Source organism: Salvelinus alpinus, chromosome 17, assembly GCF_045679555.1.
Source record: "Salvelinus alpinus chromosome 17, SLU_Salpinus.1, whole genome shotgun sequence".
NCBI lineage: Eukaryota > Metazoa > Chordata > Actinopteri > Salmoniformes > Salmonidae > Salvelinus > Salvelinus alpinus.
Window position 1 is genome coordinate 27,424,893 of NC_092102.1, and position 128,575 is coordinate 27,553,467.

The following is a 128,575-nucleotide window of genomic DNA, read 5'->3' on the forward strand; positions in this document are numbered from 1 at the left end:
ATGTCCAGCTGCTCCCAGCCTCATAGCTTAATGGTGAGCTACAGACCAAACCACATGTCCAGCTGCTCCCAGCCTCATAGCTTAATGGTGAGCTACAGACCAGACCACATGTCCAGCTGCTCCCAGCCTCATAGCTTAATGGTGAGCTACAGACCAAACCACATGTCCAGCTGCTCCCAGCCTCATAGCTTAATGGTGAGCTACAGACCAGACCACATGTCCAGCTGCTCCCAGCCTCATAGCTTAATGGTGAGCTACAGACCAAACCACATGTCCAGCTGCTCCCAGCCTCATAGCTTAATGGTGAGCTACAGACCAGAACAGTCAAGGAGGACAGATAGTTGAAAGAGGTCATGTTTGTTCATCAATCAATCAATCAATCAATTTTATTTTATATAGCCCTTCGTACATCAGCTAATATCTCAAAGTGCTGTACAGACACCCAGCCTAAAACCCCAAACAGCTAGTAATGCAGGTGTAGAAGCACGGTGGCTAGGAAAAACTCCCTAGAAAGGCCAAAACCTAGGAAGAAACCTAGAGAGGAACCAGGCTATGAGGGGTGGCCAGTCCTCTTCTGGCTGTGCCGGGTGGAGATTATAACAGAACTATGCCAAGATGTTCAAAAATGTTCATAAGTGACAAGCATGGTCAAATAATAATCATGAATAATTTTCAGTTGGCTTTTCATAGCCGATCATCAAGAGTTGAAAAACAACAGGTCTGGGACAGGTGGCGGTTCCATAACCGCAGGCAGAACAGCTGAAACTGGAATAGCAGCAAGGCCAGGCGGACTGGGGACAGCAAGGAGTCACCACGGGCGGCAGTCCCGACGCATGGTCCTAGGGCCCAGGTCCTCCGAGAGAAAGAAAGAGAGAAGGAGAAAATTAGAGAGAGCCAAGATTTTCAAAATTTCCATAAATGACAAGCATGGTCAAATAATAATCAGGAATAAATCTCAGTTGGCTTTTCATAGCTGATCATTAAGAGTTGAAAACAGCAGGTCTGGGACAGGTAGGGGTTCCGTAACCACAGGCAGAACAGTTGAAACTGGAATAGCAGCAAGGCCAGGCGGACTGGGGACAGCAAGGTGTCATCATGCCCGGTAGTCCTGACGTATGGTCCTAGGGCTCAGGTTCTCAGAGAGAAAGAGAGAACGAGAGAATTAGAGAGAGCATACTTAAATTCACACAGGACACTGGATAAGACAGGAGAAGTACTCCAGGTAACCAACTGACCCTAGCCCCCCGACACAAACTACTGCAGCATAAATACTGGAGGCTGAGACAGTGTGTGTTTGTTTGTTTTGCTTGAGTCTAAGTGGTGTCTAAACTGTAATCAGTAGTGTTAAGTAGAAGATTAGAGGACTGTATTTCATGTAAATGAATTAAATCTAACCCAAATTAAAAGACTACTTCTTGATATCAATTGTTCAGTTTTTTGGGAAGTTGGTTGTTCAGTTGGATTTGTTTGGAGCGTTGTTCATAACAAATTCTGACAGTTGTGATTTGTTGCTTAGAAGTGAGATGGTAAACTTAACTCCAGAATGTTGAGGTGCAAAACTATGGGCCCTCTATATAAGATATGCAATAGGCTAATTGGTACTATTCTCCCATAATGATGTATGTTGGGCTAGTGTGGCTCTTTAGTGCTATAGCTTAAACATTTTATGGGGAATTGTGAAATCCATTTTTTCAGGACTTGTCTCATTTTGGACATAATATTTCCAGGAAACTTTTGTTCATAAGGCTGTGCTCTGTTGTATATGCTTATTTTACAATGTCATGCCATATTCCTTTGATAATTAGAAATTAATTTGAGTATATTATCCATGATTCATGATAATGACAATACAATGTACAGTACAGTTTTATATGTAGGCCGTCATTGTAAATAGGAATTTGTTCTTAACTGACTTGCCTAGTTAAATAAAGGTTAAATAAAAATAAAATAAATAATATCACTGCCAATAATGCGGAAAGAGCTCATGTGTATCGTTATTTGTAATCTGCTTCAAGATGACCAGTTGGGGTCAGGAATCAGTCCTAAGGGAAACTGCTGTGCCAATGCCCCCCACTGCCCACCTCCCTCCTCTCTACCCAATGTCCCCCACTGCCCACCTCCCTCCTCTCTACCCAATGTCCCCCACTGCCCACCTCCCTCCTCTCTACCCAATGCCCCTCACTGCCCACCTCCCTCCTCTCTACCCAATGTCCCCCACTGCCCACCTCCCTCCTCTCTACCCAATGTCCCCCACTGCCCACCTCCCTCCTCTCTACCCAATGCCCCTCACTGCCCACCTCCCTCCTCTCTACCCAATGTCCCCCACTGCCCACCTCCCTCCTCTCTACCCAATGTCCCCCACTGCCCACCTCCCTCCTCTCTACCCAATGTCCCCCACTGCCCACCTCCCTCCTCTCTACCGAATGTCCCCCACTGCCCACCTCCCTCCTCTCTACCCAATGTCCCCCACTGCCCACCTCCCTCCTCTACACCCAATGTCCCCCACTGCCCACCTCCCTCCTCTACACCCAATGTCCCCCACTGCCCACCTCCCTCCTCTCTACCCAATGTCCCCCACTGCCCACCTCCCTCCTCTCTACCCAATGTCCCCCACTGCCCACCTCCCTCCTCTCTACCCAATGTCCCCCGCTGCCCACCTCCCTCCTCTCTACCCAATGCCCCCCGCTGCCCACCTCCCTCCTCTCTACCCAATGTCCCCCACTGCCCACCTCCCTCCTCTCTACCCAATGTCCCCCACTGCCCAACTCCCTCCTCTCTACCCAATGTCCCCCACTGCCCACCTCCCTCCTCTCTACCCAATGTCCCCCACTGCCCACCTCCCTCCTCTCTACCGAATGTCCCCCACTGCCCACCTCCCTCCTCTCTACCGAATGTCCCTCATTGCCCACCTCCCTCCTCTCTACCCAATGTCCCTCACTGCCCACCTCCCTCCTCTCTACCCAATGTCCCCCACTGTCCACTTCCCTCCTCTCTACCCAATGCCCCCCACTGCCCACCTCCCTCCTCTCTACCCAATGTCCCCCACTGCCCAACTCCCTCCTCTCCACCCAATGTCCCCCACTGCCCATCTCCCTCCTCTCTACCGAATGTCCCTCACTGCCCACCTCCCTCCTCTCTACCCAATGCCCCCCACTGCCCACCTCCCTCCTCTCTACCCAATGCCCCCCACTGCCCACCTCCCTCCTCTCTACCCAATGCCCCCCACTGCCCACCTCCCTCCTCTCTACCCAATGTCCCCCACTGCCCACCTCCCTCCTCTCCACCCAATGTCCCCCACTGCCCACCTCCCTCCTCTCTACCGAATGTCCCTCACTGCCCACCTCCCTCCTCTCTACCCAATGCCCCCAACTGCCCACCTCCCTCCTCTCTACCCAATGCCCCCCACTGCCCACCTCCCTCCTCTCTACCCAATGTCCCCCACTGCCCACCTCCCTCCTCTCTACCGAATGTCCCCCACTGCCCACCTCCCTCCTCTCTACCGAATGTCCCTCATTGCCCACCTCCCTCCTCTCTACCCAATGTCCCTCACTGCCCACCTCCCTCCTCTCTACCCAATGTCCCCCACTGTCCACTTCCCTCCTCTCTACCCAATGCCCCCCACTGCCCACCTCCCTCCTCTCTACCCAATGTCCCCCACTGCCCACCTCCCTCCTCTCCACCCAATGTCCCCAACTGCCCACCTCCCTCCTCTCTACCGAATGTCCCTCACTGCCCACCTCCCTCCTCTCTACCCAATGCCCCCCACTGCCCACCTCCCTCCTCTCTACCCAATGCCCCCCACTGCCCACCTCCCTCCTCTCTACCCAATGCCCCCCACTGCCCACCTCCCTCCTCTCTACCCAATGCCCCCCACTGCCCACCTCCCTCCTCTCCACCCAATGTCAACCACTGCCCACCTCCCTCCTCTCTACCGAATGTCCCTCACTGCCCACCTCCCTCCTCTCTACCCAATGCCCCCCACTGCCCACCTCCCTCCTCTCTACCCAATGTCCCCCACTGCCCACCTCCCTCCTCTCTACCCAATGCCCCCCACTGCCCACCTCCCTCCTCTCTACCGAATGTCCCCCACTGCCCACCTCCCTCCTCTCTACCCAATGTCCCCCACTGTCCACTTCCCTCCTCTACCCAATGCCCCCCACTGCCCACCTACGTCCTCTCTACCCAATGTCCCTCACTGCCCACCTCCCTCCTCTCTACCCAATGTCCCCCACTGCCCACCTCCCTCCTCTCTACCCAATGTCCCCCACTGCCCACCTCCCTCCTCTCTACCGAATGTCCCCCACTGTCCACTTCCCTCCTCTCTACCCAATGTCCCCCACTGCCCACCTCCCTCCTCTCTACCCAATGTCCCCCACTGCCCAACTCCCTCCTCTCTACCCATTTCCCCCACTGCCCACCTCCCTCCTCTCTACCCAATGTCCCCCACTGCCCACCTCCCTCCTCTCTACCCAATGTCCCCCACTGCCCACCTCCCTCCTCTCTACCCAATGTCCCCCACTGCCCACCTCCCTCCTCTCTACCCAATGCCCCCCACTGCCCACCTCCCTCCTCTCTACCCAATGTCCCCCGCTGCCCACCTCCCTCCTCTCTACCCAATGTCCCCCGCTGCCCACCTCCCTCCTCTCTACCCAATGCCCCCCACTGCCCACCTCCCTGCTCTCTACCGAATGTCCCTCACTGCCCACCTCCCTCCTCTCTACCCAATGTCCCACACTGTCCACTTCCCTCCTCTACCCAATGTCCCCCACTGCCCACCTCCCTCCTCTCTACCCAATGTCCCCCACTGCCCACCTCCCTCCTCTCTACCCAATGTCCCCCACTGCCCACCTCCCTCCTCTCTACCCAATGTCCCCCACTGCCCACCTCCCTCCTCTCTACCCAATGTCCCCCACTGCCCTCCTCTCTACCCAATGTCCCCCACTGCCCACCTCCCTCCTCTCTACCCAATGTCCCTCACTGTCCACTTCCCTCCTCTCTACCCAATGCCCCCCACTGCCCACCTCCCTCCTCTCTACCCAATGTCCCCCACTGCCCACCTCCCTCCTCTCTACCCAATGTCCCCCACTGCCCACCTCCCTCCTCTCTACCCAATGCCTCCCACTGCCTCTATTTGGCAGGATGTAATCTCTGTCAACTTCTAGTGAATCTTTGTTTTCACTTCAACAACTTTCTACTTGTGATGTGCAAGACGCCCTGTTTACGATTTTAGAGTGTAGTTTAATATCACTTTGCCAATAATGAGGACAGAACTCATGTGTATCGTTATTGGTAATCTGCTTCAAAATGACCAGTTGGGGCCAGGGATCAGTCCTTTATATGATCTGATATTCCTTTTTATAGTATAGGGGAAACTGCTGTGCCAATGTCCCCACTGCCCACCTCCCTCCTCTCTACCCAATGCCTCGCACTGCCTCCATTTGGCAGGATGTAAGCTCTGTCAACTTCTAGTGAATCTTTGTTTTCACTTCAACTTTCTACTTGTGGAATCATTGACACATATTTTTAACCTGACAATTATCTCACGTGCTACCGCTAGGGTCTGGACGGCTGCCCATGTGCTGCCTCTCCACAAAAGTGGTGACCCCTCTAACATTAATAATTATCGCCCAATCTCTCAAACTGTCTTGCCTAGTGAAAATTCTATGTTTTCAGCTTAGATCTTTTCTAGCTTTAAACTGTATTCTAAGTGTCAATCAGCCAGGTTTAGGCCAGGCCATAGCACTATTTATGTTCCTTCGTTGGGTGGTAAATTACATTGTAAATGGCGTGGACAAAAGGCAGCATTGTGCTGCCCTTTTTATAGACCCGCCGAAGGCTAAAGACACTGTTGACCATTCGTTATTAATTCTTAGACTGTCTGAAATTGACCTGGGTCAGGCAGCCTACATTTGGTTGGAAAACTACCTGAAAGACAGGACACAATGTGTTTCTTCTGATGGTCTTAAATCGATTTTGGGCCCTGTACCTTTTACTGTCTACAGTGGCAAGAAAAAGTATGTGAACCCTTTGGAATTACCTGGACTTCTGCATAAATTGGTCATGAAATTTGATCTGATCTTCATCTAAATCACAACAATAGACCAACACAGTCTGCTTAAACTAATAACACACAAACAATTATAAATGTTTATGTCTTTATTGAACACACTGTGTAAACATTCACAGTGCAGGGTGGGAAAAGTATGTGAACCCTTGAATTTAATAACTGGTTGAACCTCAACCAAACATTTTCTGTAGTTGCAGATCAGACCTGCACAACGGTCAGGAGGAATTTTGGACCATTCCTCTTGACAAAGCTGTTTCAGTTCAGCAATATTCTTGGGATGTCTGGTGTGAACCGCTCTCTTGAGGTCATGCTACAGCATCTCAATCGGGTTGAGGTCAGGAGGCCACTCCAGAAGGCATATTTTCTTCTCTTGTTGATTTACTTCTGTGTTTTGGGTCGTTGTCCTGTTGCATTACCCAACTTCTGTTGAGCTTCAATTGGCGGACAGATAGCCTTACATTCTTCTGCAAAATGTCTTGATAAACTTGGGAATTCATTTTTCCATTGATGATAGCAAGCTGTCCAGGCCCTGAGGCAGCAAAGCAGCTCCAAACCATGGTGTTCCCTTCATCATACTTTTCAGTTGGGATGAGGTTTTGATGTTGGTGTGCTGTGCCTTTTTTTCTCCACATATAGTGTTGTGTGTTCCTTCCAAACAACTCAACTTTAGTTTCATCTGTCCACAGAATATTTTCCCAGATGCTCTTTTTCAAACTTCAGACGTGCAGCAATGTTTTTGGACAGCAGTGTCTTCTTCTATGGTGTCCTCCCATGAACACCATTCCTGTTTAGTGTTTTACGTATCGTTGACTCGTCAACAGAGATGTTAGCATGTTCCAGAGATTTCTGACCTGACACTCTAGGATTCTTCTTAACCTCATTGAACATTCTGCGCTGTGCTCTTGCATTCATCTTTGCAGGACGGCCACTCCTAGGGAGAGTAGTAACAGTCCTGAACTTTCTCCATTTATAGACAGTTTGTCTTACCGTGGACTGATGAACATCAAGGCTTTTAGAGATACTTCTGTAACCCTTTCCAGGTTTATGCAAGTCAACAATCCTTAATCTTAGGTCTTCTGAGCTCTCTTTTGTTCGAGGCATGGTTCACATCAGGCAATGCTTCTTATGAATAGCAAACTCAAATTTTGTGAGTGTTTTAATAGGGCAAGGCAGCTCTAACCAACATCTCCAATCTCATCTAATTGATTGGACTCCAGGTTAGCTGACTCCTGACTCCAATTAGCTTTTGGAGAAGTTATTAGCCTCTGGGTTCACATACTTTTTCCAACCTACACTGGGAATGTTTAAATGATGTATTCAATATAGACAAGAAAAATACAATAATTTGTGTGTTATTAGTTTAAGCAGACTGTGTTTGTCTGTTGTTGTGACTTAGATGATCAGATCTAATTTTATTACCAATTTATGCAGAAATCCAGATAATTCCAAATGGTTCACGTACTTTTTCTTGCCACTGTATATAAAAGATATTGGTTTTTCTTTAAGAAATTGTAACCTCCACTTGTATGCGGACAATAATGTTGTGTATTCCGTTGCCCCTTCTGTTGACAAGGCTCTTTTAGAACTACAATCTGTACATGGGTTATATGTTACTTTCTAAAAAGCTTAAAGATGTATCTGATGATTTATGCATATGTACACTATCCTTCAAAAGTTTGGGGACACTTAGAAAATCCCTTGATTTTGAAAGAAAAGCACATTTCTTGTCCATTAAAATAACATCAAATTGATCAGAAATACAGTGTAGACATTGTTAATGTTGTAAATTACTATTGTATCTGGAAACGGCAGAATTTTTATGGAATATCGACATAGGCGTCTTGAGGCCCGTTATCAGCAACCATCACTCCTGTGTTCCAAAGGCACGTTGTGTTAGCTAATCCAAGTTTATCATTTTAAAAGGCTAATTGATCATTAGAAAACCCTTTTGCAATTATGTTAGCACAGCTGAAAACTGTTGTTCTGATTAAAGAAGCAATAAAACTGTCCTTCTATAGACTATTTGAGTATCTGGAGCATCAACATTTGTGGGTTCGATTACAGGCTCAAAATGGCCAGAAACAAAGAACTTTCTTCTGAAACTCATCAGTCTATTCTTCTTTCTTTTTTTTATATCGAAACATACAATATACTTGCAGTGAAGCCGCTCAACAACTACATCCTACCAGTCATCCAACAGACTCCCATTCAGAGCAACACACAGAAGCATCCCATCCAGGGTCAATGCCCTACTCAAGGGCACATTGACGGATCTCCCACCAGGCCAAATAATGTGAACCCGAACCCTCCAAGATCCCCCCACAGTTCCCCAATAGCTGTCCCTCAACCATTTGATACCTCTCCCACAGCCCCCCCCCCCCCCCCCCCAGAAGAAAAATTAAAAATACAATTAATTCCATTCCCCACCCCCAAGAACTCCCCAATGCACCAACAACCAAGAGAATGAACTAAAGAGAAAAAAGGAAAAGACAGAAGAAAACAGCAAACAACAATGCAAAAAATATATATATATATATATGAAAACAAAGGACATCAAGGACAACTAAAATCATAACAGCAATGACAACTGTACATGTTTGTGTGCATGTCTGGCACTATTACATGTATGTGTGTTCTTGTATGCGTTTATTTGAATGAGAGTGTGTGTATATGCATGTGTACAAACACCTGCACGGGATCAGCTTCAGGCAAACCGGCATTAGTTGTAAAAACACTGCCCCTCAGTGTCATTCAAACTTACTTTTTATTATGTTTTATTTTGACATATTTTTTTACTTTTATCTTACAGTATCTTTCAACTATGCTGTGATGTTTAACGTACAATTTCAATCTATCTAATCGAATAGAATCCACAGATTGCGAGTTGAAGATAAATACTTTTACTAAGAGTATTAGTAATTGACTGACCCGGTCTCTCCAGATCTCCTAACAGTACTATTTGTAGGGTACATTTTAGATCACTGCTATGCATTTTCAGCCATTCCTGAACCTGAGACCAGAAACAGGCTACCTGAGGGCAATACCAAAATAAATGGTCTATTGATTCTGTATCCTCACAACAAAATCTGCAGAGTTTCAATGATTTTATGCACCACATATTCAACATTTTGTTGGTGGCAAGAATTCTATATAACAATTTTAGCTGAAAAGCACGAAGTCTTGCGTTGTTTTATATATCAACTAATACACCCTGTACCATAGAATCGGTACATCAAATATCTCTTCCCAACTATTTTGCAATCTGTATAGCACAGTTGTCAACATCCTGGTCCTCAAGTGAAACTGGTATACTTGACTATTTATGCTATTTTTATTCCTCCGCAGGTTTTGATCCTTTATATTGGGCAGACAGACCAGTTCCCTACCTCCTCCCGCTGCCACCTGCCTCCTCCATTTTTGGGGTAATGCTGTAATCAATTGGTTGTGCTCTTGGATTGAGCAGACCTTCCCGTACATTTCTGATAACTCCATGAAGGACATAACTACCATTCCAATTTACAATATCATATTAAATCAAAATACCCTTTTCAAACATCTTTCCCATAAATACAGGTATTTTATCAACCAGCACATTTGAGTTCAGTCATAATATTTGTTGTAATATTTGTTCTATCTTTTCAGGGGGGTGAAATTGAAATTGTAGCCAGCTCTGCAATGCTTGTTTGAAAAAGAGAGATACTTTGAAAAAAAGTATTATTTTCAATTAATCGAAAATGAGACATGGCAATCTGCAAAAAGGTAATTTTTAAACAATGGATGAGCTTTTCTTAGTAATCTACTTGAGAACCATTTAGGGTTCAAGTAAAACTTTTGAATAAGTGAAGCTTTTAGAGAGAGGTCTTAAGTCTTACTTTATTGAATGTCTTTTCAAAATCCGCTATAAATACCAGGCCTGGCTTCTTAGATGTTTCATGATGTTGTCATAGTTGTCATATATTATCTCCAATGTATAGTCCATGTAAAAAACCTATCTGATCAGGATGAACAGTACCTGGTGAAACGCTTTTAATTCTGAGTGCTATGCATTTCACTAGTATTTTTGCATCACAACATTGAAGTGTAAGGGGCCTCCAGTTTTTTTAGATAGACTGGGTCTTTATATTTGCCATGTGGGTCTTGTTATAATAATAGAGAAATCAGACCTTCCTGCTGAGTACCTGACAGACTACCATTTCTATAGGAGTAGTTAAAACAAATCTAACAATGGCGCTTTTAGTATATCAAAAAAAGCTTGATATACCTCTACCGGTATGCCATCAAGCCCTGGAGTTTTTCCAGACTGAAAGGATTTAATAGCCTCAAAAGGTTCTTCCTCTGTAATTTGGCCTTCGCACTGATCTTTCTGTACATTTGTTAATTTTCCATTTTTTATATTATTTGGAATGAATTCCTTACCGTAACCTTCATTCAGTGGGAGAGGATGAGAAGGAAAAGAGAACATCTGCCTAAAATAATTAGCTTCCTCTTTTAAAATATTTTTCAGAGAATCATAGATGACTCTGTCTTAAGTAACGAGTTTCTGCAAATTATTTTTGTTAGTGTTCCTGTATTGACGATTCAGGATGAATTTGGTGCATTTTTCTCCATATTCCATCCAGTTTGCTTTATTTTTTGTAATAGATTACATTAGATCATTCTTGAATAAGTTCCTCAAGTTATTTTTGTTTTTCCTCTAACTTATTTTGTATCTCTGTAGTATTGTTTTTATTGCTATCTACCTTTCCTATTAGTTCATGGATTTCCCTTGTTAGTCTTGTCTCTTCAGCCAGAAACATTTTTTTTTATTATTGGTGAATATTGAATTGAATGACCTCTGAAGGTACATTTAAAGGTATCCCAAACAATAAGGGGATTTGCTGAACCTATATTATACTGGAAAAATTCCGTTATAAATGATTTGGTCTTAGTTAAAAATAAGTTGTCCTCCAGTAAACTTTGATTAAATTTCCAATATACTCGTCCACGTGGGAAAACTGAGAGTTATGTGAATGCCAATTAGATGATGATCCGACCGCATTCTGTCTCCTATTAAAACTTTTTTAACCTTTGATGCAAGAGAGAAAGAGACAAGAAAGTAGTCAAGACGACTAGCTTGATTGTCTTCTCTATGTTTAAAAAATATATATTATTTCACCTTTATTAAACCAGGTAGGCCAGTTGAGAAAAAGTTCTCATTTACAACTGCGACCTGGCCAAGATAAAGCAAAGCAGTGCGACAAAAACAACAACACAGAGTTACACATAATCAAACGTACAGTCAATAACACAATAGAAAAATCTATGTACAGTGTGTGCAAATGTAGAAGATTAGGGAGGTAAGGCAATAAATAGGCCATAGAGGCAAAATAATTACAATTTAGCATTAACACTGGAGTGATAGATGTGCAGATGATGATGTGCAAGTAGAGATACTGGGATACGAAAGAGCAAGAAGATAAATAACAATATGGGGATGAGGTAGTTGGGTGTGCTATTTACAGATTGTCTGTGTACAGGTACAGTGATCGGTAAGCTGCTCTGACAACTGATGCTTAAAGTTAAAGGGAGATATGTCTCCAGCTTCAGTGATTTTTGCAATTCATTCCAGTCATTGGCAGCAGAGAACTGGAAGGAAAGGCAGCCAAAGGAAGTGTTGGCTTTGGGGATGACCAGTGAGATATACCTGCTGGAGTGCGTGCTATGGGTGGGTACTGCTATGGTGACCAGTGAGCTGAGCTGAGATAAGGCAGGGCTTTACCTAGCAAAGACTTATAGATGACCTGGAGCCAGTGGGTTTGGCGACAAATATGTAGCGAGGGCCAGCCAACGAGAGCATACAGGTCGCAGTGGTGGGTAGTATATGGGGCTTTGGTGACAAAACGGATGGCACTGTGATAGACTACATCCAGTTTGCTGAGTTGAGTGGTGGAGGCTATTTTGTAAATGACATCGCTGAAGTCAAGGATCGGTAGGATAGTCAGTTTTACGAGGGTATGTTTGGCAGCATGAGTGAAGGAGGCTTTGTTGCAAAATAGGAAGCCAATTCTAGATTTAATTTTGGATTGGAGATGCTTAATGTGAGTTTGGATGGGGAGTTTATAGTCTAACCAGACACCTAGGTATTTGTAGTTGTCCACATATTCTAAGTCAGAACCATCCAGAGTAGTGATGCTAGTCGGGCGGGTGCGGGCTGCAATCGGTTGAAGAACATGCATTTAGTTTTACTAGCGTTTAAAAGCAGTTGGAGGCTACGGAAGGAGTGTTGTATGGCATTGAAGCTCGTTTGGAGGTTTGTTAACACACTGTCCAAAGATTGGCCAGAAGTATACAGAATGGTGTTGTCTGATTAGAGGTGGATCAGAGAATCACCAGCAGCAAGAGCGACATCATTGATATATACAGAGAAAATAGTTGGCCCGAGAATTGAACCCTGTCAGAGGTCCGAACAACAGGCCCTCCGATTTGACAACTCTATCTGAGAAGTAGTTGGTGACCAGGCGAGGCAGTCATTTGAGAAACCAAGGCTATTGAGTCTGCCGATAAGAATATATGTACATCTCACTAGGTCAGGTTTTTTTATTCTCCAAATAACCACTGTTTCGAATGTGTCCATAATATTTGTGATTTCCTTAAGGGCTCGGTGATGATAGTTTGTAGAGTGATTACCTTTAAGGTCCATTGAGGTACTTAACACTGTGTTATAGTCTCCTACCATAATGATTTGATCATTTGTTGCCTGTAAGTTCAATAAATTGGTATAAATGTTTTCGTAGAAGTATGGATCATCCTGATTTGGACCATGTAGATTAATGAGCCAAATCTCTTTTTCGTCCACTTTCATATTCAAAAGGATCCACCTTCCTTGCGAATCATTCCTGACTATTTGCACATTCAGATCAAAATTTTTGTTAATTAATATCATCACACCTTTTGAGTTCCTTTGTCCATGACAGAAAATTATTTCACCACCCCATGCCTTTTTCCACACAACTTCATCTAAGGATGTAGAGTGAGTTTCCTGTAAACAGTATATGTTATATTCCTTTTCTTTTAGCCATGTAAAGAGTGATCTTCTTTTTTTATAATCTGCTAAACCGTTACAATTATAACTGGCTATACTTATTTCACCCCTTACTATAACTAGATACTATTATCAGTCTAAATTGATCATAATTAGTGCTTGTAGATTCAATAAATAGTACCCGCAAAACACCAGTGTCAACGTCAACAGTGAAGAGGCGACTCCGGGATGCTGGCCTTCTAGATAGAGTTCCTCTATCCAGTGTCTGTGTTCTTTTGCCCATCTTAATCTTTTCTTTTTATTGGCCAGTCTGAGTATGGCTTTTTCTTTGCAACTCTGCCTCGAAGGCCAGCATCCCGGAGTCGCCTCTTCACTGTTGACGTTGAGACTGGTGTTCTGCGGGTACTCTTCATTGAAGCTGCCAGGTGAGGACTTATGAGGCATCTGTTTCTCAAACTAGACACTCTAATGTACTTGTCCTCTTGCTCAGTTGTGCACCAAACAACAGTTTTCAGCTGTGCTAACATAATTGCAAAAGGGTTTTCTAATGATCAATTAGCTTTTTAAAATTATAAACTTGGATTAGCTAACACAACATGCCTTTGGAACACAGGCCTGATGGTTGCGGATAATATACGCCTATGTAGATATTCCATAAAAAATCTGCCGTTTCCAGCTACAATCGTAATTTACAACATTAACAATGTCTACACTGTATTTCTGATCAATTTGATGTTATTTTAATGGACAAGAAATGTGCTTTTCTTTCAAGGGCATTTCTAAGTGACTCCAAACTTTTGAACGGTAGTGTATATTGGATGATGCCCACGTTGATAGTGTCTATCTGGGAATCTGGTTTGACGAAAAGCTATCTTTCAAAAAGCATATTGATGATTTAGGTATTCAACTCCTACCCTATGAGGTCTGGAGCCTGCTGGTTTTCTTTTCTACCTGATAATCAATTGCAGAAACCTGGTGTCCCATGTCTAAATCAGTCCCCGATTACAGGGGAACAATGAAAAAACGTAGTGGAACTGGCTTCAAAGTCCAGGGTTGAGTTTGAGGGGTCTATATGAATGCAGCTGCCACTATTGAAGCCATTGGATACGGTTTATCATAGCGCACTACACTTTATTACGTACAATAGGTTCAGTAGACATCACTGCATTCTGTATCAGAAAGTAGGGTGGCCCCTCTTAAGTCGCGTAAATCAATTTGGTATTTTTTGGTATTTTATAAGGATCCCCATTACCGTTGCAAAAGCAGCAGCTACTCTTCCTGGGGTCCACACAAAACAGAACATAATACAGAACATCAATAGACAAGAACAGCTCAAGGACAGAACTACATTTAAAAAAAATTAAGCCACACATAGCCTACATATCAATGCATACACACAAACTATCTAGGTCAAATAGGGGAGAGTCGTTGTGCAGGGAAGTGTTGCTTTATTTGTTTTTTGAAACTAGGTTTGCTGTTTATTTGAGCAATATGAGATGGAAGGAAGTTCCATGCAATAAGGACTCTATATAGTACTGTATGCTTTCCTGAATTTGTTCTGGATTTGGGGACTGTGAAAAGACCCCTGGTGGCATGTCTGGTGGGGTAAGAGCTGTGTGTAAGTTGACTATGCAAATAATTTGGGATTTTCAACACATTCATGTTTCTTATAAAAGGAAGAAGTGATGCAGTCAGTCTCTCCTCAACTCTTAGCCTAGAGAGACTGGCATGCATAGTATTTAAATCAGCCCTCTGATTACAATGAAGAGCAAAACGTGCAACTCTGTTCTGGGCCAGCTGCAGCTTAACTAGGTCTTTCCTTGCAGCACTGGACCACACGACTGGACAATAATCAAGATTAGACAAAGCTAGAGCCTGCAGAACTTGCTTTTTGGAGTGTGGTGTCAAAAAAGCAGATCATCTCTTTATTACGGACAGACCTCTCCCCATCTTTTCAACCATTGAATCTATATGTTTTGACCATGACAGTTTACAATCTAACGTAACACCAAGTAATTTAGTCTCCTGAACTTGTTCAACAGCCACACCATTCATTACCAGATTCAGCTGAAGTCTAGAATATAAGGAATGATTTGTACCAAATATAACGCTCTTAGTTTTAGAGATGTTCAGGACCAGTTTATTACTGGCCATTCCAAATAAAGACTTAAACTCTTAAGGGTTTCAGTGACTTAATTAGCTGTGGTTGCTAAAGCGTATGTGGTTGAATCATCAGCATACATGAACACACAGGTCATTGGTAAAAATAGAAAAGAGTAGAGGGCCTAGAGAGCTGCCCTGTGGTACACCACACTTTACATGTTTGACATTAGAGAAGCTTCCATTAAAGAAAACCCTTTGAGTTCTATTAGATAGATAGCTCTGAATCCACGATATGGCAGAGGTTGAAAAGCCATAACACATACGTTTTTTTCAACAAACAGGTTATATCAAAGGTAATATCAAAGGTTGCACTGATATCTAACAGTACTGCTCCCACAATCTTCTTATTATAAATTTCTTTCAACCAATCATCCGTCATTTGTTTCAGTGCAGTACATGTTGAGTGCCCTTCTCTATAAGCATGCTGAAAGTCTGTTGTTAATTTATTTACAGAGAAATAGCATTGTATTTGGTCAGTTTGCTTCTAGGGCACTCAGCATGTACTGCACTGAAACAAATGACGGATGATTGGTTGAAAGAAATTTATAATAAGAAGATAGTTTGCTAAGAGCTGGCAGCAAGCTTATAGGTCTGCTGTTAGAACTAGTAAAGGCCGCTTTACCACTCTTGGGTAGCAGAATTACTTGGGCTTCCTTCCAGGCCTGAGGACAAAGACTTTCCTCTAGGCCCAAATTAAAAATATGACAGATAGGAGTGGCTATAGAGTCAGCTACCATTCTCAGTGCTCTCTTTTTGTTTATAAATCCCTCTTGTACAAACCTCCACCATAACTTGCTTCAGTGTTTCCCAACTCCAGTCCTCCAGTTTCCCCAACAGCATACATTTTTGTCGTAGCCCCAGACAAACTCACCTGATTAAACTTAACGAGGGCTTGATGATTAATTGTCAAGTTCAAAGCGGTGTGCTTGTCCAGGGCTACAATAAACATGTTGGGAGTACTCGAGAACTGGAGTTGGGAAACGTTGTCTTACTTTGTTGTTATATTACAGACATACGAGTCACCAGACCCGATCACAGGGATGGCTAACTCTGGAGATCCCTTAGGTTTCCACTGAGTTAGGTAGATCTGCATTTATTTAGACTGGATGGCTTAATTATTTTTTTTACTGAGGAATGTTTGTTTTTCATTATCCTATTTTGTTAGTTACTTGTATTAAATTGCTTGTAAATATTGTATGTTTTTAGGGTGTTGGAATTGTAAATATTGTGAATTTGTATGATTATGTGCAGGGCTCCCTTGTAAAAGAGACCTTGGTCTCAATGCGATTTCCCTGTTTAAAAAACATTTTCACAAAACAAAACCTCTCTCCTCTATACCCAATGTTCCCCTACTTCCCAACTCCCTCCTCTCTTTACCCAGTGCCCCCCACTGCCCACCACCCTCCTCTTTACCCATCTCTCTTACTTGATGTCTTTAACTGGCTGCACACGGAAATAAGCTTTGACATTTGGGATTGCATTCTCTAAATAGATTGGTTGTGTCTTTGGGGGGGGGCATTGGAGATTCGGGCATGAGGTTGGGGCAGGGGCTCAGTTGTTCAGTGTGTTCTTGGCCTCAAGTTTTATCCCAGTACCATCTCAAAAGTGTACCAAAAAAACTATGTCCTCAAAAAGCTTCCATGAGCTTCCACTCCAAACAAATTTCCAAACTGCGAGATGTGTTATCTTGTCTTTTCAAGGTTACTCAAAATACATTTCATAACGTTTTATTTATTCTCAATACGTCCTTTATGTTGTAAAAGTATCTCGTCAGATTGGTTTACTTTGCTGAGCAAGTTTAAGTCCTATTAGCTAAATTGTTGAGTTTTGGCACCCTTTCAGAGCATGACAGTGGGCGAAAGGAGAATATCTTATATTTCAGATTACATGATCTTTTCCTCAGTGAACATTTTCTTACACGTTTTAACCCTTACCCTGTCAGGGAGTGGAGGATGTCAATTCTGCAGTGCAAGGCAAGCAGGACCATTGCATGATGGAAATGGATCCACACACACCCATAAAATCATGTGATCTCAAATCAAATCAAATGTATTTATAAAGCCCTTCTTACATCAGCTGATGTCACAAAGTGCTGTACAGAAACCCAGCCTAAAACCCCATACAGCAAGCAATGCAGGTGTAGAAGCACAGTGGCTAGGAAAAACTCCCTAGAAAGGCCAGAACCTAGGAAGAAACCTAGAGAGGAACCAGGCTATGAGGGGTGGCCAGTCCTCTTCTGGCTTGCCGGGTGGAGATTATAACAGAACATGGTCAAGATGTTCAAATGTTCATAGATGACCAGCAGGGTCAGATAATAATAATCACAGTGGTTGTAGAGGGTGCAACAGGTCAGCACCTCAGGAGTAAATGTCAGTTGGCTTTTCATCGCCGATCATTCAGAGTATCTCTACCGCTCCTGCTGTCTCTAGAGAGTTGAAAACAGCAGGTCTGGGAAAGGTAGCACGTCCAGTGAACAGGTTCCATAGCCGCAGGCAGAACAGTTGAAACTGGAGCAGCAGCACGGCCAGGTGGACTGGCGACAGCAAGGAGTCATCAGGCCAGGTAGTCCTGAGGCATGGTCCTAGGGCTCGGGTCCTCCGAGAGAGAGAAAGAAAGAGAGAAAGAAAGAAAGAATTAGAGAGAGCATACTTAAATTCACACAGGACACCGGATAAGACAGGAGAAGTACTCCAGATATAACAAACTGACCCTAGCCCCCCGACACATAAACTACTGCAGCATAAATACTGGAGGCTGAGACAGGAGGGGTCGGGAGACATTGTGGCCCCATCCGACGATACCCCCGGACAGGGCCGAACAGGCAGGATATAACCCCACCCACTTTGCCAAAGCACAGCCCACACACCACTAGAGGGATATCTTCAACCACCAACTTACCATCCTGAAACAAGGACGAGTATAGCCCACAAAGATCTCCGCCACGGCACAACCCAAGGGGGGCACCAACCCGGACAGGAAGATCACGTCAGTGACTCAACCCACTCAAGTGACGCACCCCTCCTAGGGACGGCATGGAAGAGCACCAGTAAGCCAGTGACTCAGCCCCTGTAATAGGGTTAGAGGCAAAGAATCCCAGTGGAGAGAGGGGAACCGGCAAAGCAGAGCCAGCAAGGGCGGTTCGTTGTTCTAGTACTTTTCCGTTCACCTTCACACTCCTGGGCCAGACTACACTCAATCATAGGACCTACTGAAGAGATGAGTCTTCAATAAAGACTTAAAGGTTGAGACCGAGTCTGCGTCTCTCACATGGGTAGGCAGACCATTCCATAAAAATTGAGCTCTATAGGAGAAAGCCCTGCCTCCAGCTATTTGCTTAGAAATGACAGTAAGGAGGCCTGCGTCTTGTGACCGTAGAGTACGTGTAGGCATGTACGGCAGGACCAAATCGGAAAGATAGGTAGGAGCAAGCCCATGTCATGCTTTGCAGTTTAGCAGTAAAACCTTGAAATCAGCCCTTGCCTTAACAGGAAGCCAGTGTAGAGACTAGCACTGGAGTAATTTGATCAAATTTTTTTGGTTCTAGTCAAGATTCTAGCAGCCGTGTTTAGCACTAACTGAAGTTTATTTAGTGCTTTATCCGGGTAGCCGGAAAGTAGAGCATTGCAGTAGTCTAACCTAGAAGTGACAAAAGCATGGATACATTTTTATGCATAATTTTTGGAAATAAAGTTTCTGATTTTTGCAATGTTACGTAGATGGAAAAAAGCTGTCCTTGAAACAGTCTTGATATGTTCGTGAAAAGAGAGATCAGGGTCCAGAGTAACGCCGAGGTCCTTCACAGTTTTATTTGAGACGACTGTTCAACCATCAAGATTAATTGTCAGATTCAACAGAAGATCTCTTTGTTTCTTGGGACCTAGAACAAGCATCTCTGTTTTGTCCGAGTTTAAAAGTAGAACATTTGCAGCCATCCACTTCCTTATGTCTGAAACACAGGCTTCCAGCGAGGGCAATTTTGGGGCTTCACCATGTTTCATCGAAATGTACAGCTGTGTGTCATCCGCATAGCAGTGAAAGTTAACATTATGTTTCCGAATGACATCACCAAGAGGTAAAATATATAGTGAAAACACCGAAATGTACAGTTGATTTGTCAGAGGACAAACCATCCACAGAGACAAACTGATACCTTTCCGACAGATAAGATCTAAACCAGGCCAGAACTTGTCCGTGTAGACCAATTTGGGTTACCAATCTCTCCAGAAGAATGTGGTGATCGATGGTATCAAAAGCAGCACTAAGGTCTAGGAGCACGAGGACAGATGCAGAGCCTCGGTCTGACGCCATCAAAAAGTAATTTACCATCTTCACAAGTGCAGTCTCAGTGCTATGATGGGGTCTAAAACCAGACTGAAGCGGTTCAAGTGGTTCAAGTGGAACCACTTACTCTTTCATACTTGTTAGTGTTGTTGGAGACTACACAGCCAAAAGCCTTTTTTCTGGACCATGCAACTTTTCAGGCAGGATTTGTCCGGTGTTCCTTAGCTTTTGTATGTTCTTACCTTTCCAACTGGCAAACTAGCTATTATTGGCTAATGAGAAGCTGCCCTTTCCTGTACAGTGTTCAAAGGCTTTTGGAGTATGATCTTTTGAGGGTGAAGTGGACTTTGAAGCGGGTTCTTTACTGTTGAAGCTGAATATTTGATGCTCAACTTTTTCACAGCTGACAATGACACCACAATATGAGTCTACTGTAGTAGCTTTTGCTGAAGACATTTTGCAATGATTTGCAAACACTGCTAGATATTTTAAATATTTAATTGTGTACATGCACTAGTATAAATGACAGAGTAAGAGTTAAAAAGTGTAAGAAAATATTCACTGAGGAATAGGTAATGTAATCTTAAATATAAGATATTCTCCTTTCGCCTACTGTTCATTGTGGATTACCTTTCCAGATAATTATTTTCCAGTCGTTTTCCCACTCTGTCCATGACCACCCTTCTGGAGAAAAAAAATGTCTATGCTCTTGAACTTGTCCAGAAAAAAATGAGTGTGTGCTTTTGAACTTGTAACACCAGACCCTCACCCTCTCTCCCGCTATGTGTACTTGTCAGTGAGACTTGGCATGTTAAAACTTAAAATAGAGTGGTGACGCGGAATCCTCTGTCATGTATCCAGTGTGGGCACAGCAAGCTCTGGTTACACAGCGCAAGCACAGTTTCATATTGCATTAGAGAGGCAGAGGGCTCCACACTTCCCGCTACACCAGTCCAGTAGCTGACCAGCTTTGCCAGTCCTCAGGGATCGAGTTTGTGGAATTGAACCATGCCTAAAGTCAATATGCCAGGTGAGTCGTCTGGTGGGTGCCACTGCCATTGTATTGGCAGACTGCTGCCCCACTTTTAAGCCATGCCCAGGCCTGAGATTGTTGGTAGTCCTGTCGTGCAGCATTGTAGCCAGTAGAACACAGATTTCCAGAGTGCAGTATTTTATATATGAAAATGTAGTTCTTTGGTAAATAGACTTTATTCAAGTACAATGATTTCTCTCTCTAATCTTAATCTTCCCAGGTTTATATTTATTTAATATCTTGTTTATTAAAGGGTGACTGCACTTCCTGATTTAACCTAGTGTTTCAACAATGATCATTAAGAAATGCTAGCAAGTTAATTTTGTGTGACCTGGGTGGGCTGGGTTTGCTTATTTTTGACCATTCCATTGGTCATCCTAAGGATAGGTCTCTGCCCACCCGGGGCACCGGGCCATGCAAAGCGAACCTGCGCTGTCTTTTAACAGAAAACCACCACACATGTTAATAGGCAAAAGGGGGAATTAATTGTTGACATAATTGTAATCCAAACCAAATCCTCAAGTAAGTCATGAAGCAGTCACTAACCATACTCCGTTTTGGACGAGACTGACTTTATGACCAAAATTATCCTATTTACACTTTGTAGTAAATTTTGACACTAGTATAAATGTTTGACTCCTATCGATGCCACATAGGCCAGTAAAGGGCAGTTGACCTTTAATGGACTACCCATATTTTATTGTGAACGTCAAACTCTAAATATGTGTTGGTAACTCAAATTTGTTGGTCACTTACCTCTGCTGATTTGTCCCCTCATGTTTTGTCAGAATAATTTTTCTTTCAGACAATCCATTCAGAAATGTTAATTGTAAAGATTTATACAGGATAAAAGTTCCTAATCTCAATTTGACTCAATATCAGTAAGCTTTGATATGTTGATTGACTAATCCAGTCACACCAGGTCTTGTGGCATGAGCACAGACCAGCCAACTGTTCAGGTGATAAATTCCCATTGAGGCACTTGTTTGTCTGTCAGTACCACTCTGACGTTATAATTGGTGGGCAGAGAATTGGCTTGACAGCTTTAATACGTTGTTGCAGTCATGCACAGTGTTCTTGGTTGGTCATCAATCGACAAGATAATTGAAAAAAACATGATTATTTTATTTCATAATATACATAATTTAAAACAGCCAAGTTCTATTCACAACGGTATTCCGTTGGTAAATCAAATCAAATTTTATTAGTCACATACACATGGTTAGCAGATGTTAATGCGAGTGTAGCGAAATGCTTGTGCTTCTAGTTCCGACAATGCAGTAATAACCAACAGTAATCTAACCTAACAATTCCACACTACTACCTTACACACACACACAAGTGTAAAGGGATAAAGAATATGTACATAAAGATATATGAATGAGTGGTGGTACAGAACGGCATGGCAGATGCAGTAGATGGTATAGAGTACGGTATATACATATGAGATGAGTACTGTAGGGTATGTAAACATAAAGTGGCATAGTTTAAAGTGGCTAGTGGTACATGTATTGCATAAAGATGGCAAGATGCAGTAGATGATATAGAGTACAGTATATATACATATGAGATGGGTAATGTAGGGTATGTAAACATTGTATTAAGTGGCATTGCTTAAAGTGGCTAGTGGTACATTTTTACATAATTTCCATCAATTCCCATTTTTAAAGTGGCTGGAGTTGAGTCAGTATGTTGGCAGCGGCCGCTAAATGTTAGTGGTGGCTGTTTAACAGTCTGATGGCCTTGAGATAGAAGCTGTTTTTCAGTCTCTCGGTCCCTGCTTTGATGCACCTGTACTGACCTCGCCTTCTGGATGATAGCGGGGTGAACAGGCAGTGGCTTGGGTGGTTGTTGTCCTTGATGATCTTTATGGCCTTCCTGTGACATCGGGTGGTGTAGGTGTCCTGGAGGGCAGGTAGTTTGCCCCTGGTGATGCGTTCTGCAGACCTCACTACCCTCTGGAGAGCCTTACGGTTGTGGGCGGAGCAGTTGCCGTACCAGGCGGTGATACAGCCCGACAGGATGCTCTCGATTGTGCATCTGTAGAAGTTTGTGAGTGCTTTTGGTGACAAGCCGAATTTCTTCAGCCTCCTGAGGTTGAAGAGGCGCTGCTGCGCCTTCTTCACAACGCTGTCTGTGTGGGTGGACCAGTTCAGTTTGTCCGTGATGTGTACACCGAGGAACTTAAAACTTTCCACCTTCTCCACTACTGACCCGTCGATGTGGATAGGGGGGTGCTCCCTCTGCTGTTTCCTGAAGTCCACAATCATCTCCTTTGTTTTGTTGACGTTGAGTATGAGGTTATTTTCCTGACACCACACTCCGAGGGCCCTCACCTCCTCCCTGTAGGCCGTCTCGTCGTTGTTGGTGATCAAGCCTACCACTGTAGTGTCATCCGCAAACTTGATGATTGAGTTGGAGGCGTGCATGGCCACGCAGTCGTGGGTGAACAGGGAGTACAGGAGAGGGCTCAGAACGCACCCTTGTGGGGCCCCAGTGTTGAGGATCAGCGGGGTGGAGATGTTGTTACCTACCCTCACCACCTGGGGGCGGCCCGTCAGGAAGTCCAGGACCCAGTTGCACAGGGCGGGGTCGAGACCCAGGGTCTCGAGCTTGATGACGAGTTTGGAGGGTACTATGGTGTTAAATGCTGAGCTGTAATCGATGAACAGCATTCTCACATGGGTATTCCTCTTGTCCAGATGGGTTAGGGCAGTGTGCAGTGTGGTTGCGATTGCGTCGTCTGTGGACCTATTGGGTCGGTAAGCAAATTGGAGTGGGTCTAGGGTGACCGGTAGGGTGGAGGTGATATGGTCCTTGACTAGTCTCTCAAAGCACTTCATGATGACGGAAGTGAGTGCTACGGGGCGGTAGTCGTTTAGCTCAGTTACCTTAGCTTTCTTGGGAACAGGAACAATGGTGGCCCTCTTGAAGCATGTGGGAACAGCAGACTGGGATAAGGATTGATTGAATATGTCCGTAAACACACCAGCCAGCTGGTCTGCGCATGCTCTGAGGACGCGGCTGGGAATGCCGTCTGGGCCTGCAGCCCTGCGAGGGTTAACACGTTTAAATGTTTTACTCACCTCGGCTGCAGTGAAGGAGAGCCCGCAGGTTTTGGTAGGGGGCCGTGTCAGTGGCACTGTATTGTCCTCAAAGCGGGCAAAAAAGTTGTTTAGCCTGTCTGGGAGCAAGACATCCTGGTCCTCGACGGGGCTGGTTTTCTTTTTGTAATCCGTGATTGACTGTAGACCCTGCCACATACCTCTTGTGTCTGAGCTGTTGAATTTCGACTCGATTTTGTCTCTGTACTGAGACTTAGCCTGTTTGATTGCCTTGCGGAGAGAATAGCTACACTGTTTGTATTCGGTCATGCTTCCGGTCACCTTGCCCTGGTTAAAAGCAGTGGTTCGCGCTTTCAGTTTCACGCGAATGCTGCCGTCAATCCACGGTTTCTGGTTTGGGAATGTTTTTATCGTTGCTGTGGGTACGACATCGTCAATGCACTTCCTAATGAACTCGCTCACCGAATCAGCATATTCGTCAATATTGTTGTTGGACGCGATGCGGAACATATTCCAATCCGCGTGATCGAAGCAGTCTTGAAGCGTGGATTCAGATTGGTCGGACCAGCGTTGAACAGACCTGAGCGCGGGAGCTTGTTGTTTGAGTTTTTGTTTGTAGGCTGGAATCAACAAAATGGAGTCGTGGTCAGCTTTTCCGAAAGGGGGGCGGGGGAGGGCCTTATAAGCGTCGCGGAAATTAGTATAACAATGGTCTAGTGTTTTTCCAGCCCTGGTAGCACAATCGATATGCTGATAGAATTTAGGGAGTTTTGTTTTTAGATTAGCCTTGTTAAAATCCCCAGCTACGATGAATGCAGCCTCAGGGTGTGTGGTTTCCAGTTTACAAAGAGTCAGATAAAGTTCGTTCAGGGCCATCGATGTGTCTGCTTGGGGGGGAATGTATACGGCTGTGATTATGATTGACGAGAATTCCCTTGGTAGATAATGCGGTCGACATTTGATTGTGAGGAGTTCTAGATCAGGTGAACAGAACGACTTGAGTTCTTGTGTGTTGTTATGATGATCACACCACTTCTCGTTAATCATAAGGCATACCCCCCCGCCCCTCTTCTTACCGGAAAGATGTTTGTTTCTGTCGGCGCGATGCATGAAGAAACCAGCTGGCTGCACCGACTCCGTTAGCGTCCCTTGAGTTAGCCATGTTTCCGTGAAGCAGAGCACGTTGCAATCCCTGATGTCTCTCTGGAATGCTACCCGTGCTCGGATTTCATCAACCTTATTGTCAAGAGACTGGACATTGGCGAGTAGTATGCTAGGGAGTGGAGCGCGATGTGCCCGTCTCCGAAGCCTGACCACGAGACCGCCACGTTTTCCCCTTTTTCGGCGTCGCACAGGGTCGCCGGCTGGGATCAGATCCATTGTATTGTGTGGAAGGCAAAACACTGGATCCGTTTCGGGAAAGTCATATTCCTGGTAGGAACGATGATGAGTTGACGTTAATCGTATATTCAGTAGTTCCTCCCGACTGTATGTAATGAAACCTAAGATTACCCGGGGTACCGATGTAAGAAATAACACGTAAAAAAACAAAATACTGCATATTTTCCAAGGAACACGAAGCGAGGCAGCCATCTCTTTTCGGCGCCGGAAGAAAGAGACAGACATTCCGTAAATACTAGGAATAGATTGTCCACCATCTATGCGTTATCCAGACAGAAAGAGAAATAGGCAAAAGAACATTTCGATTTAGAGCAATAAAGAAATGGAATAAATTAACTGAGCAAACCAGAAACCTTTCAATATATACATTTAAACATTATTTTAAAACGATTTAAATATAATACATAGAAATGTTGTGGGACTATAGTAGATGAATCAATATTTTTTTAGATTGAGTATTTATGGGTCATTATGTAATAATGTGTTATATGTGAAAATGTGTTCGTATTATAAATTGTATTTTAATGTTTAAAACCTGTTATGGCTGCAGCCCGACACCGGTACACCTATGACAACATCCAGCTCAAATGCAGGGCGCGAAATTCAAAATCTATTTTTTTTAAAATATTTAACTTTCACACATTAACAAGTCCAATACAGCATTTGAAAGATAAACATCTTGTCAATCCAGCCAACATGTCCGATTTTTTAAATGTTTTACAGAGAAAACACCACATATATTTATGTTAGCTTACCACCAAATAAAAAAGAGGACAGACATTTTTCACAGCACAAGTAGGATGCAAGTAGCATGCACAAGCCAACCTAACTAACCTAGAACCAACCTAAATAACCTAGAAAAAACTACCTCAGATGACAGTCCTATAACATGTTACACAATAAATCTATGTTTTGTTCAAAAAAATTGCATATTTTAGCTATAAATCAGTTTTACATTACTGCTACCATCATAGCTACAGTCAGAAATCGCACGGGAGTAGCTAGAGAAAATAGACACCAACGTCAACTACCTAATTACTCATCATAAATCATTTCAGAAAAATATATGGTGGATAGCTAATGAAAGAGAAAGATCTTGTGAATACAGACAATATTTCCGATTTCTGAAGTGTTTTACAGCGAAAACACAATATATCGTTATATTAGCTTACTACAATAGCTAACACACAGCAGCATTGATTCTAGTCAAACGCTAGCGATAGCACAGTTCGACAGATATATGAAAAAGCATCCCAAATTGGGTCCTTATCTTTGTTGATTTTCCATCAGAATGTTCTCCAAAGGGTCCTTTGTTCAGAACCGTCTTCATTTGGACCCAGAACGAACGATGTCCCTCTTGAATTAGCAAGCACACTGGCCATGCCGTGCTAACCTCTCCGTCTTGACAAAATTCTTGCGTCGCATCACGTCTAAAGTCCAGAATAAATTTCAATAATATAATTAAAGTATATTGAAAAAACATACTTTAGGATGATATTGTGACATGTATCAAATAAAATCGAAGCCGGAGGTCATATTCACCTATAACGAGGGTTTTCCAGGAGCGCAGTCCAGTTCCTACTTCGCGCCCAGAAAAAAAAATAAAGTGCGCACTTCTCACTCCAAGATGTTGTTTTCAGTCCCTGACAGAGATAATCAAGTCATTTCTTCTCTCACTTCCGCATGACACCCAGGGGAAGGCGTGTGACGTGTTTCTACAGTCCTAAGTGCCAAGGCCTTTTATAGAGAGTATCTTGAAGAGAGACATAGCTTCTTGGAAATTTCACTTCCGGATAGAAAATGGGCTGTAAAAAGAGTTATGTTTCACTTAGAGAAATAATTAAACCTGTTTTAGAAACTAGACAGTGTTTTCTATCCAATAGTAATAATAATATGCATATTGTACGAGCAAGAATTGAGTACGAGGCCGTTTGAAATGGCCACCTCTTTCCAGGTTACTCACTGCTGATACTCACTGCTGATATTTGAGCCATAACAGGTTATTAAGGACTCTTGGAAGATTAGTCCAAATGGGGACTAAAAGAGATCCAAATCAAATCAGATACGAAGTCGTTAAGGCGTAATTTGAACCTCTACCTATGGACAAGCAGTCCAACATTACAAAATTCTTCAGAGTGGTGGGGAGTCTTCCCAGTTCCAGTATATCTGTCTGAGACAGAATATGAATATGTTACATTGAACATGCATGTGGACCAATATGCATGTGGACCACTACAGTTGAAGTTGTAAGTTTACATACACCTTAGCCAAATAGATTTAAACTCAGTTTTTCACAATTCCTGATATTTAATCCTCGTAAAAATTAGGATCACCACGTTATTTTAAGAATGTGAAATGTCAGAATAATAGTAGAGAGAATGATTTGGGTCAAACGTTTCGGGTTGCCTTCCACAAGCCTCCCACAATAAGTTGGGGGAATTTTGGCACATTCCTCCTGACAGAGCTGGTGTAACTGAGACAGGTTTGTTGGCCTCCTTGCTTACACACGCTTTTTCAGTTCTGCCCACACACTTTCTATAGGATTGAGATCAGGGCTTTGTGATGGCCACTCCAATACCATGACTTTGTTGTCTTTAAGCCATTTTGCCACAACTTTGGAAGTATTCTTGGGGTCATTGTCCATTTGGAAGACCCATTTGCGACCAAGCTTTAACTTCCTGACTGATGTCTTGAGATGTTGCTTCAATATATCCACATAATATTCCCTTCTCATGATGCCATCTATTTTGTGAAGTGCACCAGTCCCTGCTGCAGCAAAGTACCCCCACAACATGATGCTGCCACCCCCGTGCTTCCTGTTTGGGATGGTGTTCTTCGGCTTGCAAGCCTCCCCCTTTTTCCTCCAAACATAACGATGGTCATTTTGGCCAAACAGTTCTATTTTTGTTTCATCAGACCAGAGGACATTTCTCCAAAAAGTACAATCTTTGTCCCCATGTGCAGTTGCAAGCCGTAGTCTGGCTTTTTTAATGGCAGTTTTGGAGCAGTGGCTTCTTCCTTGCTGAGCGGCCTTTCAGGTTATGTCAATATAGGACTCGTTTTATTGTGGATACATTTGTACCTGTTTCCTCCAGCATCTTCACAAGGTCCTTTACTGTTGTTCTGGGATTGATTTGCACTTTTCGCACCAAAGTACGTTCATCTCTAGGAGACAGAATGTATCTCCTTCCTGAGCGGTATGACGGCTGCGTGGTCCCATGGTGTTTATACTTGCATACTATTGTTTGTACAGATGAACGTGGTACCTTCAGGCGTTTGGAAATTGTTCCCAAGGATGAACCAGGCTTGTGGAGATCTACAAAAACAATTCTTGGCTGATTTCTTTTGATTTTCCCATGATGTCAAGCAAAGAGGCACTAGTTTTGAAGGTAGGCCTTGAAATACATCCACAGGTACACCTCCAATTGACTCAAATGATGTCAATTAGCCTATCAGAAGCTTCTAAAGCCATGACATCATTTTCTGGAATTTTCCAAGCTATTTAAAGGCACAGTCAACTTAGTGTATGTAAACTTCTGACCCACCGGAATACAGTGAATGATAATTGAAATAATCTGTCTGTTAACAATTGTTGGAAAAATGACTTGTGTCATGCACAAAGTAGATGTCCTAACCGACTTGCCAAAACTATAGTTTGTTAACAAGAAATGTGTGGAGTGGTTGAAAAAAGAGTTTTAATGATTCCAACCTAAGTGTTTGTAAACTTCCGACTCAACTGTATGTGTGTGATGCCTTTTAAGCTGCATTTAGACAAGTAGCCCATTTCTGATCTTTTTTGTTCTTATGCTATTGTCCAAACATTTTGTTAAACGAAAGCAATCCAAGCTTTTGTGAGTGTATCAATCAATGCTACAACAGCTAGCCCCAAATTAGCATGGTCACGAAAGTCAGAAAAGCAATTAAATTAATCGCTTACCTTTGATAATCTTCGGATGTTTGCACTCACGAGACTCCCAGTTACACAATAAATGTTATTTTTGTTCGATAAATATTACTTTTATAACAAAAAAACGCCATTTGGGTTGCGCGTTATGTTCAGAAAACTACAGCCTCGTTCCGGTCTTGAAAGGCAGAAGAAAATTCCCAAACGTATCAGATTCAAAAATATTACAAAAAATATTTATAATCATGCAATCACAAGTGAAATATACCAAAACACAGTTTAGCTTGTTGTTAATCCACCTATCGTGTCAGATTTTGAAAATATGCTTTGCAGCGAAAGCAATCCAAGCTTTTGTGAGTGTAACAATCAATGCTACAACAGCTAGCCCCAAATTAGCATGGTCACAAAAGTCAGAAAAGCAATAAAATGAATCGCTTACCTTTGATACTCTTCGGATGTTTGCACTCACGAGACTCCCAGTTACACAACAAATTTTATTTTTGTTCGATAAATATTACTTTTATAACAAAAAAACGCCATTTGGGTTGCGTGTTATGTTCAGAAAACCAAAGCCTCGTTCCGTTCGACAAAAATTCCAAAAAGTATCCGTAATGTTCGTAGAAACATGTCAAATGTTTTTTATAATCAATCCTCAGGTTGTTTTTAACAAACATAATCGATAATATTTCAACCGGACCGTAACCTATTCAATAAGAGAGAAAAATAAAATGGAGAGCGACCCCTCTCGCGCGCAGGAACTAATCAGGGGACACCTGACTAGTTTTGAAAAATCTCGCTAATTTTTCAAAATAAAAGCCTGAAACTATGTCTAAAGCCTGGTCACAGCCTGAAGAAGCCATTGGAAAAGGAATCTGGTTGATACCCCTTTAAATGGAAGAAAGACGGGCCAGGAAACACAGATACATTTTTTTTAAATCACTTCAGGGTTAGATATTCTCAGGTTTTTGCCTGCAGAATCAGTTTTGTTATACTCACAGACAATATTTTGACAGTTTTGGAAACTTTGGAGTGTTTTCTATCCTAATCTGTAAATTATATGCATATTCTACGATCTGGACCTGAGAAATAGTCTGTTTACCTTGGGAACGTTATTTAAAAAAAATAAAAAAAAGTTTAATCTGACCCCTAGCGTCAAGAGGTTAATGCAGCTGGTGGCCACACCAGATACTAACTGCTATACTATTGACATTATTTAATTTCTGTTCGTTACATGTCTGTGGAACTTGTTCAGTTTATGTCTCAGTTGTTGAATCTTGGTATGTTCATACAAATATTTACACGTTAAGTTTGCTGAAAATAAACGCAGTTGACAGTGAGAGGATGTTTCTTTTTTTGCTGAGTTTAGACAACAGGGACTAGAGAGAAAATGCGCACAGGAAAAACTACGCTAGTAGACTTGCCGAAACAAGACGAACTAGCAACAGACCAACAAAAAACACAGGTATAAATGCACAGGGGATAATGGGGAAAATGGGTGACACCTGGAGGGGGGTGGAGACAAGCACAAGACAGGTGAAACAGATTAGGGTGTGACATTTAGAAAAACATTTATTCTTCATCCAAGGATAACGTATAGAGCAGGAGTACTCAAGTACTATTTGAGAAGTTCCGGTCACACACATTTCGTAGGTGGCAAACGTCTGGATGGATAATGTCATTTATCGGCGTAGTAACAGACCCCCACCTCGCAACCTATGCAACCCCAAACTCTTCACACCCCTATTGTTGGAGGAGAGAAAATGTTACTGTTTTAAAGCTCATTTTCTGCAATTCTATGCATTCTTCCGTGTCTAATGTGTGTTTATATGATTTTTAATGTTTTTATTTACCGGGACCTGCGGTCCCTATTGACCCTGTTCTGGGTCCGGACCCGGTCCGCCAGTTGAGTATAGGGGTGTATAGAGAATAAATTAATCAAAGGTGGCCTGTCTCAGTGAGTCACTGTACATGGGAATGCATGACAGGAAACTCAACAAACAAGATGCTCTTGGTACTCCAGACTTGTTTGTGCTGTGAAGGGATAAGTAAATGTTTTCTTTCCCCCATCCCCTGAATGTTGGGAATCTCATGGATGATTCTACTCTTTGCATGGATCTTAGAGATACAACATTAATAATTCCATTAAGCCTACTACTGGACTAAAATGCATGCTCAATAGAGAATCTATATTAAAAGTTGGGTTTAAAGGAGAAGTTCAGTATTTTACAACTCAACGTTGGATGGGTCCTCACCCTGAAAGTAGTCTATGGGCTAGGAGATACTGTAATCCATGGTTCGGTTTTCTTTAAACAGCCACTACAAACTTCAGCTAACTTTAGCCAACGCTAGCTAAAACTCCATGGAAGTGATAGGCGTACATTCGTGCAATGTACAAAAAAAATAAGAAGAAGAAAAGGCCAAATCACCACGTTCAAACCAAGTTGATTTGAAATAATTTGGCCATGGATTTTAGAAAATTGAACGCATGCCCCTATCATTTTGATTTTAGCTAGCATTGGCTAAAGTTAACTTAAGTTTTTAATAGATGGTAAAAAAAACATAGATTACAGTTAATCTTGGCCCATAGGCTACTTTCAGGGGGAGGAACCATCTAACATTAGAAATGAACCAGTGTCTGACTGACTACTATTTTAGAACCATGACATACTGTTTTGCAATAATCTTAAATTAAACGTAACATGTTCCCTAAATATCATGATTCATATTCTACCAAAAACAATGACCGGTTGCCTTACTTCTCTAAGTAATTTCATGCTTGTTAATTAACCTTTAACCTAGTTGATTTTGTTGTGTCTTTTCAGTCATGTTGTGATTCATTGTTAGTATTTCATCAACACATTCATGAGTTAACTTAATTGACTATCATTATGTTCATTATCTCATGCTGAATCCTTGGATGGTTACATGTTCCATCTCTAAATGGGAAAAGGGTTTTCTGTCGTTTGATCAAATAAAACAGACCAGGGAAGGGTGTCTCATTCATTTTAATCTGTAACCTGACTTTTATTTTGTTTAATTGGTTCCCTTTTGGTTTATCCTCTCCTCTCCTGCTGCGGAATGCAATATCAGGTCAAAGTAAGTTTGAAGGGTGAGAAGAAGACAGCAATCCTAGAGTAGCCTGACCCTGTGTGTATGTCCCACCACTGAAATGTGTGACTGCCAACATTCATTCACTCACTTATTTGTCATAGAATAGAGTTTGCAGTGGATGCTAGACAAATTAATAAGTCAATAAATGTATCAGTCTGATGGCGCATGAGGTTTCTGGGCCTAGTTGAGTCCAGAGATACTCTGGCCCCATGAACAAGATAGGCCAAGAGTTTCTGCAGTTGTGTAGTATCACAGCCTCTTTTGTCTTGTTTGGCTCTAAAAGGCTGTTTTGTTTGTACTGTAGATGTTGATGTATCAGTAGAGCAAGCTTTTGAGTGTTTATGTGAGTCGTCGGGCCCTATTGTTTGTGCTGGATTACTGTAGCTCTGTGTGCATGGAACCTTGTGTTACCAGTCCAAGCTAGTGATCAGAGCTGTGGGAGTTGAAGTTGGACCAAGTTCTGCTTGGTCTTATACACACAAAGCATGCACTGCTGGAGTGTTTTCAACTGCAGTAAGGTATGTCTAATGTTTCCCTCTGTGGTACTACCTTGTTGTTTACAAGGTCATTTCATTCAATAATTTAAATCATGATGGATTTGACCATCCTAGCTTGCTTGATCATTCACACCTGTTGTATCTATGCTGTTGATAGCTTGTTTCATGTTCAGTGCTTGTTTCAGGTCAGCGCTCCATGTTGTCCATTTCATTGCATCATGTCCTGTGTAGTGCACTTAAAAGCTTTTGGGAAACAAAATGTGATGTGGCATATGACATAAGAAAAGTGCACACTTAGTAACTTGCTATTACCTTACAAAAAATGGGGTGGGTAACAAGTTTGTATATGTTTCTGCCAGAGACCGATGAGCACATGCGTGCCTTTGCAGAGGAAGTCTTTGCATCTGAGACCAAAGGTGAGGGCGTCCGCGATGAGATTTCCTTGTTTGAAGAGCAAGATGACTGTCCCATCCTTAAACAGGAAATGGCCTACCACCTGCACACTGAAGAAGATACTGAGAAACGGTGGGTATTAGCAGAGAGGAAGATGTGAAATAGAGGGTTTACTCCTGATATCAGTGGATGCACATGGCATTTCATCAACTTATATACATTACCGTTCAAAAGTTTGGGGGCCCTTAGAAATGTCCTTGTTATTGAAAGAAATGTATTGACCATTAAAATAACATAACATTTATCAGAAATACAGTGTAGACATTGTTAATGTTGTAAATGACTGTTGTAGCAGGAAACGGCAGATTTCTTAAATGGAATATCTACATAGGCGTACAGAGGCCCGTTATCAGCAACCATCACTCCTGTGTTCCAATGGCACGTTGTGTTAGCTAATCCAAGTTTATCATTTTAAAAGGCTACTTGATCATTAGAAAACCCTTTTGCAATTATGTTAGCACAGCTGAAAACTGTTGTTCTGATTAAAGAAGCAATAAATCTGGCATTCTTTAGACTAGTTGAGTACCTGGAGCCTCATCATTTGTGGGTTCAATTACAGGCTCAAAATGGCCAGAAACAAATAACTTTCTTCTGAAACTCGTCAGTCTTTTCTTGAACTGAGAAATTAAGGCTATTCCATGCGAGAAATGTCCAAGAAAATGAAGATCTCGTACAACGCTGTGTACTACTCCCTTCTCAGAACAGCGCAAACTGGCTCTAACCAGAAAAGAAAGAGCAGTGGGAGGCCCCGGTGCACAACTGAGCAAGAGGACAAGTACATTCGAGTGTCTAGTTTGATAAAGCGCTGTTCTGTGAAGGGAGTAGTACACAGCGTTGTACGAGATCATCAGTTTCTTATAAATTTCTCGCATGGAATAGCCTTCATTTCTCAGAACAAGAATAGACTGATGAGTTTCAGAAGAAAGTCCTTTGTTTCTGGCCATTTTGAGCTTGTAATTGAACCCACAAATGCTGATGCTCCAGATACTCAACTAGTATTCCTTATGCAGCTGGTTGAGAGAATGCTAAGAGTATGCAAAGCTGTCATCAAGGCAAAAGGTGGCTACTTTGAGGAATCTAAAATACAAAATATATATTTTGATTTGTTTAACACTTTTTTGGTTACTTCATGATTCCATATGTATTATTTCATAGTTTTGATGTCTTCACTATTATTCTACAGTGTAGAAAATAGTAAAATAAAGAAAAACCCTTGAATGAGTAGGTGTGTCCAAACATGACTAGTACTGTGTGTATATGTCACGTAGAGTAGGCCAGAAGGCTAAACTGGAAAACCTAACCTCTATCAAAATAAAAAGATGGCGGAGCCGCAAAAGTTATTCTGTGCAAGGGTGTTTATTTACATAGTGATTCCAGAACAAAAACAACAGTACTGCCATCAAACATATACCTTATGGGCCAGCTAAAAACAATGCTACCCCATCCACAGCTCAATCCACAAATGCCTCTCTATGAACTGAAAGAGAGGCTCCTTTTGTAGGGCTAGCCCCTCCCCTCAGAACAATTAACACCAATTAATTAAGCAATTACCTATACAAACCTACATTTTCCCTTTAACTAAACATACTAAAGTATATACATTGCAACATGTTTTTTATGAAACAATATCACAATATAACATTTACAGAATGAGGGGACTTGGGCCTTCAGCAAGCCCAGAAGGCCCAAGTCTCATCTTTTTATTTTGATAGAGGTTAGGTTTTCCAGTTTAGCCTTCTGGCCTACTCTACGTGACATATGGTGGCAGTGGTGGGATGGCGCACCACAAAGCAGTGAATTCCAACAAGAGAGGTAAAGGAATGCATAAAGGATTGCGTTCTCAGCAGCAGCATCAACTGTCAGAAAAGGTACCTGAAGTTGAAACGGGGTGGAATACCATGGAATCGTCTGGTGAAGAAGAGGTCAAGTATGAGAAACTTGGAGCCCGACCAAGGGGCCAAACACAACCAGAACCGTTTGAGCTACCGGTTGAACCAGCACATACAGCCATAAAAGACCAGCTGACTGAAGGAGCAGTTGGGGGACCAGAACCACGCCCAACCATGGTAGCCCTTTTCCAGCAACTTTTCAGGAGTTCCGAGGTCTACGCCAATCTATCCTCACAGCTCCTTACCAAGCGAAACTCGTCAGTGAGAGCGCAAGATTGGGTCTGCCAACACCAGGACGACAAAGGCTTGACGCAGCAGGGACTTCAACTCCACAGCAGGCTCCCCAAGCAGTAATGAGGCCAGCACCAGGAAACCAGTCCAGCAGTGTTAACGTCCATCTTCCAGCATTCCTGAGGAAGGAGCCAAAGATGCCCTCATACCAGCAGGGGGAGGACATTGAAAACTACCTGCTGAGGTTTGAGCGCATGGCCAAGACGTGGCAGTGGCCCGAGGTAGTGGGCCTGCAGGCTTGTCCCATTGCTCACGGGCAAGGCCTTAGAGGCTTACACAGCAATGGATGAGGGGCTGTCCAACGTCTACAAGGTCTTGAAGGAAGCGCTGCTGGTGAAGTTCAACATCTCCCCAGAGACCTACCGTCAACGCTTCAGAGCTGCATCGACGCCATCGGGTGAGTCGCCGACAGAGACGTACCACCGCCTCAAGGGTCTCTAACGACGATGGGTTCGACCGGAGGAGAAGACACAGGACGAAATCGGTGAGGTCATCATCCTCGAGCAACTTCTACAAGTTCTACCACACGACATTCGAACCTGGGTCCGAGAGCACGAGCCCAAGGATGGGCTTATGGCGGCCAAGCTTGCACTGCAGTACCTTAATGCACGTAAAGGGGGCCCACCACGACCTGCAGCACCTGCTCCAAGGAGTCTCAGAGACACAAGGGACATCAGAGATGCCAGAGATGGTGGAGGTAACTCTGGGGGTTATGTGTCTGGAAGGAGGGAGGTATGGGATCATGCAGTTCGCTCTGATTGGAGGGGTCTGACCTGTTTTTACTGCCGGCAGCAGGGGCACAAAGCTTCAATGTGTCCGCTACGTAAATCCAAGCTCTCAGGTTACTGTTATGTTCCAAGAGCGGGGGATGGTGTTCAGAATAGACAGAGTGGGGAAGGGTCAGGGTGGGTACCTGTAAAAGTGAATGGTAAAAGTCTTACTGCAATGATTGACACCGGCAGTTCCCTGTCGTTAATCAAAAAGGTAATGTACCTGTTAATGACATTGATTACGGTCACCAGACACTGATCCAATGTGTCCATGGGGACCAGTCACAGCAGCCCACAGCTGAGCTCACAGTTGAGATTCAGGGTCAGAAATACCTCCTCAAAGTTGGGGTAATGGAGAAGCTACCTTTGAGATGATTTTGGGGAGGGATGTGCCTGTACTCTCTGATCTGTTGGGAAGTGTGGGGGGTCAGCTATATGAGCAGTCAGTTGGCCAGTCTGATGTTCAGGTGTCATGTTCAGTTGTCACTCGTGCCCAGGCCAAAGCTGGTTTACAACCTCTGCCTGACTTGTGTGATAGTCTGTGCGAGGGGGGAACCAAAGGGCCCAGAAAGTCACGCCGCCAGCGGCGTCTTGAGAAGTATGTGGGAACCCCTGTACCTGTTGCGTCTGGGTTAGAGGTGCAATGGGATGTTCCACAAAATGTTGCTACACTGCAGAAGTCTGATGCAACATTGAAAGGTTTATTTAACAAGGCCTTAGCTGGGGACAGTCAATCTTCATGTGGGGGGATTTACACGGTAGACAACCACATACTCTACCTTGGGTCAGAGGCAGATGGCAGGAAGTTGGTGGTGCCATCTATCTGTAGACCACTTGTTCTCAACCTTGTACATACAGTTCCATGGGCAGGCCATCTAGGGCAACATAAGACCTATCTTAGGCTAGGCTCCCATTTCACATATATATACGCGTGTAAATAAAAAATAGTTGTGACTTTTGGTCACACGCGTATCTGCCCTCTCATTGGCTAGAATGGTACCACCTGATCTCGCCTGCCTGCCATCTTTGAGGACATGTATTTCCAATGTTAGAGTGGTCACCTCGTCAATATAACAGGGGTGAGGTGATAAGGACACGCCCAGTCCCCAAAATGTATTAAGTATGGAGAGCAATAGTAATAGCGTCTTTTTTGTAGGCACTAACTCCGACAATGGTTGTTGAACATTTTTGAGTTTTTGGATAAATGCCGAAAATAAGGTCTGTGGTAAACACAGGCTTAGGAGATCTTATAACTTTTGTTCTATGATCATCTTCATCAGATAACGTACATTTTTGTGAATTTTGAAGCATGTATGTAATTGTTAAAAGCACGTTATGCACAAAGGCTTCATAATTCATAAAGGTCATGTTAACTGACTTATATCAAAGGACAAAACGTATAAGATTTCCTAAGCCTGTGTTAACCTCGGCGTTTATCTCAAAAACCATAGGAATGGCTGAACGAACCAGAGGTAACTCGTTTCCGTTTTTTAGGACTACAACAAGCTCCATGTCGTGCTTGAATGGTGACGAACAAATTCAGTTCAGTCAGTCGTTCTAATGACTCCACCCGACGCTTGTGGCTAGAAACTTCAGCCTGAATGTCAAATCAAATCAAATCAAATCAAATCAAATTTTATTAGTCACATACACATGGTTAGCAGATGTTAATGCGAGTGTAGCGAAATGCTTGTGCTTCTAGTTCCGACAATGCAGTAATAACCAACAAGTAATCTAACCTAACAATTCCACAACTACTACCTTACACACACACACAAGTGTAAAGGGATAAAGAATATGTACATAAAGATATATGAATGAGTGGTGGTACAGAACGGCATGGCAGATGCAGTAGATGGTATAGAGTACGGTATATACATATGAGATGAGTACTGTAGGGTATGTAAACATAAAGTGGCATAGTTTAAAGTGGCTAGTGGTACATGTATTACATAAAGATGGCAAGATGCAGTAGATGATATAGAGTACAGTATATACATATGAGATGGGTAATGTAGGGTATGTAAACATTATATTAAGTGGCATTGTTTAAAGTGGCTAGTGGTACATTTTTACATAATTTCCATCAATTCCCATTTTTAAAGTGGCTGGAGTTGAGTCAGTATGTTGGCAGCGGCCGCTAAATGTTAGTGGTGGCTGTTTAACAGTCTGATGGCCTTGAGATAGAAGCTGTTTTTCAGTCTCTCGGTCCCTGCTTTGATGCACCTGTACTGACCTCGCCTTCTGGATGATAGCGGGGTGAACAGGCAGTGGCTTGGGTGGTTGTTGTCCTTGATGATCTTTATGGCCTTCCTGTGACATCGGGTGGTGTAGGTGTCCTGGAGGGCAGGTAGTTTGCCCCCGGTGATGCGTTCTGCAGACCTCACTACCCTCTGGAGAGCCTTACGGTTGTGGGCGGAGCAGTTGCCGTACCAGGCGGTGATACAGCCCGACAGGATGCTCTCGATTGTGCATCTGTAGAAGTTTGTGAGTGCTTTTGGTGACAAGCCGAATTTCTTCAGCCTCCTGAGGTTGAAGAGGCGCTGCTGCGCCTTCTTCACAACGCTGTCTGTGTGGGTGGACCAATTCAGTTTGTCCGTGATGTGTACACCGAGGAACTTAAAACTTTCCACCTTCTCCACTACTGACCCGTCGATGTGGATAGGGGGGTGCTCCCTCTGCTGTTTCCTGAAGTCCACAATCATCTCCTTTGTTTTGTTGACGTTGAGTGTGAGGTTATTTTCCTGACACCACACTCCGAGGGCCCTCACCTCCTCCCTGTAGGCCGTCTCGTCGTTGTTGGTAATCAAGCCTACCACTGTAGTGTCATCCGCAAACTTGATGATTGAGTTGGAGGCGTGCATGGCCACGCAGTCGTGGGTGAACAGGGAGTACAGGAGAGGGCTCAGAACGCACCCTTGTGGGGCCCCAGTGTTGAGGATCAGCGGGGTGGAGATGTTGTTACCTACCCTCACCACCTGGGGGCGGCCCGTCAGGAAGTCCAGGACCCAGTTGCACAGGGCGGGGTCGAGACCCAGGGTCTCGAGCTTGATGACGAGTTTGGAGGGTACTATGGTGTTGAATGCTGAGCTGTAATCGATGAACAGCATTCTCACATGGGTATTCCTCTTGTCCAGATGGGTTAGGGCAGTGTGCAGTGTGGTTGCGATTGCGTCGTCTGTGGACCTATTGGGTCGGTAAGCAAATTGGAGTGGGTCTAGGGTGTCCGGTAGGGTGGAGGTGATATGGTCCTTGACTAGTCTCTCAAAGCACTTCATGATGACGGAAGTGAGTGCTACGGGGCGGTAGTCGTTTAGCTCAGTTACCTTAGCTTTCTTGGGAACAGGAACAATGGTGGCCCTCTTGAAGCATGTGGGAACAGCAGACTGGGATAAGGATTGATTGAATATGTCCGTAAACACACCAGCCAGCTGGTCTGCGCATGCTCTGAGGACGCGGCTGGGAATGCCGTCTGGGCCTGCAGCCTTGCGAGGGTTAACACGTTTAAATGTTTTACTCACCTCGGCTGCAGTGAAGGAGAGCCCGCAGGTTTTGGTAGGGGGCCGTGTCAGTGGCACTGTATTGTCCTCAAAGCGGGCAAAAAAGTTGTTTAGCCTGTCTGGGAGCAAGACATCCTGGTCCGCGACGGGGCTGGTTTTCTTTTTGTAATCCGTGATTGACTGTAGACCCTGCCACATACCTCTTGTGTCTGAGCTGTTGAATTGCGACTCGATTTTGTCTCTGTACTGGGACTTAGCCTGTTTGATTGCCTTGCGGAGAGAATAGCTACACTGTTTGTATTCGGTCATGCTTCCGGTCACCTTGCCCTGGTTAAAAGCAGTGGTTCGCGCTTTCAGTTTCACGCGAATGCTGCCGTCAATCCATGGTTTCTGGTTTGGGAATGTTTTAATCGTTGCTGTGGGTACGACATCGTCAATGCACTTCCTAATGAACTCGCTCACCGAATCAGCATATTCGTCAATATTGTTGTTGGACGCGATGCGGAACATATTCCAATCCGCGTGATCGAAGCAGTCTTGAAGCGTGGATTCAGATTGGTCGGACCAGCGTTGAACAGACCTGAGCACGGGAGCTTGTTGTTTGAGTTTCTGTTTGTAGGCTGGAATCAACAAAATGGAGTCGTGGTCAGCTTTTCCGAAAGGGGGGCGGGGGAGGGCCTTATATGCGTCGCGGAAATTAGTATAACAATGATCTAGGGTTTTTCCAGCCCTGGTAGCACAATCGATATGCTGATAGAATTTAGGGAGTTTTGTTTTTAGATTAGCCTTGTTAAAATCCCCAGCTACGATGAATGCAGCCTCAGGGTGTGTGGTTTCCAGTTTACAAAGAGTCAGATAAAGTTCGTTCAGGGCCATCGATGTGTCTGCTTGGGGGGGAATATATACGGCTGTGATTATGATTGAAGAGAATTCCCTTGGTAGATAATGCGGTCGACATTTGATTGTGAGGAGTTCTAGATCAGGTGAACAGAATGACTTGAGTTCCTGTGTGTTGTTATGATGATCACACCACTTCTCGTTAATCATAAGGCATACCCCCCCGCCCCTCTTCTTACCGGAAAGATGTTTGTTTCTGTCGGCGCGATGCATGAAGAAACCAGCTGGCTGCACCGACTCCGTTAGCGTCCCTTGAGTTAGCCATGTTTCCGTGAAGCAGAGCACGTTGCAATCCCTGATGTCTCTCTGGAATGCTACCCGTGCTCGGATTTCATCAACCTTATTGTCAAGAGACTGGACATTGGCGAGTAGTATGCTAGGGAGTGGAGCGCGATGTGCCCGTCTCCGAAGCCTGACCACGAGACCGCCTCGTTTGCCCCTTTTTCGGCGTCGCACAGGGTCGCCGGCTGGGATCAGATCCATTGTATTGGGTGGAAGGCAAAACACTGGATCCGTTTCGGGAAAGTCATATTCCTGGTAGGAACGATGATGAGTTGACGTTAATCGTATATTCAGTAGTTCCTCCCGACTGTATGTAATGAAACCTAAGATTACCTGGGGTACCGATGTAAGAAATAACACATAAAAGAACAAAATACTGCATATTTTCCAAGGAACGCGAAGCGAGGCGGCCATCTCTTTTCGGCGCCGGAAGCTGAGCCGGAAGCTGTGAAACTTGTCTGCCGAAGATGGGACTTGAGACAGTGTTTAGAATCATTCCGTTTTCAGAGTATTTTTTATTTATTTTTACAACAATCTATTCGTTAATAATTTCTTTGTACATTTTCGGTGTAAATCCCTACCTATAAATGTGCTTTAGATGTTACACTGGCCTGATATTGCCAGCTACTTTCCCATCCTTACTACCGTACAGCAGTGCTCGGCAAGCGGGAGCGAAGGACCCTGTCCCCAGCAGTGATGCCAACGTAGCAATTTTATTGCTAGATTTAGCAACTTTTTTTCAAACAGCACCTAGCAACAAATGTAGCTACTTTTAGCAACTTTTGAAAAGTGACTCAAACGCTAGAATGCATGCATTTTCCCTCTAAATGACACAAAAACGATTTTCTCTGTCACACTCAGTCACAACACACGTGCCTGGCTGCAAAAGTACATTGTGAGTGACGTCAGCAGCGGGCGCTCAGCTCGTGCACAGGCAGCAGCAATTTCAGTAAATTGCAAATCATTGTTGGCTGACTGCAGTAGCAGTAGTACGTGTTCGACGAGTCAAACCCAATGAATATAGTTGGTCACGAATGTTTGATCTTGAACAGAACTTACAACATCAATCAACATGTCTCAATCAAAACTGTACAGCCAGAAGTACAGAAAAGAGTGGGAGTCTGTACCTGAACAAATGTCAAATCATATTTTTTGCCGAGATGGCCAGTCAATTTGAGTAACGTTATTGTGTATTCTACGTAATGACGCAGATTTACGTTATCACGCAATGACATCACAACGGCATTTAGCAACAAATCAACCTGCCTCTAGCAACTTACCCTGAAAATTAGTTAGCAACACTGGTCCCCAGCGTGTTGTTGTGTTGCAGTTTGCAGCGCAAACGCTCCCCATTGAGAAAGTAGACAATCACGGTGACATCCAGATGGTTACTACCAATATTACAAGTTATTTCTCGTGTAGGCTGTTATCCTACTCTAAAAATAATCAAGTGGGATGGAAGACATAGCTACCGCCAGCGACGTGATACAGATGCCCAGCGGGAAGCACTTCGATAACAGACCTTTGCACTGGTCATTCGCACCAGCTTGTCGTTACGTTAGCTAATCAAATCAAACTTTATTTGTCAAATATGCCGAGTACAACAAGTGTAGACCTTACTGTGAAATGCTTACTTACAAGCCCTTAACCAACATTGCAGTTCAAGAAGAGTTAAGAAAATATTTACCAAATAAACTAAAGTAAAAAGTAACACAATAACGAGGCTATATACAGGGGGTACCGAGTCAGTGTGCTGGGGTACAGGTTAGTTGAGGTAATTTGTACATGTAGGTAGAGGTGTCAATGTAGCAGCAGTGTACAAAAGAAATGGAGAGGGTGTAAATTTAAATAGTCCGGTGGCCATTTGATTAATTGTTCAGCAGACTCATGGCTTGGGGGTAGAAGCTGTTAATGAGCCTTTTGGTCCTGGACTTGGCGCTCCAGTACCGCTTGCAATGCGGTAGCAGAGAGAACAGTCTATGACAATTTTATTGGCTTTCCTCTGACACCACCTATTATATAGGTCCTGGATGGCAGGAAGCTTGGCACCAGTGATGTACTTGGCCGTACGCACTGCCCTCTGTAGCGCCTTACGGTCAGATCCCGAGCAGTTGCCATACCAGGCAGTGATGCAACCGGTCTCGATGGTGCAGCTGTAGAACTTTTAATTGGCATGTCACGGTGATATCCAGATGGTGACCAATACAAGTAATTTCTCCCTCGCCGATTGAACTAAATATCACTTTATATTACCAGTTTTAACTAGCACCATGCTGCTGTTGTTGCCAAGCCAGCTAACCTGCATAAACTAACTAGCTGGGATTGGCTCATCAGGACTAAGGTATGACTGACTGAACCGAATCCATTCATCTCAGCTGGGTGACATATGTCATCAATTTGGGTGTACCAGACATGTCCATATAGTCTCGCTCTTTGCCTTATCACTAAATCCACTCTTTGTCTGTCGCACCTCCCCTGTCGCTCGGCAGTAAGAAGAGACTACAAAAGTGTCGCACCATGACTTTGCCTCCGTCCATGAGTGACCAGGCCAGGAAGGTGCTGGCACCTGTGGCGGAGGTGTTTTTGGACACCCCAACCTACCTAGAAGTGCCTGACTTCCAGAGAGTGGCCATCATTGGAGACTACGCCTCTGGGGTATTATATCTTAGCTATGTAGCCTATGTTTCTCTCTTATCCAGGTTAGACTTATTGAGATCAAATCCCCTTTGCAAGAGAGACCTGGTCCAACAGGATGGACCCGCTCATAAACTCATACATAACACATTATCTATGCTGCCTCCTCCCTCTCCTCCTCAAATAGCAGCAAATGTCTTGTGGCCCTGGGTGTGAACTTGACCACTATGGCTAGTACATGTCTCTGGGTCTGGGTCATTGACCTCCTGTAGGGAAGCCTCCTCAAGGAATAGATCCCTCTACACTGGAGACTAGGAGCCCACAGCAGATGCCTGGGTTTAAGTTTAAAAAATGTCTCTGACATTTACAGAGAGAAATCATAAGGAGGACGTGGGGCCTGCTTATCAAACTGTTTGTAGTTCACTTTCCCCTCTGCCAACTTAAGCATTACTACATAACCCACTTATGAATATTATCAAATTATTTGGTCCCATTCTAAACTGACAACTTGCTGACAATTATCCATTTGTGTTAGATCAGTGATTACTTCAAGGGATGGAAGGATGCATTTATTTTTTAAAGTATTGGAACAGGGCACTTATTCCATCATTCCCCTCGCTACTCATAGGTGACCATGGATGACTTTGAGCTTTCCTGTAAGGGTGTGTACCGTGCTCTGACCATCAGAGAGAAGTACATGAGGCTGGCCTACCAGCGCTTCCCCCTCACCACATCCCAGTACCTGAGGGACATTGAGGGAGAGCCCTTTAAGCCTGAACACTCCGTGCAACCAGGTAAGTGAATAGGCTGGCAAGTGTGAATGTAAATGTCTGGGGTATGCATACAGTAGTTTCTCGTGACAGATGATTACTGCCAAGAAAGTATCTAACAGCTACCATTTTGTTTGCCAGTCTTCACATCCCCACCCAAGGAGGGCGAGGACCCCTTCAACACCAAGTGCCTGCCCGAAAACCTGAGCTGGGTAGCGCGTATGAAGGACGGTGTCATCTACGTGTACAAAGACGCAGCAGAGGCCGACCAACACAAACCCATCGAGAACATGCCCGCCCCCCACTACGAAACCTTCATTGACGACATGAACTTCCTCATTGCTCTGATTGCACAGGGCCCAACGTGAGTTTTACTGCACAATGAGAGGTCAACTCCAACCTAATCTCATTACAAGAGACTTCCGGCCAAATGCGAAGAGTCTGGTGGACCTAAGTGGCAAACCTGGCCTTGGTTAGCCAATACAGAACTTCTTCGATGAGGTTTAACGGCGGTTGGCATCCAATACATTTTGCATTACCGCCACTTACTAGACTGGAGTACAACTCCCTTATACTTTGCTTGAAAGAATAAATAACTAAACAAGTACCCTACCATCGAACACTACACTCACAAAAAAATACAAATAATACAAAAGGACACCACCCTTCTCTACTATTTAAATCTATTAAGTCCTACCTCAGGCCAACTACCTGAAAGGATGGGACACCACCACTTAACACACCCTGTAACTCTTCTGATGTCAAGTCTCGCACACCCAAATACCTCTCTGCAGCTGCCACCACAACCTCAATTTTCTGCGACTTATGTTCCATCCCTGCAGTACAGTTGATAACCATTGCTGTAAATGCAAAAAATCCAATCTTCCTGAATAATATATATCACTTGATGGCCTATCCCTCAGTACTGGTACAGATCTACTACTCACACCACTCCTCCCAGGATCCCTCCTCTTTGACCCATCTTCCTCTACTTTCTTCACTGCCTCAGCATATGACAACTTCTGCACTACTCTAACCCTGGAAACCTCAACCTGCCTCTCTCACACAGGACATTTCTGACCCCCAGCCCCATGGGCACCCCTACAATTAACACATAACACTCCTTTCCCCAATGCTACACATTTCTTTGTCTCATGCCCTTCTGCACACTTCTCACACCTAGGAACCTCCCTCCTACACACTGCTGCCACATGCCCATAAGCTTGACACATGTAACAACGTAATGTATTCAGCACAAAAGCTCATACAGGATAACTTATATATCCTAACATCACTTTGTCGGGCAAAGACTCAACATCAAAATTCAAAAGAACAGACAATGACTCTTTTGTTTCACCACTCACGCCACCCTGTCTGCGTCGCACCAAACAACGAGCATCACAAACTCTGGGAATCTTCCCCTTCAGTTGGTCAACTTTTACATGTCCTGCTACCCCAGTAATCACTCCTTTCAATGGTGCCCTTTTCTTGAGCGCAAAACAATTCACATTTTTTGCCCCCATTCGTTTAACGCGGAGCACCTTCTGCCTCTGACCAGCAGAAACACAAACAATTATCAAAAGACCACTTCTGGTTACCTTCACCGATTCCACAGCACCCAACTCTGTTTTCACGCACCCTGAAACCACAAATGGATCAGCCAAAAGGCTAGGGGCCACTTTTTCCAAAAACTTCACTCCTACTGTCACAGACTCATCTTTATCCAGGCCCTCGGTGCAAGCCTCGGGCTCCGAGAACTTCACCACACCTACCACCTCCGATACTTTTACCTCATTCACTTCCATTTCTCCTCCTGTCTTTAGCTCATTCTGCTTACACTTTCTACCATTCTTCTTTAACAAACCATCTCCATTTTTCCTGCTATTTTTAACCTACTCAAGCTCACTCTCTTCCGCCCTCTCTCTCTTAGACCTCCTCTGCCTGCTTTTTTCCCTCCATTCCTCCTCTGTATTCCAAGTATACGTCTCCTTATGATAATACTGCACTTCTCCTGACATGCATCTTGATCTTCTCAAGGGACGGTATTTAACCAGCTGTCTCAATCTCCGTATAATCAGCACAAACCCCTCGGGATCACCAATACAGAATGATCAGGAGAAACTCCTGACACACAGGCATTGGCTTAATCTACCAACCAATCATCTCCCACAACCCCTTCCTCTTCACCCTCCCCGGTACGTGTCTTGTGCGCAACACAAATTCCTGCCTGGGTCTTGCCTCCATTTGGAGCCATGCCACGCAGTCGTGATTCGTTAATTTAATTACAACTACTTTAATCAGTAAGGTCACTCCCATTGAATTCTGTTGTCACTCCCACTAAGGCCAACTTTTAAACATTGATGTTTTTAATTTTTTTGTCATTTAGCAGACGTGCTTATCCAGAGCGACTTTGAGTGCATACATTTTCATATTTGTTCATACGAGTCCCCCATGGGAGTCAAACCCACAACCCTGGCGTTGCAAGTGCCATGCTCTACCAACTGAGCTCACGGGACTATGTCCCATGCTTATATGCACTTAGCCCAAGAATGTACTCTTAAGGAGTGTAGGCGAGCCTATCGTTACTCCTTAAGGTCCTAACTCTATAAAGGTGTTTAGAATTTTTTGGGGGGAAAATTATTTCTCGCTGATATCAAAGATATGTTCCACAAGCTATGCGTGTTCATGTTCAGACAGAGCATCGGCCTTTTAACACAAGTCTCCCTAGAAGAAGATACCTTCATCAATAGACGCTAAAGGTAGTTTTGGTAATATGTGCTGTGCGCAATAGCCTGGGAGCGAGGTTAACTCCAACCCAGCAGAGCCACAGCAGTGTGTATGTGCTGGCTTTTGATCCAACCCTGCTTAAACACTTGCATCAAGTGAGCTAGGCTGCGTTTACACAGGCAGACCATTTCTGATCTTTTTTTCTTTCCACTAATTGGTCTTTTGACAAATCAGATCAGCTTTTGCCAATAATTGGTTAAAAGATTAGAATTGGGCTGCCTGTGTAAATGCAGCCTTAGGGCTGGTCTGGAACAAATAATCCAACATATGGACTACATATCACACCACGAAATGCCTAACAACTTTACAAGATCCACATTACATTTTTGTCTGTCTTTCCTGGGTGGCAGTAAGACATACAGTCACCGTCGTCTGAAGTTCCTCATGTCCAAGTTCAATGTGCATGAGATGCTGAACGAGATGGAGGAGATGAAGGAGCTGAAGCTGAACCCCCATAGGGACTTCTACAACTGCAGGAAGGTAGATAGCTACCACCTTACAAAACATATTAGTATTTAGCCTAGCTTATTAAACCTAAGACCTCTTGGTGTAATGGTTAAGGTGCTGGCTTAAAACACATGCACAACCAGACATTGGTTTATTGATCGGAAATTACAGAACAATTACTAGGATTTTCTGCCTGTAGCAACAATAGTGGATAATGCTGAAAATACCGGTAAAAGCAGGTTTTGGCTAGGTAGTATACAGTTTCTCAGAATTTACTTTTTGTAGCCGGTTAGGAGAATTAGATTAAAGTTAGGAAAAGGGTTAGCTAAAATGCAACAACAACAAAAAGCACATTTTTGGCATCAATTTGACATAAGCTGTATCCTCCCTAGCCATGAACGTAAAAGCACAGTGTCTCCATTTCTGCACCTAAAAGTAGGGCCCAAGACATGGTCAATCACAGAGCACATTCAACACTGAAAATAACTGCCTGTAACAGGGAAATCTTCACCCTGTTACACCAGTTTAATTTCATTGATAAAAATGACAGCAATAACAAAAAAGACCTTTCAACAGATATCTTATATTTGTGAATGCAAAAGACGTCTATGGGTTTTAGAGTAGGCTACTTTAACTTCCTACAACCTGGGTGTGACTTCCGCTTCTGCTCCCAAATAGCAAATGTTGTGTGCTCTGCTCCCCCTGTTGTTCAAGCAGTGTCAGTACACCACAAAGAGAACTCATAATAACTTGTAAGTAACTCAACTATTTTTTTCTCATAACTCCTGTGTGTGCTGTTGTAGGTAGACACCCACATCCATGCAGCTGCCTGCATGAACCAGAAGCACCTCCTGCGCTTCATCAAGAAGTCATACAGGGTGGACGCTGACCGTGTAGTGCAAAATATTAAGGGCAAAGATGTGACCATGAAGGAACTGTTTGCCAACCTCAACCTACACCCCTATGATCTCACTGTCGATTCCCTGGATGTGCACGCTGTGAGTTCTACCTCTAGCTAGTGTAGCTTTCAAAGGGGAAATGCAGTCCTGTGGCCAAAGTGAAAGTCTGCTATTACCTCCTGTGTAATAAAGTTCCAAACCTCTTGGCAGAAGCCGTAGAATGCTTATATAGTAAAATGCATATAGTGAAACAATATGCAGCTTTGATATTTTTATTATTTTTCCATTGCCAGTGTGTACATTCCCTGGTTTTTACATGCTTCTCTCACCCTCTTCTCTCAAGGGCAGACAAACCTTTCAGCGTTTTGACAAGTTCAATGCCAAGTACAACCCTGTGGGAGCCAGTGAGCTGCGTGACCTGTACATGAAGACAGAGAACCACATCGACGGAGAGTACTTTGCCAGGATCATTAAGGTTAGACTCTGCTATGGCTGAGTTAGTATCCCTTTTGTAAACACTGCTTAATTACAACCAGCTAATTCTCAATTTTTTCGCACCCAGGAAGTGGCATCTGACCTGGAGGATGCCAGGTACCAATATGCCGAGCCCCGACTTTCCATCTATGGCTGTAAACCTAATGAGTGGACCAAGCTCTCCGGCTGGTTCAACAAGCATAGAGTCTTCTCCCCTCAACTCAAGTGGATGATTCAAGTGCCTAGGATCTAGTAAGTTCTATCCCTCTGTTCATCAGTGAATGTACTTGTCACGCCCGTCCTCTTCCTCGTCTGAGGAGGAGTAGTTGGAAGGATCGGAGGACCAATATGCAGCATGGTAAGTGTTCATCTTGATATTTATTTAAAAAGAGAACACTGAACGAACTATACAAAAATAACAAACAACGAACGTGAAGCTATCAAATAATAGTGCTGACACAAAACACTACACATAGACAATCACCCACAACCCACAATGACAAAACAGGCTACCTAAATATGGCTCCCAATCAGAGACAACGACAAACACCTGCCTCTGATTGAGAACCATATCAGGGCAAACACATAGAAATAGACAAACTAGACATACAACATAGAATGCCCACTCAGATCACACCCTGACCAAACAAAACATATAAACATACAAAGCAAACTATGGTCAGGGCGTGACAGTACTTCCCTCTTTCTGTACCCTTTTTATTATTAGATTCTTCAGGAAGTGTTAGAAATACTAGAGGCATGGATATACAGAGTTTGGCAAACTCAGTAAAAAATTATACTATTTTATGAGTGTCATGTTGGTACTCAAAGTAAAAAACAAAACCTGAACAGAATATATTTTTAAATGGCTCTCTAAATAATGATATTCGTGCATTTAGAATAATGTCTGACTAACTTCTAACTGCTCATTCTCTGTACTTCCACCTCAGTGACATCTTTAGAGGCAGGAACTTTGTGCCCCACTTTGGAAAGATGCTGGAGAACATCTTCATGCCTATTTTCCAGGCCACTATCGAACCCCACGCCAACCCTGAACTCAGCATCTTCCTCAAGCATGTGAGTGAGACTGGCATGAGAGACCAGGGATAAAGGAGGTTTACATTTTTTATTTATAATTTCAAGGGGTATTTCACCCGAATGTCCTAATTCATGATTGTTCTCCAGCCTTGATGGACATTTTTTCAGAAGGGAGGAATTTGATTTTTAAAATTTGACATTTTCAACCACTTTATAAAAAGAAAGATTGGTATGTCGAAAATGCATTGAATATCAAGGCAATCTCTTAATTCTCCATCTTTCTCTGTTCTGTAGGTGACAGGTTTCGACAGTGTGGATGACGAGTCCAAGCACAGTGGTCACATGTTCTGCACCAAGAGCCCCAAGCCAGAGGAGTGGGACATTGTCAAGAACCCCTCCTACAGCTACTACATCTACTACATGTATGCCAACATCACTATGATCAACCAGCTACGCAAGTGAGTATCACATGTCAAATCACAATCCACATGTCCTTCAAGAAATTGTTTCAGAAAAAGTACAAATCAAACATGATACACCCGTATCATTATCAGTGTCTTACAGTACATGGCCATCATTCTGTCTCTGAGTCTGACTTTATGTTTGCTTCCTAGAGCTAGGGGAATGAACACCTTCCAGTTCAGGCCCCACTGTGGAGAGGCTGGAGCCGTCACCCATCTGCTGGCCTCCTTCATGACCGCTGACAACATCTCTCACGGCCTCAATCTCAAGAAGGTCAGTAGCCTCTCCAAACAAAATAGCCTCCTCTCTGTGGCACCATCAACACATGACACAACTAACTCCTACGGTCTTAATGTTGATGTTTGTATTTAACACTCCCACCCAACAGAGCCCCGTGTTGCAGTACCTCTACTTCCTGGCCCAGATTCCCATTGCCATGTCTCCACTCAGCAACAACAGTCTCTTCCTGGAGTATGCCAAGAATCCTGTTCTGGAGTTCCTCAAGAAGGGCCTGATCGTCTCCCTGTCCACTGATGACCCTATGCAGTTCCACTACACCAAGGTGAGGCCAAACTGGGTGCACGTCCGGTACTGTCTGTGTTGTGTAGGACGATATGTATGTTTTGGGCTCTCTTGGTTCATGTTGGTGCATTACGTGCCAATCAACTGACCTAGGGTGCCGTTCATTGGTTTAACCTTTAAGTTCAGAATGGCAATGGTTGGTAGAGAGTAAGCCAGATGCCCAGCTCACTCTGCTCTGACTGTGTGTCCTCAGGAGCCCCTGATGGAGGAGTACGCCATTGCAGCCCAGGTGTTCAAGCTCAGCACCTGTGACATGTGTGAGATCTCCAGGAACAGTGTGCTGCAGAGTGGCCTGTCTGATGAGGTAACAAACCCAACAGACGACAAACAGGATAAACAATATACTGCCTCAGAGACCCACAATTTATCCACACTGTGGCCTGAACTGTCAATATATATACAGTGGGGAGAACAAGTATTTAATACACTGCCGATTTTGCAGGTTTTCCTACTTACAAAGCATGTAGAGGTCTGTAATTTTTATCATATGTACACTTCAACTGTGAGAGACGGAATATAAAACAAAAATCCAGAAAATCACATTGTATGATTTTTAAGTAATTAATTTGCATTTTATTGCATGACATAAGTATTTGTTCACCTACCAACCAGTAAGAATTCCGGCTCTCACAGACCTGTTAGTTTTTCTTTAAGAAGCCCTCCTGTTCTCCACTCATTACCTGTATTAACTGCACCTGTTAGAACTCGTTACCTGTATAAAAGACACCTGTCCACATACTCAATCAAACAGACTCCAACCTCTCCACAATGGCCAAGACCAGAGCGCTGTGTAAGGACATCAGGGATAAAATTGTAGACCTGCACAAGGCTGGGATGGGCTATAGGACAATTGGCAAGCAGCTTGGTGAGAAGGCAACAACTGTTGGGGCAATTATTAGAAAATGGAAGAAGTTCAAGATGACGGTCAATCGCTCTCGGTCTGGGGCTCCATGCAAGATCTTATTTCATGGTGCATCAATGATCATGAGGAAGGTGAGGGATCAGCCCAGAACTACACGGCAGGACCTGGTCAATGACCTGAAGAGAGCTGGGACCACAGTCTCAAAGAAAACCAATAGTAACACACTACGCCGTCATGGATTAAAATCCTGCAGCACACGCAAGGTCCCCCTGCTCAAGCCAGCGCATGTCCAGGCCCGTCTGAAGTCTGCCAATGTCCATCTGGATGATCCAGAGGAGGAATGGGAGAAGGTCATGTGGTCTGATGCGACAAAAATAGAGCTTTTTGGTCTAAACTCCACTCACCATGTTTGGAGGAAGATGAAGGATGAGAACAACCCCAAGAACACCATCCCAACTGTGAAGCATGGAGGTGGAAACATCATTCTTTGGGGATGCTTTTCTGCAAAGGGGACAGGACGACTGCACCGTATTGAGGGGAGGATGGATGGGGCCATGTATCGCGAGATCTTGGCCAACAACCTCGTTCCCTCAGTAAGAGCATTGAAGATGGGTTGTGGCTGGGTCTTCCAGCATGACAATGACCCGAAACACACAGCCAGGGCAACTAAGGAGTGGCTCCGTAAGAAGCATCTCAAGGTCCTGGAGTGGCCTAGCCAGTCTCCAGACCTGAACCCAATAGAAAATCTTTGGAGGGAGCTGAACGTCCGTATTGCCCAGCGACAGCCCCGAAACCTGAAGGATCTGGAGAAGGTCTGTATGGAGGAGTGGGCCAAAATCCCTGCTGCAGTGTGTGCAAACCTGGTCAAGAACGACAGGAAGCGTATGATCTCTGTAATTGCAAACAAAAGTTTCTGTACCAAATATTAAGTTCTGCTTTTCTGATGTATCAAATACTTATGTCATGCAATAAAATGCAAACGAATTACTTAAAAATCATACAATGTGATTTTTTGGATTTTTGTTTTAGATTCCGTCTCTCACAGTTGAAGTGTACATATGATAGAAATTACAGACCTCTACATGCTTTGTAAGTAGGAAAACCTGCAAAATCAGCAGTGTATCAAATACTTGTTCTCCCCACTGTGTATATATATATATATATATATATATATACAGTTGAAGTCGGAAGTTTACATACACTTAGGTTGGAGTCATTAAAACTTGTTTTTCAACCACTTCACAAGATTCTTGCTAACAAACTATAGTTTTGACAAGTCGGTTAGGACATCTACTTTGTGCATGACACAAGTCATTTTTCCAACAATTGTTTACAGACAGATTATTTCACTTACAGTGGGGCAAAAAAGTATTTAGTCAGCCACCAATTGTGCAAGTTCTCCCACTTAAAAAGATGAGAGAGGCCTGTAATTTTCATCATAGGTACACTTCAACTATGACAGACAAAATTAGAAAAACAAATCCAGAAAATCACATTGTAGGATTTTTAATGAATTTATTTGCAAATTATGGTGGAAAATAAGTATTTGGTCACCTACAAACAAGCAAGATTTCTGGCTCTCACAGACCTGTAACTTCTTTAAGAGGCTCCTCTGTACCTATGATGAAAATTACAGGCCTCTCTCATCTTTTTAAGTGGGAGAACTTGCACAATTGGTGGCTGACTAAATACTTTTTTGCCCCACTGTATAATTCACTGTTTCACAATTTCAGTGGGTCAGAAGTTTACATACACTAAGTTGACTGTGCCTTTAAACAGCTTGGAAAATTCCAGAAAATTGTCATGGCTTTAGAAGCTTCTGATAGGCTAATTGACATCATTTGAGTCAATTGGAGGTGTACCTGTGGATGTATGTCAAGGCCTACCTTCAAACTCAGTGCCTCTTTGCTTGACATCATGGGAAAATTAAAAGAAATCAGCCAAGACCTCAGAATAAAAATTGTAGACCTCCACAAGTCTGTTTCATCCTTGGGAGCAATTTCCAAACGCCTGAAGGTACCACGTTCATCTGTACAGACAATAGTACGCAAATACTGTATAAACACCATGGGACCACGCAGCCGTCATACCGCTCAGGAAGGAGACGCGTTCTGTCTCCTAGAGATGAACGTACTTTGGTGCGAAAAGTGCAAATCAATCCCAGAACAACAGCAAAGGACCTTGTGAAGATGCTGGAGGAAACGGGTACAAATGTATCTATATCCACAGTAAAACGAGTCCTATATCGACATCACCAAAAACACTCACAAACTTTTACAGATGCACAATCGAGAGCATCCTGTCGGGCTGTATCACCGCCTGGTACGGCAACTGCTCCGCCCATAACCGTAAGGCTCTCCAGAGGGTAGTGAGGTCTGCACAACGCATCACCGGGGGCAAACTACCTGCCTTCCAGGACACCTACACCACTCGATGTCACAGGAAGGCCAAAAAGATCATCAAGGACAACAACCACCCGGAGCCACTGCCTGTTCACCCCGCTATCATCCAGAAGGCGAGGTCAGTACAGGTGCATCAAAGCAGGGACCGAGAGACTGAAAAACAGCTTCTATCTCAAAGCCATCAGACTGTTAAACAGCCATCACTAACATTGAGTGGCTGCTGCCAACATACTGACTCCACTACAGCCACTGGAAAAATGTATGTAATAAATGTATCACTAGCCACTTTAAACAATGCCACTTCATATAATGTTAACATACCCTACATTACTCATCTCATATGTATATACTGTACTCTATACCATCCACTGCATCTTGTCTATGCCGTTCTATACCATCACTCATTCATATATTTGTTTATGTACATATCCTTATTCATTCCTTTACACTTGTGTGTATAAGGTAATTGTTGTGAAATTGTTAGGTTAGATTACTCGTTGGATATTACTGCATTGTTGGAACTAGAAGCACAAGCATTTCGCAACACTCACATTAACATCTGCTAACCATGTGTATGTGACAAATAAAGTTTGATTTGACATAACCTGAAAGGTCGCTCAGCAAGGAAGAAACCACTGCTCCAAAACCACCATAAAAAAGCCAGACTACGGTTTGCAACTGCATGTGAGGACAAAGATTGTACTTTTTGGAGAAATGTCCTCTGGTCTGATGAAACAACAATAGAACTGTTTGGCCATAATGACCATTGTTATGTTTGGAGGAAAAAGGGGGAGGCTTGCAAGCCGAAGAACACCATCCCAACCGTGAAGCACGGGGGTGGCAGCATCATGTTTTGGGGGTGCTTTGCTTTGCTGCAGGACTGGTGCCCTTCACAAAATAGATGGCGTCATGAGGGAGGAAAAGTATGTGGATATATTTGAAGCAACATCTCAAGACATCAGCCAGGAAGTTAAAGCTTGGTCTCAAATGGGTCTTCCAAATGGACAATGACCCCAAGCACACTTCCAAAGTTGTGGCAAAAGGGCTTAAGGACAACAAAGTCAAGGTATTGGAGTGGCCATCACAAAGCCCTGACCTCAATCCCGTAGAAAATTTGTGGGCAGAACTGAAAAAGCGTGTGCGAGCAAGGAGGCCTACAAACCTGACTCAGTTACACCAGCTCTGTCAGGTGGAATGGGCAAAAATGTACCCATTATTGTGGGAAGCTTGTGGAAGGCAACCCGAAACGTTTGACCCAAGTTAAACAATTTAAAGGCAATACTACCAAATACTAATTGAGTCTATGTAAACTTCTGACCCACTGGGAATGTGATGAAAGAAATAAAAGCTGAAATAAATAATTCTATTATTCTGACATTTCACATTCGTAAAAAAAAAAGTGGTGATCCTAACTGATCCTATTTTTTTTACTAGGATTAAATGTCAGGAATTGTGAAACTGAGATTAAATGTATTTGGCTAAGGTGTATGTAAATTGCCGACTTCAACTGTAAATATTTTAACCAAGACATGCAATGATTCATGGCTAATTTCAGGCTTTTCAAGCATTTTGTTACGTTACAATACACAATAAAGCAATGTGTTGGATTACACAACACTGTCGTAGACTGCCATGGCTAAGTTTAGTCAGAACCAAAACGTGTTGCCTTGGGTTTTTATCTACAGGAGAAGACTCACTTTCTGGGTGCCGACTATCTGAAGGAGGGCCCTGAGGGCAATGACATCCGCAAGACCAATGTGGCCCAGATCCGTATGGCCTATCGCTACGAGACACTGTGCTATGAGCTCAACCTCATCAAGGAAGGTCTGAAGACTGACTGATAAATCTTAGATTTTATATGTTTTATGTTGACAGCCCCTGCTAAATGTATAGATTCTTTAAGACAAAACCTTATTGTGTACTAGTGTTCTCTCCATGGCAAACCACGGTCTATTTATTAGAATGGGTCATGTTATCTCGTGGCTGTGTTCAACTCCGTTAAATTTAACAGGTTGCATATGTAGTGATCATCCTGTATGATGTATTCCATCTTTCATTTGATTGGTTTCACTGTTCTTTTACTTGTTTATGTGAAAACACATTTCATGCCTAATGTGCCATATTGTGGGATGACACATTTACAATAATGATTTGAAACAAATAAATGAAATGTCAAATGGTTTCATTTGATTTCTGTATGAATCTCTTTTGTCCATGACTGAATTGATTTGCTTAATTTGATGCCCGTGCCCCGTCAATTGCTTATTTCAGAGGGGATACAAATGACATATTCCTGTGATTGTGTCAATCTGCCTCCTCCATCCAGTCGTCGATGACAGCAGGAGGTGATGACGTTTTGGCTCCCAGGATCAATATGGAGCCCCCTAAAAACTCTCACTTGGTTCGAGTTGTGCCACTAGCTAATTTTTCTGTGCCTGTTTATTCCTTGCTGTCCAAGATTGGTGGACGGTAGTTGGAAGAAAACACAAGTTTTTGGTCTAAAATAAGACATTTCGGTGATACAGTAGTTAGCTACTGCTAGCTTTAGCGGCTAATCAGCTAACGAGGACTAGTGTGTGGCTAACTAGCTAGCTAGCTCGCGAACTAGCGACTGAAATGGAACGCCCGATTTGGAAGTCATCGTGATTTGCTTCTGTGGGAAACACTTGTAATGAGTCAACTAAGACGGAAAATATAGGTAATACTGATGTCTAAAACTAAACACAGGGAACAGGTCTAATTTGCTGCTTACAGTACTTGATTTGCTATTTAAGAAGTTGGGATTGCTGCAAGCGGACCTCGAAAGCAACACACTGGTAACGTTAATATATTTTCCTACAATTCAGTGGATTAAAAGTAAAGCTAAATATTTACTCTCAGAGATTAGGCGTTTTGCTTGGTGTCCCCGTTATCTGGTCTCATATTTCATTTGCTGATGAGCTGCTACTAATGATCAGTAACGTGCTGCTGATCCTTGGTCACAATCGATTAATAAAAAATCTGTGCTGGTGTAACCGATGTGAAATGGCTAGCTAGGTAGCGGTGGTGCGCGCTAGCAGCCTTTCAGTCGGTGACGTCACTTGCTCTGAAACCTTGAAGTAGTGGTTCCCCTTGCTCTGCAAGGGCCGCTGCTTTTGTGGAGCGATGGGTAACGATGCTTCGTGGGTGACTGTTGTTGATGTGTGCAGAGGGTCCCTGGTTCGCGCCCGTGTCGGGGCGAGGGGACGGTCTAAAGTTATACTGTTACACTGGTGTTATTGAAAGAAAGTCCTAACAATTATCTTAATTTAAGCTAATTCACCAACACACCATGTCATGCACGGTGTGATTGATATATTTTTGTTGAGTTAATCTATGTAATTAAATATCCTGGTTAGGATCATCTTAATTGGATGTAAACAGCACAACTCCTCTCTTCATGAATTTCCAAATAAATTATGGCAGGCCTGAGATCAGAGGGGTATACTACAAAGCAAGATCAATGAGTTAGCTATCCCAAGGCCGGTAGATAGCGATATTGAGTCGTTTCATTTTACTGTAGAACACATTATATGCAGCCGGCAATACATTCTTATCCCTAGTGGACCAGTTAGTACTTAAAACATTAAACATTCAGGCTGCATAGGCTTCAATTTCCTCAGAAACTTTATTTAATGGGGATAAGAAAAATAAAACGGAAAATATTCATACTTTCCATATGAAACACAATTTCCAGCACCATGCTAGTGGCTAAATGTTAATTCCGGATGGTGTGCATCGCGTTCAGCCAATCGGGTTGAAACTATCAGATCTAGGGTGCTTTTTCTTTTACACCTTCTGGTTGTAGCTAGATACTGTAACGACCCTGGGTTTATAAGCGCGGAAATCGACTCTGCCGCTCGAGCATGCTTTTGCGGCACAGTCGATTGCGCGCCGGACCTCGGGCTAGAATGTCGAGGGTTCAAGACCTGCTCCCTCCTGTTTCATTACATTGGTGTCAGAAGTGATCGGACTTTGCATCCACGACAGTGCGTGTGCTTGGCCGGTGAGCGCATTCCTGTAAGACGTAGAGTCTCAAGCTAGCGCGAGGACGCGCTCTTTGAAAGGAGGGAGTAGTGTAACGACCCTGAATTTATAAGCGCGGAAATCGACTCTGCTGCTCGAGCATGCTTTTGCGGCATAGTCGATAGCGCGCCGGACTTCGGGCTAGGTCGAGGGTTCGAGACCTGCTCCCTGCCTGTTTCATTACAATATGTTACTACCCTCAGAATGGGGATCTGAGAGCAGTATGATAGTAATCTGAAATGCAGTGGAAAAGTGACACTGTTTTAATAATAAAGCTAGCTCAGAACTCCCTTGATTCCTAAACCAACACAAAAGTTAGAGTACCCTCTTGTGTCCTGACTGTAATTGCATCTACTACTGCATAATAAATGCCTGACATAGGAATGTATAGACTTAGTCCATCAAAAATATAAAAGTATCCACTTTACTTTTAGTTCTAACTCAAAGATTTTCAACCCGCTACACTCTTCCCCTGCTTAAATTGTGTCTCCTGACATTACTCATTGTCTGTAACTGAGTGGGTTCTGTGTAGGTGTTCTGTATAGGTTTCGGATGTTAGGTCTCCACACCTGGTAGGTTGGCTGTCCAAGTGTGTCATAGGTTAGTATACCCCTTGGTTTTTAGATTTGTTGGGATCTTCTGACATCCATCTCTTCCTCTACGCACTGCTGATCTGAATCAGTGAGGTCATTCATACATGAGGAACCATTCAAATCAAATCAAAGTTTATTTGTCACGTGCGCCGAATACAACAGGTGTAATAGACCTTACAGTGAAATGCTTACTTACAGGCTCTAACCAATAGTGCAAAAAAGGTGTTAGGTGAACAATAGGTAAGTAAAGAAATAAAACAACAGTAAAAAGACAGGCTATATACAGTAGTGAGGCTATAAAAGTAGTGAGGCTACAAACATACACCGGTTAGTCAGGCTGATTGAGGTAGTATGTACATGTAGATATGGTTAAAGGGACTATGCATATATGATGAACAGAGAGTAGCAGCAGCGTAAAAACGGGGGTTGGGGGGGGGGGGGGGGGGGGCACACAATGCAAATAGTCCGGGTAGCCATTTGATTACCTGTTCAGGAGTCTTATGGCTTGGGAATAAAAACTGTTGAGAAGCCTTTTTGTCCTAGACTTAGCACTCCGGTACCGCTTGCCATGCGGTAGTAGAGAGAACAGTCTATGACTGGGGTGGCTGGGGTCTTACACTATTTTTAGGGCCTTCCTCTGACACCGCCTGGTATAGAGGTCCTGGATGGCAGGCAGCTTAGCCCCAGTGATGTACTGGGCTGTACGGCGAGCAATTGCCGTACCAGGCAGTGATGCAACCAGTCAGGATGCTCTCGATGTTGCAGCTGTAGAACCTTTTGAGGATCTCAGGACCCATTCCAAATCTTTTTAGTTTCCTGAGGAGGAATAGGCTTTGTCGTGCCCTCTTCACAACTGTCTTAGTGTGTTTGGACCATTCTAGTTTGTTGTTGATGTGGACACCAAGGAACTTGAAGCTCTCAACCTGCTCCACTACAGCCCCGTCGATGAGAATGGGGGCATGCTCGGTCCTCCTTTTCCTGTAGTCCACAATCATCTCCTTAGTCTTGGTTACGTTGAGGGATAGGTTGTTATTCAGGCGCCACCCGGCCAGGTCTCTGACCTCCCTGTAGGCTGTCTCGTTGTTGTCGGTGATCAGACCTACCACTGTTGTGTCGTCTGCAAACTTAATGATGGTGTTGGAGTCGTGCCTGGCTATGCAGTCGTGGGTGAACAGGGAGTACAGGAGGGGACTGAGCACGCACCCATGTGGAGCTCCAGTGTTGAGGATCAGCGTGGCAGATTGTCTTTTTGTCTCATTGTCTCATTGTCTTGAGTTTCGGGAGCATCATATCTCCTTTCAACATGATCTTCTCTCCCTTTGGCATTGACCCCATCCTCATTGTTTGGTTCTTCTAGGATCTCTGATTCTTGCTCCATGTTCTCATCCTGACTACCTTCTGTATCCTGAAAACGGGGATGAAACGCATAGACCTCTTCTGTCAGTGATTTTTGTCTGAGGTCTTGGGTGTTCTGTGCTTGCAACTGGGTTAACTCCTTGGGACCAGATGGCTTCCTCATCAGTCTGCTGAAGTTTCATCCCCATCTCCTCCATGTTCTGTGTTTGACGTTCTTTTTCAAGCAGGCTATTTCCTCTCTTCCAAGGTCTCATGTTCCACAGGTAGGTCATTTATTAACATCAACATGTTGCGATGGAGCACTCTGATGCCCTTGGCACCATTCTCCTTTTCCACCTTGTAGACTGGTCCTTCCACCCTGCTTCCCAGTAGGCCTGCAATTTGCCCGGTCCTCCTCTCTCTGACATATTTTTCACCAAGATTCTGTCTCCAGGTTGGAGGGCCACTGCCTTTGCACCATGGTCGTAGTGTCTTGTGCTTTTAGCCGAGAACTTTTGACTGTTTCAGATGTAACTCGGTAAGCTTCCTACATTTTGGTGGCCCAGTTCTGAGCATAGACTGGGTGTGACACCTGTTCATCAGTCTGATTGAGGCCAAACAACCGGTCAATGGATAGGCGAGGTGGCTGGCCAAAGAGAAGGAAGTGTGGTGAGAAGCCTGTTGCTTCGTTACGAGTGCAGTTGTATGTATGTACGATATGAGGTAAGTGGTCTTTCCATTGTGATTCATTTTCTTCAGGAAGAGTGCGAAGCATCTGTAGCAGCGTACGATTAATCTGTTCCACTAGGTTTCCCTGAGGAGGATCTAGCGTTGTGCGGGAGTGGCCGACCCCTGCCAGCTCCTGAAGGCTTCGAAATAGTTTGTTTTCAAAGCCCCAGCCTTGATCGTGGTGGCGCCTCTTGAGGATATCCGATTTTCTCTGTTGCTGTCTTTGCAGACTTGTTGCGGGTGGCGTAGGTCTGTGTAAACCTTGTGAAATTATCGACTGATACTAAGATGTATTCACCCCCCCCCCCCACACACACACACACGTAGAACAGTATTTTGAGACCAACTCAAAGGGAGCAATTGATGTGAGCTTGCCCATTGGAGCTTTCCGTGGCACATTTGGTATTTTTTGCTTGATGCAACTACATTTCTTTGTGACATAGTCCTCAACTTCTTGTTGAATAAATGGCCAATTAAATTGCTCTCTCGCCAGGTGAGTAACCTTATCTGCACTCACATGCCCCATGTCATTATGTAGGTGTTTCAACACAGTGGCCTTGAATGTTCTAGTGATGACTAACCAACCTTTCTGTCAAGGATACCATTCTTAGTCTGCAGTTTGGTACACTCATGCAGCAAGCGTTTGGCTCTCACACACCTTTTCTCTGTGTCTATTGGTTGTCGCCTCTTTAACATAGCCATCTCAAGACAACTCCAATATAAAGTGTTTTTTCTCAAAGTTGCCGGGATGTCACGTGTCCTACTTATATGAGGAACACTTGTAACAACTTAAGCATTACGAAACTTATATTAGATCAAATAAACCTCATGTAGAAAAAAAGCCATTAATTGACCTCCATATAAAAACTATTTTCTTTAAAAAAAATGTAACCTTTATTTAACAAATTCTTATTTACAATGACGGCCTACCCCGGCCAAATCCACACGACGCTGGGACAATTGTGCGCTGCCCTATGGGACTCCCAATCACGGCCGGATGTGATGCAGCCTGGACTCAAACCAGGGACTGCAGTGATGCCTCTTGCACTGAGATACAGTGCCTTAGACTGCTGCACCACTCCGGAGCGCAGCGGGTGAAATGGAAGAAAAACAACAGCTGCTGGATGGAGACAGATTTTCAGCTGAGTTGGGCATCTCTCTTCCTCTCTAGTTTGTGTCTCGTCTGGAACACTTTTAGCATTTTATCTAAACCTTTTCCTAACCTTAACGTAATTATTCTATTCTGCCATGTTACTTCTCCTAACCTGCTGCGTAAATTCTCCTAACCTGCTATGAAACCGGCAGACCTGCCCTGAGTACAGTCTGGTTTCCACTAATGCGAAACAACGCTGCTTTAGGTTTGGGCTGAAAAAACCGACTGCTGCAACCTGATTGGCTGAATGCGATACACACCATCCGGGATTAGCATTTAGCCACTCTAGCATGATGGTGGAAAATGGTGTTTCATAAACACATTTTCCAATTTTCTTTCATGTCTTTTCGCCATTAAAGTTGAAGACATCGAAGCCGATGCATCCTGAGTGGATAATGTATTGCCGGCTGCGTAAAATGCATTTGGATGGTAAGATAAACGACTCAATATTGCCATCTGTCGGCTTTTGTTCTATAAGTTAGCCAGCTAACTTGCCTAAATGTTCTGAAATAACTTAATTTTTTGGAAATATAATCATTAAATGGTCATGGTCTCATTGACTCAACCAAAAACGCATCTAAGTTTAGCTTTCTTAATGAACCAGAAAATCAATAGTAGTTTCTGATTGTTCATCAAAGTTAGATGGCTAACCCATTGATCCTGCTTTGTAGTATACCCCTCTGTCCAGTATGAGAAGGAAAATAGATTCCACATTACCTAATAGAAGCTGCATTTGCTGTTTAAGAGAAACCAGACTCCTTACCCTTTCTCTGGTACCCCACCCCAAGTTCAGTCATGGAGCAATTCTTGGAGAGGGAGGTTTAGCTGTGGTTGTTTTGAAGGTGCAATTAGGTTTTATCTTGGTAGGTTTGAGTCTTGATGATCCCTGTTTGGATTCTACTGGGGTGACACTACAAGTTCAAAGGTACCCTGGAATGACAACCTGACCATCCTTCATGACTATTCAAATTCTAATTATAGCTGGTAAACAATACTGAAACCAAAGCTTCTAACTGGGTGCAAGTCTCCTAACCATAATTATGGACAGTCGGTTGATGCTTTCTTCCTTCCTCTCAGGAAATGTAGGATAGGCCTTCCTGTATAACACACAGTTTTCAGTGTAGGATGTCCCGGCTGTGAGTACACTACATACATTAGATTTATGTCAAACCAAACAAAAGGCATAATTTGCGGAGCCTGAATGACGACTGTCTCTGGTCAAATTGATTCCCTAGCCTCCTCCTAGCTCTGCTGGAATGCAGCACAGAAATATTATTATCATGAGCAGCACTGTGGAATTTCACCATGTCTCCCTTCTCTAAATGCTTTCAGCTTTCAAAAAAATGTGCAACGTGTCCAAGAACTTTGCTTCCAGCAAACAGAGTACAGTAACTAAATTGGAAAGGAATCTGCCCGGAACAGGAGTCTGAATATATTTAGGGAAGATTTCACATAGGGACTTGGGCCTCACCAAACAGTTCGGATGGTACATACAATGAGGGGGCTGTGCAAGATCATGAATATGAGTATTGCATGCCAAACTGTTCAGGTGCACAAGCTAAACCCAATATGGAGCAATTCACTGTAAAGGACTCAAAATGTCAATGTTTCAATTGTCTGTTCCTATCAAATAGGAATAGCAATATATAACACATTTTACAGTAATACAACATTACTGTGGTTGTGATATGGATTAACCGGAATCCATCAATAATTGATCTTAATTGTTTGTCACAGGCCCTTTGTGCTTCATTGCTCCTATCTTCAGTTTTCACGGCTTTAAGGCCTAGATGTGCTGAAGTCGGCATAAGCATACTTGAAATATCTGTCCTTCCTCATCCACTGAAAGAGATGTTTGAGATAAGAGTAAATTAGATTAAATGTTTTAATCTATCATGGTGTTCTGTAATGGGACAGCGGTGGTTAAGGATGGGACAGAGGGACAGCCAACTCCCCGAGGGGGCGGGGCGGTTGTGGTGGCTCCCAGACTGACTGACTGACTGACAGACACCCCTCTGGCTGCTAAAAGCTCCAGCGCCTTGTTCCTGCCGTTGCCTTCTTTTCTCCTCCGGGTTTTATTTTTGGCTACTGACCTTGACAGGAGCCTATCCTCTCCAGCTTCCTCCGGCCAAACACATCCCGTACGCCTTCCACTACATCAGGAGTGTGCTGTTGAAATAGTGTTGTCCTTCTCACTAGATTGTACATTCTCTTCGACAGGTTTCTCTTTGCTTTCTCTTCGGAGTGTTGTTTTAACTTGTTTTGAAGCGTTAATGGATGAGTAACTTTTGTGTCCTTTGCTTTGCAGGTGTTTCTTTAAGAGGAAAGGACGGAAAAGAGCAGACTCTGTTTAAAGGAAGAGTGGTTTAAAAAGAAAAGGATAGAACACAGACCCCTGTAAAACTCATTGCCTTCCATAGGCTACTGTGGCTAAACTAGTCGCAGGACAGACTCACTGTGTTTAACAGTGTCTGTCTGTACACCGGAAGGGCCCTCATGCCTCCAACAACCATGCAGTGAGGGTAAGCTGGCAGTGTGCCCCCTATCACCATGCTGGCTTTGGGCCTAGAGCAGGGGAGAGGTGGACGGGGCCAGGCTAATGTGGCCTGGCAGGCACCACCTTCAGGGAGGCCTCTAACCCAGGACCTAGGGAGGCCTCTAACCCAGGAGCCAGAGAGGACTCTAACCAATGACCCAGGGAGGCTTCTAACATACGACCCAGGGAGGCCTCTAACCCACAAACCAGGCCTCAACATCAAGCAGAAGATCTCTCAGTGGGAAGGCCTCTGTCAACCAGACAGCAGTGGGAAGGCCGATAGGGTCAAAGCTCATGCACCAGTTGTATCCCAATCACTTTCTGGGGATGTCCTGGATAACGGAGTATGTAGTGACAGTAGGAGAGGCGGACCTCACGGCAAAGCTAAAAGCCTGGGTTTAGATTTCAGGGAAAACCTACAAGCACAGGGCATACACACAGGCGTCAGCAGAAAGTTTGATCCCCCTCAGAATCATTCCTGTTTCAGTAAGACTTCAACTGCAATACCAGAGTCCAAGCCATTTATAGCGCCTTTGCAATCTCTTACAACAGACACTACAAACATTTTCCAATTAGATAGGATGATCGCCACCAATGGTGAACTGAAGGTGGGTGGTGTGTTGGAAGTTAAGTTGACCAAACACCTACCTCTGTCAGTGGATGACCATAGAGAGAGCCTGCCCCCAGGGAATTTCTATACCTCAAGGGGCTTCTGGCGGAGGCTGGAGGGAGACGAGTTGTTCTGGGAGAAGGGAAGAAATACCTCAGCAGAGCCTCAGAGTTCTGTGGGTCCAGTGACTCACCCTCCACTGAAACCACAACGGACGTTTCAGTATCAAGGAGCAGACAGCACCCTAACACACTGGGTCCAATGGAATAGCAGGACTCCATCTGCCAACCAATCCAACACCAAGAGCAGTGGCATAACCCACCCACCTAGCTTCCCACCACCCCTGTGTCCTGTCAGCCGTGGCAATGGGTTTTCCAGACACAAAAATAGCAGGTAAGATCATGATACTGACACCACAAGGCTAAATCTAAAAGATCAGTGGGCGTGAGTTATGCCAGAGTAGAATAGAGGAGGTCTTTAGTTTGCCATTTTAAACATAGAAAAGTTTTGGCATTTTCCTTTCGCAATGGCTTTAGTCAAAGGAAAACATGTTTTTGTATTTCAAACAACCAGGTTAACAATTACTTGGGGTGAAAGTCTTTCTCTGTCCTAAGCTATTGTGCTCTCTCTCATACAGTGTCCTTAGTTCTAAAGGTAGCATTGTTTTATGTTAAGTCTGAAAGAAGGAGAACGAGAGTATTTTAGAGGCACAGTTTGCATGAGAGAAGGATCAGAGTCAAGCATTTGGGCGGCCTCCAGGTGTGATGTCACATGATCTTTGGCAGCATTGCAGACCATTGTCTGGATATGGCTTACTTCCACAGCATCCAACGGTCCAGGGGTCACATTTGGTTGTTTTAACACACACAAACAAAACACACGCACACAACATAACACAACACACACTGGCCTTGATTGTTGTATTCCACTAACGCAGTCTCTTTATGGGGGCAATTCCACACGAGCACACAGTAAGGTTTCAAATTAAACCTGGCTTTGTAACATCTACAGACTCAGTGTTGTAGTGTCTTTAACAAAGGCCAGGGTAAGGCCTAAATTTCACGAATTTCCCAAATTGAATACATTTTTTCTCAATCAATCTATTAGGCCTACTCTTGTATCTCTTTCCTGCTGTCTCCTGCGCACACTCTCCGTATTGACCTTAACTATTATTCACGCGTTCAATATATTTTTCTCAAAGTTCTCCTTGCGTCTAGTTTACACCCTTTTTCTCAGCTTTACTTCCTCCCTGACTCGCCTTCCTACGGCCTTTATCATCTTCACTATCAACTTGCGAAAACCCTTCCAATGCCGAGACCCTTTTGCTGAACGTAAGCGGACAATACATTGAACAATAGCATGCTGACTGGCCCCGTCTCATGTCCCCTCTCCCTCCCTCTTCACAGGAAGTCCTTTGAGTTTGAGGATGTGGTGCGGTTGACAGCTCAGCAGGACACACTGGGAAGTGAGGCCAAGCGCTCCAGTCTATACCACGCCTTCTCTGACGACAACATTTATGAGGACATTATCTGTGAGTTCCTCCCTTGACACAAACCGAAAAAATACACTTCACTAGGGTTTTTTCTGCATAGAAAATTCTTGGGCGGACCGCCTAAGTGTTTTTTAGGATATTTTTTTCTGGGATGAAACAAAAGCTTAAATGACTAAAACCATATATTGTATGTCAAAGATAATGGTCCTATACATTTTTAAATAAGATCATCTTTGTGAAGTAACAATCACCAAAATAAAAGCTATAGTCAGGGAGAATCAAAAATTCTAAAAATGATGCATTCAGGAGTGTTTTTGTCATTGATTTTGTTATAACGTTTGAGTCAGTCAGATAGCATAATAACATAGCATAAGTCATGGCAAAATGTTTATAATTGCATATATATATTTTTATCAGCAATTTCTGCTCTCCGCCCCATGGCAAAATTTGTGGAATTGTAGTAAATTAGCTTCAACAGCAAAATGTTGTCTTCGCAGCCAAGAGGGCCTTTAATATATTCGGTCAGTGAGCACGCCATTGGCCATGCCCACTGCCACGGCCCCGCCACACCCACCACCTAAGCCACATTTTGATCCAGAAAAACCCTGACTTCACCAAGGCAGCCTTAAGGCATCCGCATGCTTCCCAGCGGAAACAGTTCGGTAGAGTTTGTGCATATATTATGATGACATTTTGTGACATTTTTATTTGTTTTGGACTTCGGTGAGTTTTGTTTGGCTGTTCGGGCACACGTTTCTTCTGGAGACAAGCCGAAGTTCGGAGCCGAAGTCTACGTCCCTTCGTTGGTGATGGGTCAACAGTAGGGATTCTTCAATAAAGTCTTTGTTGTCATTCAACGAGAGACGAGAACATTGAGAGGTCAGAAATAGCCAGACATGCAAAATTGACTAAAGAACAGAAGTTGTGTTTTGGAGAAATGCCATCAGTGCATGCTCTGTAAGCAATGCAGTGGATGAAGAGCATGGTGAACGGACAGATGTGATTTTAGACAGGGAGGAAGAAGAAGAGCCGAGTGTAGTGGGAAGATGTATGTTGAGGAAGAATGGCGTCAGACACGATAAAGAAGAATCTGGACCAGTAGGAGCAACATTTTGGAGAAAGTGGACCCTTATCTTTTGGCAGATCCATTTGTGGTTTCAGGGTGGGAGAGAATGGAGTTAGGTGTAGTTGAATTAGTGAAGGTAACCTGTAGTGGACTTGTGATATTTGTTTGTGTTACTTCTGACCAGAGGGAGAAGGCACTTCGTGTCATGCAACTTAGGTCAAAATCTGTTTCTTGCTTTGCTCTTAGGAATAGGGCACAATTGAAAGGAGTCATTTCTGGGGTAGCGTTAAGTGTGGAGTTGGAGCAATTTGGTGCAACACAGAGCTGGTGGGGAGCGTGGTGAAACAGATGAGTCATTGTCAGTCCTTTTGTGTTTTGAGTCAGTCTACCAGACCAAGTCATGTTAGGATATATCAGTTATTCTATTAGCGCTTTTGTCCAGAATCCACTGCTCTGTTTCAGGTGCAACGTTAATGGTCATGTTGCAACAGTATGGAGGAGGGAGATTGAAATATGTGGGAAGTGTGCAGGAGGGCCAGAGGATTGTGTAGTTTTGGTGGATAAAGTTGTGTGTGACAATTGTAGGGGTGCTCATGTTGCTGGGGATCAGAAGTGTCAGGTGTGAGAGAGGCAGATGGAATTGGTCAGAGTAGTGCAGAGGGTGTCCAATGCTGAGGCAGTGAAGAAAATGGAGGAGGATGGGGTGAGGGATCTTGAGAGGATCCCAGTGAGCAGTAGATTTGTGCCAGTACAGAGGGATGGAGTGAGTTACTCTTCAGTAAGAAATGGAAAATAAATCACAGAAAATAGATGTTTTGGGGGAAGCTGCAGAGAAGTATTTGGATATACAAGATTTTACTTCAGAAGAGTTACAGGGTGTGTTGAGGGGGGGTGTCCGTCCACCCAGGCAGTTGGCATGGTTTAGGAACAGATTGGGTCAAACTAGTGGAATGGGGTAGTGGGTTTTTAATGAGTGTAGGTGGCAGTTGCAGAGAAGTACCTGGATGTATGAGATGTTACTGCAGAAGAGGTAATGGGGTGGAGATTTATATTTTTATGAAATAGTGGTATATAGCTGTAGGGTTAGTTGCTGGTGCAATTTATTTATATTTTTTTACTTTTAGGAACAGGAATAATTAAGATAATTTAATGTAGGTAGGCCGTGACTGGCCTCACACGTTAGAACAGCAGTTGGCTGTGTATGCACCATTTTAAGTTGGACGTGATCTGCCAACCCAGCCCCAAAGAAGAACAACAAGAGACAACTCGTTTTCTTGCACATTGAAAAATACTGCACCAAACAGCTTAGTTAGATGTAAAATTGCACGACTAACATCTCTTTGGCAAAAGCATAAACATTTATGAGCGATTTCTTGATTTATCTTCAATCAATTCTGATTACGGCGTCTCAAAATGGACAAACAGTACTATTGCCACTTTTTTTTCTTGTTTTTTCAAGTGAAGGTCTTTTATTAAGGGAGTATGCGAGCACACTTGTTCGGTTCGGCTAGGCGCCAGCCAAACTGAAGCATGCTGATGCCTTTGGTTGCCTTACACTCTCAGGAACCTTTAATATAAGATCCGTTCTTTCCTTATTTCTCTCTTTGTAACAACTGATAAAGAAAAAGGTGGGATATAGATTTTCTCAATATTGACACCTGTCAAGTCCCTTTCTGATCAGTGGTGGATGAGAAAGAAAGGCAGCCATTTAAGACCACTTTGACTTAGTCATGGACTATATATCTACTGTATGTATACTGTGTATGTCATCTATCTCCCTCACCTTTGATCATGTCCAGCTGAACCCCTGATCAGAGATAACACATATGAGGATGTCAAGCCGTCTCCTTCTATGTGTCTCCCCATTGGGCGTCCCCGACCCTGGACCATGGCACAGAGACAGAACCCTCTCACCCCAAAGGTAGTAATGACAGCTGTTACAGGAAATGTGAAACAATTAGTATAATATAAATAAAAAAACATGCTTTAATCTTTCATTAACACCTTGTCTTCTGTGTCGCAGCTTCCTCCCAAGCCTCTCACGTTGCGGGTGGAGAGGAAGGACTCACTGGCAGCGACACAACCCTCACCTACAGAAGCCCCCCCTAGACCTGCCTTACCCAAGCGACCCACAACCATCCATAAAACACACAGACTGCCTCAGGTAAACACACACACGCATTTCATAAGCGTTTTCTACAAAGTGGAAATTGTATTACCTCAAACTACTACGGAGGTTGTATGTAATTTTGACTCTGAGTGGGAAAAGCATGCTATTAGGTGGATTGGTCTGTTTGCATGACTACACATAAAGAAGCCAAGCTAGTGTTGTAGGCCTACACTCCGTTGTCAATTTGGAGATAAGTCTGAGCTTCCTGTGTGCTTGGCTCTGGATCCAGGTCACTCATTCTACTGCTCAAGTTGAAACTTGACTGATGGCCCTATCAAAACCAAACCATTGCCCATTAGAAAACAACCTTTTTCAGTGCAGTCAAGGAAGTGTGCTTAAATCACATTTATTTGATTGGCCACAATTTTTTTACTTGTTTAAGTGGCCAGACATGTCAACATCAGTGTGATGATATATCACATGAATGTGATTTTTATTTGTATCAGATCAATATATCTGTGTGTGTGTGTGTGTGCGGTTTCCGTGATGCAGTATGTCAACAAGATTCATGTGATCTTCGACACCAAGCGAGGGAAGAAGAGAGTGAAGAGCCAGGGAGGTTCAGCTCGTGGTATGACAATTATTACCCTTCAACTTGTCTACAAGATGTAGATAAACTACTCTCTGTAAAGACCCAGCGTTTTGAGATACATTACATCACTGTTACAAATACAGTACAAAGACACTGTCAGTCTCTCCTATGACGTCTCTTTCTTTCATCCCTTTATTACACTCCCGTCTCGCTCTTTCTCTCTGTCTATGTATCTCGCATGCGCACACTCTCACTCTCTCTCTCGCTCTCTGAACAGAGGAGACCAGTGGAACTGAAAGTGACCCAGAGGACAACACTAAAGGTACTACTATAGCATTGACCTGCTACTTGTCAAATTGTCATTCATATTTAAAGTGAAATTTCACTCCCAAATAAATGTTTGGCAGACATTTTGAGAATGTTGAGTTCAGTCAATGTCCCACGCCGTCTACACTCATGTAATCCATCCATTTTCCATTCACATTTGATCACATTCCATTACCATTTATTCAAAGAGAGATATATGAGCGTGTTCCCAACCAGATTCACTTATTAGGTATTTTGAAAAATGTTCACTGTCTCCACCAGGAGGGTCCAGGCGCTCAGTCTATGTTCAGTCCACGCTAAAGCGGAGGCCAGGCTACCGCACCCCGGAGAAGGACCTGATCCAGCTCCAGCAACAGCAGCTCTTTCAGTTCTTTGTGGTGGTGTCACTCCGAAAGAGTTTTTCAGGAAACACCTACATCCCTGAGATCACGCAACAGTTTCCCAACAAGGTTATTGTCAATTGAAACCAATTAAAGCCAACCTCTTTCAGATTGGGGCAACAGAGCTAGGCGGATAGACCCAATTACACATTTTTTTTATAGGGGAAATACTGCTTGATGTACCATGGATGGGCTCAGCTCAAAGGAAACCCCAGAATGTTTAGTTTTTTTTAGTTACCATTGTACTATTGTTTCTGTTTTGCTGGCCAGGGAGTAAAATTAGACGCTCTGCATCTTTATCCTTTCTTAACCGCTATAGTTTGAGAAGTCTTCTCGCCACTCCCGTGAAGCTGACGACCGGCTGAAGGCCATTCCCATGTTCTGCTTCCCAGACTCTCAGGACTGGCGGCCTTCTGGAGACCTGCACAGGTAAGCTTCTGTCACATTCACATTATGGTCACAGTATGTAGCAGTGGTGTTACAATAAGGGTATTCATGTAATATAAATATTCATACAACCACTTAATATGAGCATTGGAACAGGTAAAACATTTAGAAAGTAGCTACGTTTTTGTAATAATCACTGTGCTAAAATTAAGTTATTATATGATGATATAAGAATTAAGGCCAAGACATGTCCAATGAAAGGGAGATTATCTAGTGATTCAGACAAAGAGGAACATGATTGCAGTTCATATGCCATGCTTTGTCTTTTCCCCCCAGGAAGACTGCACTAGAACACTGCTTAACTCTATCACATTGTGCATCCGTGTCCTATTGTCTATGCTTTTATCCGTCTTTGTAGTGAAACCTTCTCTTTTGTCTTGACGGGAGAGGATGGCAGCCGGTGGTTTTGTTACTGTCGTAAGATCCTGGTGAGTGTGTGTGTATGAGTCATTACGTTGTGTGTGTGTGAGGACTAGGCAGTTAAGTGCTTACGCAACATCTCTAAGGGATATACTACAGTCATAGGCTGTAAAACCTCTGAATCAGTGACCCAAACTAAACATAATTTTCCATTTGTCCACGTGTTAAATCCATGACTACATTTAATGTTAGATTTGTGTGTTTTAAATGCATTGCGCTGTTGTTTATTTTTACTAATTTATGGTCTGGACTGAGTGTTTGTTACCCCTGGAATGCCAGCGTTGATACAGCGCTGCAATAACATTGTTGATACTGAATGGCAGGGTTGGTTTTCATGCTGATTTCCGTGTTTATTTGTTCCTTTTAGCCAAGCGGAAAGGGGAAAAGACTGCCTGAAGTTCACTGTATTGTAAGCAGGCTGGGCTGCTTCAACCTGTTCGCTAAGGTAACCAGCAGTGTGATTTAAACTCTTCATATAATTATGCAATAAGGCCAGGTGTATGTGTGTGTGTATATGTGTTATATTCAGCAAAAAAAAGAAATGTCCTCACTGTCAACTGCGTTTATTTTGAGCAAACTTAACATGTGTAAATATTTGTATGAACATAACAAGATTCAACAACTGAGACATAAACTGAACAAGTTCCACAGCCATGTGACTAACAGAAATGTAATAATGTGTCCCTGAACGAAGGGGGGGTCAAAATCAAAAGTAACTGTCAGTATCTGGTGTGGCCACAAGCTGCATTAAGTACTGCAGTGCATCTCCTTCCCATGCACTGCACCATATTTGCCAGTTCTTGCTGTGAGATGTTACCCCACTCTTCCACCAAGGCACCTGCAAGTTCCCGGACATTTCTGGGGGGAATGGCCCTAGCCCTCACACTCCGATCCAACAGGTCCCAGACGTGCTCAATGGGATTGAGTTCTTCGCTGGCCATGGCAGAACACTGACATTCCTGTCTTGCAGGAAATCACGCACAGAACGAGCAGTATGGCTGGTGGCATTGTCAGGATGAGCCTGCAGGAAGGGTACCACATGAGGGAGGAGGATGTCTCCCCTGTAATGCACAGCGTTGAGATTGCCTACAATGACAACAAGCTCAGTCCGATGATGCTGTGACACACCGCCCCAGACCATGACGGACCCTCCACCTCCAAATCGCTCCCGCTCCAGAGTACAGGCCTCGGTGTAACGCTCATTCCTTCGACAATAAACGCAAATCCGACGATAAGCGCGAATCCGACCATCACCCCTGGTGAGACAAAACCGTGACTCGTCAGTGAAGAGCACTTTTTGCCAGTCCTGTCTGGTCCAGCGACGGTGGGTTTGTGCCCATAGGCGACGTTGTTGCCGGTGATGTCTGGTGAGGACCTGCCTTACAACAGGCCTACAAGCCCTCAGTCCAGCCTCTCTCAGCCTATTGTGGACAGTCTGAGCACTAATGGAGTGATTTTGCGTTCCTGGTGTAACTCAGGCAGTTGTTGTTGCCATCCTGTACCAGTCCCACAGGTGTGATTTTCGGATGTACCGATCCTATGCAGGTGTTGTTACACGTGGTCTGCCACTGCGAGGACGATCAGCTGTCCGTCCTGTCTCCCTGTAGCGCTGTCTTAGGCGTCTCACAGTACGGACATTGCAATTTATTGCCCTGGCCACATCTGCAGTCCTCATGCCTCCTTGCAGCATGCCTAAGGCACATTCACGCAGATGAGCAGGGACCCTGGGCATCTTTCTTTTGGTGTTTTTCAGTCAGTAGAAAGGCCTCTTTAGTGTCCTAAGTTTTCGGAACTGTGACCTTAATTACCTACCGTCTGTAAGCTGTTAGTGTCTTAACGACCGCTCCACAGGCGCATGTTCATTAATTGTTTATGGTTCATTGAACAAGCATGGGAAACAGTGTTTAAACCCTTTACAATGAAGATCTATGAAGTTATTTGGAATTTTATGAATTATCTTTGAAAGACAGGGTCCTGAAAAAGGGACGTTTCTTTTTTTTGTTGAGTTTATATATATATGTGTGTGTGTGTGTGTGTGTGTGTGTGTGTGTATATCTTTATCTAACTAGGCGAGTCAGTTAAGAACAATTTCTTATTTCCAATGACGGCCTAGGAACAGTGTGTTCAGGGGCAGAACGACAGATTTGTACCTTGTCAGCTCGGGAATTTGATCTAGCAACCTTTCGATTACTGGCCCAACGCTCTAACCACTAGGCTACCTGCCATATATTGCTGTTCTTATGCACACGCAACGCTGTGTGCCTCGATACAGCCATTAGCCTTGGTATTTTGGCCATATACAGTGCATTCAGAAAGTATTCAGAGCCCTTCCGTTTTTCCACATTTTGTTACGATACAGCCTTATTCTAAAATGGATGAAACAAATAATACTCAATCTGCACAATACCCCTCGAAAACAGGTTTTTAGAAATGTTTGCAAATGTATATACACTGCTCAAAAAAATAAAGGGAACAATTAAACAACACAATGTAACTCCAAGTCAATCACACTTCTGTAAAATCAAACTGTCCACTTAGGAAGCAACACTGATTGACAATAAATTTCACATGCTGTTGTGCAAATGGAATAGACAACAGGTGGAAATTATAGGCAATTAGCAAGACACCCCCAATAAAGGAGTGGTTCTGCAGGTGTTGACCACAGACCACTTCTCAGTTCCTATGCTTCCTGGCTGATGTTTTGGTCACATTTGAATGCTGGCGGTGCTTTCACTCTAGTGGTAGCATGAGGCGGAGTCTACAACCCACACAAGTGGCTCAGGTAGTGCAGCTCATCCGGGATGGCACATCAATGCGAGCTGTGGCAAGAAGGTTTGCTGTGTCTGTCAGCGTAGTGTCCGGAGCATGGAGGCGCTACCAGGAGACAGGCCAGTACATCAGGAGACGTGGAGGAGGGCAACAACCCAGCAGCAGGACCGCTACCTCCGCCTTTGTGCAAGGAGGAGCACTGCCAGAGCCCTGCAAAATGACCTCCAGCAGGCCACAAATGTGCATGTGTCTGCTCAAACGGTCAGAAACAGACTCCATGAGGGTGGTATGAGGGCCCGACATCCACAGGTGGGGGTTGTGCTTACAGCCCAACACCGTGCAGGACGTTTGGCATTTGCCAGAGAACACCAAGTTTGGCAAATTCGCCACTGGCGCCCTGTGCTCTTCACAGATGAAAGCAGGTTCACAATGAGCACGTGACAGACGTGACAGAGTCTGGAGACGCCGTGGAGAACGTTCTGCTGCCTGCAACATCCTCCAGCATGACCGGTTTGGCGGTGGGTCAGTCATGGTGTGGGGTGGCATTTCTTTGGGGTGCCGCACAGCCCTCCATGTGCTCGCCAGAGGTAGCCTGACTGCCATTAGGTACCGAGATGAGATCCTCAGACCCCTTGTGAGACCATATGCTGGTGCGGTTGGCCCTGGGTTCCTCCTAATGCAAGACAATGCTAGACCTCATGTGGCTGGAGTGTGTCAGCAGTTCCTGCAAGAGGAAGGCATTGATGCTATGGACTGGCCCGCCCGTTCCCCAGACCTGAATCCAATTGAGCACATCTGGGACATCATGTCTCGCTCCATCCACCAACGCCACGTTGCAACACAGACTGTCCAGGAGTTGGCGGATGCTTTAGTCCAGGTCTGGGAGGAGATCCCTCAGGAGACCATCCGCCACCTCATCAGGAGCATGCCCAGGCGTTGTAGGGAGGTCATACAGGCACGTGGAGGCCACACACACTACTGAGCCTCATTTTGACTTGTTTTAAGGACATTACATCAACGTTGGATCAGCCTGTAGTGTGGTTTTCCACTTTAATTTTGAGTGTGACTCCAAATCCAGACCTCCATGGGTTGATAAATTTGATTTCCATTGATAATTCTTGTGTGTTTTTGTTGTCAGCACATTCAACTATGTAAAGAAAAAAGTATTTAATAAGAATATTTAATTCATTCAGATCTAGGATGTGTTATTTTAGTGTTCCCTTTTATTTTTTTGAGCAATGTGTATATATTTTTTAAAGTATACCTTATTTACATTAGCATTCAGACCCTTTGCTATGAGACTCAAAATTGTGCTCCGGTGCATCCTGTTTCCATTGATCATCCTTGAGATGTCCACCTGTGGTAAATTCAATTGATTGGACATGATTTGGAAAGGCACACACTTGTCCATATAAGGTCCCACAGTTGACAGTGCACGTCAGAGCAAAAACCAAGCCATGAATTATTCGTTGAGCTCCGAGGCAGGATTGTGTCATGGCATGGATCTGGGAAAGGGTACCAAAACATTTCTGTGGCATTGGAGGTCCCCAATAACACAGTGGCCTCCATTATTCTTAAATGGAAGAAGTTAGGGACCACCAAGACTCTTCCTAGAGCTGGCTGCTGGCCAAACTGAGCAATCGGGGGAGAAGGGCCTTGGTCAGGGAGATGACCAAGAACCCGATGGTCACTGACCGAGCTCTAGAGTTCCTCTGTGGAGATGGGAGAACCTTCCAGAAGAACAACCATCTCTGCAGCACTCCACCAATCAGCCCTTTATGGTAGTGGCCAGATGGAAGCCACTCCTCAATAAAAGGCACATGACAGCACTCTTGGAGTTTGCCAGAAGGCACCTAAAGACTCTCAGAACATGAGAAACAAGATTCTCTGTTCTGATGAAACCAAGATTGAACTCTTTGGCCGGAATGCCAAGCGACACATCTGGAGGAAACATGGCACCATCCCTACGGTGAAGCATGGTGGTGGCAGCATCGTGCTGTGGGGATGTTTTTCAGCAGCAGGGACTGGAAGACTAGTCAGGATCAAGGGAAAGACGAACTGAGCAAAGTACAGAGAGATCCCTGATGAAAACCTGCTCCAGAGCACTCAGGACCTCAGACTGGGGCGAAGGTTCACCTTCCAACAGGACAACAATGGTAAGACAACGCAGGAGTGGCTTCAGGACAGCCAAGACAACGTAGGAGTGGCTTCGGGACAAGTCTCTGAGTGGCCCAGCCAGAGCCCGGACTTGAACCCGATCGAACATCTCTGGAGAGACCTGACATAGCTTGAGAGGATCTGCAGAGAAGAATGGGAGAAACTCCCCAAATACAGGTGTGCCAAGCTTGGAGTGTCAAGAAGACTCAAGGCTGTAATTGCTGCCAACAGTGCTTCCACAAAGTACTGCGTAAAGGGTCTGAATACTTACGTAAATGTATATTTCAGTTTTTTATATACATTTGCAAAAATGTCTAAAACCCTGTTTTTGTTTTGTCATTATGGGGTATTGTGTGTAGATTGAGGGGGGGGGGGTGTAACGTAACAAAATGTGGATAAAGTTGAGGGGTCTGAATGCTTTCCGACTGCACTGTAGCACAAACCCCTGAGGTTCCTTACTGCTATTATAAACTGGTTACCAATGTAATTAAAACCATGGCTTTCAGCCAATCAGCATTTAGGGCTCAAACCAGTTTATAAAATACATTTTAGCCTGCTTGTACACATAGATTCAAAGGGTTCAAACTAAAGTCTATTAAAATGTCCTAGCTAATCAGAATGGTGTGTTTTTGAGAATGATAATTTATATATTTTAGGATGTGTTATGTTCCACCCATTTTCGAGTCTGTTCATTTACATTTACATTTAAGTCATTTAGCAGACGCTCTTATCCAGAGCGACTTACAAGTTGGTGCATTCACCTTATGATGTCCAGTGGAACAACCACTTTACAATAGTGCATCTAACTCTAAGGGGGGGGGGGGTTAGAAGGATTACTTTATCCTATCCTAGGTATTCCTTAAAGAGGTGGGGTTTCAGGTGTCTCCGGAAGGTGGTGATTGATTCCGCTGACCTGGCGTCGTGGGGGAGTTTGTTCCACCATTGGGGTGCCAGAGCAGCGAACAGTTTTGACTGGGCTGAGCGGGAGCTGTACTTCCTCAGAGGTAGGGAGGCGAGCAGGCCAGAGGTGGATGAACGCAGTGCCCTTGTTTGGGTGTAGGGCCTGATCAGAGCCTGAAGGTACGGAGGTGCCGTTCCCCTCACAGCTCCGTAGGCAAGCACCATGGTCTTGTAGCGGATGCGAGCTTCAACTGGAAGCCAGCGGAGAGAGCGGAGGAGCGGGGTGACGTGTTCAGGCAAGAGGAACATGTGTGAATTTATTGTAAATAAAAGTTTTGTTCATAGACAATGAAGCAAGCAGCTAGTATGTTATGTAGTCCTGGTGTAGTCCCTTGTTGATACTTGTCATCAGGATATTCTTTGTGTTTAGGGGTGTAGTTATGGAGTTATATACTGTAGGCTTGTCACGAAGGTAACATTTTACAAACTATACGATACCAGGCCAAGTATCACAATACAGAGTAGTATTGCGATACTACGGTGTAAAAAAGTCTGTGGCCTAGCTGTTTCTAAACGTTCTCCAAAAACCTCCCACTGAAATTCACACTTAAATTCAATGTTTTGAATAGAACTTCACACTGTTCAGTGTACAGTTCCAGTCAAAAGTTTGGACACCTACTCATTTATCTTTATTTTTAGCAAAGGGAAATTAAGATTCCATCATTACTTTAAGACATGAAGGTCAGTCAATCCAGAACATTTTAAGAACTTTGAAGAACATTTTTTCTTCAAGTGCAGTTGTTAAAAACCATCAAGCACTATGATGAAACTGTCTCTCATGAGGACCGCCACAGGAAAGGAAGACCCAGAGTTACCTCTGCTGCAGAGGATAAGTTCATTAGAGTTAACTGCAACTCAGAAATCGGCAACTAACTGCACCTCCAGATTGCAGCTCAAATAAAGTTCAAGTAACAGATACATCTCAACATCAACTGTTCAAAGGAGACTGCGTGAATCAGGCCTTCATGGTCGAATTGTTGCAAAGAAACCACTACTAAAGGACACCAATAAGAAGCAGAGACTTGCTTGGGCCAAGAAACACGGGCATTGGACATTAGACCGGTGAAAATCTGTCCTTTGGTCTGATGAGTCCAAATGTGAGATTTTAGGTTCCAACCTCCGTGTCTGTGAGACGCAGAGTAGGTGAACTGATGATCTCTGCATGTGTGGTTCCCACCATGAAGCATGGAGGAGGTGGTGTGGAGGTGCTTTTCTGGTGACACTGTCAGTGATTTATTTAGAATTCAAGGCACACTTTAACCAGCATGACTACCACAGCATTCTGCAGCGATACGCCATCCCATCTGGTTTGCGCTTAGTGGTACAATCATTTGTTTTTCAACAGGACAATGACCCAAAACACACCTCCAGGCAGTGCAAGGGCTATTTGACCAGGAAGGAGAGTGATGGAGTGCTGCATCAGCTTATTAAAGAGCAGCGATCCTATCGAGCAGTGTGCGGATTTCTTATTTTTCCTCATCTTGTTCAACTGTTACTGTGCACCTGCAGAGGAGATGGCTCAGATGTTTGAGTGCCTTTTTTGAATTTTGAAAACGTTAGGCACCAAACAGAATTGAAGGAACACCAGAAATAAATATATTTTTGATATAGTTTAGATTTACATTAGGCCTATATGAATCCTACTTTTTGAAGCACATCTCATGAGTAGTACAGTTTTCCTTTCTTCCTGTGCCAATCAAATTTGCCTAAACCTACTGTCATGTTACCAGGTTGTTAGGTAACATGACTGAAAACGTTTATCAAACCAATAATTAGCGACCCTGGATTAGTTTCAAACAGCCTGTGACATGGTTTGTGAAATTATATAAAATGTGTGTGAATCCCAATAAAGAAAAAGGCATGTCCGATAATATGGGTCATTTTTGTAAAAACAAATGTATGGTTTACGCTAGAGACAAGCTGTTTTCTTTGCTGTAAAGCTACAATCAATCATGTCACAAAGCAGTGCTCCATTTTCCCTCTGACACTCAGAGGCTGCATGACAGTGACCTTGCCTAGTATACTTAGACTGGTCTGTGCTCTTGGTTATAACAGGCGATGAAAATACAGAATGTGTCAACATTGCTCGCTTTGCGCGCTGCTCCAATGTTACAAATGTAACAACTGAAGACTCATCTGGGTCTGCATCCCCCCCTTGCTATCACTGCTAAATTATATATATTTTTTAAATGACGGCGGAATAGACACGCATGAAGAGAGGATGGAGAGAAGCAGGTGAGGAACTGATAGGGGATGCGGCTGGCTGATTACAGCTGCCGCACATGAAAGTGAAGTGGATATTATTGGACCTGCACATACAACAGACTAGTGGTTGTTGCTTCAATTCAACAAAACTGACTTTATAAACATTTTACAACAGGCACCAGCAGGTTCTTAGAAAAAATCAGTAGTATCATATGAAACGGTACTACGGTATTCTAAAATGTTGGTATCATGACGTTTTTGTACCGTGATATTACAGTGGTAACGGTATACCGTGCAACACTAATATACTGTGTGTGTGTTTTCAGATCTTGGAGGAGGTAGAGAGGCGCAGGGAGATCTGTCCAGCCCTAGTGTCTCCCTTCATGCGTAGTGTCATGGAGGCTCCTTTCCCCGCCCCTGGACGCACCATCACACTCAGGAGCTTCCTTCCAGGCACAGGAAATGAGGTAACACAATCACACAACTAAGAGGACCTCTAGGACTCAATGTAAAGAGTAACTACAGGGGGAGATGGTGCAAAAGTCTGTCCTCTCCTCGACGACTCCATCTTCCTCTCCTCCATGACCCGGAAACTGCAAAGTAGTCGCCATATGTAGGAGAGTGTCAATTCATTAATAGGCGAACAGAGGAGTGTCTTCCTCTTTTTGATAGCCTCCTCCCGCCGAGGAAGCACAAGTGTATCCTCCCGGCGGCTAGCCTGTAAGTGTTTCAAAATCCGCAACACTCCCTTTGAATCAGCTGTTTTCGCGAAGGAGAAAAGCATGCACACATTTAAAAACGATACACTACTTATCCTTTTACATATTAAATGTTTTGCACAACTAGCAACATTTTTACTACTTTACACATTTATTTTGGGATTCAACCCCAGCACACCAAATTTGCATGATGACATGCTAGTGGAGGAGAGTCCCATTTCATACAAGCACATTTGTTTCCTCCCCTCCTCGATTACATTTGACCTTTTTCAAAAGTAGGCAAGGATTTGAGCAAAACAAATAAAAAATCTCCCAGGGAGTTCGGAGAAGTAACAAGAGGAAGTGACACCGTTTAGTTAAGTTCCTACCTCTTTATTGCAGACACTATGTCAACAACATCTGCAATCATGTGCAATGTCTCTGCCCAGCAATCAACTATTGTTGTAAGAGTTGTATTTGGTCAAATAACTGAGCATTAGCCAACCTGTGTACTTGTGTGATCAGGTGCTGACGCTGTGCCGGCCGGTAGACTCAAGGCTGGAGCATGTGGACTTTGAGAGCCTGCTGCAGTGCCTGAGCGTTGGGAGACTCCTACAGGTGTTTGCCTCTCTGCTACTGGAGAGGAGGGTCATCTTCATTGCTGACAAACTCAGGTAAGGAGTTTCCTCTAGTACACACAGGTTCACTGTCGTCTCCAGCTCAGCTTGGGAGACAGTAGGAGGGCAGGAACAGCATAGCACTGGTCCAGGGTGGAATGTATTGTGTGCTTTGCTCTCCTGTTGGTCGGTGTAAAAGTACATAGTGTAGTCTTAGTGAATGGTATTATACAGACCGTATGGACTCCATATATTTGACATGCGTTGTCTGTAAAGTGGGTGCCTCTTCTCAGGAGTTGAACATCTCTTCATCCCTCTCTCTTCTCTTCAGTGTGCTGTCTCGTTGTGGCCATGCCGCGCTGGCGCTGCTCTACCCGTTCACCTGGCAGCATACATTTGTGCCTGTGCTGCCCGCTAGCATGCTAGACATCAGCTGCTCTCCCACTCCCTTCCTCATGGGGGCGCTGGCGCCCTGCCTGCCCGAGCTTCTGGAGCTGCCCATAGAGGAGGTCTGATTCCCAGTGGCTCGTCACTAGATGGCCATGCTACAATGAAAATGTTTTCTATTTCGTCAGAATTGATGAGCAAGTCCCCAACTGACTAGTTCCTTGATATTGGGTTAGGGTTACTTAGAATTCTGTTGCGCACAGTTGTTTACCAGACTTAAAGGTAGACTCCGCGATATGACGTAGATGCAGAAAGTAAACCGCATAGGGGGTCAATTTCCACAACAACTAAGAGGTTAAGCACAAGGTTCAACTTCTCCGCTGTTTTGGTCCTGTGGCTACCACGCTGTAACAGCGTGATGTTGGCAAACCATTGCACATGCGCAGATACTGTGGGTGACTGTGTGAGAGCGAAGTGTTGCATCTCGCTCATCTCAATATCTGTGGTGCTGTTCGTGCCAATGTCATTTCGCTGAGTCTACCTTTTAATAAAGTATTTTACTGCCACCTAATGGTAGTTCTATGAACGTCTTTACAGTAGGACTAACAAACTGTGCAGTATCAATCTGCAAACAATTACCAACAGTTAATGGTAGAAAGTCTCTGATGTCTAATTCAAAGCCCAATCCATTTGACCTGCGTTAATTTTGTCATTGATAATTTAAGGTTCTGTCTCTGTTTTGCATTCTAGGTGCTTATTGTGGATTTATGTACGGACAATTTTGTCAAACAGGTGTGTATTTAATTGCAACTCATGAAAGATAGGTGTGGTCCCAAAACACAACTGAATAGGGTATGAGGAACACTTTGTCTGTGCATGTCTGCGTTCCAAGTGACAGTGTTGAATATTAATGCAACTTGATGATTTCACACATACCAGAGCTTGACTTTATCTTGGATGTATATCCAAGTTCATATAGTGAGACTATTTAATAGTAGTAGCTATGTAGTTTCGCTTCTTTCTCACTCAGAGATCCTATTGGTCTGCTGATTTTGATGGCTAGTTTCTATGACAACCATTTTTAATGCATAAGTCAGGAATGTTCAACTTTGATGGGGGTGGAGGCCACAAAAATTTGGAACTCATCATGAGGTGCTGCAGTGGCACGCGGGTCTGCAAACCCACATATGCAGTCAGAGTGAAAGTACATAGTGTAGTCTTAGTGAATGGTATTATACAGGCCCTAGCCTTTTGGGGGCCCTTGTTAGACTAACTTACCCAATCTAAAAAAAATAATAATAATTGCTGATATAGGCTAATTGTGTGATTGTCAGTGACTGACATAACAAGATAAAAACAGCTGATGCACAACCAAATTTATATTTTGAACCTTGTACATTCTACTATTCTAACTCAACAGTAATTTGAGACACTGACTGATACCAATACCCCCACCCTCGTCCCCCCTAACAACAAAATATATTTTTGCAGGCCGCCAGTTGCGCATCCCTGGCATAGGTGAATCACAGTACACGGGTAGCCAGTTGCCTTGTTTCACATCAGTAGTAGGCCATCTCTTGCATGATGTGAGTTGCCCTGGGCTGTCCTGTTAACTACTCCTTGTTTCCAAGCTTGGTGATGAGGACTGTATCTTGCCCAGTAAGCTTCAGGCTGCACTGCTGGAGATCCTGGAGGAGAGAGAGCAGATACTGAGGCAAGATGGAGATTGCACAGGAGGTTTGCACAGCTACCTATTACTACATATTAATCTTGAAAATGGCCTCGCAGCCAAAACATTGAAGAAACAATGTCTCCTTTCAGTCCCCTTGTCTCTCTGTCCATGTGTTGGATATAGGGTAATTGTATAGAAAGCCAATTCTTGAAGCATTCTTCACTCGCCTCTCCATTTTAACACCATCTACATTATAAGTGACTGTCCCCCTCCCTACCTCTTTCCCTACTGTATTTATTTATTTTGCTCCTTTGCACCCCATTATTTCTACTTTGCACATTCTTCCACTGCAAATCTACCATTCCAGTATTTTACTTGCTATATTGTATTTACTTCGCCACCATGGCCTTTTTTGCCTTTACCTCCCTTATCTCACCTCATTTGCTCACATTGTATATAGACTTATTTTTCCACTGTATTATTGACTGTATGTTTGTTTTACTCCATGTGTAACTCTGTGTTGTTGTATGTGTCGAACTGCTTTGCTTTATCTTGGCCAGGTCGCAATTGTAAATGAGAACTTGTTCTCAACTTGCCTACCTGGTTAAATAAAGGTGAAATAAATAAAATAAAATCTGTCCGTCAGGTAGCGTAGCCTAGGGCGGCAGGCCAGTAACCAAAAGGGCTAGTTCGAATACCCAAGCTGTCAAGAAGAAACATCTGTCGACGTGTTCTTGAGCAAGGCACTTATAACTTTCATTTGCTCCAGGGGCGCCGTACTACTATGGTTGCCCCAGTAAAACAACACATTTCACTGCACCTATCAGGTGTGTGTGTGTGTGTGTGTGTGTGTGTGTGTGTGTGTGTGGTGTGTGTGTGTGACAATAAAACATTTATTCCCTGCAGGCCAGCAGTGTGGGCTGAGCTCCCTGGTGTCGGAGGCCTTTGTGCATTTCTTCGTGGAGCTGGTGGGCCACTACTCTCTCCATATGGGTGAGAGCAGCGCCAGCCGGGCTTGGGAGCTGCAGAGGGAGAGCTTCCGCAAGTCCCACCCCTCCCGTGGGGCCCGCCAGTTCTTGCAGCTCTTCATGGACACCCAGATGTTCGCCGGCTTCATCCACGACAAGGAGCTGCGCAAGGGAGGGGGCAAAGGTCAGGGAGAGGCCTATCAGTGCTCCACTACTTTGAGGATGCATTCTTCCTTCCTCAAACTAATCACCTCTTATCTGACATGACAGTCTGGGCTGGTAAAAGCAGTTCAGAAACACCTAAATGTATTTCCTTGCGTGATTTGTACTATGCTCTTTTCTCCCCCCCCCCCCCCCCCCCCACAGGGCTTTTTGAATTTAGAGCTGCAGAATATCTGTCCTCAAACCCTGAGCCTGAATCTAGTGGGTTCCTCAAGGGACTCAAAGGACTCGGTTAGTAGTGCTCCATTGATAACATTCAATTCAACAAATACCGTTTTTACTGTGAGGTAAATCATCTTGTTCATTTTATTTTCAGGGATGAAATTCCTACCGAAGAAGTGACAATGTCAGCGGTCTGGTTGAAAATGCTTCTGTAGGAGAAGATGAGGATCTTCCGCGGGATTGGCCAAGACGTGTGGAAATGATGTCACGGATATAGATATGTACTTGAATCGATCAGAACATAACGGTGTTTGATACATAGGCCCACAGTCTTAGATATAGGGCTCGGGTTGAGACAGGACCATACTCTTCGTATTGCCCTAAAAGCACTCCATGCCAGAGTGAAGTGTGACTGTAATTGGAGGAAAACTGGAAATTTGAATTTTGTGCAAACAAGCTTCGATGAAGACTTGACATGGCAGAAGAAAGGCAGGAGCAAATACCATGTACTTATGAAATTTACACAAAACATTTCAGCTACAAGACTAACCTGTGCCTATTTCTGTTTTTGCTGTTAATTTTTTGAATGTTTGGTTTTAATCAAGTGTTTTGAGTGTTTGCTCTCAGTATTATGGATATAGTTATTTTTTAATTTAGTTTTGAACTTGTCTAGTTGGAGAAAAATAAGGTAGGCTATTCTTGTTACCCTTCAGCACTCTGTTACAAAACAATGTAAAAATAATTGTATTGTTTGCATGATTGTAACTTTAAATATGACATCACATGTTTTAAACTGAGGTTAATGTATGTTTTCCCTGACATTTTGTTGTCCTTGACAAATGTTCCAAGTAATGTTTGGATCATTAAGATAATGCATTATATTGACATTTCTAACAGATTTTGAATAGCTCAATTCTGTATAGCTCATTCTGTAACAAAATATTTTGTTTACAATGTTTAGCTACTCTTATGCATTGTTCGCATTGTGAACTTAATGTGACATTGTATGAACCTGTTTGAATACCTTAGCAATTTGATATCACAGATGAAAGCGCTTCACAAAGTTTGATAAAAACATTATGTTCCCATGTGGGTTTAGAAAGCCATAAACAGAGACCAGAAACTAGTCACACCTCAATCCTATTGACTGAAGTTGTGTACTTTTGAACTATTGTACAGTTTGTGTGTGTGTGTGTATATACAGTGGGGAGAACAAGTATTTGATACACTGCCGATTTTGCAGGTTTTCCTACTTACAAAGCATGTAGAGGTCTGTAATTTTTATCATAGGTACACTTCAACTGTGAGAGACGGAATCTAAAACAAAAATCCAGAAAATCACATTGTATGATTTTTAAGTAATTAATTTGCATTTTATTGCATGACATAAGTATTTGATACATCAGAAAAGCAGAACTTAATATTTGGTACAGAAACCTTTGTTTGCAATTACAGAGATCATACGTTTCCTGTAGTTCTTGACCAGGTTTGCACACACTGCAGCAGGGATTTTGGCCCACTCCTCCATACAGACCTTCTCCAGATCCTTCAGGTTTCGGGGCTGTCGCTGGGCAATACGGACTTTCAGCTCCCTCCAAAGATTTTCTATTGGGTTCAGGTCTGGAGACTGGCTAGGCCACTCCAGGACCTTGAGATGCTTCTTACGGAGCCACTCCTTAGTTGCCCTGGCTGTGTGTTTCGGGTCGTTGTCATGCTGGAAGACCCAGCCACGACCCATCTTCAATGCTCTTACTGAGGGAAGGAGGTTGTTGGCCAAGATCTCGCGATACATGGCCCCATCCATCCTCCCCTCAATACGGTGCAGTCGTCCTGTCCCCTTTACAGAAAAGCATCCCCAAAGAATGATGTTTCCACCTCCATGCTTCACGGTTGGGATGGTGATCTTGGGGTTGTACTCATCCTTCTTCTTCCTCCAAACACGGCGAGTGGAGTTTAGACCAAAAAGCTCTATTTTTGTCTCAACAGACCACATGACCTTCTCCCATTCCTCCTCTGGATCATCCAGATGGTCATTGGCAAACTTCAGACGGGCCTGGACATGCGCTGGCTTGAGCAGGGGGACCTTGCGTGCGCTGCAGGATTTTAATCCATGACGGCGTAGTGTGTTACTAATGGTTTTCTTAGAGACTGTGGTCCCAGCTCTCTTCAGGTCATTGACCAGGTCCTGCCGTGTAGTTCTGGGCTGATCCCTCACCTTCCTCATGATCATTGATGCCCCACGAGGTGAGATCTTGCATGGAGCCCCAGACCGAGGGTGATTGACCATCATCTTGAACTTCTTCCATTTTCTAATAATTGCGCCAACAGTTGTTGCCTTCTCACCAAGCTGCTTGCCTATTGTCCTGTAGCCCATCCCAGCCTTGTGCAGGTCTACAATTTTATCCCTGATATCCTTACACAGCTCTCTGGTCTTGGCCATTGTGGAGAGGTTGGAGTCTGTTTGATTGAGGTTGTGGACAGGTGTCTTTTATACAGGTAACGAGTTCAAACAGGTGCAGTTAATACAGGTAATGAGTGGAGAACAGGAGGGCTTCTTAAAGAAAAACTAACAGGTCTGTGAGAGACGGAATTCTTACTGGTTGGTAGGTGATCAAATACTTATGTCATGCAATAAAATGCAAATTAATTACTTAAAAATCATACAATGTGATTTTCTGGATTTTTGTTTTAGTTTCCGTCTCTCACAGTTGAAGTGTACCTATGATAACAATTACAGACCTCTACATGCTTTGTAAGTAGGAAAACCTGCAATATCGGCAGTGTATCAAATACTTGTTCTCCCCACTGTATATATACAGTTGAAGTCGGAAGTTTACATACCGTAGCCAAATACAGTGAGGGGGAAAAAGTATTTGATCCCCTGCTGATTTTGTACGGTTGCCCACTGACAAGGAAATGATCAGTCTATAATTTTAATGGTAGGTTTATTTGAACAGTGAGAGACCGAATAACAACAAAAAAATCCAGAAAAATGCATGTCAAAAATGTTATAAATTGATTTACATTTTAATGAGGGAAATAAGTATTTGACCCCTCTGCAAAACATGACTTAGTACTTGGTGGCAAAACCCTTGTTGGCAATCACAGAGGTTAGACGTTTCTTGTAGTTGGCCACCAGGTTTGCACACATCTCAGGAGGGATTTTGTCTCACTCCTCTTTGCAGATCTTCTCCAAGTCATTAAGGTTTCGAGGCTGACGTTTGGCAACTCGAACCTTCAGCTCCCTCCACAGATTTTCTATGGGATTAAGGTCTGGTGACTGGCTAGGCCACTCCAGGACCTTAATGTGCTTCTTCTTGAGCCACTCCTTTGTTGCCTTGGCCGTGTGTTTTGGGTCATTCTCATGCTGGAGTACCCATCCACGACCCATTTTCAATGCCCTGGCTGAGGGAAGGAGGTTCTCACCCAAGATTTGACGGTACATGGCCCCGTCCATCGTCCCTTTGATGTGGTGAAGTTGTCCTGTCCCCTTAGCAGAAAAACACCAAAGCATAATGTTTCCACATCCATGTTTGACGGAGGGGATGGTGTTCTTGGGGTCATAGGCAGCATTCCTCCTCCAAACACGGCGAGTTGAGTTGATGCCAAAGAGCTCCATTTTGGTCTCATCTGACCACAACACTTTCACCCAGTTGTCCTCTGAATCATTCAGATGTTCATTGGCAAACTTCAGACGGGCATGTACAGTGGGGCAAAAAAGTATTTAGTCAGCCACCAATTCTGCAAGTTCTCCCACTTAAAAAGATGAGAGAGGCCTGTAATTTTCATCATAGGTACACTTCAACTATGACAGACAAAATGAGAAACAAAAATCCAGAAAATCACATTGTAGGATTTTTTATGAATTTATTTGCAAATTATGGTGGAAAATAAGTATTTGGTCACCTACAAACAAGCAAGATTTCTGGCTCTCACAGACCTGTAACTTCTTCTTTAAGAGGCTCCTCTGTCCTCCACTCGTTACCTGTATTAATGGCACCTGTTTGAACTTGTTATCAGTATAAAAGACACCTGTCCACAACCTCAAACAGTCACACTCCAAACTCCACTATGGCCAAGACCAAAGAGCTGTCAAAGGACACCAGAAACAAAATTGTAGACCTGCACCAGGCTGGGAAGACTGAATCTGCAATAGGTAAGCAGCTTGGTTTGAAGAAATCAGCTGTGGGAGCAATTATTAGGAAATGGAAGACATACAAGACCACTGATAATCTCCCTCGATCTGGGGCTCCACGCAAGATCTCACCCCGTGGGGTCAAAATGATCACAAGAACGGTGAGCAAAAATCCCAGAACCACACGGGGGGACCTAGTGAATGACCTGCAGAGAGCTGGGACCAAAGTAACAAAGCCTACCATCAGTAACACACTACGCTGCCAGGGACTCAAATCCTGCAGTGCCAGACGTGTCCCCCTGCTTAAGCCAGTACATGTCCAGGCCCGTCTGAAGTTTGCTAGAGAGCATTTGGATGATCCAGAAGAAGATTGGGAGAATGTCATATGGTCAGATGAAACCAAAATAGAACTTTTTGGTAAAAACTCAACTCGTCGTGTTTGGAGTACAAAGAATGCTGAGTTGCATCCAAAGAACACCATACCTACTGTGAAGCATGGGGGTGGAAACATCATGCTTTGGGGCTGTTTTTCTGCAAAGGGACCAGGACGACTGATCCGTGTAAAGGAAAGAATGAATGGGGCCATGTATCGTGAGATTTTGAGTGAAAACCTCCTTCCATCAGCACGGGCATTGAAGATGAAACGTGGCTGGGTCTTTCAGCATGACAATGATCCCAAACACACCGCCCGGGCAACGAAGGAGTGGCTTCGTAAGAAGCATTTCAAGGTCCTGGAGTGGCCTAGCCAGTCTCCAGATCTCAACCCCATAGAAAATCTTTGGAGGGAGTTGAAAGTCCGTGTTGCCCAGCAACAGCCCCAAAACATCACTGCTCTAGAGGAGATCTGCATGGAGGAATGGGCCAAAATACCAGCAACAGTGTGTGAAAACCTTGTGAAGACTTACAGAAAACGTTTGACCTCTGTCATTGCCAACAAAGGGTATATAACAAAGTATTGAGATAAACCTTTGTTATTGACCAAATACTTATTTTCCACCATAATTTGCAAATAAATTCATTAAAAATCCTACAATGTGATTTTCTGGATTTTTTTTTCTCATTTTGTCTGTCATAGTTGAAGTGTACCTATGATGAAAATTACAGGCCTCTCTCATCTTTTTAAGTGGGAGAACTTGCACAATTGGTGGCTGACTAAATACTTTTTTGCCCCACTGTACAGTATATGTGCTTTCTTGAGCAGTGGGACCTTGCGGGCGCTGCAGGATTTCAGTCCTTCACGGCATAGTGTGTTACCAATTGTTTTCTTGGTGACTATGGTCCCAGCTGCCTTGAGATCATTGACAAGATCCTCCCGTGTAGTTCTGGGCTGATTTCTCACCGTTCTCATGATCAATGCAACTCCACGAGGTGAGATCTTGCATGGAGCCACAGGGCGAGAGAGATTGACAGTTCCTTTGTGTTTCTTCCATTTGCGAATAATCGTACCAACTGCTTGGCGATGGTCTTGTAGCCCATTCCAGCCTTGTGTAGGTCTACAATCTTGTCCCTGACATCCTTGGAGAGTTCTTTGGTCTTGGCCATGGTGGAGAGTTTGGAATCTGATTAATTGATTGCTTCTGTGGACAGGTGTCTTTTATACATGTAACAAACTGAGATTAGGAGCACTCCCTTTAAGAGTGTCAAATACTTATTTCCCTCATTAAAATGCAAATCAATTTATAACATTTTTGACATGCGTTTTTCTGGATTTTTTTGTTGTCATTCTGTCTCTCACTGTTCAAATAAACCTACCATTACAATTATAGACTGATCATTTCTTTGTCAGTGGGCAAACGTACAAAATCAGCAGCGGATCAAATACTTTTTTCCCTCACTGTACATTTTAGGTCAGTTACGATCACTTTTATTTTAAGAATGTGAAATGTCAGAATAACAGTAGAGTGATTTATTTATTTCATCACATTCCCAGTGGGTCAGAAGTTTACATACACTCAATTAGTATTTGGTAGCATTGCCTTTAAATTGTTTAACTTGGGTCAAATGTTTCAGGCAGCCTTCCACAAGCTTCCCACAATAAGTTGGGTGAATTTTGGCCCATTCCTCCTGACAGAGCTGGTGTAACTGAGTCAGGTGTGTAGACCTCCTTGCTCGCACACGCTTTTTCAGTTCTGCCCACAAATTTTCTATATGATTGAGGGCAGGGCTTTGTGATGGCCACTCCAATACCTTGACTTTGTTGTCCTTAAGCCATTTTGCCACAACTTTGGAAGTATGCTTGGGGTCATTGTCCATTTGGAAGACCCATTTGCGACCAAGCTTTAACTTCATGACTGATGTCTTGATATGTTGCTTCAATATATCCAAATAATTTTCCTACCTCATGATGCCATCTATTTTGTGAAGTGCAACAGTCCCTCCTGCAGCAAAGCACCCCCACAACATGCTGCCACCCCCGTGTTTCACGGTTGGGATTGTATTTTTCGGCTTGCAAGCCTCCCCCTTTTTCCTCCAAACATAACAATGGTCATTATGGCCAAACAGTTCTATTTTTGTATCATCAGACCAGAGAACATTTCTCCAAAAAGTACGATCTTTGTCCCCATGTGCAGTTGCAAACCGTAGCCTGGCTTTTTTATGGCGGTTTTGGAGCAGTGGCTTCTTCCTTGCTGAGCGGCCTTTCAGGTTATGTGGATATAGGACTCGTTTTACTGTGGATATTTATACTTTTGTACCTGTTTCCTCCAGCATCTTAACAAGGTCCTTTGCTGTTGTTCTGGGATTGATTTGCACTTTTCGCACCAAAGTACGTTCATCTCTAGGAGACAGAACACGTCTCCTTCCTGAGCGGTATGACGCCTGCGTGGTCCCATGGTGTTTCTACTTGCGTACTATTGTTTATACAGATGAACGTGGTACCTTCAGGTGTTTGGAAATTGCTCCCAAGGATGAACCAGACTTGTGGAGGTCTATATATTTTTTCTGAGGTCTTGGCTGATTTCTTTTGATTTTCCCATGATGTCAAGCAAAGAGGCACTGAGTTTAAAGGTAGGCCTTGAAATACATCCACAGGTACACCTCCAATTGACTCAAATTATGTCAATTAGCCTATCAGAAGCTTCTAAAGCCATGACATCATTTTCTGGAATTTTCCAAGCTGTTTAAAGGCACAGTCAACTTAGTGTATGTGAACTTCTGACACACTGAAATTGTGATTCAGTGAATTATAAGTGAAATAATCTGTCTGTAAACAATTGTTGGAAAAATGACTTGTGTCATGCACAAAGTAGATGTCCTAACTGACTTGCCAAAACTATAGTTTGTTAACAAGAAATTTGTGGAGTGGTTGAAAAACAAGTTTTAATGACTCGAACCTAAGTGTATGTAAACTTCCGACTTCAACTGTATATATATATATATATATATATATATATATATATATATATATACACACACACACATATATCTCAGTACCAGTCAAAGGTTTGGATACACCTACTCATTCAAGGGTTTTTCTTTAGTTTTACAATTTTCTACATTATAGAATAATAGTGAGGACATCAAAACGATGAAATAACACATGGAATAATGTAGTAACCAAAAGTGTTTAACAAATCTAAATATATTTGAGATTCTTCAAAGTAGCCACCCCTTTGCATTGATGACAGCTTTGCACACTTTTGGCTTTCTTTCAATCAGCTTCATGAGGAATGCTTTTCCAACAGTCTTGAAAGAGTTCCCACATATGCTGAGCACTTGTTGGCTGCTTTTCCTTCACTCTGTGGTCCAACTCATCCCAAACCATCTCAATTGGGTTGAGGTCGGGTGATTGTGGAGGCCAGGTCATCTGATGCAGCACTCCATTACTCTCCTTGGTCAAATAGCTCTTACACAGCCTGAAGGTGTGTTTTGGGTCATTGTCCTGTTGAAAAACAAATGATAGTCCCAGTAAGCGCAAACCAGATGGGATGGCGTATCGCTGCCGAATACTGTGGTAGCCATGCTGTTTAAGTGTGCCTGGAATTCTAAATAAATCACTGACAGTGTCACCAGAAAAGCAGCACCACACCATCACACTTCCTACATGCTTCATGGTGGGAACCACACATAGAGAGATCATCAGTTCACCTACTCTGCGTCTCGCAAAGACACGGAGGTTGGAACCAAAAATCTCACATTTGTACTCATCAGACCAAAGGACAGATTTCCACCGGTCTAATGTCCATTGCTCGTGTTTCTTGGCCCGAGCACGTCTCTGCTTTTTATTGGTGTCCTTTAGTAGTGGTTTCTTTGCAGTAATTTGACCACGAAGGCCGGATTCACGCAGGCATCTTTGAACAGTTGATGTTGAGATGTGTCTGTTACTTGAACTCTGAAGCATTATTTGTTAGGCTGCAATTTATGAGGCTGGTAACTCTAATGAACTTATCCTCTGCAGCAGAGGTAACTCTGGGTCTTTCTTTCCTGTGACGGTCCTCATGAGAGCCAGTTTCATCATAGCACTTGATGTTTTTTGCGACTGCACTTGAAGAAACTTTAAAAGTTCTTGAAATGTTCTGCATTGTCTGACCTTCATGTCTTAAAGTAATGATGGACTGTTGTTTCTCTTTGCTTATTTTAGCTGTTATTGCCATAATATGGACTTGATCTTTTACCAAATAGGGTAAATCCATGTGTTATTTCATAGTTTTGATGTCTTCACTAATATTCTACAATGTAGAAAATAGTAAAAAACAAAGGAAAAACCCTTGAATGAGTCGGTGTGTCCAAACTTTTGACTGGTACTATGTATATATATATATATATATATATATATATATATATATATATATATATATATATATAAATTGCAAGTGAAATGTCCACCATACACTTTTTTTTATAAATGTGCTCATACTAAATATGAGTGTGGTATTCATTCATGTCTCCACTACTGTCACCAACAATATATTTTTATATTTTATTTCCTAATGGCATGCTATTTTTGTGGTAATTAGTCCTAATGACCTGATCCAGGGTTTCCCAAACTCTGCACATTTTGGTTTTTGGCATAGCAGTACACAGTTGATTTCAAGTAAACATCAATATTTTATCATTTGAATCAGCATTGTACTGTTAGGGCAAAAACCAAAACGTGCACCCCTTGTTATATTATTACTAGCTATGTTGCATATGAAAAATTTATTTAGATAAAGAACTACTCCAGGGCGTAGGGGTCGCTATAAAACCAAAGGCCACCATCAAACGCCAATGGAAAATATGTTCAGCCTCTCGGAAGACAGCAGGAGCGAGAGGCCACAGATAGAACAATGAGACAGATCTTTCACCGCATGTATAAATGTGTTGCATCCGTTGGCGTTTCCACTCACTACCAAATATGGAACGTGATTGATTATGGCCGACATTCTGCAAATTTTCTCATCGATTAAACATTTAATCTCGATACAGTTTTCTGTTCCCAAAACTAGAATATGTTATGAACAGAGTGGACTAAGTTTAGTAGACTTTTCAACAGTTTTTAAAAATCGTTCTTTAAAAGGAGTGCAAAGGCGAATTTAGTTATTGCACACGCGCACTTCAGAGGTGGCGTTCCCTAACGGAAATATTCAGATATAGGCTAGAACGCGCCAATAGGATCTCGCAAGCTCGTGTTAAACTCGGCCCACATCCTTGCCTGTTCTCCCATCTATGACTAATTTGTTCCCATTGAAAACGGCAGGCTGTAATCTATCTTGGTTTAGTTATAAAAATCTTCGGACTGGCCACGTTGTTAGGATTCCAGAAATTAGCACAGCCACAAAGTCAAAATTGGCTATATCGTAAAAATTTATGAAAACGAACATTTGCTTTTTGAACATAATTTAAGGTTGGGGTTGATGTTAGCAGAGTGGTTAGGGTTTAAAATGATAAGACAACTTGTATACATGGCGGGGTTTATGACTTTGTGGCTGTGGTAACTAGTGACGACCGCGTTGTTTTGCTGCTAAAACAACTAGCTAGTTAGCGGTGCTAGCTAGTAAACAAACAACTGAACTGAATATGTCTGGAACTTCATCAGTAGCTGGTGAAGTATTTGTAGATGCCCTACCGTATTTTGACCAGGGTTATGATGCAGCTGGCGTCAGAGAGGCGGTAAGTATCTGCTCCATAGGCATAGTTATCAGTTGCTAACTAACGTTCGCTAGTCTAGCTAACAGGCAAGTAACTGACATAATTAGTGCAATCAGGGATCCTTAGAACGTCCCTTACCTAACCGTAACCATTTCACATGTCAACTTTATTGGGATGGCAACCATTAATGTACTGCTGGTGTACCATAACACTATCGGTGTGATCGAAGCGTAAGAGCGTCTACTAGGTGACTAAAATCTCAACGTAAAATGGGGTGACGTCCCAAGGACCTATGATAGACATGAACAAGCCATGGAAGCAAAGTAACGTTACCAGGCTACTGTCAATAATAAAAGCATTATCTTGCTAATCTGGTCGTTTTAGAATCATGCCTCAAGCAACCGCCATCATCGGCTAACGTACAATAACATACAGTAGCTAGCTAGGTCACCCCTCAAAGAGGTACGAGTCTAGTTAGTTTAACGTTATTATAGTACTATGCTGTCTGTTCATATGCATTCATTTCCATACACAGGCTGCAGCCTTGGTAGAAGAGGAGACTCGCAGATACAGACCTACAAAGAACTATCTCAGTTATATACCCACACCTGATTTCACTACCTTTGAAGTAAGTATCACTTACACAGTTCCACATTCTATTAAAACATAAAGCCATAAATGAATATGCACATAATGTCATGCTGTAATATGCTTATGGATTTTGACTGACTCACTGTTAACTGTGTAATCTATGATGCTCTACAATTACATTATGTGAAGCAAATACTAATGCTTATATATCACCCATCAGACTGAAATCATGAGGAACGAGTTTGAGAGGCTAGCAGCCCGGCAGCCTCTGGAACTTCTCAGCATGAAGAGGTCAACCCAGTCTACTCTTTTGCACATAGCAAAAACAGTCCTGTTAAAAAATATTGATAACATTCAATCACCCATTCAGTTCTAACGTGATGCATTTAAACCCTTGTTGTCCTGAGTGTACACCCAACTGTTTTATTTTTCACCTGTGCAGATATGAGCTTCCAGCTCCATCGTCAGGGCAGAAGAATGACATCACTGCATGGCAGGACTGTGTGAACAACTCCATGGCTCAGCTGGAGCATCAGGCAGTGCGCATTGAGAACCTGGAGCTCATGGCACACTATGGCACCAACGCATGGAAGGTCTACAATGAGTGAGTCAGTGGCTGCTGCCTGTGCACAGTAGATGTCTTCATGTATCTTAAAGTCCAGGAGAGAGTCACAGAGAACAACCAAACTGATTTGACTTAACAAATGGGGCTCGATTAGTGATTTAAATCGTTTATTTTTTTTTATTTTTTTTTACACATGCTTGTCCTGAAGAGTAAAGTATAGGTTCACAGGAACTTTTTGACATTGCCTTAATATTGGTCATTATTTCCACTCTACAGTAACCTGGCCTTTATGATTGAATTGGCTCAAAAGGAACTACAGAAATGTAGGTAAGTAAATGGTGTGAAAACATTCCATTACGATTTACAAGTCATGTATCACATTCATGGTTAGCTTGTTTAGTTGTAGTTTTGGAAAGAGTCTGACACAAACTGTCAACAAGCTTCTGCATAAATGTTTTTTTAACAGCCTTCTCTGTTTGTGTGTCATTTTTGCAGAAAGCAGATTCAGGACTTGAACTGGCAACGAAAGAATGATCAGCTTGCAGGCGGGGCCAAGCTGAGAGAGCTGGAGTCAAAGTCAGTTCTGTACATGTTGTATTTTTCATTACTGTTCTCTAAATGTGGTATGATTGTCAATGATTTTTAAATCCTTGCTATCTCTCGTAACAGTTGGGTGTCCCTCGTAAGTAAGAACTATGAGATTGAACGTGCCATCGTCCAGTTGGAGAATGAAGTTGGACAGCTCAAACAGCAACAGGGTGACGAGAACAAGGAAAATATTCGACAGGACTTCTAGAACTCAAGCCTTGTGCGAGACCCCTTCTACAAAAAATAAAATGTTAAGCTTGCAGCTGAGAACCAACATGAAAAGAAAAGGACTCCAAACTTTCAGAAGAACATATTTGCCTTGGCTCCACAGTTTCTTTACATTAGTGTCAGACGGTGACCATTGAAAAACCATGGGCCGTGTAAAGAGCTTTTTCATTGTACCTCGAGATCACTTAAGAAGTGAACTCTGGTCAATTTTTAAATGTTTGTCAATTTAAGTAGTTCTAAAATGAGGTAAGAGTTAAGGATAACTAATGATGCTGTCTACCAAATTAACATGATTTCTTCCCATATAGACAAGTACCTGTGCACAAAGTCATGCTAGCATGTTTAGAACATGTGTGATACATAAAGTTTTTGTACATGTAAATAAAGAAAATACACTTATAATAAAATTGTTGAGACATGTGTGTTTGTTCATGGATTGGTTATGTCTGCTGTCAAAAGTACTACCAACAGATGGGCCCTGGTTCTTGCCTGTAAAAAGCCTGTCAGTGAATATTAATCTAGTTTAAAATGAGAAGCTATAGAGCCCCACAATGGAGGTGTCATAATACCAATAAAACCTGGCGGTCAAACGGAATTGGTTCCAATTGTAATTTCACCATAAATTTTTCCTAATGGGGGATTTTAGAAACGCTTAAAATAAGGGCTGTGTTTCGTGTAGGCATACACTGGTGTGATTATTTAATAACCATGTAAATCTCGAACAAGGTGACTTATCAGTATATTCGGCTCTATTTACTCTCGATTCGAAAATGCTAATTAGCATGGAAGTAGACATCATGCAAAACTACAAATCCCAGCAAGCTCCTGCATGTCATTTCTGACACCTTTGCTAACAGGTAATGTGTCAATTTAAAACGTGCACAAGACAGTGTATATAGAATTGTCAATTTAAAGAAATGTAGCCAATTTATTATTACTCTAGTTAATCCAGAGATTCTTACTTTTGCCTCGATTCAGCAGTTTTGTCCAGGTTATCATGGCATTTGTAGTTTTTATGATAGCCACATTAGCAGCTAATTATCGTTTCATTTTTGGGGGTAAATACAGGCAAATAAATTGATAAAAGTCTCCTTGTCCGAGAGAGGTCTACACGGTTATCAAAACGTCACGCCAGGGTAAGCCTACATGAAACAGCCCTTTTTTAGTGTTTCTAAAATCCCCTATTGGAAAATGAATGGTGGAAAAATGATTGGAACCATTTCCCTGATTGACCGCTAGGTTTTATGGGATTATGACTCATACTGTGGTACACAATTGCAGATTTCCCTGCTGTCATATGACAATGAGTCAGGCCTAATATTTTTTTGGGCGTGAGTAAACTAAGCAAATGCTACAATTCTTGTGCATGAGATTAGATTTTTATTTTAATATTTCAAATGTTTTGGAAATGTAAAGCATTACTTTGATATTATCCAAACATGATCTAAAATGTCCTGTCATATTTGGGTCCTACGAATTATTTTGGAATGTTTATACTCTGTTATTGACAGACAGTCAAAGATTAAGACCGTAAATTACGTAATGACGTAGACAACACGTTTTTTACTCGGTACGTAGGACGTCCTGCCGGTTGCGGTTCAAAGAGGAAGGAAGATGGCGGACAACAAAGGCGAAGAGGATATGGAGAGCTCTTCCAAATTAGATTCAGAACCTCAGGGAGAGGATAGCGGAGACCCAGAATTGAAAGATGTGAATCCGCTGATTGCCATAGAGACAAATTTTAAAGAAGGAGAGGATTCACAATCCCAGGAGAATGTTTCCCAGATGTCTAAACCCGCTAACGACGTCGTTAGCGGAGGAGGGGACGCTAGCAGTAACAGCGCGGGCACAGGGGAAGAAGGCAGCATTAGCAGTAATGTTAGCCCAGTTGGGAACACCAATGGCGGGACAACCGAATTGAAAAATGTGAATGCGGTGATTGTCATAGAGTCGAACTCGAAAGAAGGAGAGGATTCACAATCCCATGAGAATATTTCCCAGGTGCCTACACCCGCTAACGTTAGTGGAGGAGGGGACGCAAGCAGCAACAGCGCGGGCGCAGTGGGAGAAGGCAGCACTAGCAGCAGCCCAGTTGGGAACACCAATGGGGGGACAACCGAGTCCTCGGCTGCTGGGGATACTGCTGGAACCTCACCAGCACTCACAACCGATATGTCCCCACCTCCAACAGTTCCACCAGCCAACCCCGTCATCCCAATAAACCTTATGGATACTTGCGCTGTGTGTAAACAAAGTCTCCAGACCCGTGACTGTGAGCCTAAACTCTTACCGTGTCTTCACTCATTTTGCTTGAAATGTATCCCACTGCCAGAGCGACAAGTTACCGTACAGGTGCCTGGGCCGAACGGACAGCCAGACACCCACATAGGTGAGTGTAGTGTACTTTCAAGTGTGCAGGGGATGCACAATTGCTACCTACTGTAGTGGTAGGTACCAAGTATCAACAATTATGTATAAACGTTGAGTACCATGCAGCTGCCAAATGGTCAGCAAGCATAATGACATGCTGAGTCGACTTGATGGTGAGTTTCAGGATAATATTGGTTTTCACTGATTACTAGCCGTCATTTGGAGATAGATAGTATATATATTACTCACATTGTGACTCTTACAATAACATGTTTCACAATGGCCCTAATCTAGTTATGGTAATACAACAGCATACTGAATAGGCAACAGCCCCTGGGCCTGATAGGCCGGCTATGGGCAATTCCAAGGTAACACCCAGACTCAGATTTTTTTGCTTTAAAATGTGTGTCAAACAAAAACCAATGATTGTTAAGTTAAACAATCCATACAACTCTATGCACAATTTCCACTGAAAATGTTACAGAAACACATTTCCTCGAAGAACAGTCCATATGCAACATTTGGTAACAGAATGATGGTTTCTGTTAACGTTACCTAACTTTGCGTCTGCACTGCTCTTCAAGTAAATGTACATTGAGTTGCATGGTTTGTTTATGCCAGAAGAGAATTCATATTGAATGTCACATGTGCCCCATACAGAATATAATTATTCTCATTTTCTCTTATCAGTAAAGCGCCTTGGCCTAGGATCCAAAATTCAGTTTCACCATCCTTTCTCAAGGTGGAAAGTTTGTCCATCCGCACAACATGATCTTTGCATGACATGACAACTACACCAGAATAGGTGTAGGTAGCCTCAAGTTAAAGCGTTGGGCCAGTACCTGAAAGGTAGCTAGTTCGAATACCGGAACCGACAAGGTGAAAAATCTTTGCATTTAACCCAAATCATGTGGAGTTGGGATTTGCAAATAATACATTTTGCATTCATACATGTGTATAATATACATGTGTAATAGGACAGTATAGGCATCCACCTAATTATTTTATATGTATTATACATAGACCTATAATGCCATTGACAAATCAAATGACAGATGAAACATGGTGCTCTTGGTTTCTGCTGAGAATAAATTATTGGCTTTCCAGGTGTAATTATTTTGCAGTTCAGATTCAATTCACCTACACAGTAATGTCCAAAGTCAACTAACCAACTTTTTTGCAGTTTTCTGTAATGTTTAGTCCATGCCTATTTCTCCCTAGGCACAATTGTGGATTACTATTTACTTTGACTCTATCAATACTAAATTCTAGTATACCAGATCTTGTTACATTAACCTTAGTCTAACTACTGACATTCAAAACTAATTTACATACATTTTATGGGTAAGTAAAGGCTTAGGTCTAGCTAATGGGCAACCAAGAACACAATTCCAGCGTTTATTTCTGGCATTAAATCAAGGTAAAATGTTTTCCATTATAGTTGGGACCTTCTAGGGGTGGTCATGTGGACAGACCATGTAGTTAGGCCATGGGCTGAACATGTCTGACCCCCAACCATTACGATACATTTGATAATGTCCAGGAACACTGACCTTTCTGCTTGCCAGCACTCATTGCCTTCTCAAATGCCATTATGACACATTGGCCTACACCTAGTCTGGTCCTCCAAGATCTGTTTGCGTATTGCAGCCTTCCCCTTATGGTCGTTGATGTGCTAAACTTTTGGCATTGACAATGACCATAGGGGGTTGGCTGCAATATACAAACAGATCTAGGAGGACCAGACCAGGTGTAGGCCGATGTGTCATTATGGCATTTTCCAGAAGGCAATGAGTGCCGACGAGCAGAAAAAGATCTGGGACCAGCCTATTTCTATTCGATGCCGATGGTATTTTGGCCACTGTGGTCAGAACTACCCAAGGGTTGTTCTTTTTTTCTATTATGACCCACTTTGTCTTATCAACATGGCTAAGATTCAATGAATTTGATGTAAAAACTTAAATAAACTCCTAAATAAGAGCAATAGACCTAGGCCTAACTCGTTACAATGCCATCTCATATTGCCTTATTTGCACTAAGTCTAGATAAAATAAAGTTGCCACCTGGTTTGGTATAAACTACATACAGCTGATGAATTTGGTTTGTGGAAATGTAAACACTCACATTTAAAGATTGAACTATGGATGCAAGGACTTTCAGTCCACGAGATCGATATCATGGCGTTAAACATATTTTGAAGATACACATTATTTATTTACAAAGATTCAAATTATAACAATCATAGGCCTAAATTAAGTATTTGGCCAGTCATACAATGTTATATTTTGGTTTATTTGCCTTGCCCTCAAGGCAATTGTCTGAATGTGGCATCTGTTTTTAGATTCCATGTAGATATGTAGCAGTACAGCCTAACCATTAAATAAACAAACATGTTAACTAATGGTACAAGATTGTCAACATCATACACATGTAGGCTATTCGAAAGGTCAGGCATGACAGGTGCAACAAAATTAGGCTATGTCTATTTAGTAAGTTGGCCATTTTCATAGTTTTCCCCTAGTCTGCTTTTCTATGTTATATTCAAACATTCATGCATGAAATTCTGCCTCACTTATTAGGTCATATAAATGGTATAATGTAACAATAACAGACCATGATTTAGAAAAATGTGAAATTCGATTTCGATACAGTTTGTGTGCAGTGCACTGCATGTATGTGTTTTGTATGCGCCCTGACTTGCCTCAGTTCAAAGTCTCACAGCTGCAGTGACAGATCAGTCTTGGTGGTGTGGTCTCCTAAACCCTTTCAGCTGCACTCACAGCCAATCACTCACAGCCCCTTGCAGCTGGGGCTTACACCAAACCGGCTGTGTGCAGCATGAGCCGGTATAGACTGGCTCAAACTGGATTGAGCTGGTTTGTGCTGCATCCAGTAATGTACTCGGAAATGTAATTAATGGGTTTAAGGGAGTTGAGAGGAGTTAAGTTTGGGCGGTGGAGCAGTTATGGATTATGTATTCAACATTTAGCTGAAGGATATGTATTTTCAACATATCATTGCCCACTTTTGATACAGCTCACTGATTTGCGTGTCTTATATGAATATATCAATCTGTCATTATTCAGAAATCTTGAAAAGAATATGAAATATTGGGGTGAATATGATAATTGAATGGATTTATAATCCCAACCCTCAAAGGGGAACTGCCTCACCCTCCACCAATGTGTAGCACCCACCTACTTAGGCCCTATAATGTATTTCATAGTCCGCTATTTTGGTACTTACCAATTCAGTTGTAGCATCTTTATTATTAATACATTTAAGCACCAACCAATTGTAAAAGGTGAACTGACATGGCTGACGTTTTTTAAACAAAGCTACCCCCACAGTTCAGATTGTAGATGCAATAAAACTAATTTTCATCCCCCAATTTTTTTTGTGGTTGGGACAAGTTGCCAAAAGTTTAAAAGTAGGTGATCCAACTTGATGATTGCATCCATCACTTTTCTACACATGACTTTTGAATAGCCTCTGACCTCTGTAGTATCTGTATGCAAACTATTAGCGAGAAAATCGTTATTTTTTTGTTGATGATTTCAAATGATGATTTCTTTGTCAATTTCACCATTTAGGCTATAGGCCTAACCAGTGCTTCTATCTTGTCTCTTTCCTCTGTCTACTCTAGTGAATGTCATGCGGTGTGTAGTTTGTTGTCAAGACTGCAAACAAAGTGACATCATTGACAACTACTTTGTCAAGGACACCACCGAGGCCTCCAAGACTTCAGATGAAAAATCTGCACAGGTATACCACAATTTAACTCTAATTTAATTCAGTTAAGTTCAAGTGGATGGTTGATTTAATACAATTCCCTCATTATCAGCTGCATCTAGCCAGAGTTAGGTGTCTAAGTGGCATTGTGTGTTTTGTCTCATTCAGATGTGCACCAGTTGTGAGGACAATGCAGATACCATTGGGTTCTGTGCAGAATGTGGAGAGTGGTTGTGCAAAACCTGCATCGAGGCTCACCAGAGGGTCAAAATCACCAAGGACCACAAAATCCGCAAGAAAGAGGATGTCTCTGAAGGTAAACTGTCCAACAAACCTAAACACAATATGTGATGGATACCCTAGAATATCAAGTGACAATTTGACATAGCCTAGTTGGACGTGTAGATCGGAGGTTTCTATTTGCAAGTAGAAGGCTCTGGTGTAGGCATTTGGTGACTTTTAGGATGGCTGTAGTTTATCCAGGCCTTATAACTTCACAGCTGACTGGCTGTTGTCATGGTAACATGCTGCAGAATCAGTCAGTGCTCCAGTAGTAGTAGATTGGCCCTGCTGGTTCTCAGTATAGCTGACATGCAGTACTATACACTGTATTAATTAATGTATTTCTTTATCTCACATGTTCTTTCACTCTTAAAAACAAATAAAAAAAGTTGTATTGTTATTGATCTCTCTATTTCATACTCTTTCTTTTGTTTCTCTCTGTCTCTGTAGAGTCTGTAGGTATGTCGGAACAGAGGCCTGTGTTCTGTCCCATCCACAAACAGGAGCCCCTGAAACTCTTCTGTGAAACCTGTGACACACTCACCTGCCGGGACTGCCAACTGCTGGAGCATAAGGAGCACAGGTAGGACATGCAGTACTGCATACAACATATGATCTTTAGAATAGGAAATCAAAATCTGTAGTGAATTCTGGTCGGTAGTGGTGGTGGATGGTAATAAGTTTGGTTTTGTGTTACATTCACACATATCCAGTGAGGATTGGGCACAATGAGAAAAACAGCAATCTAGTCCAGTGATCTAAGCCTTGGTGTTCCTTGCTGAACAGAGTTTCTCTTCTCTTAGGTACCAGTTTCTGGAGGAGGCCTTCCAGAACCAGAAAGGCATCATCGAGACGCACATGGTCAAACTGCAGGAGAAAAAGACCTACGTTCACTACTCTCACTCTCAGGTGACAAGCAGGTACAAGCAGCATTCCCATCTCTCCTGTGAACGTGGCTTGTTTGGAGACTTCATAGCTGCAGGGTGAACTTTCCCCTAGGTACAGATCTAGAATCAAATTCCCGTTCTCCAATCCTAATCTTAACCATAGGTGGGGAAAAGGCTAAACTGACCCAAGATCAGCGTCTAGGGGCCACTTCCCCACCCTACAGAGATTTCATAAGGGCTTGTTTATGGTTTGAGAAGTAAAGTGCTCTTTTATTGTTTACTAGTGTGTCTCTAGTTTGAGTGTCCTTGTTTCCATCCCCGTTTCCATCCAGGATAAAGGAAGTTACTGATACCCATAAGAAGGTGGAACATGACATCAAGATAGCCGTGTTCACTCTTATCAACGAAATCAACAAGAAGGGCAAGTATTTACTGCAGCAGCTTGAGGTAAGGCCATCATGGTACCTATGCAAGGAATGCATTTGAACTCATCCCTCAGCGCCTTTAGAATTCCCCAAATTAATTGAGTTATAATAATTTATGCTTTCAGGCCTAGAGACAGATTATGCCTAGTCCTGGACTAAAACACACTTTCAATGGAGATTTTTAATCCAAGACTAGGGTTCGGTAAACCGTCCCTCAGTGTTTTGTCTAGGCCTATGTATTGAGAAGAATGAATACCAAAGAATCACTATGAACTTAATTTGGCTCCTACATTGCCAGATGATGTGAAGTTTATTCTGTGACGTTACTTGGATACTGTTTTAATTTAATAAAAAAGGGTCAGGCTTTACCCTAATTACATAGGCGGCTGGATGCCTGTTGGTAACGTTTCTCCCTACCGTTTGTCCCTTGGTCCTCCAGAGTGTGACTAAGGAGAGGAGCATGAAGCTGTTGACCCAGCAGACAGACATCGCCAACCTGGCCAGGCAGATCCTCCATGTGCTCAACTTCACCCACTCTGCCATTAACAGCGGCAGCAGCACCGCCCTGCTTTACAGCAAGAGGCTGGTACGGAGAACAGATAAACATACACAAAAACAATCTCAGGGAAAAGCTCGCACACAACCTATTCTCCACAAAGGCCAAAGAGTGCACTATAATATGCAGAAGTTGCACTATCCTAAATTGATCCTCTCTATAAACTATAGTCTATAAAGTATCTGCAAACCAATAACATCCCAATATCTTCATATGTGTCTGTGCAGATCATCTACCAGCTGCGTAAGGTCCTGAAGGCTGGACTGGAACCAGTGCCTCAGGCTAACGGAGCTGTTCGCTTTTTCTGTGACCCCACATTCTGGGCCAAAAACGTGGTCAACCTAGGTGAGAGGATTTACTACTCTACATGCAGGGAAGTATGCAAGGAAATCTGTTTCTGGCCACCGATGGTACAGTATGAAGCATTGCATAGAACGGGATATATGCCCTACCTGCACACTGATGATAGTGATTCCCAATGGTGGCCACAAGATTGGCAGATTGTTTGGCATAGTTTCACAGCTTGGACTAAGTGCATTAAATGTCTGTGCCTTTTTCTTTTTACGCTTGTATCCTTTGCATCGTGGTAGGATGGCAGATAATTTGACACGGCAATGTCTAGGGGACTGGTATAGACTACCTACAGCTGATGCTTTGGTATAGACTACCTACAGCTGATGCTTTGGTATAGACTACCTACAGCTGATGCTTTGGTATAGACTACCTATAGCTGATGCTTTGGTTTGGCATAGACTACCTATAGCTGATGATTTGGTTTGGTATAGACTACCTTTAGCTGATGGTTTGGTTTGGCATAGACTACCTATAGCTGATGGATTGGTTTGGCATAGACTACCTACAGCTGATGGATTGGTTTGGCATAGACTACCTATAGCTGATGGATTGGTTTGGCATAGACTACCTACAGCTGATGGTTTGGTTTGGCATAGACTACCTACAGCTGATGGTTTGGTTTGGCATAGACTACCTATAGCTGATGGTTTGGCATAGACTACCTATAGCTGATGGATTGGTTTGGCATAGACTACCTATAGCTGATGGATTGGTTTGGCATAGACTACCTATAGCTGATGGTTTGGTTTGGCATAGACTACCTATAGCTGATGGATTGGTTTGGCATAGACTACCTACAGCTGATGGATTGGTTTGGTATAGACTACCTATAGCTGATTGATTGGTTTGGCATAGACTACCTATAGCTGATGGATTGGTTTGGTATAGACTACCTATAGCTGATGGTTTGGCATAGACTACCTATAGCTGATGGTTTGGTTTGGCATAGACTACCTATAGCTGATGGTTTGGTTTGGCATAGACTACCTATAGCTGATGGATTGGTTTGGCATAGACTACCTATAGCTGATGGATTGGTTTGGTATAGACTACCTATAGCTGATGGATTGGTTTGGCATAGACTACCTACAGCTGATGGATTGGTTTGGCATAGACTACCTACAGCTGATGGTTTGGTTTGGCATAGACTACCTATAGCTGATGGTTTGGTTTGGCATAGACTACCTATAGCTGATGGATTGGTTTGGCATAGACTACCTATAGCTGATGGATTGGTTTGGCATAGACTACCTACAGCTGATGGATTGGTTTGGTATAGACTACCTACAGCTGATGGTTTGGTTTGGCATAGACTACCTACAGCTGATGGTTTGGTTTGGCATAGACTACCTACAGCTGATGGTTTGGTTTGGCATAGACTACCTACAGCTGATGGATTGGTTTGGCATAGACTACCTACAGCTGATGGATTGGTTTGGCATAGACATACTCAGTCACTTACTTTAGCCTCTCCTCTCTCACCCCCCAACTGTAGGGAACCTGGTGATTGAGAAGATGCCCCAGGCTCAGCACCCTCCCAACATTATGGTGGGGCCCATCTCCCCGGGCCACGGCCACCCGGGCCACGGCAAAAGCCCTGGGCAGATCAACCTGGCCCAGCTCCGGCAGCAGCACATGCAGCAGCAAGTCTTCGCCCAGCAGAAACAGCAGCAGCAACAACAACAGCAACAACAACAGCAGCAGCAGCAACAACAACAACAACAGCAGCAGCAGCAACAACAACAACAGCAACAGCAACAACAACAACAGCAGCAACAGCACCAACAACAGCACCAACAGCAGCAGCACCAACAACAGCAGCAACACCAACAGAGGATCCAGGAACAGATGCGTATTGCCTCCCAAATGTCCCAGCAGCACCCCAGGCAGGCTGTACCTCAGATGGTACAGCAGCAGGTAGACTGAGGAGGACTGAATGTCTTGATGTTTTTAGGGTACCATTGTTCTCATCGATAGCAGTGGTGTAGTGGAGGGTAAATGCATTTTAACACCGCTTACTCACTTAGTTTATTTTGCACAAGCATTTATCCACTTATTGCGGAAAAAGGCATTGAAAATATAGGAAGTGTTAATTTACTCACCGTGAACTGTGATCAGCATTTACCCCCCCCACTACATCACTGTTCGATAGTGCCTTTGTCAACCCAGGTTAAATGTTTTTTTGGACCTATAATAGTACTGAATATTATAATCGGTTGCTATAATGATTTTGTTCATGACAGTTATACTTTTACCTGAAAATACAACTGCCTGTCCTCTGCTGTGTCTCTCCCTAGCCCCCGCGCCTCATCAGTATGCAGGCCCAGCAGAGGGGCCCCATGAACGGCGGGCCCAACATGTACCCCCCCCACCACCTGCGCCTGCCCCCGGGACAGGGCCGCATGCCCAGCTCCAGCGCCCAGCCACGCATGCCCAACGGCCAGCAGTACTCCCCCATGATGCAGCCCCAGCTGCAGAGACAGGTCAGACTACACCACTTGCATTATGTCCCTGAGGGGATAAAAACATTTAATGAATTGAGTTGAGGTATAGATACATTATTACTCCACAAAAGGGAAATTGATCAGTCAACACATCCAAAGATGATATCCATAAAATAATAACAAGAACAATCACATATACAGTAAACAATAGTGCGACAGGTAGCCTAGCAGTTAAGAGCGTTGGGCCAGTAAACGAAAGGTCCCAGGTTCAAATCCCTGAACCAACTAGGTGAAAAATCGGTTGATGTGCCTTTGAGCAAGGCACTTAACCCTAATTTCTCCTGTAAGTCGCTCTAGATAAGAGCGCCTGCTAAATTACTAAAATGTAATATGTTTTATGCAGAAACCGGTACTACTGATTGGCGCAACTGTCGCCATTTGGTAGTAGGATTTTCACTGTGTATGTATGGGTACCTTTTTGTGTTTAGATGACTGTAGATTCTGAGATGAGCGACCACAGGTTTCGTTTGTTACATCTCACTGGGGTTTGGCACTTTTTCTACTTATATGTAAATGGTAGTCGTTACGGCCGGGACTAAACCAGTATCGCGATACTCGTTAGTATCGTGGCAAGGAAACAAAACACAAAGCGGATTTAACGTCTAAAGGAAAACATCCCTAATGTTGGAAGCAAACATCATGATGTTGTCTAGAGTCACATGTATTTATTGTCCTAGCTATAGCACACTATATTTCACATACAGCAGGTTTTTAAAGGACCAAATAGTTCGGTCTGCTTTGTGTTTTTGCCATGGAAAGAATATTGCGATATTGGTATTGTCACAGTCCTAGTAGTCGTGTTTCTTGTTGCATGGGCATGATTCGTGATTATGCTTCCAAAAATGACTTTTCAGCACGTTGTAGACCTGGTAGAATTAAACAATTAATAAATATTCAATCCTGCCACAAATCTCTAGTTTTTGACTTCCTCCTTCTCTGTTCCTGTAGCATTCAAACCCAGGTCATGCTGGACCCTTCCCAGTGGCATCTCTCCACAACGTGAGCGCTGCCAACCCCACCAGTCCCACCAGTGCCAGCATGGCCAGCGCCCATGCCCACCGTGGCCCTGCCAGCCCCATAGTGGGCGCCATCGACCTCATCCCCTCCGTCACCAACCCAGAGAACCTGCCATGCCTACCAAACATCCCCCCCATTCAGGTGCACACAGCCCTCTGGGACCAGGCACATGTCACGCACTTCCAAATCTCACCATGCCTGCTTCCATTCTCATCCTTTCTCCTGGCCCCCACCCCTTTGCTTTTTGTAGATCTGAGTCGATTGGATAAGTATAAGTATTATGATGAATATTCAATGTATACTGCACAAAATATAAATGCAACAATTTCAAAGATTTTACTGAGTTACAGTTCATATAAGGAAATCAGTCAATTGAAATATATTCATTAGGCCCTAATCTGTGGATTTCACATGACTGGGCAGGGGCGCAGCCATGACTGGGCTCACCCACTTGGGAGCAGAGTCCAGCCAATCAATGAGTTTTTTCCCCACAAAAGGGCTTTATTACAGACAGAAATGTGGAGGTCCTGGGCTGGCGTGGTTACACGTGGTCTGCGGTTGTGAGGCCGGGTGGACATGCTGCCAAATTTTCTTAAATTACGTTAGAGGCGGCTTATGGTAGAGAAATTAAGTCATTTCTCTGACAACAGCTCTGGTGGACATTCCTGCAGTCAGCATGCCAATTGCACACTCACTCAAAACTTGAGACATCTGTGGCATTGTGTTGTGTGACAGAACTGCACATTTTTTTAGTGACCTTTTATTGTCCCCAGCACAAGATGCACTTGTGTAAAGATCATGCTGTTTAATCAGCTTCTTGATATGCCACACCTGCCAGGTGGATGGATTATCTTGGCAAAGGAGAAATGCTCACTAACGGGGATGTTAAAACATTTGTGAGCAAAATGAGAACATTTATTTCAGCTCATGAAACACTTCACGTGTTGTGTTTTTATATTTTTGTTCAGTATAGTTTCTGCCATACTGCTTTATACCTATCTGTGCTCATTTAAAGGAGCTAGGGGGAGGGGGTAAGAAGTGGAACGGAACCTGGCTCAACTTAGATAAAAATCAAATGTGGTGCTCATACATATACATGGCGATACTTCATCAGAAATGTTCACAAGGTGAACTAAAAATGACCACTAATTCAGTGTTATCCTGTGGCTGGATGTTTGTGGCGCCATCAGCTGGAAGACGCGGGCTCCAGCAGCCTGGATGCCCTACTGAGTCGCTACATCTTAGCCAGCACATACCCTCAGCTGGGCCTGGGGCCCCCCGGGAACATGAACCTCTCCCACGGACCCTCCACACACTCCCCTGGCTCCTCAGGTACTGGAGGACGACTCTACTACAACGAGCACAAACACTTTCTTCACACACAGCTTCAATCTGATCTATGATTTTAAATCATTTGCTCAAATCACTGTCATGGCTATCACGTTTAACGAAGAAAATTGTTTTTCTTACATGACTTCTATATTACTGCCTCATCCTTGCTCACTGTCACTATCTCTCACCCGTAGGCTTATCAAACTCCCACACGCCTGTGCGGCCATCCAGTACGTCCAGCACAGGAAGCAGGGGCAGGTAATGACACACAGGCCAAGCACTAGACCTCTGCTCAAACACAAGGGCTCTCACATTACTGTGAGACAATGATGAGAAAATGACACTATTACATAAAACTGTGAAACATCCATAGGATGGGTTGAAGGTAGCATTGCAGATACTGAACCATTGAGTAAGCTAGTCACTCCTGAACAATGAATCTCACTGGCATACATAGTTATACATGTATTTATGTAAGGGAGGTATTGTGTGTGTGTGTGTGTGTCATAAGCTGTGGATCTGCGGGTAGGCCAGGGCCAGCAAGCGGCCCAATGGAACAGCAGGTCAAAGTCAAGCAGGAGCCCGGAGCCGAGAAGGAGTGTGGTTTCTCGGGAACCACCACCTCCAACGTCAAAACGGAACAAGGGAAGGATGGAGGGAGGAGCGCGTGCATGGTAACATCTAACTGCCCAGCTCTTTCAGCTCCTTTTAGCTTGTCTAGACCAAGATCTAAACTCAGCAAAAAAAGAAACATCCTCTCACTGTCAACTGTGTTTATTTTCAGCAAACTTAACATGTGTAAATATTTGTATGAACATAAGATTCAACAACTGAGACATAAACTGAACAAGTTCCACAGACATGTGAATAACAGAAATTGAATAATGTGTCCCTGAACAAAGGGGGGGGTCAAAATCAAAAGTAACAGTCAGTATCTGGTGTGGCCACCAGCTGCATTAAGTACTGCAGTGCATCTCCTCATGGACTGCACCAGATTTGCCAGTTCTTGCTGTAAGATGTTACCCCACTCTTCCACCAATGCACCTGCAAGTTCCCGGACATTTCTGGGGGGGAATGGCCCTCGCCCTCCGATCCAACAGGTCCCAGACGTGCTCAATGGGATTGAGATCCGGGCTCTTCGCTGGCCATGGCAGAACACTGACATTCCTGTCTTGCAGGAAATCACTCACAGAACGAGCAGTATGGCTGGTGGCATTGTCATGCTGTAGGGTCATGTCAGGATGAGGAGGGGTACCACATGAGGATGTCTTCCCTGTAACGGACAGCGTTGAGATGGCCTGCAATGACAACAAGCTCAGTCTGATGATGCTGTGACACACTGCCCCAGACCATGACAGACCCTCCACCTCCAAATCGATCCCGCTCCAGAGTACAGGCCTCGGTGTAACGCTCATTCCTTCGACGATAAACGCAAATCCAACCATCACCCCTGGTGAGACAAAACCGCGACTCGTCAGTGAAGAGCACTTTTTGCCAGTCCTGTCTGGTCCAGCGACGGTGGGTTTGTGCCCATAGGTGACGTTGTTGCCGGTGAAGTCTGGTCAGGACCTGCCTTACAACAGGCCTACAAGCCCTCAGTCCAGCCTCTCTCAGCCGATTGCGGACAGTCTGAGCACTGATGGAGCAATTGTGCGTTTCTGGTGTAACTTGGGCAGTTGTTGTTGCCATCCTGTACCTGTCCCGCAGGTGTCATGTTCGGATGTACCGATCCTGTGTAGGTGTTGTTACACGTGGTCTGCCACTGCGAGGACGATCAGCTGTCCGTCCTGTCTCCCTGTAGCGCTGTCTTAGGCGTCTCACAGTACGGACATTGCAATTTATTGCCCTGGCCACATCTGCAGTCCTCATGCCTCCTTGCAGCATGCCTAAGGCACGTTTATGCAGATGAGCAGGGATCCTGGGCATCTTTGTTTTGGTGTTTTTCAGAGTCAGTAGAAAGGCCTCTTTTTAGTGTCCTAAGTTTTCGTAACTGTGACCTTAATTGTCTACCGTCTGTAAGCTGTTAGTGTCTTAACGACCGCTCCACAGGTGCATGTTTATTAATTATGGTTCATTGAACAAGCATGGGAAACAGTGTTTAAACCCTTTACAATGAAGATCTGTGAAGTTATTTGGATTTTTACGAATTATCTTTGAAAGACGGGGTCCTGAAAAAGGGACGTTTCTTTTTTTGCTAAGTTTATATCTAGCAGGTATTGGTCTACCTGAGGCTATCTATATAAGATGCTTGTTGAACAACAGAGGTTTTCGGCCTCACTTCTTGACGCTAAACCAGAATTCTGAATGTACTTAACCCACTTGAAAGGGTTCAGTATTTTGTTGTTGTGTGTGTTTGTCCCACAGATGAGTAGTTCAGAGAGCAGACGTACTCCCCCTCTCCCCGTGTTGGGCTCTGTGACTTCTGGCTCCTCTGTCCAGGACATCCTCAAGAAGGTGGGGGAGCATGTCAAAACTGAGCCCCAGGACCAGGAGGCCTGCAGTGGGGCCAACAGGCCTGGCAACGCCCCTATCACCACCAGCAGCACATCCACTGTGGCCTCTGCCGCACTGCTGACCAATGGCAAGGGAGCCGCGTCCGCTGCCCTGCGCTCTCCACGCACTGCACAGGGGACCAACCAGAGCGGGGCAGGAGGGAAGGAGGACGACCCCAACGAGGACTGGTGCGCTGTGTGCAACAACGGGGGAGAGCTGCTTTGCTGCGACCGCTGCCCCAAAGTCTTCCACATCACTTGTCACATCCCCACCTTGAAGTGCTCCCCGAGGTGAGCCCCTGATCCGCGCACACAGGCTGGCGTTGACTACAGTAGATGTCAGAATGAGAATGAATTTCATTCATATAGCACCTTCAACTCAAAGCCTTTTACATTGGATGCTGATATCTTGCTATACATCAGCTATCATTTTCCCATGTCTATATATCTGGGTTATTGCTTCACATTTTCTTTCTGTTTCTCCCCTCTCAGTGGAGAGTGGATGTGCACGTTTTGCCGGAGCCTGGCAAGCCCGGAGATGGAGTACCAGCCTGACGACGAGCCTCGTAGCGAGAAGGACAACAGTGAGCAGGGCCTGAGTCCTGAGGACCAGAGGGTCAGTGGAACCATCCACCTGTAATACCTTGTGTCAAACTCTTTCCAGAGGGCTGAGTTTGCAGGATTTCACTCCTCCCTTGTACTTGATTGATGAATTAAGGTCACTGATTAGTAAGGAACTCCCCTCACCTGATTGTCTAGGTCTTAATTGAAAGGAAAAACCAGCAGACACTAGGCCTTCCATGGAATAAGTTTGACACCCCACACCTAGGTCTTTCCCTGCGTACAGTTGAAAGGACTTTCCATAGGATTAGTAGTTTCTACTGCCACTGCCAATTCAATACATTTCCTCACTACGTATATCAGTGAATTTCCATTGACCCTGTTCCTGGAGAGATATCGCCCTGAATGTTTTCGCTCCAACCTTAATTTAGCGCACCTGATGATAATAATAATTAGCTCTTTGATAAGCTGAATCAGGTTAGTTACAACTGGGGTTGGAGCGAAAACCTACAGGAAGGTAGCTCTCTGGGAACAGAGTTGTAGAGCCCTACTTTAGATACCCTCACATTTGAGGAGTGAATCCGTGTGAATGAAGGCAGTACAGCTCTCTAAGGTAGCATAGCGGTTAAGAGCGTTTGGCCAGTAAACATAAGGTTGCTGGTTTGAATCCCCTAGCCGACTAAGTTAAAAATCGGTCGACGTGCCCTTGAGCAAAGCACTTAACCCTAATTGCTCCTGTAAGTCATTCTGGATAAGAGCGTCTGTTAAATGACTAAAATGGAGTATGAGTTCCTGGCAACTTGTTTGTAGTCATGAAGCCTGATGTGCTACTCCTTCCATTTTTATTTGCTGCGTTCAGACATTGGGACACATGCCTCAGTCTCTCTCTCTCCTAGCTGAGGAATGATAAGGACTTGTGTAATGTTCTCCTGCATAACCACCACCCCTATCTCTCACTCCCTGCAGAGGTGTGAGCGCCTCCTGCTGTATGTTTTCTGCCATGATCTCAGTGAGGGGTTCCAGGAGCCTGTCCCTCCCTCTGTAAGTATCTCAAGCATGTAAAAGGCAATTCCACCGTTATTCTATCTGACCTTGATGGCCAAATGTACCTTTCACCTCTACTGAGTACAGCCTCTCTAGTTTTCTTCCTTCTAGGGACTATTTCCTGGCCACTGTGTTCTTGATTCTACCATTGGTTTCTTTGGGGTCTTGGCCCGGGTTTCTGTAAAAGCACTGTGTCAACTGCTTATGTAAAAAGGGCTTTATAAATACATTTGATTGGTTTATTGACCCTGCCCTATACCCCCAGCGTCACATTACTTCATCATTGTGGCTATAACCATAATGTTCTGTATGTTAAATTAATGAACCAATATGGCTCTCAAACCACAATGTTCCCCTCTCACCAGATCCCTAATTACTACAAGATCATCAAGAAGCCCATGGACTTGACCCTGGTGAAACAGAAGCTACAGTTGAAGCATGTCCAACACTACCAGAGCTCGAAGGAGTTTGTCTCGGATGTGCGCCTGGTTTTCAGCAACTGTGCCAAGTACAACGAGGTGAGTGGGCATGACTTCCAGGCATGAGGAGATAAAAATAAAAAATGTTTTATTTTTATTAACCTTTATTTAATTAGGAGATGGGACTGACTGATAGTTAAATGGATGCAGGAGGCCACATGCACACTAATACTGTATGCTGACAGTGGGAATACATTATTCAGAAGGTTGATCTTTATCATACCGTTTGGCATGGACTTGTGCACCCACAGGGATTAACACTGGATGACTGAATGAAGTTACTGTGTACTCACACTATACTGTTTGTTGTGAATGTGGTGTTGCCAAACTAATTTGCTGTTTTTCTAACCTGAATATTTTCATGGCCACTAATGTAATGTCTTTCTGGTCAGTTATTTTGTACGTAGTGGGATTAGTCTGCTGTCATAAGACTTCTTGATTTGTTTACTGAGGAGTTAACAAAACAAGCAAACCTATAAAGCATGGACTATAATTGTCATTATTGCCACAATATATTAGTTCAGAGATTGTCATTCTAAATAACTTTCTTGCAGAGATTACCCTTTAAACAGCTAATGGGTTCCTTTTTGTCTGTATTCATTATAGCTAACAGTTTCTATCAACAAAAATATAAACACAACATGCAACAATTTTCAAAGAGGAAATGTCAATTGAAATAAATTCATTAAGCCCTAATCTATGGATTTTACCTACCCAATCAGATTTAGTTTTTCCCCACAAAAGGGCTTTAATCACAAACGGAAATACTCCTCAGCGCCCCTTGTCAGACGCTATTGTCCCCAACACAAGGTGCCCCTGTGTAATGATCATGCTGTTTAATCAGCTTCTTGATAATCCATTCACCTGACAGGGGTGGTATTTCTTGGCAAAGGAGAAGTGCTCACTGACAGGGATATAAACAAACTTGTGCATAAAATTTAATAGAAATAAGCTTTTTGTGTGTGGAAAATTTCTGGAATTATTTATTTCGGCTCATGAAACATGGGACTAACACTTTACATGTTGCATTTATATTTTTATTTCAGTGTAGTTTGACTGTGCCACAAGTCCTGGATCTTAAAGTAGAAGTTAGCTTTTTTACAACCAAATGTTATAGAATGGTCCAGACCCTTTAAAAAAAAATACATTTTGCGATTTCACTTGTTTTTGAGAAACGTACTGCCACTAGTGCTTTTTTTTTAAGTTTCCTCATCCTCGTTGTGTGGTACGGGGGCTCTGAAAAAACATGATCAAATGCTCTAAAAACACCCACATGCGTAATTTTAGAAACGGAAATGCTCTCAGTATAGTGATGTAGGTCTTAGGATGTTGTACACATGAAATTGTCATTCCGAACTTTATCTGCAAAATTATATTCCATTTTGTGCGACTCGAGCCGTTTCCCCTATTCAGCTGTTCCATTCTCAGTGTAGCCTGCTGCTATAGGTAACTGCCAAAATAAAGGAAACACCAACATTGTCTTAATAGGGTGTTGAGCCAACAGAACAGCTTCAATGCGCCTTGGCATAGATTCTACAAGTGTCTGGAACTTCCTGTGTGGAAGCACCTTCTTTCAATATACTTTATACCCCTCATTTAATCAAGTGTCTCCTTTTACTTTGGCAGTTACCTGTAGAATGGACGTGGCAGTCGAGTTGCAACAAAATTAAATATAACGTTGTGGATTAAGTTCAGAATGCCACAATTTCATGTGTACAACATGTAAAGACCTACAACAATATACTAATAGTTTTTCTGTTTCTAAAATGACTAATTTGGGCGATTTTGGAGCCTTTGTTCATATTTGTCAGAGCCCACATACTGCACAAAGAGGATAAGGAAATGAAGCGCTGGTTAGTGGTACGTTTCTCAAAAGTGAAATTGCACAAAAAAAGGGTCTGGTACCTTATTTAAGATGCTGTTTACATCAAAATTAGATTTGGTTATAAAAATAGAAAGAAAAAAAAGAAGCTACATTCTCCTTTTTAGTGTAATAATGAATAGTTTAAATCTGATACTAACCCAAATACTTAACTTTTTGAATGCAAAAGAGTTGTCCCATGTGTGTGGGCTTTTCATATTTGGCTTTGTAAGTCAAAATGTGTCAATCTGAATTGGACCTTTTGATATAGTGTCCAACATGTTTTCAAGTGATGTGTTTAGGGGGAAAGGTCATTTACAAAGTGGTTGGTTTTCAACATTGATTTGAAATGGAACAGAGGGAAACAATATGATACCTTGAGAAAATCAATGAGGAACTGAGTTGTGATGGTGACGTTAAAATATTTCCTATTGGTTGCAGTTGACATAGTCAGCAGTTCAGCTCAATGTACCATATATGCTACATATGCATAAGTTACGATTTCCAAGGACACTTACTAGGTATCAGTGAAGGAACTGTCAGTGTCAAGGATAGTATATCAAGCTAAACAATTTAGCAGGGAGAGGAAGTGAAAGCTGTCACTCCCAGGAATACGCCAGGACCCAGAGCAAGGCTATGGATGCTGTTCAGAATTCTCTCAGCAGGCAGAAGCAGCCAGGTAAAGACAGACCATAGACTAGACTAGCTTGGAAATGTAATGACAAGATTTACCCAATGACTGTAAGCTGCAACCTCAGTAAGTGAAACAAGAGTTTATGGAGGGATGACAGACACAAACCATATTTGGACACAAGTTCACTAAGGGGTGTATTTTCCTTAGGCCCAAAGACCTAGGGTAGTGACGGTACACATGGTTGTTACCTATAACCTGTCTGTACTGTGAAATCCCCCCTCCCCTTCTGCTTTTTTGTATTTTATTGTACTGTTATCGCCCCTTTTTTAGATGTCTCGAATAATCCAGGTATATGATGAGGAGAAACAGAGTAATGTGCAGGTAAGCTGTTTCTAATACACATGGAGGGTAAAGGTTCGGCTGCCCACTCTGCCACTAGGAATGTTAACCCACTAATGTACTCCTCCCATTCCTTACCCATTCATCCCTCCTGTTCAATGGTACCCACACACCCCACCTCGCCCTTCCTCATACTCTCCCCCTCTTTCCTTCCCTCCCTCCCGGCAGGCGGACTCCGAGGTGGCGGAGGCAGGGAAAGCTGTGAGTTTGTACTTTGAGGAGAGGCTGCTGGAGCTCTACCCAGATGAGAGTTTCCCCGAGGTACCAGAGGAGCCTGAGGTACCAGAGGTACCCGAGGAGCCCCAGGCCCCAGCTGGAGAGGGAGAGGAGGCGGATCTCACAGAAGACTCCGAGGATGAGTTTGTGCAGCCTAAACGCAAGCGGTTAAAAACGGATGAAAAGCCGATGCACATCAAGTGAGAATCATTGTGTTAAAAGAGGAAAAGAGAAGTGAAAGGATTTTGTCTTCCTCATCTCATGTTTTTTGCTTTTTTTCCCTTTAAGACCACATACGTAAAATGCAGGACCTATTGTACAAATGTACAGGTTTATTTCATCCTTTTCCTCTTTTAAAGAGTTATTGTAAAATAGAAATTAAATCAATCTGTGTATCCGGCAAACTGGACTTTTTAAAGACCTCCATTTCCTCTTCTGTGGCAATTTATGGATGTTTAAGAAAGTGCTTGTACAGATTTTAAAGTATGATTTGTTTTAAAGTATAATTTTGTTTGCAGTAGTTAAATGAATAATGCGTCTTTTTTTCTATTATCATTTATAATGTTTGTAAATCTGTGAAACTTGCTTTATAAAGTATCTGAAACTCCCATTTCCCCTAATCTTGATGTACTATAAAGTTTGACATTAATTACCTACCAAGTATTTGTTGTATGTTTGTTGAAATATTTGACCTGCTGTAAATAAGAGAAAACAAATGAGGAAAAACCAGTGATTTGTTTGGTATTTCATCAATAAATAAAATGTTCAAATATTTCCTGTAAATAGTATTGATATCAATGTTGCAAGACAAGACTTCATTTCAGGCTCTGAGAAAAAAATTGTTTAAAGGTCAACTGCCCCTAAGAACCAACTTCTCTGGTTTCAAATGGCCTACGTGGCATCGATATGAGTCAACTTTTACTACAGAGTAAATTTGATAATTTTGTTAATGAAGTCGATCTTGTCCCAAACTGAGTGTCACGATTTACTGCAGGGTTGGGTATGGATTACTTACATGTCCACTTTAGCCAATTATGGCCAATAGCCCAGATATGGCAGGTTGTGGCCCGCCCCCAACTACCATGTGGACATTTGTTATCAAGTCTACAAATGGGTGCACAGGCTGAGCTGCCTGCATTATCTGCACTGGAGCCTTTAGTGACATGCAACCGGTGGAATAGCTGGAAAATGGCACGTGTTTCAGGCAGAAATGTGGCTGCAGTGAACTTCAGCTGTACAAGATACTACAGTGGTATATTGCTGCCACTCAGCAATACTTTTTAAATAATTATTACGAAATTAGATCAAATTAGGTAATAATTCAATAACTCGTTATTGCAGTATCTGGGATCTACATCTGTTTATATTAGTTACTATACTGTTACTAAGCGGTGATGTATTACGACAGTGTTACGTTACTACACCTAATAGGAAATGCACATGCGCACTAGTGTGCCCGGGAACTGTAGAGCACGAGAGGTTTTGACTAAACGAAAACTAACTGTACTCCCGTCTCCTGCCTGGTCATTTCTCCACAACACAAATATTACAGTGGCGACGAGGTGATTAAACTTCTTTAACGGACATTGCTTGAAGGGAAGAATGTTGCGTGAGTAATGAAACTCAAAATAATTACGTAATTCGTCAGTTATTTTTTATTTTCTTTCGCCAGTAAAAAAAGGCTAAGCACTGCTAGCAGGTACAGTGTTCAGGAGCTGCCAAGTAGCAAGACTATTGGAGTCCAGAATAGCGACACTGCCCTCTGGTGGTTAAATAAATAAATAAAAACTGTCATTGAACCCATTGAAATTAGGCGATCTCGGTGGAGAAATATTGTCAAGAAAAAAGAAAAAAAAGGAAGGAACGTAACACGGTGTGTACATTATTACAAATGAGTGCAGTGAACGAAGTAATTGCAGAAACTTCTGAAGTGAAGAATTAGAGGAAAATTAAGGAATACAAGGAATAAGGAAACTGAACAATTAACTGTGAAAATGGCAACCATTGGTCGAGTACCAGAGTTTGAGGCTACAAAAGAGGATTTTGATTCCTATTTGGAGCGTTTTGAGCGTTGGCTGGCTGCAAATGAAATCAAGGATGAAAAGAAAGCAGATGTATTTCTCAGTGTTTTGGGTCCAACTGAGTATGGATTGCTGAAAGGTCTCATTGAACCAATAAAAGCAGTTGAGTTGAACTATGCAGAACTGACTGAAACTCTTTCAAGGCATTTCAAGCCTAAGCCAATTCTCATTGCAGAACGTTTCAGATTTTACCAACGTCACCAGAGTCGAGGGGAAACCGTGGCTGACTACATCCTTGATTTGAAAAGGCTGGCAAGTACATGTGAGTTTGCACAATTTCTTGATGATGCTCTTCGAGACAAGTTTGTATGTGGTCTCACAGGTGAAGCATATCATAGAAGGCTTCTGTCAGAGAAGGACCTGACCTTTCGGAAAGCCTGTGATATCACACTTGGACTCGAGCTTGCCCACAGGGATACTATTGAGCTATCGGGATATGCAGAACGTCAGAAAGGTGTTCACAAGGTCAGTGATGCACGTGGTGAAAAAGGCTCACAAAAGTCACACTTTTCTCAGTCCCGTCCTCAAGGTTACACAAGAACAAAGCAGCCCACATCTCAAAGGTCTAAGCCAAGTTGCTACAGATGTGGGGGAGATAATCATCAGCACAGTGAATGTCGATTCCAAAATGTAAAGTGCCACAATTGTGGAAAGGTTGGACATTTACAGAAAGTGTGTAAAGCCTCAAAACGCACAGCAAGAGCGCACAAAGTGTCAGACGCAGCACAAGAAGAGGAAGGTACAACTGAAACAGTATTGGAACTGTTCACAGTGTACACAGCTCAACAACAAAAAGATGGAATCTATCTCAACATGGAGTTAGCGGGAAAACCGGTAAAAATGCAGCTGGACACCGGAGCGTCTGTATCTCTGGTTCCAGAGAGACTCTACAAAGAAAAACTGAAAGAGTGCCCTCTTCAGCCAGCGTCCATCCGCCTTTCTTCATACACTGGTGACACTATTCCTGTGTTAGGGCAGATCCAGGTACCAGTCCGGTATGAGGGGAAGGAGTGGACGCTACCACTTGTCATTGTTAAAGGAGAAAAATCAGCCTTGCTAGGCAGAAACTGGCTACAAAAGATCAAGTTGAACTGGGGAGAAATCTTCAGTCTGAGAAAGGTCAAACCAGTGAGTCAGGCTACACTCACTAACATGCTGGAGAAGCACAAAGAACTTTCCAAAGATGGCTACGGCGAAATACAAGACATCACAGCAAAAGTCAGAGTGCAAGAAGGAACCAAGCCTATCTTTCACAAACCACGTCCAGTTCCCTATGCTCTTAAGGAAGCAGTAGAGAAGGAACTGGACCGCCTACAGAAGAATAACATAATCACGAAAGTAGCGAGGAGCGACTGAGCCGCTCCGATTGTTGTAGTCCCAAAGAAAGACAAGACCGTCAGAATGTGCGGTGACTACAAGGTCACAGTAAATCGCTGCATACTACCAGAGGAATATCCACTACCAAACGCTGAAGATCTGTTTGCCACTCTAGCTGGTGGGAAGGTTTTCAGTAAGCTGGACCTGGCATTCGCTTATCAGCAACTGAAGCTGGATCCGGAGTCAGAACAGTATCTGACCATCAATACACACAAGGGGCTATTCAGATTCAATCGCTTTGCCTATGGAATCTCGACAGCTCCAGCGATATTCCAACACACAATGGATCAGATCTTGGACGGTATAGACAACGTTGTGTGCTTCATGGACGACATCCTCGTGTCAGCACCAACCATTGGAGAGCACCTGGTAGTGCTGGACAAAGTGATGTCAAGACTGGAGAAATACGGAGTGAGAATGAAACGCAGCAAGTGTGAGTTCCTCCAGGACTCAGTGGAGTATCTCGGATACAAGATTGATGCACAAGGCCTGCACCCAACCAACAGCAAGGTGGAAGCAATTGTAAACGCACCAGCACCCACAAATATCTCAGAGCTGAGGTCATTTTTGGGGCTCCTGAACTATTACGGAAAGTTTGTGGCAAACTTGTCCACATTGTTGCATCCGCTTCACCAACTGCTGCAGGCCGATACAAAGTGGAATTGGTCCCCACAATGCGAAGAAGCATTCAAGACTTGCAAACAGCGTCTGCTAAAGAGCAAGTGGCTTGCCCACTACAACACAGAGATGAAGCTGAGACTCGCGTGTGATGCATCTCCATACGGAGTAGGAGCCGTCATCTCACATGTTCTATCGTCAGGTGAAGAACACCCTATTGCATTTGCATCACGGACTCTGTCACCAAGTGAGAAGAATTATGCTCAAATTGAGAAGGAAGCCCTGAGCATAATATTCGGAGTGAAGAAGTTTCACAAATACCTGTACGGAAGGAGGTTCCAACTGCTGACAGATCACAAGCCTCTGTTGGCCATCCTTGGACCAAAATCAGCTATACCAACCCTTGCTGCACTTCGAATGCAACGTTGGGCTCTGATATTGTTAGCCTACGACTACGAGATTGAGTACAGACGATCCAGTGATCACGCAAATGCAGATGCACTATCAAGACTACCATGCAATAGTGACTCCGACAGTGAAGATGATAGAGCAGTCTTCCAGATCTCTCTCATTGACGAACTGCCCATATCTGCTTCAGACATAGCAGAGGAAACAAAGAAAGATCCAGTGCTTTCCAAAGTCTTGGACTTAACATTAGGAGGTTGGCCAAACTTCGTAAATGACGATAACCTTCGTCCATTCATCGACAAGAAAAACCAGTTGTCCACTGATCAAGGATGTGTTCTGTGGGGATCAAGGGTGGTGGTACCTCACAAATTCCAGAGGAGACTGCTATCTGACCTGCATGAGGGACATCCAGGGATCACTCGAATGAAAGCACTCGCTCGCAGTTATCTGTGGTGGCCTGGACTGGATCAGGACATTCAACAGCATGTAGGCCACTGCTCACCTTGTGAAGCTTTTCGCAACAAGCCTGCTGCTGCACCTCTTCATCCATGGTCCTGGGCTGCTACACCTTGGGAACGCATCCATGTGGATTACGCTGAGATTGACAAGCAACATTTCCTTGTTGTCGTCGATGTCCATTCCAAGTGGATGGAAGTGTTCCCTACTCAACTGACCACAGCTGAGAAGACCATCAATCTTCTCAGACACCTGTTCGCATCCTTTGGACTAGTCAAGGAGCTCGTATCGGACAATGGCCCTCCTTTCACGTCAAAAGATTTTGAAATGTTTCTCAAGAACAATGGAGTAAGGCACATCCTGTCACCACCTTACCATCCGGCATCAAACGGAGCAGCGGAGAGAGCCGTGCAAACCTTTAAGAAGGCCTGGACTAGACTCGAGGTTCAGTCTGTGCCCACCCACCAAAGGCTTCCGCGGTTCCTGTTTACTTACCGTAACACACCACACACAGTAACGGAATGTACACCAGCTGAACTGTTTCTGAGACGCCAACCACGTACCCGCCTGACATTGTTGAAACCAGACTTGTCAAGCACTGTGGCAAAGCACCAGCTACAGCAGAAGAAAGCTCATGACAGACACTCAAAGACTGTCAGAGAATTCAAAGAGAGAGAGGGTGATGGTACGTGATTTCAGACACCCCAAGAGCCTGTGGAACTCAGGTGTGATCTTGCAACGCAAAGGACCTTTGACTTACCAAGTCCAAATTGGTCATCGCCAGGTCAACGTTCATGTGGATCATCTGCTACGGTCCAACGCCCCAGCAGAGACACGCCGAGAGAACAATAACGACCCCCAGGACTATTCTCCTGACTGTGGACGTACGGGAGAGACAGAGCCTGACCTTCCACCCGAACCTGGCCCACTACCGGAAGCCCAGGAGGAGCGGAGATATCCTATTCGACAGCGAAGGGCACCTCAAAAGCTTGACCTGTGAGTTGAGCTGTTTAAGGTAACAGACAGTAAAACAAACAAACACTTTAATATGTCCTAGATAAAAGGAAAGAAAACGGACATTACCTGGGTTAGTTATTAGGACACAAACTCCATCTTCGGGGCAGAATAATCCCCTGGATTTGTGCTGGGCTCTGAAAAGTCTGCTTCAACCCAGTAGTTGAAAAATGTTAAGAATGCATTGTTCAGATATTGCATTAGTAGTTCCCTAACATATTTACCTTGTTCTCTGGGAGTTAAAAACTATGGGGGAGGAGTGTAGTATCTGGGATCTACATCTGTTTATATTAGTTACTATACTGTTACTAAGCGGTGATGTATTACGACAGTGTTACGTTACTACACCTAATAGGAAATGCACATGCGCACTAGTGTGCCCGGGAACTGTAGAGCACGAGAGGTTTTGACTAAACGAAAACTAACTGTACTCCCGTCTCCTGCCTGGTCATTTCTCCACAACACAAATATTACAGTTATGAGAAAAGTCACGTTATAACGAGAAAGATGTATTTATTGCGAAATAGCCTTTATTGTGCTGAAACGTTAGCATAGGCTACTTGGCACGCTTGTCTTCCTCTCTTGCACAGGTTGACATTATGTCCAGTTTGCTTGTGTTGATTAACTTGTATTTTCTCCTCGGTTTGAGGCATTAGGAGATATTAGTGTCACTGAGCAAAATAAATGGCGTCATTCATTTACATACATTGTGGGGAGATCGGAGTTCTCTATGGCTGTACAGCTGATATATATTTTTTTAACTATCGGACCTCGACGTTATTCCTTGATCAACTGGGCGGACTTTGAAAGCTTCATGGATACAAACTAATGCATTCAAACAGGTGGTGACCCAAAATAGTCAGGCGTTTACTTCATATTCTAGATCCCCATGGACTGTACATTTGGACCTAAATCTCTGGAAAGGGGATTAGTAGCTACCTTCACAACCAAGAGGAACAGTTTAGGCATGTGTCCTTTTTGTCTTGAAATGTCACATTTAGAAGGTGCATTGAAGCTATTAGGTAGTATGATTAGCATTTCTAGCACAATCAGCTAGTAAACTATATCTGATTTATGCACAAATTCGCCACTCGAGAGGATCATTATGGTAGCTATGGCTATTCTCAAGAACAAGCAAGCCCCTATCTGAGAACCATTTCCGGCTGATCAAGCGTACTCAATGAGCGCTAATTTAATCAAAAGTGCACTACAGTGGTTTGGAAATATGACATTGCAAAAGGAGTCAAATGATTATTAGGAAAACCTTTAGTCATTTGGATGTCGTCAGAATGACTTTAGATGTATAACGTTAGGTAGCTAAAATTGAGGGGAAACCAACTCAGATTTGAACTAGCTGGCTATTGTTGACGAACTTTGTTTGCTAACGACATTGCCATTCATTTGACGACATGATAATGATTGCAAAGTTGTTTTCTACTAAACATTTGCCTACTTTAGCAATGTCATATTTCCAGGACACTATAATGTTAATTACACGAAACAATTCTTAGCCTCCATCTATCACAACTTTTGGGCACAGCTATGCCATATATTTGTATAACTACACCAAGATAGACCACAGCCTGTCGTTTCCAATGGGAACAAATTAGTCATAGTGGGCAGAACCAAGCACGAGCTAGCATATATCTGCACATTTCCATTAGGGAACGCCTACTCTGTGAAGTGTGCGATAACAAGTCGCCTTTGCACTCCTTCTTAAACAACGTGATTTAAAAAAAACTTTGGCAAAGGTTAAAGTCTACAAAAGTAGTCCACTCTGTTCATAACATATTCTAGTTTTGGGAACAGAAAACTGTATAGAGATCAAATGTTTCATCGATGAGAACATGTGCAGAATGCCGGCCAAAATCCATCTCGTTCCATCTTCTCCCACTGCCAGCCACTGGGCTTCCTCTCACTACCATTTTTGGTAGTGAATGGAAACGCCAAGCGGATGCTTTACATTTATACATCCGGTGAAGTATCTGTCTCATTGTTCTATCTTTGGCTGTGCGTCTTGAGAACGTGCATAACAATAGAGATGTTCGTATTGCATGGCCCGGTGCCCCCCGGTTGATCGGAGTTTGTATTTTATTCCATTAGTCCTTATGGGAAATCTCCACGCACCCGGGTCACCGTGCCATCTAAAACTAACTCCACAAATGCATGACGCGAACCAGTGACAGAGGTGCAACCTATGAATAGCTAAATGTATTTTGCATGTCTTTATTTTGCCCAGCTCTGTGTGTGTTTCTTGGAGTTCCAGGTGTGGCTGGAGGAGTCATGGTGGCCACTGGAGGGCAACTTTATTGGAGCTCATTTACATGAAGTTAATTTATAACAACTGATACAAGTATCCTATATTAGGTACTACAGTGCCAGCTAGTACAAGTACATATGGATTTACAGTATGAATAATATTTCATTAATGTACAGGGTCCACTTTGGCTCAAGAGAACAATCCAGACTAAGGATTTGCAAAAGGTAAGATCATAATAAATATTATATGGGCCGAGTGGACCTGATCCTAGATCAGTACTCCTTCTCTGATGGCGAATTCTCTCTCCTTCATTCCTTCTATAACTTCAGATTGACCCCCTGGACAATGATTAGTAGATGTGGGTGAGTGGACACACAGATCTGGGACTAGCCTAGCAGCAGCAGCTCTTCTCAACTATTGGCAAGAATTTATTTGCCATCCAATCACCATGAGAGAAAGTTTATTCTGCATTCAACACTTCTATTGCAGGAGAGATGAGCACCTATCAGATCCTCCTGCTGTCCTTCACCCCTCGATGCAGTTTGCTGACCATCGTTAATGCCAGGAAGAAGTCCGCCAGCCGAAGTAGGAGCCATGTTCATCACCATGCAACGCTCTACTGACGAGGTAGACTATGCTTTGAATAGCAACTGACTGACAGGCAGTCAGGCAGAGACACGGACACTCACATTTGACTTGACCTTATATTGACAACACTCGACTCACAGGTACCCGCCTCTCCCTTCCCATCCCATGAAGCTCCCTTTCTCCACCTTAGGTACCACGTTGTCTCCCATCTACTTTATAGTGGCCTCAACTGCACCCTACCGCATAACCTCTGGGTAGCCAGGTGAATGAAGAGCTTCACCAGAGATTGAAGAGGAAGCGAGACATCCCACTCCCTATTTTTTTCTGTTTCAATTGAAGTCAATGAACTAAGTAGACTTGACAAAGCTGCTATCGCATTGGGTGTCTATGGGCGAGCCACCCCCTTAAGTAGGCAATGGTAAACAGCCTGAGTGAACTATCTTTATTTATCCACCATCTTTTGCTTCACCCCGGCACAGACGGGGACTGAAACTCCACCGTCAGTGTATCCCCAAAGTTGAAGGAAGCCCGCCTGCTTGCTTGCTCTGCCCCTCCAGTACTGTTTACACCATATTTGCTTGAACAATAAAGTTGTTGCCTGAGTCAATACTTTTAAAGATACATCTTACTTCACAAGGGTGAAAATCCTACATTCAATGCATATCAAGTTTTTCCTTTCCACTATCAAAAGGTTGTGAGGTAAAATGTAAATAAAAACGTTGATATAGTTCATTGATTTGACATGCCCAATCTGAACATTTAAACCATCACAAGTTATGTTAACGATATACCCTTACTATAACATTACCCTTGGGGACCTGTGATGGAGACATTGTCCTTAAGGTTACGCAGTCATTCTTGTCCTAAAAGAGCACTGGTGTTCATGAAACAGGTTACAATTTTATAAGTAGTCTGCAACTAGGTTTCCGTGAATATGGTTTCCAACATAAGATGCACAGAACTTCTCTAAAGAGCAAGTACAAGTCTGTATTGTAATTATATTTACAGAATACAGTATTGTCCATATGACTACGTAACACCTGCCGCCTATAGGGTTACCAAAAATGGCACCACTATCAGACTACGGCAGTTCCTTTTTACTGAGGGGGAACACCTCAACCATAGGAAGACTGGTTCGACAGGCCACCTATTGAGTTGGATCATGACTTCTGAGCATTACAATGGACCAAACAACACTATATCAAAAATATATAATTTTATTATAAGTTTCTCTTTAAATTACAAGATTAAAACCACTGGCACTTTCTGTTTGTTAGCCAGTTCCAACAGTCATCAATCAATAATACATAAGATAGTAGTCTCTCTAGACTAGAGTCTGCCTCCCACAATGCCGGCTTAGGCTACACATCTGTACATAAACAAAAGTATGTTTCGCGTAGAGGAAAGTTAGTTAGTTAGTTGAGACATCCGGCATTCTTACTCACTTGTTGCCATGGCACAGTGCTTATTTTTGAGAATAGCCATAGCTAGCTACTATAGTGATCCCCTTGAGAGTGCCTAATTTCAGTGCATCATTCAGATATAGCTTGCTAGCTAATGGGTTGGTTGTGCTAGAAAATATATAATCATGCTAGCTAATTCTTTCAAAGCACCTTCCAAATGTGAAAGTACAAGACAAAAAGGACACTTACCTAAACTGTTCCTTTATCTCCTCTTAGTTGTGAAGGTAAAGTAGATAGTTAATCTCCTTACCAGAGACTTCCGCCCAAATGAGCAGTCCATGGGGGTCTAGAATGTGAAGTAAACGCCTGACTGTGTTTTGGGTGTTTTGGGTCACTTAAGTTTCCATTAAGTGTCC

The 128,575-nt window shown here is 43.5% G+C and overlaps 4 protein-coding genes across 14 annotated transcripts; all 4 read left to right on the forward strand.

Moving 5' to 3' along the window:
• The first annotated feature begins 20,436 nt into the window (after positions 1-20,436).
• On the forward strand, positions 20,437-56,188 carry LOC139542634 (AMP deaminase 1-like). Of its 4 annotated transcripts, XM_071348300.1 has the most exons (16): positions 20,484-20,562; positions 32,026-32,044; positions 32,903-33,068; positions 43,115-43,280; positions 43,888-44,053; positions 44,171-44,393; positions 47,167-47,296; positions 48,067-48,261; positions 48,506-48,637; positions 48,725-48,888; positions 49,587-49,713; positions 49,969-50,132; positions 50,289-50,409; positions 50,525-50,698; positions 50,912-51,022; positions 55,668-56,188. In XM_071348300.1, exons 3-16 carry the CDS (start codon positions 32,917-32,919, stop codon positions 55,821-55,823), a joined length of 2,181 nt encoding a protein of 726 aa, XP_071204401.1. In that variant the 5' UTR covers positions 20,484-20,562; positions 32,026-32,044; positions 32,903-32,916; the 3' UTR covers positions 55,824-56,188. The 4 variants fall into 4 exon arrangements, with proteins under 4 accessions (XP_071204399.1, XP_071204402.1, XP_071204401.1 ...); XM_071348298.1 differs by lacking the exon at positions 32,026-32,044 and having other exon boundaries at positions 20,437-20,562; XM_071348301.1 differs by lacking the exons at positions 32,026-32,044; positions 32,903-33,068 and having other exon boundaries at positions 20,463-20,562.
• Positions 56,189-61,721: 5,533 nt separating this feature from the next.
• On the forward strand, positions 61,722-85,771 carry LOC139542635 (DENN domain-containing protein 2C-like). The gene is made up of 19 exons (XM_071348303.1): positions 61,722-62,265; positions 64,145-65,375; positions 66,389-66,513; positions 69,340-69,461; positions 69,564-69,704; positions 70,203-70,281; positions 70,520-70,564; positions 70,831-71,018; positions 71,269-71,378; positions 71,755-71,824; positions 72,184-72,261; positions 80,234-80,374; positions 81,131-81,279; positions 81,554-81,731; positions 82,360-82,401; positions 83,241-83,346; positions 84,188-84,433; positions 84,616-84,702; positions 84,788-85,771. Exons 2-19 carry the CDS (start codon positions 64,387-64,389, stop codon positions 84,811-84,813), a joined length of 2,922 nt encoding a protein of 973 aa, XP_071204404.1. The 5' UTR covers positions 61,722-62,265; positions 64,145-64,386; the 3' UTR covers positions 84,814-85,771.
• Positions 85,772-94,366: 8,595 nt separating this feature from the next.
• LOC139542636 (pre-mRNA-splicing factor SPF27) lies at positions 94,367-97,216 on the forward strand. The gene is made up of 7 exons (XM_071348304.1): positions 94,367-94,858; positions 95,373-95,465; positions 95,649-95,719; positions 95,871-96,032; positions 96,270-96,320; positions 96,489-96,569; positions 96,663-97,216. Exons 1-7 carry the CDS (start codon positions 94,766-94,768, stop codon positions 96,787-96,789), a joined length of 678 nt encoding a protein of 225 aa, XP_071204405.1. The 5' UTR covers positions 94,367-94,765; the 3' UTR covers positions 96,790-97,216.
• Positions 97,217-98,396: 1,180 nt separating this feature from the next.
• LOC139542637 (E3 ubiquitin-protein ligase TRIM33-like) lies at positions 98,397-118,726 on the forward strand. 8 transcript variants are annotated; one of them, XM_071348306.1, is made up of 21 exons: positions 98,397-99,198; positions 102,826-102,944; positions 103,080-103,227; positions 103,644-103,776; positions 103,997-104,113; positions 104,413-104,527; positions 104,945-105,091; positions 105,289-105,406; positions 106,911-107,332; positions 107,713-107,898; positions 108,348-108,404; positions 108,868-109,077; positions 110,127-110,268; positions 110,463-110,526; positions 110,780-110,942; positions 112,633-113,051; positions 113,253-113,376; positions 114,288-114,362; positions 114,731-114,883; positions 117,670-117,720; positions 117,907-118,726. In XM_071348306.1, the coding sequence occupies exons 1-21, from the start codon at positions 98,424-98,426 to the stop codon at positions 118,156-118,158; spliced, it is 3,990 nt and encodes a 1,329-aa protein (XP_071204407.1). In that variant the 5' UTR covers positions 98,397-98,423; the 3' UTR covers positions 118,159-118,726. The 8 variants fall into 8 exon arrangements, with proteins under 8 accessions (XP_071204407.1, XP_071204406.1, XP_071204411.1 ...); XM_071348305.1 differs by having other exon boundaries at positions 105,289-105,405; positions 106,907-107,332; XM_071348310.1 differs by having other exon boundaries at positions 105,289-105,405; positions 106,907-107,332; positions 112,708-113,051.
• Positions 118,727-128,575: the final 9,849 nt, after the last annotated feature.

Bases quoted from the DNA above. Each gene is read 5' to 3' on its own strand.
- LOC139542637 (XM_071348305.1), top strand. From the start codon at position 98,424: ATGGCGGACAACAAAGGCGAAGAGGATATGGAGAGCTCTTCCAAATTA. The intron at 99,199-102,825 runs GTGAGTGTAGTG...TGTCTACTCTAG, and splicing joins ACAGCCAGACACCCACATAG to TGAATGTCATGCGGTGTGTA. The intron at 107,333-107,712 runs GTAGACTGAGGA...GTCTCTCCCTAG, and splicing joins CTCAGATGGTACAGCAGCAG to CCCCCGCGCCTCATCAGTAT.
- LOC139542636 (XM_071348304.1), top strand. From the start codon at position 94,766: ATGTCTGGAACTTCATCAGTAGCTGGTGAAGTATTTGTAGATGCCCTA. The intron at 94,859-95,372 runs GTAAGTATCTGC...TTCCATACACAG, and splicing joins CAGCTGGCGTCAGAGAGGCG to GCTGCAGCCTTGGTAGAAGA. The intron at 95,720-95,870 runs GTCAACCCAGTC...TCACCTGTGCAG, and splicing joins GAACTTCTCAGCATGAAGAG to ATATGAGCTTCCAGCTCCAT.
- LOC139542635 (XM_071348303.1), top strand. From the start codon at position 64,387: ATGCTGGCTTTGGGCCTAGAGCAGGGGAGAGGTGGACGGGGCCAGGCT. The intron at 69,462-69,563 runs GTAGTAATGACA...TCTGTGTCGCAG, and splicing joins AGAACCCTCTCACCCCAAAG to CTTCCTCCCAAGCCTCTCAC. The intron at 69,705-70,202 runs GTAAACACACAC...TCCGTGATGCAG, and splicing joins AAACACACAGACTGCCTCAG to TATGTCAACAAGATTCATGT.
- LOC139542634 (XM_071348298.1), top strand. From the start codon at position 20,541: ATGCCTAAAGTCAATATGCCAG. The intron at 43,281-43,887 runs GTATTATATCTT...CGCTACTCATAG, and splicing joins TTGGAGACTACGCCTCTGGG to GTGACCATGGATGACTTTGA. The intron at 48,889-49,586 runs GTAAGTTCTATC...CTTCCACCTCAG, and splicing joins ATTCAAGTGCCTAGGATCTA to TGACATCTTTAGAGGCAGGA.